The 144,179-nt window shown below is 42.0% G+C and overlaps 3 protein-coding genes across 10 annotated transcripts; 1 reads left to right on the top strand and 2 right to left on the bottom strand.

Annotated features, from left to right (window-relative positions):
* Positions 1–9,257: 9,257 nt before the first annotated feature.
* Positions 9,258–21,232, bottom strand: Xkrx (XK related X-linked). Its single transcript, XM_021152623.3, has 3 exons — positions 20,580–21,232; positions 15,853–16,121; positions 9,258–10,003 (listed from the first exon to the last, which is right to left on the bottom strand). Exons 1-3 carry the CDS (start codon positions 20,912–20,914, stop codon positions 9,258–9,260), a joined length of 1,350 nt encoding a protein of 449 aa, XP_021008282.1. The 5' UTR covers positions 20,915–21,232.
* A 23,629-nt stretch (positions 21,233–44,861) lies between these two features.
* On the bottom strand, positions 44,862–133,628 carry Trmt2b (tRNA methyltransferase 2B). 7 transcript variants are annotated; one of them, XM_021153163.3, is made up of 15 exons: positions 133,498–133,583; positions 127,656–127,717; positions 123,234–123,468; positions 122,217–122,271; positions 119,770–119,904; positions 118,827–118,926; positions 117,625–117,695; positions 100,219–100,365; positions 98,093–98,187; positions 97,472–97,686; positions 97,199–97,300; positions 95,629–95,748; positions 95,305–95,404; positions 82,865–82,987; positions 44,862–45,027 (listed from the first exon to the last, which is right to left on the bottom strand). In XM_021153163.3, the coding sequence occupies exons 3-15, from the start codon at positions 123,446–123,448 to the stop codon at positions 44,913–44,915; spliced, it is 1,593 nt and encodes a 530-aa protein (XP_021008822.2). In that variant the 5' UTR covers positions 123,449–123,468; positions 127,656–127,717; positions 133,498–133,583; the 3' UTR covers positions 44,862–44,912. The 7 variants fall into 7 exon arrangements, with proteins under 7 accessions (XP_021008822.2, XP_085694155.1, XP_085694152.1 ...); XM_085838026.1 differs by lacking the exon at positions 127,656–127,717 and having other exon boundaries at positions 44,864–45,027; positions 133,498–133,628; XM_085838028.1 differs by lacking the exons at positions 44,862–45,027; positions 127,656–127,717 and adding an exon at positions 56,864–59,152 and having other exon boundaries at positions 133,498–133,628.
* Positions 47,165–66,975, top strand: Arl13a (ARF like GTPase 13A). 2 transcript variants are annotated; one of them, XM_085838031.1, is made up of 10 exons: positions 47,165–47,276; positions 49,380–49,460; positions 49,808–49,878; positions 60,473–60,722; positions 61,723–61,828; positions 62,293–62,480; positions 64,323–64,503; positions 64,595–64,775; positions 66,285–66,370; positions 66,602–66,975. In XM_085838031.1, exons 2-10 carry the CDS (start codon positions 49,402–49,404, stop codon positions 66,659–66,661), a joined length of 1,182 nt encoding a protein of 393 aa, XP_085694157.1. In that variant the 5' UTR covers positions 47,165–47,276; positions 49,380–49,401; the 3' UTR covers positions 66,662–66,975. The 2 variants fall into 2 exon arrangements, with proteins under 2 accessions (XP_085694157.1, XP_021009242.1); XM_021153583.2 differs by lacking the exon at positions 66,602–66,975 and adding an exon at positions 66,535–66,597 and having other exon boundaries at positions 66,285–66,371.
* Positions 133,629–144,179: the final 10,551 nt, after the last annotated feature.

The raw sequence follows: 144,179 nt of genomic DNA, 5'->3' as shown, positions 1-144,179 counted from the left end.
AACCAAAGTGATCTTTGTGAAAGGGCCCTTGCCAAGTCATCCCTTTCTCCACAGCCCTTCAATTCGACAGCTTCCATGTTTTGTCATCATTTTCAAAATGACCAACTGTAGGAACAGAAAACGAATCCAAGGTTGTTAGAATGGGAAAAGGAGTGGGTAGCGAAAGGAATACTATGGGTTCTTGGAATTATTCTGTGATTTGTTTGGAGGAGTGGGGACATCTACACGTGTGATAAAATTCACAGAACTGTATGTTGTTCTAAAAGTGTGAATTTCCATATGTGAATTTTAAAGCTTTCAGTTATTCTTCCACTGGCTTATAGATTCAGGGCCACCTTTTGCTTTGTTTTCTTTTTCCCCTCCTCCTCCTCCTCCTCCTCCTCCTCCTCCTCCTCCTCCTCCTTGTGTGTTTTGTTTTTGTTTTGAGACAGAGTGTCTCTATGTTGCCCTAGCTATCCTGGAACTCACTCTGTAACCAGGTTGGCCTTGAACTCACAGAGATCTGCCTGCCTCTGCCTCCTGAGTCCTGGAATTAAAGGTGTGCCCCCCACTACACCCAGCTCAGATTGTGTTTTTTTTAGCAGCTTTAGGGCCCTCTGGATTTCTCCTATCTCTATATCTCCTTTTTGTAACCTAATCTGCCTCCTGAGTGTTGGAATTAAAGGTGTGCCCCACCACACCCAGCTCAGATTGTCTTTTAGTATTTTAGGGCCCTCTACATTTCTCCTATCTCCAAGTCTGCTTTTGAAACCTAATCTCTGTGCCTCATCCCTAAAATACTGCATCTAGAAAGCACTTGCTATTCAGTGAACACATCTGTGGTGAAGCATGACACCTCTGTGGTATCACTTGTAATGTTCTCTCTGCTAAAAATACATCCCCACCCAGCATCACCAATGAAAAAACATTCTATTTACCTTTCAATGCATCGTTAAAATATTACATCCTCCATGAAGCCCTCCTCATCTCAGTCAAAACTGAATCCCTCTGCCTATAGTGCTCCCTTAGCATTTTGCTTCTACCTCATTGTCTGATACTATTCGTATGACTAGGAAATAAAATCCCATACTTCATTCAGATGTAACCACTACAGACAAGTACATACGCTCCTTCTGCTGCTGGGTCAGAGCCCAAAGCCTCACTGGTTTCCAGGTCAGGCTATGCCCATAGACTTTAAATATGCTGTTACTTACTATCCCTTCTTACGATTTCAACTTTCAGTTTCACTCTTAATTAAATAAATGATTGCATTCCTGCTATGGTTTGAATTTTCTGTTCTTGTCCCACAAGCATGTGGGTTTTTGCATATGGCTTCAAGAGAAGCAGGTTTTTCTGACCATCCTTGTTCAGTATCCCTCTCCTATCTGAGAGACAGACAAGCTTGTCTAGCTAGTGTGAGTACTTTGGGGCTGAGTAAGGAAATGAGTGAGTCAGGCAAAGAGGTGGGTTAAATCAGAGATTCGGAGCCAACTAGGTCAGGAAAACTAGGAGGATGTAGAGGGAGGAGAGTCTCTAGAGCAAGCTAAGCCACATGCTGGTTTGGGTAAGGTTTTGGGGAAGTCTCATGTGCAAAAACCAATTGTCCAAAGTGGAAAACACCAAGAGATCAAAGACAAGGAAAATCCAGCTTATACAAAATGTGAAATATTAAGGACTCACAGACAAAAAAGGCATCTTGGGAAAGATGGAGAATCCCTCCAACTTGAGACAGGAAGAAATGGTTTTTATGCTACATTAAACAAATGTGGACTGCTGTATCCAGCATGAATCCAAGGATTGGCCTGGCTGGGGTGGCAAGATAAAGATGACACCACAGACAGAGACACAGGAAGGGTGGGATAGGCTGGACTGCAATCTCTAACCCAGAAGCCACAATCACTCTCACCCAGAAGCTCAGCATGTTTGTTATATACACAGTTGAACAGAAAGATGGGGTTATTATGCATACAACTGAATCAGGAAGACAGAGTTTGTGGCATACAGTTGAATGGAGGGGAAGTTTTAGCTAATCTCAGTAGGAGCAGTCTCTGTAGGGGAACAGTCTTTGGGCCATAAATGTCTGGATATTTTCTGCACATACTATCAGCATCTGTGCAAAGGCCAGAAGACTTTACCATCCCTCTGAGCTTCACCCAGAGAAAGATTTGCCACTTCCATGGAGCTGAGACTGTGGAGGTCTTAACTTGGCCACGTCCAGGTCAACAGCACAAATTCTCTAAGGATCCCTACAGTGGACCATAGACAACTGAAAAAAAAGTATGCTGAACTTTCACAGAAATTATAAACATGCCAAGCATCCATTAAGTAACAGTTCATTGGAGGGCAGGGCATACTTTATTTTCATTGATTTTTTTCTATTCTATAGGGATTTCAATTCATACCAGGGTTATCTGTGAGTAAGATGGCAGTCACAACCAAGGCAGCTGTAGTAAATAAAATCCAAATCAGGGCCCTACACATAATTATAAAAAGGAGATCCTTTGTCTGTTCTTTTCTACGTGGTATGTGAATGGGCCCACCCAATTTAAAGATCCAATAATGAATATAAACTGCTCACCTACCTTCAGTCGTAGCAGTACAGATCATGGCAACTGTCATCTATGAGAGCCAATGTGGTAGAATAGGAAGAACTTGAACCTTGGGGTAAAAAAAAGATTGAAGTTGAAACTGTGTGACCTTGGACAAGTCATTCTTTTTTTTTCTTTTTTATTAGATAATTTCGTTATTTACATTTCAAATGTTATCCCCTTTCATAGTTTCCACTCCAAAAATCCCCTCCCCCCTCCCCCCTCTCCCTGCTTCCCAAACCACCCACTTCCATTCCTGATCCTGGCATTCCCCTATACTGGGGCATAGAGCCTTCGCAGGACCAAGGGCCTCTCCTCCCATTGATGACCCACGAGGCCATCCTCTGTGACAAATTTAGCTAGAGCCACAAGTTCCACCATGTGTTTTCTTTGATTGGTGGTATAGTTCCAAGGAGCTCTGAGGGTACTGGTTAGTTCATATTGATGTTCCTTCTATGGGGCGTCAGTCCCCTTCATCTCCCTGGATATTTCTCTGGCTCCTTCATTGGGGACCTTGTGCTCTGTCCAATGGATGACTGTGAGCATCCACTTCTGTATTTGCCAGGCACTGGCAGAGCCTCACAGGAGTCAGCTATATCAGGCTTCTGTCAGCAGGCTCTTGTTGGCATCTGCCTAGTGTCTGGGTTTGGTGGTTGTTTCTGGGGTGGATCCCCAAGTGGGGAAGTCTCTGGATGATCATTCCTTCAGGCTCTGCTCCAAACTTTGTCTATGTAACTCCTTCCATGGGTATTTTGTTCCCCATTCTAAGAAGGAACAAAGTAGGCACACTTTGGTCTTCTTTCCTCTTGAGTTTCATGTGTTTTACAAATTATTATCTTGGGTATTCTAAGTTTCTGGGTTAATATCCACTTATCAGTGAGTGCATATCATGTGTGTTCTTTTGTGATTGTGTTACCTAACTCAGGATGATACCCTCCAGGTCCATCTATTTGCCTAGGAATTTCATAAATTCATTCTCTTTAATAGCTGAGTGTAAATGTACCACATTTTCTGTATCCATTCCTCTGTTGAAGGACATCTGGGTTCTTTCCAGCTTCTGGCTATTATAAATAAGGCTGCTGTGAACATAGTGGAGTATGTGTCCTTATTACCAGTTGGAACATCTTCTGGGTATATGCCCAGGAGAGGTATTGCTGGATCTTCCGGTAGTACTATGTACAATTTTCTGAGGAACAGCCAGACTGATTTCCAGAGTGGTTGTACATGCTTGCAATCCCACCAACAATGAAGGAGTGTTCCTCTTTCTCCACATCCTCGCCAGCATCTGCTGTCACCTGAATTTTTGATCTTAGCCATTCTGACTGGTGTGAGTTAGAATCTCAGGGTTGTTTTGATTTGCATTTCCTTGATGATTAAGGATGTTGAACATTTTTCAGGTGCTTCTCAGCCATTCAGTATTCCTCAGATGAGAATTCTTTGTTTAGCTCTGTGCCCCATTTTTAATGGGGTTATTTGATTTTCTGGACTCCATCTTCTTGAGTTCTTTATACATATTGGATACTAGTCCCCTATCTGATTTAAGATTGGTAAAGATTCTTTCTCAATCTGTTGGTGGCCTTTTTTGTCTTATTGGCAGTGTCTTTTGCGTTACAAAAGCTTTGCAATTTTATGAGGTCCCACTTGTCGGTTCTTGATCTTATAGCACAAGCCATTGCTGTTCTGTTCAGGAATTTTCCCCCTGTGCCCATATCTTCGAGGCTTTTCCCCACTTTATCCTCTATAAGTTTCAGTGTCTCTGGTTTTATGTGGAGTTCCTTGATCCACTTAGACTTGAGCTTTGTACAAGGAGATAAGAATGGATCAATTCGCATTCTTCTACATGCAGTTGTGCCGCACCATTTGTTAAAAATGCTGTCTTTTTTCCACTGGATGGTTTTAGCTCCCTTGGACAAGTCATTCTTGCCTTCAGTGTCTTTATAGAAAAACAGAAATAGAGATCAGCTACTATATGAGAGTCTTGTGATACTAAAATGGAAGTCTATAAATGATCAATATGGATCTTGTTATCTAGTAAGGACTCAGCAGATGACAGCCCTTTTCCTTCAAAGGCATCTATCATAATTTGCCTCATATTCATTCTATGAAGCATATGCCTCTCTTAATCCAAACCTTAAAGCTATTTGTGGAAGCAGGTTGTGTGTGAATCAATTTTCATACTTTTTTTAACGTTTTAAGTAGTACACTCTTCTAATAAAAATATCATGTTAGGTAATACAAAATCCAAATATCCCAAAGTAGTTAATGAAAGGAGAAACCTCCATCCATCTCCAAAGTAAGATGTGATATAAAGAGTTTGTATAATAACTCATTCCACCCACATTTTTGTTGTTCACAAAATGCAATCCTTATTCAATCCTGATTCTCGGAATGCAAAACAAGGAGGTGGGGAAAGAGGAACAAAGGGAGGATGGGAAAGAAGGAACGTTTCATAGGAACAATATGTGTAAAGTTTTCCTTAACTTTCTAAAAAAGAAAGCAGCAGGGTGGCAAAGCCAACTCCCCAGACAGAAGTACTTGAAGATGCCAAGTACTTGAAGATGCTAAGTTCTTGAATGATACTAAGTTAGAATCCAAGCTAGTTACTGTTGCTACAGGTGGAAAAGACCCAAAGTGTAACACCTTTTAGGATTACTTAGCATAGTGTTTAAAATATAGAATTAGTTTGCCAAAGACGCATCTAAAGTGATCGTTTTAGAGCCAAGGCTGTGTATTAGGTCAATTGTCATAGCATCACAGCAGACTGTTACTCTCACCATTGTGCTCTGGGAGTTTTAAAACACTGGTTTTTTGTTTTGTTTTGTTTTGTTTTTGAGCAGTTTTAGGTTCACAGCAAAATTGAGACAGCAGGACATCAAGTTCCAGTAATGTGCCAAGGAAATGGCTCAACCTGTACAACATTTGTTTGTCGAGTTTTATATTTGAAACCCATAGTAGAAGGACAGAACTGAGTGTCAAAAGTTGTCCCCTGACCTCTACAGGTACACTGTGGCGCATGTGCACACACATATACAAAAATAAAGAGATTCCCAGTGCACTTCCTGCTTCCACACTTGAATAGCCTTCCTTCCCTATTATCACAATGCCCTACCATCCCAGCACTTGTGAGACCATGGCAGGACGATTGGGAGTTTTAAGACCAGCCTGGGCTACATAGTGAGAGAGAGGCCATCTTAGGCTACAAAGCAAGATCCCATGTCAAAATAAAAAAAAAAAAATCAAAACAAACAAGTAAAACCCATAAGTGAGACAAAGCCTCACTTTCTGGAACTAGAAAGGGACTGAGCTTCTTCACAAGCCACCCTCCCCACACCGTTGTACCAACCTACAGGTGCCTGTGAACGCATATTCAGTCTTCATCTCAGGCTCTTTAGAACGTCTCGTTGTGGGTGGAACTAAGTGCTGCCTTCTGATAAGACGTGTTTGTAGAAAAGAATGTTTGGCAGGGACTTAGGTATATCTTAGAAAACAATCCTGAAACTACTAAAATCATTTCACAGACACTTCAGGCATAGAGGCTTAAGTCTTGATTGAACTCTGGCTTTGATACTGGCTTCAACCTTGAGTGTATCATTTAGCCTTGCTGTGCCTTAAACTCTCCTTGTAATGTAGGTTTGGTATAATAGCAAATACCTTACCTTGAGATAGTCATGAGGACTGAACATATAAATAGAATATAGAACATATAAAAATCCTTTTGTATTTATATTAGATTTGTATTATAATAATTTATATTGGATTAGATGTATTTACTACACCTTCCTCTAAGCTGACTTGCCCATAGTTAGCTACCAAAATTACCGGGAGTATAGCAATGCTTGTTGAGAGCATGTTGAATGCTAGGAAGAAATTCTCACTTTGGAAGTTCTTTTTCCCAAACCCCATGGTTCTGTCTTCCTTTTCAGGAACCCCTTGGCTGGCTTAGTCTCTGTGTACTCTTTCACTCAGCAAGACTGTCTAAATACTGGACCAGTTTTACTGTGCTGTTTTAGAATTTCAGAGGTTATTCTAGTTGGACCTGGTAGTGCAGGTCTGTTAAGCTACTAGGGAGTCTGAGGAGGAACACATTTAAGGTCTGCCTAGGCTACACAGTGAGTTCAAGACAAGCCCGAGCAACTTACCACGGTCCTATTTCAGAAAAAAACAAAAAAAAGGAATTGGTATATAGCTTAGTGGTATACCACGTGTCTAGCAGGTATAAGGCACTGAGTGGTAGCCCTATACTGAAAGAGAGAAGAAAAAAATAAACTTCATATGGCAAAAGGAGAGCACACACAGATGTGTTTGCAAATGGCCATGGCCATTTACGTCTGCCCACCTCTCATATTCCATCCTTCCTCTCTGTGTATGTGGAAGGTGACTGTGCAACAGAAAGACTACTCCAGAGGAGCATCTTAGGGCTCATTTGCATAGTATATCAATCGCATCACTTCTCCCTTCTCTGGGGGAAGGGCAGCAGGTTTTTCAGGTTAGGAATTACTCCACACCCATGTCCCTAAACTCTCTTCATTCCTAGGATATTAAGTCACCATGGCTGGGAGGACTCATGGTGGAAATGTTTGCTGGATTTGGCACTGCGGCAGTCTTTTTCAGCCTATGTCTCTCTCTATTCCCGATGTTTCTCCCTTTAAGTAGCTGATTCACATGCTTTCATGCACCTGATTATATTATATTGTTCCAAATACCGCTCCTGATTTTAATCGAGGGCACAGTAATCAATGGGCAGAAGAAATTCTTCCTTGGGGTCTGAAGAGGCAGTGTTCTTTGGAATTGATGATGTCCTTCACATTCTCCCTAAATAGCTATTAGAAGTCCATGTAAGTCTTAGATGACAACCCCAGACTCAGTCACAATAACATGGTGTGAAGGAGTTGACGTTGTATAAAGAAACTCCTACTGTCTCAAAATTATTACATTCTTCTCCCAAATTCAATAACCAGTCTTTTTAGTCAGCTCCCCAAAGCAGTTAAAAGTGGTAAAACAACAACAACAACGAAAAAGTGCTATACACGTAAGGAAATAGAATAATTCTGGTTAACAGGTCACCACTGAGAAGTGGGAGTTCTCTCAACCTAACAGTAAGCAGGAGGGTGGGAGTGGCTAAAATCAAATTTTTCGTAAAAGTAAAACTGGATGGTGTTAGAAGACTTCACACTGCACTGTTTACAAGTTCTTGAAACATGGTAGTTGTAACTGGTCCATAACTAGTTCAACTTCAATGGTTTTAGAAATAAGTTATCGAATCTCCCCACATTTGCTCTATTCCAGTTCTTCCTCTACCCCCCTGCCCCACCATTATTCCCTTCTAAATCCATCACTGAAGTCCATTTAGTACTCTCAGCGTGTGCATGGGTGTAGAAGCATCTCCTGAAGCATCTCATGGGCTGCATCCCTGAAGAAAACTGTCCCTCTCCGAGCAGCCCTCAAACTCCAATAGCTCCTCAGCTAGGATGTGCTTTAAGGAGTTTGTCTCACTTTCACTGGGCTGTGAGGGACAATAATTTGTCAGACAATGCTGGGATAATTGTTTCTCCAGTGGGCAGTGGCCATAACAACGTCAATTATTTGATTACCTTCTGTGCATGGAGCAGAGAAGCCCACCATAGCATCCAACTGGTTATGAGATGTAAGCATGTTAGTACATGAGAATATCTGTGTAGTGGGCCATTGGGGCTTGTTAATGACAAGAAGGTTGAAAAAAAAAATAAACCTACATTCCTCATTAGCAAGTAAAATCTTGCCAGGAGACAGCAGTGTTGATAATCTCACGTGATCGGTTTCTTCCACCTTTAGATCGCTAAGGAGTTACCCAGCCTAATATAAAACAACACGGAGGTGGTGCTTTAGTCATTATTACTTTATCCCCCTAAGTGGAAATTAATGAAATACCCAGGACAGTAGCAGACACAAAGAAATCTTCATTTATTTCACATATCAGAAAACACTTCAAATTACAGTTTAGCTTCTCTGAGGTTTACATCAAGTAACAAAAGGCAGAGACAGAAAAGCTGAATTGGAGGGAATTCCTATTAATGGGCCACCACGCCCGGCTGCCACTCTCACAGTTAAAAGTACAACAGCCAGCCAGGCGGCGGTGGTGCACGCCTTTAATCCCAGCATTTAGGAGGCAGAGGAAGGTGGATTTCTGAGTTTGAGGCCAGCCTGGTCTACAAAGTGAGTTCCAGGACAGCCAGCGCTACACAGAGAAACTCTGTCTCAAATAAAAACCCAAATCAAAACCAAACAAAAAGTACAACAGTCAGACTACTTTCTGGAAGGCGCTCATTCTTAGTAAGCCATCACATTCCCTGATCAGTACAGTTGTGTTCTGGCAGAGTTTAGATTAGCCCAGGGAAGCTCAGCAATACCTTAAACAAATGAGCAAAGCTGGAAATTCAGAGCCTGAGTGAAGGACATAGAGGTTATTCCAGTTGACTAGGATGAGGATAAACTAAAAAAACAACAGTGGCTAGTGCTGGTATCCAAACCTAGCAGTCAATCCTAAAGAAGTAAAACCTCTTAGCAGGTCACTCTTTCTTTCAATAGGTTTACTAGAAGAGTCAAGCAAATGATCCTGTGAGTACTCACACACAGGGATCTCACCAACTCCTTCAATTTCACAGTTGCTTGTGTTAACCCAGACCCACCCTATAATGTACAGAAGAAAAAAAATCAGACAATACTTTGTGTTGTGCCAGCTTCACAGGATGTCTCTGAGTTCTCAACCCTTTCCCGACGGGGTCTGCGGCAGCAGATACAATGGAGGTAGTCTATTACGTTATTGGTGAAGAGTGAGCGCAAGGGGTGCAAGTACTGGAAGAAGAGGAGCATGACCCCAATGGAAATCAGATAAGCAATAATAAGCTGCACAGCAATCAAGGAATGACAATAATTCAGTAACACTTTGACTCCGAAGTACTTAAAAACCAAGACCATGATCACATTCTCTACCAGCCTCACACTATAGTGCAGTCCCATATGTCCCCAGTTCTGACCTTTGTCAACAAGGTCTCTGTCTGCCAACTTCAACTGCATGGCTGACCAGCAAGAGAAGTTGATGCCAGCATAGAGAATGGTGACTGAAATCAGTACCACCAGAGTGCCAACTCGGCTGAAGTTTTTCTCAATATTGTTTGGCATTTGGGCACCACTCCTCCAGAACTTAACCCAGGGCTCAAAGAGGATGATCAAGAAGTTGAGCACTAAGAAGGGCACAGCCTTCAACTTCAAGGTGGCCGAGAAGAGCACCAGAATCACGAGGCGGGAAGTGATCTCCAATGTCCTCCAGACGGTGATACAAAGGACTTCCAGTGGCCCAAGTCTAATCTTGTAGTCATCATACTTGATCTGGATAGCCAACATATTGCAGAGGGTAGCCCCATAGGTGACAGATATCAGGGAAAAAACCATTAACACAGCTGCAAAATAAGGAAAGAGACAAAGTAACAATTAAGTCGATGTTTCCAGTGAATGAAGCCTGTCCTCAGAACCAGAGGTCCAGAGATGATGGACAGGGCTTGGGACATTCCTTAACTGAGAGTAGACTTATAGATGGTCACAGCTATGTACACAAATGGCGTACACCCGAATAAACATTGTTACAAAGACATAGGAATGACTAGCGGATATAGAAAGGGGTATTCAGTATCACAGATCACTAGACAAATGAAAATGTAAATCACAGAGAGAGCTTGTAGTAGAGTTAGTGACAGTTCTCTTGTTAGCGTGCAAAGAATGACCACAATAAGATACTACTTAGTACCTGTTAGGGTGGCCACAATTTAGGGGGGAAAAAACTAACAAAGATATGGAGAAAATTGAACTTTTATACATAGTTAGACTATACATTTATATTGGCAGGGTGAAAAACAGCATGAAGATAATTAAAAACAGAACTAGTATATAATCCAGCAATTCCACTAACTGGGAACACGCACAAAGGAAAGACAATCAATATCTCAAAGAATGCTGTTATGTTGTCCACTGCAGCGAGAACAGAACAGTTATTGTTTCCAATATATGGAAACAACCTAAATGTCTATTGATGGGGGCATGTGTAAAGAAAATGATATTCATATGCTGCGGGATTTACTCAACAATAATATGAAGGAAATTGCATCATTGAAATAAAATGATGAATATCAAGGACTTTATGCTAAGTGAAATTAGCAAGACTCGGAAATAAAAATAATGTATTACCCCATTTATAAGTGGAATGTCATAAATGAACTAGATTCAAAGAAACAGAATAGAGCAACACTTCCCAGGGCCTAGGGCTAGGGAACAGGAGGAATTTTTGCGAAAGGGATCGACATTTCTGTTACAAAATGATTATATTTGGGAGCTTTAGTGTACAGCTTGGCATTATATTTCACACTTGTAATTTTCTGAAAGAGTTCACACACACCAATAGTAATTATATGGCATGAGATACATGCATCAAAACTTCTCACTGTAGACATGAAATGTATGCAATAAAACAAAATACCCCACACAGAAAGACAATAGAAGAAATAAACCAAAACATCTTCTATAGTGTTGATGGGGTTTTAGCTCAGTCTCTTTTAAATCCTTTGGGCTGGGTATATGGCAAAGGTCTAACTGAGCCTGAAGAAGGTCACAGATCCAAGCCCCAGTACTATAAAAGTAAGCAAATAAAGATAGTAAGAGTATCCTTTTATGCTTTGCTGTTTTCTACGTTTCCGATTTAGAAATTTTGGATGAACAAACAATGCAAGAGTTTAATCACAGAAATACACAAAATAAACTTTTCAAACTGAAGAAGTCTTACAACTAATGCTGAGAAGTCACCAACATGGGAAGGACACACATAAAGGTATGGGCCACACCTAACTGAAGGAACAGAACTCTAAGGACAGTGAGAAAGGAAAAACTAAACTGAAAATACCTGGGACAAGACCTAATGTTAGGAAGGCATATACATTTTTTCCCTCCTCCTTCTCTGCCTCTTCCCCCTCTGCTGCTTCTTTTGGAAACCGGATCTCACTGTGTTGCAGCCCTAGCTGGACTGGAACTTGCAATATAGACCAAGCTGTACCCAGACTCACAGAAATCCTGTCTCTGCTTCTCACGTGCTGGGCCGCTATGCCTAGAAACTGCCATTTGTAGCTGACGTCTAATCTTTGATGTGTATCTGCTCCAAGAAACCAGTCTTCTAGAGAGATTCACTCCAGTTACATATGCCAAAAAAAAAAAAAAATGTAGTAGATATCTCATGAAGGTAGAAGGGGCTGGATCTAGTTTGCTCTACCCTTACAAGCTAACACACACTGTCTGAAATATAATACATGCTTGATAAAGGTTTGTGGAATGATGAAGATTTCTGAGGTGACAGAGGCAAAAATAAATGCTTAGGATTCAAAATCCTTCAAAATCCGCTTTGGGGACGATTTACTTAACTTCTAGGTCTACTACTGTATCTTTTGTAAACTGAGAATAATAATAACCTCATAGATAAAGTTGTTGTGAAGATTAAATGAAATAATTACAAGAAAAGTATTGGAGTCGTATCTGTAGGTGCTGTCTTCTACTTCCTCCTCCTCCTCCACTCCCCTTTTCCTTCCCTTCCCCAAAAACATGAATAGAGAATTGCAAAGTGTTCTAAACTACTCCTCTTAATCTCACCACCATCCAACACAGAATTGATTATTCATATAAAATCCCTGTACCAAACTAACTTAACTCAATCCAAAGTCAGTGATTTTTTTTTCCTTTGGTGGCTATTGTTTATTACAGTAGGGGGAATGGAGGCTGGAGAAATGGCTCAGCAGTTAAGAACACTTACTACTTTGAAAAGGACTTGAGATCTCTCCTTTATTACCCTCATTGGGTAGCTCATAATTACCTGTAACTCACCCCAGGCGCATCTAATACCCCTGCCTCTGGCCTCTGAAGGCACCTGAACTCTGACACACATACCCCCCCAGACATATATGTATACATATACAAATAATTTTTAAAATGGAAAATTAAAGCTTAACAGCTAGATAGGTGGCTCGGCAGTTAAGTGTACTTGCTACTCTTACAGAGGACCCAGGTTCAGTTCCTAGCACCTAAAAGGAGGCCCATAACCTCCTGAAACTGTAGTTCCAGGAAATCTGATACCTCCCCAGGCATCAGGCACGCAAGTGGTACACATATACATATGCAGACAAACTCATACACATAAAATTTTAGAAATTAAGAAATGTGGTATGCCGGGCATGGTGGCACACACCTTTAATCCCAGCACTTGGGAGGCAGAGGCAGGCGGAGGATTTCTGAGTTCAAGGCCAGCCTGGTCTACAAAGTGAGTTCCAGAAGAGCCAGAGCTATACAAAGAAACCCTGTCTCGAAAAACAAAACAAAACAAAACAAAAAACAACAAAAAAATGTGGTAATTAGCAAATTGCTCTTAGAAATCAATCTATTTAGAAGATTGGTATGAAAAACCTGTAAGAAAAGCTAAAAAAAAAAAAAAAAAAGACCTAGGACCTGGGATTAGACAGGCACCCAAGAACCAATGGGGGTGATCTTAGCTGTGGTTCACTACATTGGGGACATGAAACCTGAAGAGGCCACCTCCTATACCCAGGCAGGAACCTCAGTGGAGCGATAGGGACACCAACCCATCCACAAAACTTTCAACCTCAAATTTATCCTGTCTACAAGAAATGCAGGGACAGGGGGTGGAGCAGAGACTGAGGGAATGGCCAGCCAATAACTATCCCAACTTGAGACCCATTTGATGGGCAAGCATCAATCCCTGACAGTATTCATGTTACTCTGTTACGCTTGCAGACAGGAGCATGTTGACCTCTGAGAAGCTCCACTCAGTAGCTGACTCAGACAGATGCAGACACCCACAGCCAAACAGTGGATGGAGCTTGGGGACTCTTATGGAAGAATAGGAGGAAGGATTGTGGGCCCCAAGGGGATTGTGGTCTCCACAGGAAGGCCAACCTAGTCAACTAATCTGGACTCTTGGGGCTCTCAGAGGCTGAACCACCAACCAAAGATCATATATGGGCTGGACCTAGTCCTCCCCACACATATATAGCAGATGTGCAGCTTGGTCTTCAGGTGGGTCCCAAACAACTGAAACAGGGACTATCTCAAAAACTGTTGCCTGTCTGTGGGACATGTTCTTCTAGCTGGGCTGCCTTGTGTGGACTCAGTGGGAGAGGAAACAGGAAATGCCTAGCCTCACAGAGACTTGAAGTGCCAGAGTGGGGTGGGGGGATAACCAGGAGGCCCCACCTGCTCAGAGAGAAGAGGAGAGGAGATAGAGGAGAGACTGTGGGAGAGTGTGGCCGGGAGAGGGGTAATAAAGTGAATAAGTTAAAACACTAAATTAAAATTTAAAAAGAGAATAAATTTTAAAATGCAAAACAGTCAAAAACTATGAACAACGAATGTTTTAACATGTAAAAATGGTGTATTTCAAATATTATCTCTGTGTGTATGTGTGTGTTCCCTGCAGTATTATAGATTAACCCAACACCTTCAACATGCTAGGCAGGCACTCTTTAATTGAGCTACATCCACAGCCCATTATGTATACCCAGTAAATTGGAAAGGACATATACTGAATGGTTAACAGACATTACTTTTGGTGTGTAACATTCTATTTTCTATTTTCTATTTTCTACCTATTCTATGTGGTCTGAGATGTTACCAAAATATCTAACTTTTATAATTTAAAAATAAAAACAAAAATAATAGTGCATTAAGATGGTAAATTTTCATAAAAGAAAATTTAAAGTAACACCCTGCCACCTTCTCAGGGCTTCTTGAGGTAGGGTTTTGTTTATTGTTTTTGTTGTTGGTTTTTTTGTTTTGTTTTGTTTTGTTTTTGTTTTATAGCTTCCCAGAAATTTTCTGTGCTGATACAATTTCCTGTAGGCCAGTAAGTTTGCACGTTTTTCACCTTTGTGATGGTTACATATTTTAACTAGATGATTTTCCAACTCTCAAAATTCTCAGGAAGTCAAGCAGCACTTCCAGACAATGTTCTCCTCAAACTACTATGGAGCGGACACTTGTAAAACACTTCCAAACCAACAGAACTTCATCAACAACTGTTAATGGAACAAAGGGAATAGAGTTTGCCAAACAAGGCTAGAAATCACTACTTATATTTAAAAAAAAAAATGGTTCAAACTCTCCCCACATCTGAAGCTGCATTTGCCCAACCTGATGAAGCAAACCCGGACTGGTAAAATCCATTCACAAGATTTGATCTTGACCTATACAGTCCTGACACACATTGCTTCCTCTGCTAGAGGTCTTACTCATGTTGAGATTCATCGTGTTACAATTAGGAATTTATGTCAGTCTCTGCTTTGTAACTTCCTCCAGAGATCATGAAGAAAGAAGGTCAGTCCTTGGACCAGACCTGACTGACATGTAGCCATCCCCCCACTCCCTTTCTGTCTCTCTACTACCACGGGAGGAAATGAATACACCCGTGGTTCTCTAAGGAAACTAACTGGGATTCACTAGGGTACTTTTTACAAACGCAGATTCCTGGCTTCCCCACACTCTGTGATCAATTTGGGTCTGAGGAGGGAAGGTACATTTTTAAAAAGAACCTTCCAAGTCAGGTATGCCGGCTCTTATCTATAGTCCCAGCACTTGGGAAGCTCACTAGGAGCATTGCCATGAATTAGCTGTCAGCCTGGGCTACATAATGGAATATATCCTGGAATAAAAAGTGAGATCCCATCACCAAAAGAAAAAAGAAGGAAAAAAATCTTCCCACATGACTGTGACATACAGACATATTTGAGAACCTTTACTCTAAAGGTGGCCATCTCTAAAAAAATATGCAACTAGCAACACTGTGTACACGCAGGTGACGAGGGACAGTTTTCATTCTTCTTCTTTTTTTTTTTTTTTCTAACTGCTACAGTGGCAAGACAAGGTGTTTGTAAAAAAAATTAATTTAAACACCGATCATCCCAGTTTAAAAATTCCAGCAGGTCTGATGTGTCTGCCTCCATAAGTTCTAGTGCTGCCTAAGAGGCCTATTCGTGATGACAAAAGCATTCTAAACCTCTGTCATCCCAAGCAGTAAGTTATTAACCAGAGATAGTTATTAGGCATGTGAAATATGGCCATCACTACTGAGGAAATGTGCTTTACTATAGGGTTTTTCCATTTAAATTGCACATGAGGCTAGTAGCCAGTATGTTGGACACTTCAGACCTAGACTTCTAACACTCTTAGTTTAAACAGAGCCCTCCCTTCTCTTGACCCCACTCACCTCTCCCCGGGGGGACTTCTGCTGAGATCAGACTCACATAGAGCTGATAGGTCAGCTGGGGCACTGAGCCCAGGAAGGCTTGAATCTGTGACATACGTTTGTAGGCATTGCGGTGCATAGCCAGGGTCCGGATGGAGTGGCCCACCTCCCATTCTATCAGCACCTCCTGGCCAGCTATTAGCATCTTCTTTCGGGTGAGGCTGACATATGGCTCCTCCTGCCCCTCTTTCTTCCACAGTGTAAGGTATTTAATCATGGCCTCCAAACATCTGCGGGAGTAAAGCATCATGGGAACTTAGCTAAAATTGTCCCAAGAAAGGAAAAATCTGGGGGAGGTATTATTATTATTATTATTTGGCATTTTCTTTCTTCTGTCCATTACACATGAATCAAAGGGTTGGCCATACCTTAGGTCTAAGATCTCTCTCTCTCTCATCACTTACTGGTCTAAGAACACCATTTCTGAAATACTTTATAGTCAAAGAATTGTTTTATCTCCTCAAAAATCTGTCTGTGGTTTTAAAAATGTGCCTCAAATACAACGGTATTAAGAAATAATATTTTGGAGAGAAAGATAAGGGCTCCAAAGGCCCTGGATTTCACAAGACCTTAAATTCCTAAATCAAAAATTCTTTAATAAGTGCATCCAGCTTCATAATTGAGATTCTTAGGTTCTAAAAAAAAAAAAAAAAAAAAGAAAAGAAAAAAAGAAAAAAAAAAAAGAAAAGAAAAAAAGCTGAACGTGGTGGTGCATGCCTTTAATCCCAGCACTCAGGAGGCAGAGGCAGGCGGATTTCTGAGTTCGAGGCCAGCCTGGTCTACAGAGTGAGTTCCAGGACAGCCAGGACTATACAGAGAAACCCTGTCTCGAGAAAAAAAAAAGAGAGAAGGGGGGGGGGAAGAGAGGGAGAGAAGGAGAGAGAGAGAGAGAGAGAGAGAGAGAGAGAGAGAGAGAGAGAGAGATAGAGAGAGAGATTCTGCTTTTCCAAGAAAACATAATATTTTGTGTGTGTGTGCTTTTCTTGCTGGGGGAAGAGATTCCTTTTAAACCCGATTTTTTATGAAGAAAATAACCTTACCAGAGCCTATTGCCCTTGAAATCTTGCTGAGAGCCGACTTCCTGCTGTTACCCTCCCACACTTCCCCCAAGCAAATCAAAAGTCTCTGGCAGTTCTAATGCGGTAAACAGGAGACAAAAAGCAACTAGTGCATGCTGTTTTGTTACACCTGAGTTACTGCCCCCCCCCTCGCCCCCACACACCCTTACCCTGAAAAGAATGAAAACTTAACCATTTTTGACAAGAATATTTGTAGTGGAAATTAAGAAAGCGTCTCCAATAGATTGAAGGCATGAGGCTCTAGTTATCTTGCTTCCAGCTCTTGTCACATAGTGGGAATTTGATCAGCATTTGCTGAGCAAATGAAAGAATAAGCATGAAAAAGGAGAAGGCAGGTGGGAAATAGCAGATGATGAGACTGGAGAGTGGCGGCGCACAGGAAGACAGTAAAGACAAATTCAGGAGCTTTGACTCTTGGTGGAAAGGTTGAGAATATAAGGTACTGGCTGCCATTTTCCACAGGAGCCCCTGGAATTTTTTTCATATGTACGACTCCAAATTTCTACTTTCATGCACATGGTGTGTGTGTGTGTATGTGTGTGTGTGTGTGTGTATGTGTGCGCTCACGCGCGCGCGCCCCCGACACAGTTTGTGTATGTAGAGATCAAAGGACAGCTTGGATATTAGTCCTTGCCTTCCCTCTTGTTTGAGGTGGTCCTCTGTGTGTTCACCAGGCCCACAAGCTTCTGCAGATTCTCTTGCCTTTCCCTCCCATCTCACTAGGAATAGAGTTCCAGCTGTACTGGGTTCTGGGAACCTAAACTCAAATCTTCCTGTGTGCACAGCAAGAGCTGAATTCACTGAGCCATCTTCCCAGCCCTGAAAAGTCCACTTTCTATAGACAAACCTGGGTGAGAAAAAGAAAGAGAAGGAAAGAAATGGCAACTTTTGCTACTTAGGGGAAAATGTCTAATTTCAAGCCCATCCATACTATTGTTTAACAAAATATTGGGGGGGGTGGCATGAAGTCGTCTGCCTCTAAGTCTATACGTGAGGCTGTTTGATAGTTTAAGTAAAGGGGGTGTTGCTTACTCTGAGCTACAGTAAATCAGAGCACATAGATTTCCAGAAGCATGTTTGCATTTCATGTAAGATAGCCAAGCCCTAAACACAGCTTCATTTGTGTACCAGTAATACAACTCGTTACATAAGGAAGACAGGAATGGACCTTGAAAATAGCTGTATAAATCGTATAATTTGTGACTTTATAATAAGTTTTCTGAAGAACTACAGGCAATTGATGGTTACTGAGGGTCAGCCTTAAACACGCACACATACGAGTAACACTGAATAGATGCAAGATGTGCATATTATTATTTATAGTACTATACTATATTTTTATTGTATTATATTGTTGTTTATATACTATGTGTATATATAATACTTAGAGTCAAGGAATCATGAATTTGAAAGGGAGACATGGAAGGAGTTGGAGGAGAGAGAGATGGAAGTGATATATACGGTATGTATATAGGAAAGTCTCAAAACTATATACAAATTTTCAATAAAATCAATTGTTCTTCCTGCTGTGGGATTAGTGTAACTGGGGTTCTCCCTGCTGCTCAATCCATGTGCAGTACAAACTAAACGACAAATATGAAAAACGGTGAACGACGCTTTATATAGAGCAAAGTGAAAAACAGTTTAGAAGGCCACAAATGAAAAAAAGGAAGTAAAAGCTGAGGGCTGAGGTTCTGAGGGCTAGGTGCTTGCGTCCTCTTCACTTGCTAATTTGGTATATTGCATTTTGAAAAGGACCAAAATTTGTTTTCTTGAGTCCGTAGTGACATCTTGAAATTCCACGGTTCCAAGTTAAAGATAAAGTGTTCCTTTTACAGCTATCTTCAAAAATTTGAACAGGAAAGTAACATTAGATCAAGTTCCATATGGCCATCTGAGTCACATCTGCACATTAGGTATATAGAATGGCTCATACTGCATTTTTTTTTCTTTCTCTCTTTCTTCTTTCTTTTAGTACGTTGCCAAATTTAAAATCATGAAATATCACATAAAATCCTGTCTGGGGAACTAACTTCTCCTCAAAATTAGATCTGTCAATATCATGTCTGAATGCCAACAAAGAAACAGTGGATTCGAGTTTTAAAGTGGCTGCCTCCTAGACAGGTACATCCCAGATTCAAATTCGTCATGGCATTCCATTTCATTAACACTTAGACTTTGTTTCCATTTATTTCACACGTGAGACTATTTTCTAGTACTTAGCCTACTTCGCTCATTCATAGTATGCATAGAGGCCCCTGTGAGCAGTTGGATTTGGAACACAAAGTCTAGCCTAACACATTCATTTTACAGATGAGGAAACTGAGGCCCATGGCATCTTTAAGGTTACCACTAAGGCCATACAACTTATGAATAACAGGAGAAAGACCAAACTTAGAGTTAACTACTTTGTAAAGATAGCCCAGCCCACAATTTCTGTGATGAGACCTAACCCGTTCCTCATTGTTTCAAACAATATTGATAAACATTTTCCAGATTTATGGAAATATGATTGACAAACAGAAATATATTCACAGATAATACATTTCATTATCGGGGGTCCCACTCTTAATACATACCACAGATGTTTTAGATCTCTGATAAGTGATCTTCCTATTGTGATTACAACATCAACACTGTGACCCACATTCCTCAGCTGACCACAGGTGTTTGTCTCTCTTACAGTCATGACAAACTTGCTCCATTCCTCCCTCCTGACCTAATGAGTTATGCAATCTTTCTCTACAATGAAACCCCATAGCATCTAGATGAGTCTGTGGGCACAGATGCCCGTCTCCCTACAATTAAGAATGTTTTCATCTTGCTTGCAGCAATCTGAATGGGAATACCAGATCCTAGTGTTCTTTGCCACTAACTCCAGACAGAGGTGTACTACCTTGGTCATTCCAAACTGTGTATATTTATTGCAGCAAAATAACAAGAAATAAGCAAGAAACTGATCTATCAATAGCAAAAATTGAACTTCTTTGAATTGTAGTAACAGCTTGCTACCTCCTATTACATAAAATACTTTCCAGATGTCAACTAACTCTAGAAAGTTTTGAAAATGGTCAAAACAAACAAACAAACAAACAAAAACAAACCAAACCAAAACAAACAGCTCAAGAAGTCCAAGGTGTTAAAACTGAGTTTCAGAACGAATGAAGGCAGGAATACATATTTATTCATTCATAGAACATCTAAATGGCAGAATTCAAATTATAGACTCTGGAGGCTAGAGTCAATGAAACAGCACTTACTTGGCATGCTCAGCACCCTGGGGTTCATTCAATTTGAGAGCACAAGGTGACCACATTGGTTGCTCCCATCCTGTTTGCACAACACAAACTCAGGAAGAATTGTCTAATCAAGTCTTACTGGTTATAGCACACACGGTTTTTTGAACACATATCCATGCCACAACGTCACTATGGTGATACCCAAGATTTCAGATAAGGTTTGGGGGACAGTAGCCAGGGAAATGGAACAAGAAGGACTGGGAGAATTATTTAGATTAGAAGCACAGATTCAGTCATTTAAATATTAACCTCATCCTCCCCTGTACCTGTTTGAAGGGGGTTGGTTGGGTAGAGATTTAAAAATGCTCACCTGATAACAGGTCCCAAGAGGATTAGATGCATAAATAATGATAGTGGTCTATCTTTGGCCAGGTCTCTGTGGACAAAAATGAGGGTCAACTGAACCATGATAGATGAAAACATGAAAAAGGAAAATGTGTATGTCATCCAGAAGGTTTCATTATTCTTTCGGTAAATTCTAACCATGTACAAAGCAGACGCAGCCTCCCCACAGTACAAAAAGGTGGAGAAGAGGATACTAAACGGGAAGGTAAAGCGTGGGTTAGGCCCACGGATGACATCTTCTTCCAGAGATGAAATAGGAACCACATTTGGCTCCTCAGGAATTTCATAAACTCTGTCCATTGTTGAGAGTTTCTTATCGTCTGGAGTTCAGAGCTCTTCGCCATCCATTCTGAAAAGAGGCCCTGTAGTCACTGCTATCCAAGGATCAGTCAGGAGGACCGTGGCTAGTTGAGTCCCTGAATGTAGACCAACAAGTCAGAACAGGAGACACCTCACTTCTAGACTTAACTCGAGAGTCTCCAGTGGAGAGTCCAGGAGTGTCTCTTTGAACTTCACTCGTGATTGGCCCTGAAATGCAATCTTCAACATATGTGCTGAGAAACTTGGACAAGCACTTCAGCACTGAATCTGGTGCCCAATTCCACGCGTGTGAAAAGGCAAGGAACAGCTGTTTCCCCCGAATGCTCCTTTCAGAGGAGTAGCCACTTTGAGGAGGCACATCACATACTCAGCAGCTTCTCCTTAGGGATTCTCATCCGTGTATCCTCTCAAATCAGCAGAGAACTGAGCCAAGGTAGAAGAGGGAGCGCAGCCTGGGTGTCCTGTCAAAGATTCAGTTTAGCACCTAGGAATCCATCCAATGTGCTGCTAGGTTGTGCCTACTAGCTAGCCTGCTCGCAGGCTCAGCAGTGCTCTCTCAGGACCTGTAGGGAGGCAAATGTTCTCAAGTAGGTTCTCCAGGCCCCGCCCCTAAGACCGCCTGGTTAGGGGCCAAAGTAAGGCCACTGTCCTGATTGATGTCTCCTCGGAAAGAAGCGGAGCACGTGGTACCAGATAGAAGATGCTGGAGGGGTGTCTTCACGGAGACACTTTACTACCAAAAGGCACAGTTTGAGAAGTACTGCGGGTCCTGAGCTTTGGTAACTATGGCACCTGGATGACTTCGGGTGGGGTGGTGGTGGCGTTGGCCGGGCGAGAGGGAGAGACAGCCGGGCAAAACAAAATAAACCAGAGTTCCAAGAAGAATAGCCAAAGGATGCTCCAGGTAGCGAGGCACAACACAAGAAGAGCCTGCACCAGTCTTCAGCAGTATTTCTCACCGTGACCTCGGGATCCAGGAGGGAGCCACAGCTTTTCCTCTTCTCTAGGGAGCAGCAGCATGCACCCACTTCTACCCCGCCCTCCACAGCTAGCTAAAGTAGTTCGCTCCCACATTTGCTCAACCCACGTTAGGCAGGTGTGTCTCCCTTGGCCGCAGGGTTGAACCTCCCCAGGTCCTATTGCCCTCCAGATAATATCAGAAAAGCGGGAACCTAAGTGGGAATTGGGTCAGAGGTTTCCCATTCAGGTCCGTCAGTATGCAGCAAAGGGAAGATTGAATCAGATAGAGATCAAAACTCGGAGCAAGCCTACAGACGCTGTAAACACATAAATGCCTTGATTTCTGCTCTTACAAAATGAGGCCAGCACAGAAGCTTCAGAAGGAACCTTTAGGTCTTTGGTTAAAAGGCTCTGAAAAGATGCCAAATTCTAAACAGCCAAGACGGCCCTTAGTAGCCACCGGAGAGGGGTGTTTTAAAGAGAATTTAAAATTGCCTCCGTTTGTAAAGGCAATCCTTCTCTCCCCTCCCCCACTGAGCTTTTGTTTTCATGCTCCGTTTGCATAATCCTAAACCCCAAAGAAAAAAGGAAAACATCTGCCTCAGGGTAATATAAATGTGGCCAGAGAGCAGCCACAAAAAAAAAAAAAAAAAAAAAAAAGATGGTCTCAAGATAGACTTGGTCTTTGCCATTTACTGTGTTTGCGTCTCTGTGTGTGTCTGTGTTTGTCTATGGAAGTTCCTTCTATTTCTCCCTCCTCTCCCCAGGGCCAACTGAAGGACAGATTCCACTGGAAAGCTTGTCCTCGGAGGCACAGCTGCCCCTGGTCTAGCTGCTGGATACTTCCTCTTTTGTGGCTTCTCTAAGGAGGTGATACTATTGAGAACAACTTCTTTAAAAAACGTTGATGACGACATGGTGGCACACATCTTTAATCCCAGCACTCGGGAGGCAGAGGCAGGTGGATTTCTGAGTTTGAGGCCAGCCTGGTCTACAGAGTGAGTTCCAGGACAGCTAAGGCTACACAGAGAAACCCTGTCTCGAAAAACAAACAAAAATCTGTTGATGGCTTAGAAGGCTTAACTGGAGGGCAGGGGTTGCACCTGCCAGACACTACAGAAGCTCTTTGTTTGCACTGCTTTCCTGTCCTTTTTAAATTTATTTTTATTGGTTTGGAGGGAGGTTGTGATTTTGTTTGTTTTTTTTTTTTTTGAGACAAGGTCTCACTCTGTAGACCAGGCTGGCCTCAGACTCTCAGACACCCATTTTTTTTTTCCACCTGTTTTAGCAAGCAGCTTACAAGGCATGTTTCAGGCAGGGTGACCAACTTATCCACTTCAGTAATTAGTCATCCAAAGAGAGAGAAACTATAAAGACTGTAGGATAAAATTGCAATGTTCTTTCTGCCTTTCTGCATTGTGCCCCATGCCTTCACTACTCCCCCAAATCCACGGCATTACAAAGTCTTCCTATTTTGTTCCCAAATGACTGGTTATTCTGTCTGAACTCCCCCAAATCCACGGCATTACAAAGTCTTCCTATTTTGTTCCCAAATGACTGGTTATTCTGTCTGACAGCCAAGGCTCTCTGTAATCACCAGTGCTTCTCTATAATTTCAGTCACCCACGCTGCCATACTGCACACCTTTTGTACCAGTCCAGCAGGTTTTCTCACTTGGCCATATTCATCCTGCTCACTCCCACGTTCTGTGCCTCACTGATGTTATATACAGCTCACTTCATCCCTTTCTCCATTAGTCCAAGCACTGACCTTCTTTCAAGGGTCACCTTTAACCCTGGCAAGCCATTTGCAATTTCCCTACCCTCGTTTCCCTTTCCTTGTGCCACCTGTACGCACCGCCCACTCTGTTGTATGGGTCCTTCAACTCTGCTTGCTCTGCCTTTCCAGCAGAAATAGGAACACAAGGAAGATGCCTAATGAATGTTTAGTGTGGCTCTCAATAACAGCGAGGATCAACAAATGATGATGATGATGAAGCTTCCTCCCCTTACTTCCTCTACGAAGCCACAAAGAACTCAGCCAGACTCAACTCTAAATGCTATAGCCACTATAAGTGAAGCACAAAGTACTTTGGCTGAATATGGGGTCTTTATCTTCACCTATTCAGCTCACAGAGGATGTCAATCCATGGAGCTGTCCCTTCTCAAGCAGGGTTGTTTTTTTTTTTTTTTGTGATCAGAACCACATTTTAATCTCAAATTACAAATTATTTCAAGTGTATTAATTTTTATGTTCCAACTAAATTATTATAGGATCTTAAGGTTAGAACTCCTATTATACTTTTATTGGATTCCCCCAGGGCTGATACAAACGTGTATATTTCCTGACATCTGATTCCTGTCATGAACCAGCTTCTCTATTTTCAGTCTTAAGACTCTCTGGCACTCTAGGTCACTAAATCCTTTGGTCTCTTATTTCCCGGTTCCTTTGCCCTACTGGAAGAAACTAACAGAGAGTGTCCCTCTTTCTAGCATTCTTTGATCTATTGGTATATTAGTTATTGCTGTGATAAGATGCCCAACAAAAACAACTTAAAGGAGGAGGGATTTATTTGGGCTTACAGTTCTAGGGGATACAGTCCATCCTGGCAGCAAGAGCAGGAGGCAGCTGGCCATATAACAACCACAGTCAGGAAGTAGAGAGTGATGAGTGTGTGGTCTCAGCTCACTTTCTCCTTTGTATTCAGCCCAAGACTCCACTCTATAGAATGCTATCACCCATAGGAGGCAGGTCTTTGCATCCTATTAACTTCAGATCCTCATAGGCACACCCACTACATTTGTCTTCTCAGTGATTCTACCTTGACAACCAAGATTAGCTTATCATAATCGGTCAATTTCTTTGGGCAACTCTATTCTTCTTAGGGCAAGGGACACTGAAAATGTTGATAGTAATTAGACTGCTGAGGCCCAAGAAGTCCCTTCCCCACTTAACGCACAGATCTCTCAAGAGCTAGTTAAGTGAAATGAAGCCCATAAGTGGTCCTGTGAATTCTAGGTAGTGTTCAAGGGTCAATTTTCCCCTTTGTAAAGCACTAGAATTGTGCGAAAGGGGGAGGGTGAAGCTTTGACTCCTGACCCACACCCAGTCCACAATTCAGCATGTGGACTTGTCTAAGAGCTCTTGGCATCTTTACAGCATTGGAAACCCCTCAAACCGTGTGATGCTTGGGAGCTGTGTTGAACATGCCAAGCCACTGTAGCCAGAAGAAGATTGTTCATAGGCCTCCCAGGAGCGGGCTTATAAGGGCACAAGGGAAGAAGAGAGGAAAGAAAGTAATCAGCGGCAGTACCAGTCTCTGGAAGGCGATGGGTAGAGAAGATCAATAGCTAGAATGGAATGGTGGCTTTCTTCTATAGAATGCTCAATTTTGGCTACAGAATCCTTAAAATAAAAGATATCGAAGGCAAAAATCAATCATGTATCCTCCAGGACTCTTTTTCTTCCTTCCTTCTATTCTTCCTTCTCCCTTCCTTCCTCCCTCCCACCCTCTTTCTCTCTCTCTTTTTTTTCTTATATACTCTTTAAGTATAAAGATTCTGGCTTTTCAGTTTGTAGCCTATTCTCTCATTAGTATCACCCACAGATAGGATCTGAGCCTGAATTCAAAACATGGGTGTGTTCACTCTACAACCTCACCCCTGGCATTTTACTTTTTTTTTAATCTACTTGAAATGGAAAAAATGTAGTTAAAGTGAACATCTAAATTAGCTTTGAAGAGAAAGAAGTGCTCTCACAAAATGTAGCATGGATGGTGTTGCCAGGCAGCTGGCAACATTGCCTGGTGGAGGGAAGAGAGGAGAAAGAACATAATGGATACTACTGATTTATAAGACAATAACTTTAAAATATAATTCACTTACCATATAATACAGCCATGTAGAGTACACAGTTTAGTGGTCTCAGTCCAAAGCCTTTTTTATTCATTACAATAATCTAATTCCAGAACATTACTCCACTCCCCCAAAGGACCCAATATCAAACAGCCATCCTACATTTACTTTTTCTTACATGAAGCAACTACTAATGTACTTTCCATCTCAATATATTTGCCTGTTCTAGGCAATATTCATCCATTTCTTGTACCAATAGTACTATACCACAGATTCAGTGAGTTATGCAGAAAATGAATTTATTTTTGCTATTAGTTTTGATTGAAAGGAGATGGGTCATATCTAATGATGGCTTCCTTGCTAGGAGTGTTTCCAGGTGGCACAGGTTACAGCACTGGAAGAAACAGTGAGTGTGTCATGTATTTGTGTGTCCTCCTTCTAATAAGCAACCAGAAATCCATCCTGGAGTCTCCAATCTAATATCTTATCTAATCCCAATCACTCACTCCCTGAAGACTCTAAACATTATAATTATATTATGTTTCCAAACTCTTCATACTTGATAGGAATTAATTTCAATACATGAAAACCTGGAAGACACTCAAGTTACATCCAAATCAAAGTATGGGCATTTCAAGGACGTGTACAATATGTGTGACCTTCTATGGCTTCTTTTACTTAGCATGGTATGCTCAAGGTTCATCCACATAGTAGCATGTAATCAGCCCATCAGCATTCCCTTAAGATGAGTAACATTCCATTGTACAAATATGCCACCAAGAAATAGAGTCAACTGGAGTTGCTGGTAGGTCTGAAATTCAGGGCAGGGCATCAGTCTAAAAAATAGGAAAGAGTTAATGTTGTAATATCTAGTCCAAAGGTTTAAAGCTCAAACACGACCCTGGGCTTCTTTGGAAGATGCTAGCGTCTTCTCTCCAGGCCTTTCATGAATTTGATAAGATCCAGTCACAATATGGAGGGTAACAAGCTCTGTCCAATGGCAATGATTAAATGTTAATCACAACTGAAAAAAATTCACAGTAATATCTAGTGTTTCAAACACAGTAATCACAGTGTTTGACCAAACAACTGGTTATCATAGCCTGTCAAAGTTGCCATGTAAAACCAACTGTTGGGCAGTTGAGATGGCCTCACAATGAAATGTATTCATCCTGCATATCTAAATACTTAAGTTTGATGTTCAGGTCCCATGGTGAAAGGAAAGAACAGACTCTCCAAAACTGTCCTCATGATGCAAATGTATATGTTTTCACACGCACACAGAGGACAGGGGGAGAGAGAGAGAGAGAGAGAGAGAGAGAGAGAGAGAGAGAGAGAGAGAGAGAGAGAGAGAGAGAGAGAGAAAGAAGAAGAAGAAGAAGAAGAAGAAGAAGAAGAAGAAGAAGAAGAAGAAGAAGAAGAAGAAGAAGAAGAAGAAGAAGAAGAGGAGGAGGAGGAGGAAGAGGAGGAAGAGGAGGGGGAAGAGGAGGAGATAAATAAAAATTTTAAATGGTCACAGGACACAGGATTATTTCCATTCTTTTGGTTGTCATGAAGAAAATAATTATAAAGATTTGTGTACAAGTTTTCGAATGGATATAAATTTCCTTTGTAAATTTTGTGTATATGGCTTTTCCCCCTTCATATATGCTTGTGTACCGTGTGCATGTCTGGTGTCCTTGAAGTCAAGAAGTGGGCATTGGATCCCCTGAAATTAGAACTACAAACGATTGGGAGCCACCATGTGAGTGCTGGGGATGCAGCCTAGGTCTTCTGGAAGAGCGACAGTTTCTCCTAACTCCTGAGCTATTTCTCCAGCTATGATGTATGATTTTATTTGTGTGTGTAGGGGGGGTGGTATGTGTTTATGGGCACATGTGGGTGCATGTGTGCATGCATGAGTGTGGAGGCCAGAGGCTGACATTCAGTGTCTTCCTCGTATTGTTTTCCATTTATTTCTTTTCAAGAAACTGCCAGATGTTTCCAAAGTGTTTTCACCATTTTATATTTCCATCAACTGTCTATAAGAATCCCAATTTCTCCATGTCTCCAACAGCTAGTACCAATATTGATTATGGCCACCCTACTGGATTTTAATTTGCATGATTTGGTGGCTAGCTTCCTTGACTGAATGATCGACTGATGGTGGAAGAGCATTAGACTATCACTTACCTATATTCACACAATTATTTCATTAAACTCTTTTGAACATGCTCATGTTCAAACTGTGTACAGATCTATAACCTTCACACATATCTATAACCTCAGCACTTTGGAGGCCGAAGCAAAAAGATTGTGAGTTTCAAGCCAGCCTGAGCTGCGTAGTGAGTTCCAAATCACCCTGAGATATGTAACAAGTTTCTATCCCAAGATGATAATTTATGGGCTAACATGGTAGCTCACTGGGTCAAGCTTGGAGCACAAGCTGGCAGCACCAGCTGTCAAGCCAGGCAATATGAATTTGATGTCCAGAATATACATAGTAGAAGGAGAGAAAAGATTCCCTCAAGTTGTTCTCTGACCTCTAGTCCCAGGATCTTGGTACATGTACCTAAACACCCAGATACACAAGCACACACACTCTATTATTTTTGTCAATATTTATAATTCACAATGAACAAGACAAAGATCTTATGGAGCTCATAGGCATAGAGAGTATATATAGTGAGCACTTGTCCTTTTCAGGAGCTTGTTGTCTGCCATCTGAATTCCATTACTTATGGGAGAAGCTCAATAGATCCTGATGCAAAGCAACTCCCTTTTGCAATCAAGACATGGGTATGTGATTTAGATAATCCACCGATACATACCTTGAATTCGGAGCCGGTAACCTACAGCAATAATCCACAGATGCCACCTAGAGCTATCAAACACCTTTGTTTGAGACTATTATGAAAATGGATCTTCTAGTTCTCCAAATGCAGGGTGTGCAGTTAGCCATCGCCCTAGTTGTTATGATCAACGTTTGCTAGTTTGCTCTGAGTCCACACTGCCCTCTTTCAAGAAGTGAGCAAACAAGTCCAGTTTTTAGAAATGTAGGACTGTTCCCAAGGTGACTTTGGTTATAGGACTCTGAATCAACATTGTCAATAATTTAATTAGACTTGCACATCAGTCTCATACTCTTTCTACCCAACAGTCTTGCTCTCCTTCCTTCATAAAACTAAGACTTACATTGCAGTCCCAACAGCTTTTTCAGGCACCTCTAGGGTCCCACCCTATTTTCTGTCATAGGGTTTTCGACCAACAAAGCTGTTATATATCTCATCCATCCTGGTACCCACTACTCAGAGGACCTGAGTGTAACAACAGATGTGGTAGCAGCAGTGGCAATTATGATGCTGGTTTTGTAGCCTGGAGTCTGATTCTCCACCACAACCAGTGATTCTGTGAGCTACTTAATATGCTTTCAATACATGCTTTTTGCCCCAAGTAGTTATTAATTTCTGTTGCTAGCAACCAAGAACCTTCTGGATTATACAGGAAAAAAATCAAAAGTGTCATGTTATAATACAGCATGATAAGTGTTGAGGCATCATCCTGAGTGAGGTAACCCAATCACAAAGGAACTCACACAATATGTACTCACTGATAAGTGGATATTAGCCCAGAAACTTAGGATACCCAAGATATAAGATACAATTTGCTAAACGCATGAAACTCAAGAAGAACGAAGACCAAAGTGTGGACACTTTGCCCCTTCTTAGAATTGGGAACAAAACACCCATGGAAGGAGTTACAGAGACAAAGTTTGGAGCTGTGACGAAAGGACGGACCATCTAGAGACTGCCATATCTGGGGATCCATCCCATAATCAGCTTCCAAACGCTGACACCATTGCATACACTAGCAAGATTTTGCTGAAAGGACCCAGATATAGCTGTCTCTTGTGAGACTATGCCAGGGCCTAGCAAACACAGAAGTGGATGCTCACAGTCAGCTATTGGATGGAACACAGTGCCCCCAATGGAGGAGCTAGAGAAAGTACCCAAGGAGCTAAAGGCATCTGCAACCCTATGGGTGGAACAACATTATGAACTAACCAGTACCCCGGAGCTCTTGACTGTAGCTGTATATGTATCAAAAGATGGCCTAGTCGGCCATCACTGGAAAGAGAGGCCCATTGGACATGTAAACTTTATATGCCCCAGTACAGGGGAACGCCAGGGTCAAAAAGTGGGAGTGGGTGGGTAGGGGAGTTGGGTGGAGGGTATGGGGGACTTTTGGGATAGCATTGGAAATGTAAATGAGGAAAATTCCTAATAAAAAAATATTTTAAAAAAAGAGTTGGGAGAGAAGCCCAGAATCCTCAAGAGGGGAGAAGAGGATTTATTTCATTCTATGGTCCTTCACCAAAGCAAGAACTCAAGGCAAGAACCTGGAGGCAAGAACTGAAGGGAAGGCCATGGATGGATGCTGCTTATTGGCTTGCTCCTCCAGGACGACCTGCCTAGGGCTGGTGCCACCCCTACTGGGCTGGGCCCTCCCACATTAATCATTAATTTTAAAAAAAATGTCCTACACAGTTGCCTCCAGGGAATCTGATAGCGGCAAATTCTCAATTGAGGTCCCCCTTCCCAAATAACTGTAGAGTGTGTGAAGATGATGAAAAATATAAAAGTAAAAAGTAAAAAGTAAAAAAAAAACAAATTACCATACTTCTGAAAACAAAACCAAAAACATCCTCTTGTTTCTTTTAAAACAAATCTTATAAGCAGCATTTACTGAAAGCTAAGAATGGAGGGTGAAGTTTATAAAATTTATAGCCAAACCTGACCATAGATTATTACACTCAGTGAAAAGAATAATTCACTCACTGTTTAGTAGGTAACTATACATTAAGCAAAACAGTATACTTTGAGATACAACACATTAAGCAAAAAAAAAAAAAATCTAACATTCAGATACAATGTGATGAATAGGCAAATTTAACATGGCTTTTGTTCAGTGTATTTGATTGGTTCTATTATCCAAATTGGAATAAGCTGGAGAGTTCTTTAACATAAACAATACTAATACCAACCTTGGCTGAGAATATACTATGTGCCCAGTGTTACTGTAGAGCTAATGTAATACTTGCAAAGCCCTCATCACCTAGGAGTTATGACAGGTTCCAATTTTAGCTGAGGAACTGAAAGTACAGAAAAGTTGATAGATTCATCTACCCTCAGATGGCCCAGATAGTAGAACTGAGATTCAAACCCAGGAAGTCAGGCTCTGGTACCTGGGTCTTAGTCACTGCAAACAAAAAATGGTTTTTCACAAATGCTAATATGGCTTGTAGAGAAATTTTAGTAATTGATTCGACAATTCCAAGGATATTAGCCAGAAAAATAACAACTTGAGAAGTACAAAGCTTAAGACAAGCCTAACTGCTTTCCCCACTTTTAGACTGTACACCTCCCCGCTGTATTATGCTTCCAACAACAATTCTATTAGCCTGTGTCTAACTTGCTCCCAAACCCAACTACCTTTTAGCATTAACACTCTACTTTAGAATGACCATTATACTCAAATTGAACTGTGTATGAGTGGTTCTACCTCCAAGAATTTGTCCACCCCTTCCAACCTATCTGAAAAAGTTTTCTCCCTTATTTTCTCCTATATTCCATCACAATCCATCCCTGTAAGTCAGTCTAACTTTCTGCCATTCGGTAAGATTCAAATTCTCTATCTTTTTTTTTCTTTTTTCAGATCAATTAAGCTTTTACCATCTGCTGCCAATTCTTTTGATATTTAAACTGATCTCAAGAGTACCTGCTTTATTTCCCTAATTAGCCTCAAGGATTTCCCTTGAGCAGTGTGAGCAACTCTCTGCATGTGGCTACATAAAATTAAACTAAATACAATCCAGGAAAATGAAAATCGCAACTCCTCGATCCTGTTAATCCCACTTGAAGTACTCAGCAGCCACATGCGTAATTTTAGACAGTGTGGACACAAAACATCTCCACATCGTAGAAAATTCTAGTGGACAGAGAGAGTCTGCTCCGGCTCTCACAGTTGCATGCATCCTTTCCATACTCTCTCTACATATTGTTTCCTCTGAACTTAAGTGGGCATCCTGAGCACAAAAAGTGAGGGGTTTTCTTTAACCCTGATTCCTACTCCTAGTACGCCAAAGAGGAATCCAGAAGATAAATCTCAAAGGTAAATATCACGTCACATGTGTAATCGTATCTGAAAACCTTTGTCTTTTCTCACTTCTCATCCTTCCTGACCCCTCTGCTGCATTTGGCATTCTGTAGAATAGACTTGCATCTCCTCAAAAAGTCATCTTTCTTTCCTTCCCTGGCACTGTAACCACAAAAACAATGTCCACTGATTTACTTATTACCTATACCCTGTGTCAAGTCCCGTCCAGTGTCCTTTAGAGCTCTCAACCAACAGATTAGGGAAGAACTATTACTATAAATCCAAAAGGTTTTGAAATCTGAAAGTTTTTGAACATCAGAAGCATTTAGGATTTTGAAACATGAATTTCAGATTTCAAGATTGGAGATGTTTATGTCATAAAGTCTACATAAATATTGCAAAATCAGGAAAACTATGAAATGTGGCTCCAAGTATTTCAGAAGAGAGATACTCTCCCTGCATTATCTCCATTCATACACGAGATATCTGAAGCTCAAAGAAGTCCATTTGGTTTGTTCAAAGTCACTGCAATAGTGGTCCTAGGACTACCACTCAAACCTCTTCCAAAGTTCTTCAAGTGAGTCACTACAAGATCAAATAAATGAAAGCAGGCAGGTAGGCTATGGAAAGCAACACCAAAGAACAGAAACAATCGATGTTAAACTGTCTCCTCATTTCACCCTTTCAGACCCTTCCAGTAGATTTTCAATTCTCTTAACACTTGGGGAAAGTCAAACACAATTACCAAGTAATTGAACAATAAATAGCCACAGTGGGTCTAGGAAAGAAAAGATCTCACTTTCCATTGTCCAGAATTGGGGTTTCCCCTGTAAGCCCTTTCCATTAAAACCTGTGCAGATCAACTCAGGGTGGTGATCCAAACACTCCATCAGTGGTCCCCTTTAATTACACAGGAGACTATTTTTATCTCTTTGGTTCTGTTTTGGGCTCTGTATCTGCAACTGTGGCCAAGACCTAGTCAGACATGACAGATGTGCTGGAAGACTTGGTGCTCAGGCTAAAGCCCTCACCTACTTCCTACTGTCTCACATTATCCTGCTTTGTTGCTATCCTTAAGCAGGTCAAACTCAGTATTCCTGGCCAGGAGACAGAAAGTGAGGATGTGGTGGGGAAGAAACCATTTATAGTAACCGTGTCCTTTACTTTCTTATTAAAAAAGAGATTAACTTTTAAAATCCGTCCATCTCACCAGGCGTCTATAATATGTTCTGAATGAGCATTGTAAGCCTTAGCTACTGGAGAGAGCTAATGACTGTGCACACACTGTACAACCAAGCGTCTCCTTCTTACAAAGACAAAGAACTGACCCCTTGTCCTAGTTCTTCAAGGCCCTCTCTGTCTCTCTTCCTATGTGTGGTGGTGGTGGTGATGGTGATGGTGTGTGTGTGTATAGATGAGATGGCTCAGTGGATCAAGCCTTATGATCTGAGTTCAATTCCCAGAACTCATAAAGTCAGCTACACTCAGACAGATACAAACACCCACAGCCAAATAGTGGATGAAGCTTGAGGAGTCTTATGGAAGAATGGGAGGAAGGATTTCAAGTCCCACAGGAAGACCAACTGAGTCAACTAACCTGAATTTTTGGGGCTCTCAGACTCAAAACAACCAACCAAAGAACATACATGGGCTGGATCTAGGTCTCCCAGAACATATATAGCAGATGTGCAGCTTGACCATCATGTGCGTCCTTAACAACTGGAGTGGTAGCTATTTCAAAAGCTGTTGCCTGTCTGCAGGATATGTTCTTCTAGCAGGGCTGCTTTATCTTCAGTGGGAGAGGATGTCCCTAGCCTCGAAGAGACTTAATGTGCCAGGGTGGGGAGGATGCCCAGGGGCTCCCATCCACTCAGAGGAGAAGGGGAAGGGGCCTGGGGGAAGGAGTGTGGGAGGGGGTGTCCCAGAGCAGGGCAGTGAGCAGGATGTAAAGTGAATAAGTAAAAAGAAAAAGTAATAAAATTAAGTGAAAAAAGTCAACTGCAGTGATGCACAGGAGTGATCCCAACATCCTTACAGTGAGAGTAAGATAGGAGGTATGCAGAGGAGAATCACTGGATGCTCACAGGCCAACCAGCCTGGAGTATTTGGTGCAGCAACAGAAAGAAGAGAGGCCTTGCCCAAACAAGGTGAGGGCTTTAGCCTGAGCACCAAGTCCTCCAGCACATCTGTCATGTCTGACTAGGTCTTGGCCACAGTTGCAGATACAGAGCCCAAAACAGAACCAAAGAGATAAAAATAGTCTCCTGTGTAATTAAAGGGGACCATTGATGGAGTGTTTGGATCACCACCCTGAGTTGATCTGCACAGGTTTTAATGGAAAGGGCCTACAGGAGAAACCCCAATTCTGGACAATGGAAAGTGAGATCTTTTCTTTCCTAGACCCACTGTGGCTATTTATTGTTCAATTACTTGGTAATTGTGCTTGGCTTTCCCCAAGAGAACTGAAAATCTACTGGAAGGACCTGAAAGAGTGAAATGAGGAGACAGTTTTGCATATGTTGTTTCTGTTCTTTGGTGTCAACTTTCATGATCTCAAGCACTTCAGATGAGGGCTATTCAACCAGTTATCTCCATTTTATAGATGAGGTATCTGAAGTTCAAAAACGTTAACTTGATTTGTTCAAAATCACAGCAGTAATGGAACTAGAACTACCAGCCAAACTTCTTTGAAGGCTCTTCTTGTGAGTTACTACAAGATCAAAGATATAAAGACAAATGGGTGGTTAAGAGCACTTGTAGCTCTTGCAAAGAACCTGGGTTTGATTCCTAGCACCAACATGGTGGTTCACAACTGTCTGTCTTCCTAGTCCCAGGGGATCCAATGCTTTCTTCTGGTTTTTTGCAGGCTCTAGGCACAGATATACATGTGAGTAAAACTCTCATACACATAAAATAATAAAATCAGTAAATATAAAGCTATTAAAAATAGAATCAGGTGGGGCCAGCCAAACTCTTCTTTCTACAAACAGATGTAGTGCTGGCTAATTCCTCCTTTAGGTTTCTTTAGCTTCCTCACTTACACTATCAAGTTTTTTTGTTTTTACTGTGAGTGAGTGTGTGTGTGTGTGCGCGCGCGCATGCATGTGTGTTGTGTGTAGTCAGAGGATAAATAGCTGGAGTTGGTCCTCTCCTTCCACTATGTGGATTCCAGGAATTAAACTTGGGTCCTCAGGGTTGGAGGCAGAATACAGTTACCCGCTAAACCATCTTGCTGGCCCTTTGAAGATTTTGTGTTTTAAGGTTTTTTTGTGTGTGTGTATGTGTGAGTGTCTTTATGTCTGCGGAGTGTGTATGTCTGGTGCCCAGGGAGACTAAAGAGGCCATCAGATCCCATGGGACTACAGTTACAGTCAGGTGTGAAGCACCATGTGGGTGCTGAGAACTGAACTCAAGTTCTCTGTAAGGACAGCCAGTGCTCTGAACCACTAGAGCTATTCGATTTGTATTGTGTTTTGTTTTGTTTTGTGTTTTGTTTTGTTTTGCATGCAGGGTATATGTGTACAGAGTCATTGTATATCTCAGTCTAGCCTCAAATTCCTGTAACGGAGTCTGACATAGAACTAACTAATTTCCCTGGCTCCTCCTCTTAAGTGCTGAATTTATAGGCATTATAGCATCTTATTCCTAACTTCCTTTAAATGCCCTTGTCTCAAACAACCAATAGTTTCTTCAGATTCATGCTTGACGGCCACACAATGAACATGAAAGATCACAGAATGGAGTGGGTGCTGTGGTATATACCTGTCATTCCAGCACTTGAAAGGTGGAGGCAGAAGGGTCAGGAGTTCAAATTTATCCCTGGCAACAGGCAACATATTAATTGCAAGTTAAAGGCCAATCTGATATACATAAAAGCTGTCTCAAAAATAAAGGTGCATTCATCACAGGGTTGCTGAGGAGACCAAGGGAAATACTGAACATAAAGCAGGCATAACACAACACATAGAGACAGTCAGGAATAAATGCTAGTTATTCGTACTCTGTAAACTGACACTTCTGCACATCCATGGTTATCTGAAGACTACAGTTCTTGTCTTATCTGATGATTATCTGAAAGCGTTGCAAGAGTCAAGATTAATCAGAGACAGACAGACTGAATCATATTTAGTCATATTCTGCTAGGCTTATTTCATTGTATTCTAATTCTTTGATAATTAAGACTTCATCTACATCAGTCAGGGTCCTGCCAGGAGATAGATGGCATGCTCAAATTAGCATAATTAGTAGAAAGTTTAATGACAGGACTATCTACAAAGGTGTTGGCAGAATAGTAAAACAGAGAGAGAGAGAGAGAGAGAGAGAGAGAGAGAGAGAGAAGCAAAATAACTTGGGGCTGTTTCTATTCTCTGTCCAAAAGGAGAGAAAGAACAGTTACCATTTTAAGAAAAAGAAGTACATGGAGTAACGATAATTCCCACAAGGACAGATATGACATTTAGTTCAGGTACAATAGCCAGCCAGAAGCAATCCTGCAAGGAGAAGGGCAAGAATGAACAGGATGGCCACTGTTGCTTCCTTCTGAGGTCCTGCAGGGATTCCATTGCTCAGACCTACAAGAAGCCAGAAAAGGGAAAGAAATTCTCAGGTTTATAGCTTCACTTCCTGAGATCCAGAACAGTGTAGGAAAGTGTTGGAAAGGGTAAACAAAAAATTTATGATACATATATGCTCAACTCAAATATATTCAAGACAGAATACTGCATCTCTCTAACCAATTAAGAGAGAACGGACTATCATTTTGTATAAAGCTAAACTTGACTAGCTTATAACTACACAAGGAGCAGGGAATTGGCCCTTGGAAATTCTGTAATAATGCAAAATTCAAGGTACCATGATGTAACTGGTTTGGGTATACTTATCATACCAAGTAGATACAAATAGGTGTCCACTATGTCAGGCTTGGGATCCAAGCTCAGGTCCTCATGCTTGTACATCGAGTGCTTTACCTGTTGAGCCATCTTCTCAGCCCTCCGACACTCTCTATGCAGGAACTTTCTAGTATTCCTCATCTTCATATTGTCTTCCCTTCCCTTTTCTTATTGACAAGGCCAAATATATTCAATGTGTTATATTTTAAAGGTTTTTTTCATTTTGTTTCCATTATATGAATATTTTGCCTGCATGTGTGTACATCAGGTACATGCAAAAACCTCAAAGGCCAGAAGGCATCAGATTCCTTTGAACATTTATTGGCCAGTCGTCAGCTGCCATCTGGGTGCTGGGACTTCAACCCAGGTTTTCTGTAAGACAACACATTACCATTAATAATTATGCAAGACATATCTGAAGAATGATTATATAGAAAGAACAGCAGGGGACCTAGCCACTTATTATTCCATGAGAGCTTCTCAGAGAAAGCCTAGATGTCTGTGGACTTCTCCCACCTTAGGTGAAAATACATAGGTTAAAGGACAGCGTTGTCTCTCTTCTATCCACTTGACATTTAAAAAACCATTCTTCCAAACAGACCTTCAGTTAAATAAAAATCAAAACAAATATTACAGACTGTTTTGAAATGATCAGCAGGCAAATCAATATCCACACAAATCATGATATGTAGTGAATATGACACTCATAAGAGTTGTGGCATAAAAATCACTTAAATATATTGAATTATATTACATGAATTATCTTGATTGACAATAAATGAACTAAAACAATCAATTCACAAATACAATAAATGAGGCTAGAGAGATTGCTCAATGCTTAAGACTACTGTCTGTTCTTTCAAAGGATCTAGGTTCTGTTCCCAGTATCCACATAGTATCTCAAAACTGTCTATTAACTATAGTTCTGGGGGGGGTGTCTGATGTTCTGGCCTCTGTGAGTACCAACCACAAAAATGATACACAGATGCAAGCAAAACAGCATCCACATTAAAAGAAAGAGGAAAAAAAAAAGAACCCCAAGGAAATTGTGTTCTATTTAGGTAAATGAGCAGAAACTGAGTGCTTTAGCAGATCAGAAAAGCCTTTTGATAATAGATTAAATATTACAGGAAAATCTGTTTCTTCTCTGCAGTGTCAACTGTGCCAGATTCCCATGTCTAGCCCCATTTGACAATGATCAAACAAGAGGAGTATGCCTCAGACCTCCTACACAGAGATGGTATCTGCAAAATCAAAGGAAGTAAGATACAGGGGATGGTACTAGTTGGCACCTCACTTTTTCCTAGGCTTGTTTCATTTGGATCAGTCAGGAAGAGGCAGAATATGCTAAGCATCCATTCCCTACTTAGTATTTGGAGGGTGCCTAACAAGGAACTAAACTTTCACACAACACATACACACAGAGGGAACAATAAGGTAGAGTGAGAGGTTACACTGCTTTTTCAGTAACAAAGACTAAAAGTATGGTTTTGGTTTTTTTCAAGACAGTTTCTCTGTATAGCCTTAGCTGTCCTGGAACTCCCTCTGTAGACTAGTCTAGTCCTGAAGTCAGTTTGTCTCTTTCTCCTGGGTTCTGGGATTAAAGGTGTGCATCACCATTGAAAGGCTTAAAGCTATGGTTTTTACAGGTTGGTATCAGTAAGAAGTAGGAGAGAAAAACTTTCACATTACCTGTTGAAATAAGAAAGGATGAAATAGTAACTCATTTTTTTTCAAGAGTCAACAGACTCCAATAGAGAATTCTATATCCACCCTAACATAGACCTACCCAACACATCTGAACATCGGCAAATAGAAGCCAAGTGTGGTGGCACACACATTTAGTTCCAGTATATAGAAGGCAAAAGTAGGTCAGTCTTTGTGGGTTCAAAGCTAGTCTGGTCTACATAGTGTGTTTAAGGCCAGCCAAGACTACAAAGTGAGACCCTGGCTCAGAAGACGAGGAAGAGAAAGATGAAAAGACAGGAGGAGGAAATAAAATTCAGAACCTCATGACAATATCTCCAACATCCAAAATGCAACAGAAAATACTCATTGTATAAAGTAAAATATAAAAAATGAAAAAATAACCAGACATACTCTTGCACACCATTAATCCCAGTGCTAGGCAGAGGCAGAGGCAGAGGCAGAGGCAGCCAGACTTCTTTGAGTTCAAGGCCAGTCTACAAAGCAACTTCCAGGACAAGGCTATATAGTGAGACCCTATCTCAAAATAAATAAATAAATAAATAAATAAATAAATAAATAAATAAATAAATAGTAAAAATTTTTAAAGAGCAAAGAAGGAAGGAAAGAGAAGGAAAGTTACTGAGTAGTGTCTTAGTAACTTTTCTATTGCTATGATAAAGACCTGACCAAAGCAACTTAGAGAGGAAGTGGTCTTATCATCTTATCATCTTATATTTCCATATCACAGCCCATCATTGAAAGAAGTCAGTCACAAGCCAAGAACCTGGAAGCAAAAGCTAAAACAGAAGCCACAGAGGAACTCTGCTTCCTGGCTTGTTTCCCATGGTATTCTCTGCTTGAATTCTTACACCATCCAGGATCACCTGCCTAGGGCTGGTAGTCTACAGTGGGATGGACCCTCCCACATAAATCATTAATCAAGAAAAGATATGCTTGTAAGATTCCTATCTTATGGAGGCATTTTCTCAACTGAGAATCCTTCCCAAATTACTCTATCTTGTATCAAGTTTACATAGAACTAGCCAGCACAGTGGGATTCAAGTGGAATCTCTCTCCCTCTCCCTCTCCCTCTCCCTCTCCCTCTCCCTCTCCCTCTCCCTCTCCCTCTCCCTCTCCCTCTCCCTCTCCCTCTCCCTCTCCCTCTCCCTCTCCCTCTCCCTCTCCCTCTCCCTCTCCCTCTCCCTCTCCCTCTCCCTCTCCCTCTCCCTCTCCCTCTCCCTCTCCCTCTCCCTCTCCCTCTCCCTCTCCCTCTCCCTCTCCCTCTCCCTCTCCCTCTCCCTCTCCCTCTCCCTCTCCCTCTCCCTCTCCCTCTCCCTCTCCACAGTCTAGTTATGTAGCCAAGGCTGGAGTTGAACACTGAGCCTCCTGAGTGCTACAATTATCAACATTGAACTACCATATATGACTTGACTCCAAAGTGAAATTCTTAAAATGGTTCAAGGGTCTAGTCCCAAGGTGAGGTGGTAAATTACAAATTTGCTATACTTTAATAAGCCTTCAAAGGACATTACAAAGTCTTTGCACTAATCACCTATAAAAATAAAAACATTTAAATAAATTATGAGACTAGAATCCAACATAAATTCATATTCTTTGCAGAGAATAAAGTAGATTGACATTAGCTGACTGTTTCAACTGTTTCTCTGCTAGGCTATAAGAAACATAATGAATATACCGGAAAATGAATTAACTGCACATACCTAGATATGTGTTTATATGCTGTGGTTTATTATATGAACATGCATGAAAGTTGGAAAATAAAAATATAAGGGTTTCATGCGTTCAGGTTCTGTGATTGTTTAGGAGAAACAGTGAGCAGCTGGATAAGCCACGGGGAAAGATGAGACAATGACAATTTTGAAACCATATGTATTTTGAATCTACTATAATGTTTGGGTTTAAGGATAATTATTATCTTTATATTTTATAGCAATTGATCATGAAGGTATAAGTAGAAAAATAATAAATCACTTCCCTTGTGTGAACAGGAAAAAAACGAGACATTCCCTCTATTTGATTCTATGAATGAGAAGCGTTTGGTTAACAGAAGAGAGGATATCAAGGACATAAGAAAGGAAGAACATACAGAATCCAGAAAGAAGAGACCAGACAGCTAAAATGGATGAAGAAGGAGAAAGATGATGAAGAACCCAGACACTATTGCATATGCCAGAAAGATTTTGCTGACTGGACCCTGACATAGCTCTCTCTCTCTCTTGTGAGGCTATGCCAATGCCTGGCAAATACAGAAGTGGATGCTCACAGTCATCTATTGGATGGAACACAGGGCCCCCAATGGAGGAGCTAGAGAAAGTACCCAAGGAGCTAAAGTGGTCTGCAACCCTATAGGAGGAACAACAATATGAACTAACCAGTTACCCCTCCCCAGCTGTCTCTAGTTGCATATGTAGCAGAGGATGGCTTAGTCGGCCATCAATGGGAGGAGAGGCCCTTGGTATTGCGAAGATCATATGACCCAGTACAGGGGAATGCCAGGGCCAGGATGCGGGAGTAGGTGGTTTGGGGAGTAGGGCGAGGGGAAGGTATAGGGGACTTTGGGGATAGCATTTGAAATGCAAATCAAGAAAATATCTAATAAAAAATGCCTTAATGCAAAAAAAAAAAAAAAAGAGAGAGAGAGCAAAATGGAAATAGTTCTCACAGCTCCAACCCCAGCACCATTTTTGAGGAGAAGAAATCCAAGCTTCATCACAAGGTAAGTCAGGCAGCCCTTGGAACAAACAACAGCTTGACACTTCCAGCCATAGCAAATGCCTATAGTTCTTACACCTTCAAATCTGGTGGAGTGATGTGGTCTGAAAGTGACATCTGTTACATGACCCAGCAGTGCTCAAAAAGAAATCCACTGCATTGCTTTTTTTCATCCTGGGGTACTTAAGCTGGGAATACCTGTGAAGGGTTTTCCAGAGCCTGGACAGACAAGAGAAGATGCACCCTGTTTCTGGGTGGCATAATGCTATAGGCAGAGATCCAAGAGTACAGGGGGAGACAAAGCCTGAATGGACATCATTAGCTATCACTGTGTTTCTGACTGCCAATACAGTGCGAGGCACTGATGCCTTTCTCGTCGTGGCTGACTGTTTCCTGAATCTGGGAGCCAACATAAATCCTCCAGAAGCTGAATTTTTCTCATTTTTATTTTTAAATCACTCTTCCTACATTTCTGTAATCCACATACTTTTCTTTATTTTCTAATTGGATTTTAAAAAACCACATTGTTCATATTTTTCTCTTTCTCATACTATTTTGCGTCCTTTTTCCTCATTTATTCTTCTCTAAGACAATACAGCCTGACTGAAGCTTTCTCTACCTCTACTCCTTCAAGTTCCCCCTCCCAACATCCCCTCTCCCATAGACCCACTCCTCCTCCATTTCCCTTCAGAAAAGTCCAGGTCTCCCAGGAATATTAACCGAACATGGCACAACAAGATACAATAAAGCCAGGCACAAACCATCACGTCAGGGCTGGACAAGGCAAGCCAGTAGGAGGAAAAGGCTTCCCAAAGCAGGCAAAAGTGTCAGAGACAACCCCAGTCCCATTGTCAGGAGTCCCCCCCAAAACACGGAGCCAACAACATAACATATATGCAGAGGGTCTAGAGCAGTCCCATGCAGGTTCTGTGACTGCTGCTTCAGTCTCTGTGAGCCCCTATGAGCCCTGCTTAGTTGATCTTCAGGCTCTTAGTTGACTCTCCTGGTATCCTTAACCTGCCTGGCTCCCGCAATTACTCCTCCCCTTCTTCCAATTTCCTCTTTTTTTAACATTACATTTTGAAGAGGGTGGGAGGACACAAGCATACTGCCCTCCACAATGTGCTGGGGCTTAAACTCGTGGTCTCAGGCTTGGCAGAAGGCACCTTTACCCACTGAGCTATCTTGCAGGCCTTCTTACTTTTTGGCTTTCTTTTTTCTCTTCTCCTATCTCTTTCTTCATTTCATATTTATTTTTAACTTTATAATTTATTCTACATTACCCTACTTTCTATTTATCTGAGGAGATAAATATTCAGAATAAAGAACTAAAAAATAATAAACACTGAAGTAACAAATAATAGGCAAATGAACTAAATAGATAGTTCTCAAAAGTAGTACAAATGTCCAATAAAGATATAAAACATGTTAAACAAGTTTTTGAGACAGTGTCTCACTATACAATTCTCAGTCTGGCTGGCTTGAAACTCACTATATAAACCTGGCTGGCCTCCAACTCACAGAGATTTGCCTACCTCTGCCTCCCCAGTGCTGGGATTAAAGGGGTGAAACACCACACCCAGCCCTTGTCAACATTTTCTGATATCAAGGAAATGTATGTTATGATTTGGATAAACAGAAATATTCATTTGCATGAGATACCATGATTGGTACAATAAAAGCCTTTATTTACATAAGGGACTATGACTGATACAAGTATGGAACTTTCCCATGATTGGTTCAAACATCTTTGTAGGCTTAGAATTTAAAAAAAAACTACTTTAATAAGGGTTCTTAAATGTTTCAACCTCCCTTCTAGCCCACCGCCTACCAGAGAAAGTAGAACAAAAAGGTTAATAGGAAACAGGGGTTGTGGACCTATTTAGAAACAGTTCTTTGGGGCTATTCAGCAGTCCAGTTCACTAGTCAATCACCACTTATAAATCAGCAACAGTAGTTTGATCCAGAAGAAACCAAGAGGCTCTGCCAATCAGCCCAAGTCCACAGAAGCTGCAAGAACCCAGTAGAAAGTCACAAGAAGTTCTTTGGCTATGAAGTCAGGACAAGGGAAGATCAGCAACCGGACGTGAGGCTCTTATCTTGATAAGAGCATCCTCAGCAAAAACTAGTGAGACAGAGCAAGATGAACCAATGCCAGAGCCTCCTCCCACTGTCTGTGGGGTCATAGTTATACTCTTTGTAAACATCAGATGTCTTCTCACCTGAGTCTGCTTCAGCAAAACATCCTCTCACCCGTGTCTGCTTCAGCAAAACATTCTTTCACATGTCTGTTTCAACACATCTTCATCTACAGCAGAGACTATTGTGATGGATATAAACGCAATCCTCCATTTACACAAAAGACTCTGTCATAACTGGACAAATACAGATATTAATGTGGATGGCTACTATGATTGCGGCTAGTGTGTTCCGTCATTTGCACAAGGAACTATGCCGTGATCTGTGCAAATAAAAACCTTTATTTGCATCAGGAACTGGTTTGATTAGTGCAAATGATATCTCTCATTTGCTTGAGGGACCATGCTATGATTGACTGAAGCACATACCTTCATTTGAATGAGGGGTTGCTGTTATTGGGTCAAGCACGGTCCTTCATATGCATGTGGGTCTACTGTGCTCAGCATGGAACCTTTGTTACAGCCACACCCATTTCTAATCATATAAGCAAGCTGTTTGCTTCACTTTATGACCTACCTGGGAGACACCTTCTTATGCTGTGTTGCAGCGTTAATACCAGTTAATACCAAATGAAAAACTTCTCACAAAATGTTCTTTTCTTACCTCCCTTTGACTTTTCTCATCACTACACTGAGCTGTGTCAATAACATAGGCAGCAACAGTGGTGAAGGCAGCAAAAGCCACTGCCCTAGCAGCAGCAAACACAGGAGCAGGAGCAAGATGAGGTACCTGGGAGCTGGAGAGCCGAAGAGAGTGGCTAGAGTATAAATAATGGAGAACAAAAGCAATAGAACAATTAAGAGCTATGGAGAGATGTAAAGCTTGAAGCTGCCAATAGCTTAGGGACCCCAGCCCTTGAAGCCTGTGTAAAAGCTGGAACATAAAAGTACTAGCTGTTGCTGATACTTGCTACTGTCTGGTGCCACTAACTGCTGCTAGAATCACACGGCTACAATAGCTACCAGGACCACTGGTATTGAAAGCCCACAGCAATAACCCTCTATCAATTTTTTTTATTGCTGTAATAAATACTAGGACTACAAGCAACTTAAAGAGGGAATAGAGTCCATAATGGCAGGGACCACACAGCACGACAACAGGAGCAATAAGCAGAGAGATCACACACACACACACACACACACACACACATACACACACACACGCATGGACACACACAGGCACGCACACACATACACATGAAGGAGAACGAGAACAGTGAGATGATGCTATAGGGCTTCAAAGCCTGTCCCCAATAAATACTTCCCCTAGGAAGGCTCCACCTCCTAAGGATTCCATAACTGCTCCCCTCAACCACCGAAACATTGCCACTAACTGTTCAAAAATATTTGAGTCAAATGGGGGGGGCAGTTCTTTAAACTATTTTAAGCCATTTTTTGAGAATTTAATACAGTGCATTTTGATCACAAGATTCTTCTTGATAAACAAACTCACCTCTTTCACTCCATGCTGGGATTATGTCTGATTTGAGATCTCACAGGTCTGTACATGCCCTCAAAATCACTGTAAGTTCATAATGCAACGGCTCTCTTCTGGTTGGGAAAGTCTGTTTCTTTGTAGCCATTCACTGCCTCTGGCTCTTATAATGTTTCCACTTCCTCTTCCATGAAGATCCCTGGGTCATGGAGGGAAACGTGTATTAGAGATGTCCTATTTAGAGCCTAACACTGCAGTCTCTTGTTCTCTGCGGGTTGACCAGTTTGTGGATTTTTGCGTTAACCACTGTCTACTGAGGAGAATCTTCTTTGATGAGGATCATTAGGTGTTGTTTCAATGTTATTCACTTTTAACAGAATAATGGTAGTTGTTTCTCTCACCAGAGCCCAGGACCTAACTAGAAACAGACTCTTGGCCCTGATAATGGTGCCAGGTATAGGTAGGTTCCATCTCATAGAATGGGCCTGAAATTCAGAGTGATTTGATTCTCCTATATTATTTGTACCATTATTACACTAGAAGACATATCTTTTTTTTTAAAGATTTATTTATTTATTATATGTAAGTACACTGTAGCTGTCCTCAGACACTCCAGAAGAGGGCGCAAGATCTCCTTACGGATGGTTGTGAGCCACCATGTGGTTGCTGGGATTTGAACTCTGGACCTTTGGAAGAGCAGTCGGGTGCTCTTACCTACTGAGCCATCTCACCAGCCTAGAAGACATATCTTGCTAGGATATTTATGGTTGTTCATAAGGTTTGCAGCTACATAAGGCTAAGAACCACTTTTCTGTCTCAGTAGGATACATAGCACCTTCTAGCACTGTGAATGCAATCTAGTAGGGATGAAGCTTCCAGGTCAACTTGATTTCTCTGTATTTTACCACTCCAGTATGTGGTGTTGTTACACACACACACACACACACACACACACACACACACACACACACACATGTTAAAATATGTTCTGCTTGTATATATGGGTCTTGTGTCCAGGGAGGCCAGAAGAAGGTATTCTATCACCTGCAACTGGAGTTGTAGATGGTTGTGAGCCAACAAGTGAATACCTGGAACTGAACTTGGGTCTCTCTATAAGTGATCTTAACCACCAAGCCATCTCTGTAGTCCCAGCAATAGTCTTACAATCACATTATGGAGTATAATCAAGAGCAGCAGCAATAGTCTGTAATGTGTGCAGATCTATGGGAGCCCACTGGCCAGCAACTTAGAAGCAATCCATTCCTAGTTCTAGGGTTGTTATTTGCTAGCATGTGGTGTCTAGCTGTGATATTGTGAGGGACTGTTCATTTTGAATCCACCATAGCTTCAAACTTAAGTGACTACAACCGTAAATATTTGATTCTAAAACATTAAGCAATAATATTTAGTTTTATAGCATCAAGTGATAGACCCCTACTTCTCAGAGTGATAAATTACCATGACCAAAGCAACTTTTGTAGAAAGGGGTTTGTTTGGCTTACATATCACTCACTGCTCATCATTGAAGGAAATCAGGACAGGAACTCAAACAGCATGGAAAACTCAAGGCAGGAGCTAAAGCAGAGGTCATGGAGGAGTGCATCTTACAGGCTTGCTGCCCATGGCTTGCTGGCTGCTTTTGAAATAAAACCAGGTCTACCAGCCTAGGGGTGGCACTACCCCCAATGAGCTGGGATCTCCCCCACCAATCACTAGTTAAGAAAGTGCCCTACAGTCATATCTTATGGAGGCATTTTCTCAATCGAGGTTTCCTCCTTTCAGATGACTCTAGTTTGTGTCAAGTTGACATAAAACTAACCACCGCACTAAGGAAGACTAAATATGGAAATTTACGGACAGATGAAATGCAGAGAGGCCCAGAGAAGAGGCATCTTCTTTAGAACCTTGAATGTCACACAGTCTGTGGCATACAAAACCTAATACACAGACTCTGAAGCCAGACTGCCTAGGTTTGAATTTTGGCCTTAGCGCAGAAAACATTATCAATCTTTGTCAATCTACCTAAGCTTTGTGAACCTATCTCTGAACAGTAAGAATGACAGTTCTCTCTTTGTCATGTTGCACTAAGGATTAAATGAATTAACATAAATAAACTACTTAAATAAGCCCAGTACATTCTATATGTACTTTTAAAAAGAAATAAACTCTATAATGAATAAAAGTTCATTTAGTAATTATCTATAATTATCACACAAGGAACAGAGATGTGTTTGGTTGCTAAGAACTAGCAAGTGGTTACCATAGACATGCTAGAACCTTGACAGCCATTGTTAGAATATTGCCTACCCTTTAAGTGGACACCTGGGCTGGATTAATCTATCCAGCAGGCTAAAAAGCTCAACAAATCTCTCTGAAATTCAACACGGCAAACACTTTTTTCAACTAAAACACCAACTTGTTATCAGATAAACAGTTAACCACCTCCAGGTAAGCCAAATACATAAAGATCTTCACTTTACAGGCCCCTACAGGCACAACTTTAAGGCTTTTGCTCTGGGCTATCCAGTAGAAGCCCTGGACATAATAGCATCAGTGATTTTCTGATAGCTCAGGTCTCTCTCTCATACATGGCCTGTCAGATTCCTGACCCAATATCACAGACTCTGAAGACAGACTGACTAGGTTTCAATTGCAGTTATCCCACCTACCTCCTGAGCTCTTAAAGGAAGAACTTGTATGCTGCCAATTTGGACAAACAGAGACTAAGATCACAATGAGAAGCTCTACAAATGATTAAGCTACATGAGTAGAATCCATATTTCTAAAAATCAAAGAAAAGTAGAAAGGACACTAGTGGGTAGTGGGGAAGGAGAGGGGAAGAGATGAGAGGATTGTAGAGGGTGAGTATAAGAAAGCCTGTTATATACGTATATTAAAGTATACTGATGAAAACCATCATTTTGTACAATTAATATACACTAACAAAATGTACTTAAAAAGAAATTGATATGAAGATATTACCAGCCTTGTCTCAAAGGGAGATTGCCACTATGGAATGAAGACATCTAGGCTCTGTCCTTTTAGTCTCTAGGGCTTATTAGCCTCATGAACAAGACTAAAATAAAGTAGCTTTTAATCACAGGTCATATATATGGTTCTTTTTGAGTCTGATGTAACCAGAGGCATTCTCCAGTAGATCTTCAGGAAAGCCAATTTCCTCAAACAGTGACATGTACTCAAAGACAAGCTATGGGCTGTGAGTCTCTGTTTGAAATAATAATGCTTAAAAACAGGGGATGACTGGGTGACTGTGCAGAATAAGGTTAAATCATCCATTAATAACTGGCATACAAACTTCTCAACAAACAGTGACACATGTAGGAACAAAATGACATCTTTTCTTAACCCCACTGGTTCTTCCAGAAACTCCAGGCTCCAACAAAATAAACTACTAGAGAAATGTAAATCAAAATCAGAACAAGATTGCATTCCATGCTTGCTAGAATAGCTACAGACATTAAGATAGCAATAAACTTTGCTGAACACGTGGATGAACTAGAACTCTCCAGCATTTGCTGGTGTCATTGTAACATGTCAGGGCCACCTTGCAAAACAGTAGTAGTTCTTTGAATGCTTCAACACAAGAGCAGTGTATGTCACAGAAATTACTCCCAGGGGTAAACCCAAAAGAAATGAACACACACCCACACACATTTATAGCAGCATTACCTCGAAGACAGTAAGTAGAAACCACCTAACTGTCCATTAGCTGACGAGTAAATGAATAAAATGTGATATACCTACTATTTTTTAGGTCATAAGAAGGAATGGAACCAGGGGCGGTGGCATGTGCCACCACATGTCCCAACAGCAGAGACTCTGTATGTTCAAGGCTTTTCTGGTCTATGTAGTAAGTTCCAGACCAGCAAGAGCTATGAAGTAAGAGCCTATCTCAAAAAAAAAAAAAAAGGTTCACAGATGTTACACCATGGAATCTTGAAGCAGCTGCTTAAGTTGTCTTTTACTTAGACCATCATTTTCAAGTCAAACTGCATATTAAACTTTGAGTCCTCGACAGTGAGGCACCTAGATTGGTGCTTAATATATATTGGTCTACTCTAGGTGATGTCTGAGGTCCCTTAGAGCTTTTAGGAACTGGATGAAATCCATGAAAAATGGGTCAATACCACCTGGACCTTTGAAGCTGAGGCAATAACAGAACCAAGCCCAATAGCAGAGGTCCTCCAATGGCTTTAACAACTAATCTGGTTCTTCTCCAATGCCTCATCCCACCTTTCCCCAAGACCAAATAAAGATATTCCTAGCAGAAACAAACTATAGCTAAAGGGAGAGGGTCCATCGGACTGTGTCCTTGTGGCAGGCTGCTTTAGTAACCAGTCGCTCTATTTTGTAGGAAGCTACATATTAGCACAGAACCATGACTGAAGCTTCTCTATAGCACCTGCATCATTAGGCTGGGTCGAATGTTGCCATGGAATTCGAACAGCCACAACCTTTCTGTTTTATCAGCATCGGTATAATGCCAAAATGACAGCTGATGTGATTTGTCATTAATTTTTGTCCTTTTAGCATTTAAAGAGCAAGCTGAATCATGTTCCGACTTTTGACTGCCTGCTGGTCTCGTCAAAAGACCACAGAAGGAAAACAAAGGTAACTTTGCAACCACTTTTCTACACCCAATCTGGAATTACTTCCCACATATCTGCCTCAAGTTTCACCAGGGACAAATGACCATTATGCATTTGGGAAGTAATTAAACAGCAAATACAAGATTGGGAACAGAGCTGAGAGATGTGCATTCTGCATACTGAATGTATCAGAGAGGGACAGCATCCTTTGAGGATTTGGGGAGGGGGTGCCACACCATTACTGTGTGGGGTTCTTTATGGTATATGAATTTAGACTATTGCAAGCAAAGCTTCAAACACAGAGAAAGAATAGAATTCTTTACCCTAAAATCTAAGTGGCTTTGACACATTTTTCTTTTCCACTTCCAGGAATGTGACTATCATTGTGATTGGTTTGGACAACTCTGGCAAAAGTCGTCTCATGGAGGCCTTCCAAAGATGTGAGAACAAAGAACAATAGTTTCTGGTGTGGGTCTGGCAGTATTCATTCCATCTTAGGCATACTTCCTGGCCCTCAGTTTCTCTCTTGTAAAGATAAATATCCCAGTCTCCTCATTAGGTGTTAACAAGCTGTTTATACAGCGTGTGTCACTTGCTCCTTTTGTAAGATGTTCCAATTGAGAGTCCTCACATGATGTCAATTATGAATGAGCTACAGTATGTAAAACATTGGAGTCAACTTTGAAGGATTGCATGGTTGGAATGCTGTCTAGTTTCTGAGCTCACTGCATGTGTAATTTGGCCTAGATAAGAGACAAGTGTAGAGTAATAAAGAAGTGTAATAACACAAAACTCTGTGAGATATTGGAAGTTAGAGCTTGAGAAATGATGTCAATCCAAGGATAGTACCACATCTCTAGCTTAATGTGCCTCAGCATGTTGGACAGGATTCAACTTGGTTCTTAAATACTAAAGGACCAAAATCAATGACAAATCACATGAATTAAGTCCCTTGACATTGCCAGAAGCAGTCACGTAGCATTGTAGCATGGTAGCAATCTGCTACACTAGTTGGAAAGCCCCAACTACCTCTTAATCAATCAGAGGTCAGAACAGAGTCTACCCCATCATCCATGTTTATTGAATCAGTACAGGAGTGTGGTGCAAGGTTGAGTTTTATATAACCTGCCAATCCTCAGCAAAGTATATGAAATGGTTGCCCTGACATCTGTGCTCATAGTCTCCTGCCTGAAGTTTTGTCAGTCTCCTTGGACAACAGTGGCCTTTTGGCTGATCTGTTTATTTCTACTTGTTCCTCTATTTATTAGAGAGATGCAGAAGTCTAATCATGACACGTCCCTGCTTGGTTTTGCTCCGTGTCTCCCCATTGTTTTTGAAGCAAAATTTACCCACCTTAGCAGCATACAAGGTCCAGTGTAGGCCTCTGACTTCTCCCCACCCCCCAGCTTCATTTTCCAAGTCCTCACATATCATATTCTAGTACAACAAAGCAAATGCTTTGCCATTCCTTGGCCACACCACTGGACTTCATAAGGCTGCATTTCCTGCATTTTAGCCCCCCTGTCATCTACTAGCTAAGCCCCTCCTTTCACAGCCTGGCCACAAGGCAGCCTTCCTTCCCTGAGCTGCATCCCTGGCTCAACCTTGTAGCATACACTTAGCCCAAGATCCTTGCACAACTCCAACTCCACCACTAACCTTGGAACCCCATGAGAAGAAGAAATAGATCGCTTCCTCTCTGAGTCCATGCTGTCAATATTGTTCATAATTAGTCTGGAAATTTAAGCCCTTCACCATCCTCCTGAGCCTGTGGGTTGCCTTTTCAGAACGTCTCCCTCAGGCCCCAAGAGCACCTCCAAGTGCATTTTAGTGAACACTCCAGCCTAGTATGCTCCCTTAGATACAGCACACTTGACTCCCTGTGTCTCCCAACTCTGGTAGGCAGAAGTGATCAGCAGTAAACAGTTACAAGGGAGCCAAAGAACCAGGCAAGACAAGTCACAAGATTACTAAAAAGAATGGGAATCGTTTACTAGAGCTTTCTTGCCTCAGCCCTAGATGGATTCCCATTCAGTCTGGGTGGGGCCTGGGAACCCACAAGGTGAGAACTCCTCAGGCATTTTTGATAGCCTGCCAGCGGTGTGAAGCCTGAAATTAACCCCAAGCTATTCATCTGAGACAGGTGTCTGTTTTCCATTCTAATTCCTAGAGCATAGTGGATATAGCTTGTTTTGCATAACTTGCATGGTGCTCAGTGCATAACTTGAGGCTGCCTCATAAATGCATTGGTTTACAGTAGTGACTTCATTCACAGTGACATTCTAATGGGCACTGATGTCACACTCTGAAAAATGTCTAGGGACATCTCTGTTCGTGCAGGTTCACTTAGAGTCTACCTAGTCGCTTCCACTGTGCTCAAAATTGAATAGCTCACTTTTCTTGTTCCTGCATTGTTTGTTTGTTTTAAGATGAATGCCACAAACATAATTGCCTAGGAAAGAAATTCCAGGCTACAGATAGTAACTTTTATGGATATTTAAAGATACCAGCTACAAAATAGTTGATGGCATCATTATGGATGATACCATCCACTGTTTTGCATGGCATGATCATGGGGCAAGAAACCCAAACACGAGCAAAGACACGTGCATTAAATAAGAACATTGAGATCTGTGAGTCTCAAATCTCACTATGCATTCTAGCCACCTGGATACTTAAAATTATATTTATTTTTTATGTATGTGTGGTTTGCCTAAATGTATCTATGTGAACCATGTGCATGCCATGCAGTGCCTGCAGAGGCCATAAGAGGGGAATGGATCCCCCCTGGAAGTGAAATTACAGACAGGTTTGAGCTGCCATCGGGGTTCAGGAACCCAAGGGCATCTAGAAGAGCAGCAAGTGTTCTTAACCGCTGAACCATGTCTCTAGGCTCAGCCTGAGTGCCTTAAAAACAAAGTTTGAGGACCACTCCTATGTAATCCAAATCCTAGAGAATGGAGGCTGGCTTGTGTTTGAAAGCCTCAGAGGATAAATTTGGAGAACAATGAGGCATTGATCAAAGTCACCTAGGAAGCCTTCAGACCTCTTAACCCAGCATCAGGAAGCTCCGATATTTGAGTTAGGTGCTCCTCATTCCCATCAGGTGATGCTGAGACACAACCACACTGAAATTTCATAGTTCTCAGGAGCAGTGATTCCCAAGCTTTGAAGTGCAGAAGACTCGCATCAGGACCACGCTAACCATAGCCAGTGTGTTACAAATGGTAGGGGTTAAAAAGCATACCCAGGATATTTCCGAAGCACACTACCCCTAAACCATATTTTATGAAACACTCAGCCAGGGATGTGGAGATGAGGGAGAGCTGGAACTTTCTCTCAGGGTGTGAGAAATGAAGATAGATCTAAATGGACAGGGAAATACTTGTTGTGGGATCTAGTGTCATCAGGAACAGACTGAATTATTGAAGAAATTAGTTTTAAGAGAAAAAAAACATGAGGATGGTGTTATGTTCTGACAGGAAGAAAATAACAAAACTTTCCAAGATGCAAAAAACAAACAAACAAACAAACAAACAAAAACCCAAGAGTTTTAAAGTATTATTTGGAGTTTTAACTTAATCACTTCATTTTTTACTTTAATTGTTAATTTTTTGAGGTTGTAAGTACATCATTTTCCTCTCATTTTTCTACCTCCAATCCCATCCATACAACCCTTTTTGCTCTCTTATAAATTCATAACCTCTTTTTCAATAATTGTTTTATACACACACACATATGTATATATATTCTTAGATGCAGTCTATATGCTCATTCTTTGTGTTACTTGTATGTGTATTTTCAGTTGTGACTGAAATATATGTGATTTCTGAAAGTTATTATTAAAAAGATTATTGACTAACATGAAAACTGAAGAAATGGTATGAAACCACATTAAAGTATAGTGGCCATATTATACACACATACAAATATAGGTGTCTATTCATAACTGTATATAAACAAGCTTTTCTAAAAGTCTGAAATCATATTAGTAATTTAGACTAACCATTTATTTTGGTAATCCCATGGAAAATGTCACAGATATATCTAAGACTACAAATAAGAAATTATTGATTCTCTGTCTCTGTCTGGCTCTCTGTCTCTGGCTCTCTGTCTGGCTCTCTGTCTGGCTCTCTGTCTTTGTCTCTCTGTCTCTGTCTCTCTCTTTTATATTTTTAAAATTCACTTTATATCCCGATCACAGCCTGCCCTCCCTGCTGCTCTCCTTCCAGCCCTGCCCTTACACTGGATATTCCTCCCATTACCCCTCCCCTTGTCTTCAAAGAAGGAGAAGCCCCAGCGTGGGTGCTACCCCACCCTGGACATCCATTTATAGTATGCCTAAACACATCCTCTCCCACTGAGGCCCAACCAGGAAGTCTAATTAGGGGAAGGGGATCTAATGGCAAGCAACAGAGTCAGAGACACCCCCATTCCAATTGTCAGGGAACCCATATGAAGACCAAGCTGCACATCTGCTACAAATGTGTAGGTGGCCCAAGTCCAGTCCCTGCAAACTCTTTGGTTGGTGGTTCAGTCTCTGTGAATCTCCATGGGCGCAGGTTAGTTGACTCTGTTGGTCTTCTTGTGGAGTCCCTATCCCCTCCTGCTCCCTCAATCATATCCCCCACTCTTCCAACAGCTCCCCAAGCTCTGCCTGTAGGAGTCTGCATATGTTTCCATCTGCTTCTGGATGAAGCCTCTCAGGAGACATTTATACTAGACTCCTGTATGCAAGCATAGCAGAGTGTCATTAATAGTGTCAGGAGTTGGATCTCTCCCATGAGATGGGTCTCTAGTTGGGCAGTCATTGGTCAGCCATTCCCCTAGTCTCTGCTCCAACTTTATATACCTGTGAATTTTCTAGGCAGGACAAATTTTGAGTTGAAGGTTTTGTGGGTGGGTTGATGTTCCCCTCCCTCCACTGGGAGTCCTGTCTGACTATTATGAATAAAGCTTCTATGAACATAGCTGAGCAAGTGGTATAGTGGGACATCTTTTAGGTATATGCCCAGGGTCTTGGGGGAAGAACTATTCCCAATTTTATGAGAAACTGACACATTGATTTCCAAAGTAGTTGTACAAGTTTGCACTCCCACCTGCAATGGATGAGTGTTTCCTTGCACCACATTCTTGCCAGCATGTGCCATTCTGACTGGTATAAGGTAGAATCTCAGAGTCAATTTGATTTCTATTTCTCTGGTGACTAAGGACTTTGAACATTTTTTTTTAAAGTGCTTCTCAGGCATTTGAGATTCTTCTGCTGAGAATTCTGTTTAGCCCTCTACCCCACATATTTTTTTAAAGATTTATTTATTTTATGTATGTGAGTACACTGTAGCTGTCTTCAGGCACACCAAAAAGAGTGCATCAGATCCCATTACAGATGGTTGTGAGCTGGGAATGTGGTTGCTGGGAATTGAACTCAGGACCTCTGGAAGAGCAGTCAGTGCTTTTAACAACTAAGCCACCCCTCCAGCCCTCTCTATCCAATTTTAATTGGATTTCTTGGTTTGCTGATATGTAATTTCTTGAGTTCTTTATTAGTTCTCTGTCAGGTATAGGGTTGGTGAAGATCTTTTCCTATTCTGTAGACTCCCATTTTGTCCTACTTGTAGTGTCCTTAGCCTCGCAAAAGCTTTTCCGTTTCATGAGGTCTCATTTATTAATTGTTGATCTTAGTGCCTGAGCTATTGGTGTTCTGTTCAGAAATTTGTCTCCTATGCCAATGAGTTCAAGGAAGTTCTGCATTTCCTCTTCTATTAGATTTAGTATGCCCAGTTTTATGTTGAGGTCTTCGATCCACTTGGATTTGAGTATTGTGCAGGGTGATAGATGTGGGTCTATTTGCATTCTTCTACATACCAGACATCCAGTTAGACCAGCACTACTTGTTCAAGATGCTTTCATTTTCCATTGTATGGTTTTGGCTTATTTGTCAAATATCAAGTGTCTATGAGTGTGTCAGTTTATTTCTGTGTTTTCAATTCTACTCCATTTATCAACCTCTCTGTTTTTATGCCAATACCATACAACTTTTATTACTATTGCCCAAGTACAGCTTGAAATTAGGGATGGTTTGAAAGCCCCAGAAGTTCTTTTATGGTATAGGATTGTTTGACCTCTCCTGTTTTGTATGTTTGTTTGTTTTTCTGTATGAAGCTGACAATTTCTCTGTCAAGGTCTGTAAGAATTGAGTTAGAATTTTGATGAGAATTGCATTGAATTTCTATACTGCTTTTGGTAAGATGGGTATTTTCACTATATTAGTCCTACCGATCCATGAGCAAGGGAGATCTTTCCAACTTCTGAGATCTTCCTCAGTCTCTTTCTCCAGGGATTTGAAGTTCTTGTCCTACAGGTCATTCACTTCCTTGGTTAGATTTACAGCAAGGCATTTTATATTTTGTTTTGCTATTGTAAAGGATGTTGTTTCCCTAATTGATTCTTTATGCTATTCTCTTTGTTTCTAATTTATTGATTTCAGCCCTGAGTTTGATTATTTCCTGCCATCAACTCCTCTTGGGTACGTTTTCTTCTTTTCTAAAGCTTTCAGGTATATATTTAAACTCCTAGTATGAAAACTCTCTAATTTCTTGAAGAAGATACTTAGTGCTATGAACTTTTCTCTTAGCATTGCATTCATTGTTTGTCATAAGTTTGGGTATGTTGTTTGCTTGGGTAAGTTTGTTTTCATTGAACTCTAGAAAATCTTTCCTTTATTTCTTTATTTCATCCCTGACCCAGTGATCATTGAGTAGGGAGTTATTCAGTTTCTATGAATTTGTAGCCTTTTTCTTCTTTCTATTCTTGTTAATGTCCAGCTTTAATCCATGGTGGTCTGATAGGATAGAAAGAGTTATTTCAATTTTCTTGTATCTATTGAGGCTTGCCTTGTGACTGACTATATGGTCAGTTTGGGAGAAAGCTATGTGAGGTGCTGAAAAGAACATATATATATATATATTTGGTTTTGGGTGAAAGACTCTTTAGATATATCTGTTAGGTCCATTTGATTCATAGCCTCTGTTACCTTCATTATTTCCCCATTTAGTTCCTGTTTTTTTATGTTCTCATACATTTTGTAAATAGAGCCATTTAATAACATCTACATCTAAAAGAGCAAATTGTTTTATCTGACTTGATCCATTTGTGGAAATATCAATGGATGAAACCAAAAGTAACTTAAATAACCACTAACTTTCAACTTTTTAAAATATTTTTTTAATTTTCAAATCAATTTATTATATATATGAAATATTATATATATATATATATATATATATATATATATATATATACATTTCAAATGTTATCCCCTTTCCTGGTTTCCCCTCCAAAAACCTCCTATCTCCTCCCCCTCCCCCTGCTCATCAACCCACCCACTCCCACTTCCTGGCCCTGGCATTCCCCTACACTGGGGCATAGAGCCTTAACAGGACCAAGGGCCTCTCCTCCTGTTGATGACCAACAAGGCCATCCTCTGCTACATATGCAGCTGGAGCCATGAGTCCCACCATGTGTACTCTTTGGTTGATGGTTTAGTCCCTGGGAGCTCTGGGGGTACTGATTATTTCACATTGTTGTTCCTCCTATGGGTTGCAAACCCCTTCAGCTCCTTGGGTACTTTCTCTAGCTCCTCCATTGGGGTCCCTGTGCTCAGCCCAATGGTTGGCTGTGAGCATCCATTTCTGTCTTTGTCAGGCACTGGTAGAGCCTCTCAGGAGACAGCCATAACAGGCTTCTTTCAGCAAGCACTTGTTGGCATCCACAATAGTGTCTGGTTTTGGTGACTGTATATGGGATGGATCCCCAGGTGGGACAGTCTATGGATGGTTATACCCTCAGTCTCTGCTCTACACTTTGTCTCCGTAACTCCTTCCATGGGTAATTTGTTCCCCCCTCTAAGAGGGACTGAAGTATCCACACTTTGGTCTTCCTTCTTGAGTTTCATGTGTTTTGCAAATTGTATCTTGGGTATTCTAAGTTTCTGGGCTAATATCCACTTATGAGTGAGTGCATATCATGTGTGTCCTTGTGATTGGGTTACCTCACTCAGGATGATATCCTCCATTTGTCTAAGAATTTCATAAATTCATTTTTTTAATTGCTGAGTAGTACTCCATTGTGTAAATGTACCACATTTTCTCTATCCATTCCTCTGTTGAGGGACATCTGGGTTCTTTCCAGCTTCTGGCTATTATAAATAAGGCTGCTATGAACATAGTGGAGCATGTGTTCTTATTACAAGTTGAAACATCTTCTGGGTATATGCTTAGGAGAGGTAATGCTGGATCTTCTGGTAGTCTATGTCCAATTTTCTGAGGAACTGCCAAACTGATTTCCAGAGTGGCTGTACCAGCTTGTAATCCCACCAGCAATGGAGGAGTGTTCTTCTTTCTCCACATTCTCACCAGAGGTCAGAGTGGGACATTGAAGTCTCTCACTATTAATGTGTGGGGTTTGATGTGTGGTTTAAGCTTCAGTAATGCTTCTTTTTATGAATGTGTGTGCCCTTGCATTTGAGGCATATTATGTTCAGAACTGAGATGTCATCTTGGTAGATTTTTTTTCCTTTGATGAGTATGAAGTGTTCCTCCCATCTCTTTTAATTAATCTTGGTTGAAAATCAATTGTATTAGGTTTTAGAATGGCTACTCCAGTTTGTTTCTTGGGTCTACCTGCTTGGAAAACTCTTTTCTAGCCCTTTTCTCTGAGGTCTATCTTTGTTACTGAGGTATGTTTCTCACATGCGGCAGAATTGATCCTATGTTCAAATTCAATTTGTTAGCCTGTGATTGAGAAATATTATGACCAGGTGGTGGTGGTGGTGTGTATGTGCTTCCCTCATTTTGTTTTTGCTGGTGTGGAATTATTTATTCCCTGAGTTTTCTTGTATGTAGTTAACCTCCTTGGGTTGGAGTTTTCCTTCAAGGGTTTTTCTGTAGGGCTGGATTTGTGAGTCGACATTGTTGAATTGCGTTTTTTTTTTTTTCTTGGAATATCTTGTTTTTTTCCATCTATGGTGATTGAGAGTTTTGTTGGGTATAGGAGTCTAGGTTGATATCTGTGTTTCCCTAGAGGCTGTAAGACATCTGTCCAAGCCCTTCTAGCTTTAGAGTCTCTGTTGAGAAGTCGGATGTAATTCTGATAGGTCTTTGTGTGTTACCTGGCATTTTTCCCTTACCCCTTTTAATATTCTTTCTTTGTTCTGCACATTTAGTGTTTTGATTATTATGTGGTAGGAAGATTGTCTTTTCTGGTCCAATTTAATTGGTGTTTTGTTAAATTCTTGTATGTTTATAGGCATCTTTTTCTTTAGGTTTGAGAAATTTTCTTCTATGATTTTGTTGAAAATATTTTCTGGGCTTTGGAGCTGGGACTCTTCACATTTTTCTTTGAGGGATTTATTCATTTCTTCTTTAAAGGCATCTATCATCTTCATAAGGTTGGGCTTAAGGTTGTGTTAGGCTATCCAGGGCTTGCTGTAGTGGAATAGCTTTGCTCTAGAGGTACCATGTTTGCCCTGGCTCTTGTTATTTGTGTTCTTAGCCTGGTCTTTAGCCATCTGGTTGTTCCTGGATGTTCCTGGTGTATCAGGTATTGGGAAGGCAGGCCTAATCTGGATGTTACCTGTGCTGCAGGCCTCCAGTGAGCAATCTTAGACTGGATGTTCTTGGTGTAGCAGGCCTGAATATTCCTTGTGTGGTGGACCTGGTGAGAGCCAGCAGAGTGGTGGTCAGAAAATGGAGCTCAGGGGACAGCACACCGATAGCTCTGAAATTTCTGATTCTATTCTGAGTACTGCTAGTGTCAAAATTATGAAATTATTAACTACTATTATGAGCAGAAACTTAGACCATAACCATCAGTTCAACAAACTGGAAGACATATAGAGACTGTTATTTTAGTATGCATTTCTATTATGTGCTGAATTAGTTATCTAGTTCCTTACAGAATATTATGTCCTGGACAAGCTTTTACATGGAAAATGTGTCTGCATCTGGCATGGATTTTTTGGAAGGGGCACTTCATGTCCTCAATCATAGTAGTAGACATATTGTAAGCACTTACTGAACCCCTACTGTAAGGTAATGGACAAGCACAAAAATAGGTCAATGACTCCTTCAACAGTGTGCTGAGAGAGAGAGAGTAGTAAGAGGTGGGCAGGTCAGAGAAGGCTTCCTGAAGAGTGCTGGTTGGGCCTTGAAGAAACAGTAAAAGAGAAGGAACTAGCACTTGTCCATCAAATATTTATCAAGTGCTTGTGTGCCAGCATCTGTGCTCAGCTTCATGAATATAATGCATAGAATTAAGATTTTTACCTCCCTGTTACAGCTTGTAACTCAGTTAAGTAAGCAATACGATTTATGGCTTTAAGATGTGTTAGAGTAATGGTAAACACAGGGGTGGGTAACACTTTATATAGACTAAGGATGGTGTGAGGGAAGTTTTTCTACAATAAACAAGATCTAAATTGATATTTTGTCCAAAAAAAAAAAAAAGGTATGGACCAAGCAAGCACAAAACATTAGAGAGAATGGCAGTTTGTGAAAAGCTCAGGAAAAGATAGTCTATAACATGTATGTAGGCTGGGGCGTGTCCAATAGAAACCAGGTCCACTGTGGCTACCATTTAATCTACTCACAGAAGGCATAAAGCCAGGAAGGGTAGCACAGGAAAAGTAGTGAGTTAGAAAGAAGCAGTTTGTTAGGCATGGTGGTATATGTCTTTACTTCCAGCAAGCAGGTGGCAGAGGCAAGTAGATCTCTCTGAGTTCCAGGACAGCCTTGTCTACAGAGTGAATTCCAGAGCAGCCAGGACTACACAGTGAGTGAGACCCTGTCTAACACACACACACACACACACACACACACACACACAAAGAAACAGATTAATGCATCCATGAACATAAGCCGGCTGGCAGGCTGCTTTAGTAGGATTTCTAAGAGCAGGTTCTGCAAAAGGAGGAACAAATTTACCTAACTACATCTTGCTACACTGTGCTCATTTCTCCTCTCTTTCCATTTGTAGTAATTCCTAGCAAGATGCACAAAGAAATTAGACCAACACAAACAACGCTTCTACTAGATGGTTACCAAGTATCTATCTATGACCTAGCAGGAGACCAAAAAGGCCGTGAGAAATGGCCAAGCTACTATGCTCAGGCCCACGGGCTTATTTTTGTGGTGGATTCTAGTGACATAGCACGCATCCAGGAAGTGAAGATCATCTTAACTCGCATAATGTTTGACAAAAGGATTTCAGGGAAACCCATCTTAATGTAAGTTTCTGCCTTTGGGGCCTGCTTTCCCTTAACCAATTTGTGCCGTGGAAAAGGTATAGAGATGAAGGGCATTTTTTTTTTTGATCAGAAGGTTCTAGACCTCTTTAGAACCTCAATGAGGTAAAAAGACTCAGTTCACTGGTGACTGTTTTCAAGAGCCACTTTCTTCCATGCAGTGCATGTGGGACGTGATACCTAATTGGAGAAATGAATTCTGTATCTTTAGTTTTCTAGAAATAATATCTAGATCGCCCATCCCCAACCCTGGACTCTTCCTGAAGCCTCTAACTGAACTTGCTTGGGTTTGAGTCTCTGATCCTGAAATTTGATGGCAGAGAGCAAACGCTCTTTTGTACGTTCAGTTCCAATGCATTCCTCCCCCCACTCCCGCCCACTTGGTCACTCAAGGCTATGTAACTGGTACTCATTTTGGGAGCGAGGGTGATTCCAGTAGCCTGTCACCCCTCCCCTCTTCCAACTCCCCTTTTTGCCATGCCTCATTTCTCATAAGCGACTGTAACTAGAATATGAAAAGCGCTTCAGAAATGTAAGAACTCTGTCTTTCTATCCCAGTTGGTGGTTGTAATTAAAGCATGACTTATGATATAAAGGAAGTGGGAAATGACCCCTGGGAATTATCTGGTATTCAAATGATTTGATTTTTAATTCCATTGAAAGTTGGCTAGGAAACTGTCTAGCTCATCTCACTGGGTAAGCTCAGTCCCTGGACCTACGGCAGTTAGACTGCAGTTAGTGCTCCCCTGCTCCACTTTTTCTTTGGTTGTGGTGCTTGCTTGTTGTTTATTTATTTTTTGTTTGCTTGTGTGCTTGTTTGAGACTAGGTCTCACAATGTAGACCAGGCTACCTTGTAACTCAGAGAGATTCACCTGCCTCCCAAGTGCTGGCACTTACAACATGTACCACCATGCTAGGCCTTTCCCTTCCCCGTTGACTTTACCTTGGCTTTACTCTTCTTCTCTTTATGCCCTGCTCTAGCCTGGCAAACAAACAAGACAAGAAGAATGCTCTTTTGCCTTGTGATATCATTGAATATCTACTTCTGGAAAGGCTCGTGAATGAGACGAGATCCATATGCCGAGTGGTGAGCGGCAGCATCTCCTTTCCTTCCCTCTAGGTCCTGGATTATATAACCAGGGCCCTGTCTGTCAGCTTGCGGTCAAAGTTCCTCTCCACAACAGGCAACATCTGCAGTGATTATTTCTAACTTGAGAATGGCAACAAATATTATTCTCTGCCTTCAAAGCAGTTCTGTAAGATTCTAATAGCCCCATCTTATACATGAGAAAGCTGAACAGCCAGAGGGAGGAGCTCAGTAAACTGCTTGAGGTCACCCAGTGAAGGCACTGTAGCCATTTTATTAGAGAGCCTCAGCTTTTATGCTCTTCATCAGCTCTCTCACATGTGAATGTTGAGTGTCTCCTTGAAGTCAAGAACACACTTAGGTATGGCACAACTACCTCTGCTATTTTAATAGCAGTGACCAGGCCTTTAGGCATCAAAGGTCCAGGGATCCAGATCTGAGGCCTTTTTTTCTATTTCTTATAGGAGCCATGTTCAACCATAAAACGCATTCCAAAGAGGCAGCAAAAGCCAATAGTTGTAGGGCTGCGATGGCTACTAGCTGCCATTGGGGATCAATACAGTGAGCTGTATACTCGACAACAAATACCCAATATGAGCATCTCAACCTCCAAGAACACCAGAGGCTGTGGAGAAAGATGCTCATCAGACAGGTACTGAGCTTATTTCATTAGTTTTACTGATAAGAATAGAAGTGGGAATCAGCCGGGCGTGGTGGCGCACGCCTTTAATCCCAGCACTCGGGAGGCAGAGGCAGGCGGATTTCTGAGTTCGAGGCCAGCCTGGTCTACAAAGTGAGTTCCAGGACAGCCAGGGCTATACAGAGAAACCCTGTCTCGAAAAACCAAAAATAAAAAAAATAAAAAAAAAAATAAAAAAATAAAAAAATAAAAAAAAAAAAGAAGTGGGAATCAGATGTTCAGTTGAAAAGGATAAGTGGATACTTGTGGGTTCAATGTCTGATTGGTCTACACAGCAAGACAAAGACATTTAAGGCTTTCAGGTTACACTAAGAAACCCTGATTTTGTTTTGTGGTTTTAAGATTTCTTTTTCAGCCGGGCGGTGGTGGCGCACGCCTTTAATCCCAGCACTCGGGAGGCAAAGGCAGGCAGATTTCTGAGTTTGAGGCCAGCCTGGTCTACAAAGTGAGTTTCAGGACAGCCAGGGCTATAAAGAGAAACCCTGTCTTGAAAAACAAAACAAAACAAAACAGATAAAAAAAAAAAAAGAAGTGGGAATCAGTCTTCAACATGATCCACAAGTTCTGAGAGGTTTGTACTCTGGGCATCAAGTCTTTCTGAATCTGATGACTCAAGTGGGCTATGGCAGTACCCACCAACACTGCAAGGACAACTAGTCCTGGCACATCAGAAATCACTTTAGTGGGATGAATGGCATGTAGGTTAAAAAAAAAAAAAAAGGTAACGCCTACCAACTAATCAGTATAGGATTTCTTGAAAATGGGGTTTCTATTCCCTGAGTTGCCATGTGTAAGACAGAAGGAACAGGAGTCCCTTAAGCAGTCTGTGTTAGTTAGGGTTTTATTACTATGAAGGGATGCCATGGCCAAGGCAACTCTTATAAAGCCAAACATTTTAAAATTAATTATTCAATTTTATAGCCCAATCCCTGTCCCACCTCAAAAAGTCCCTCCCTTATCCCCCTTTCCTTCTCCTCTGAGACCGTGACCCCCTCCCCTATATTTCCACCCAGGCACATCAAGTCTCTGCAGGATTAGGCATATCCTGTCGAGGCTGGCTAACAATTTCAGGGGGTTAGACCATTATCATCATGGCAGGAAGCATGGAAGCATGCAGGCAGACATGCTGCTGGAGGAGCCTAGAATTCTATTCCTAGATTCAAAGGCAGTCAGGAAAAGATTGGCTTCTGCAGGTTGCCAGCAAGATGGTCTCTTCTGCACTTGGTGGAGTTTGAGCATTGGATGACCCCCTCAAAACCCACCCCCACCACTGTGACACATATCCTCCAATGAGGCTACACCTACTCCAACAAGGCTATAGTTCCTAATAGTGCCACTCTCTGGACCAAGAATTCAAACACCTGTGTCTAGAAGGGCCATACCTATTCGAACAACTACATAGCCTATTGACTATATTCTAAAGATGAATATTATGCAGCGGCTGCAAATTCCCAGCCTCCAGTTCTCTGATCTGCCTAGTCATGGCATAATAGGAAAGGACAGAAATGTTAAAAATAAATAAATAAAAGAGAAGGTGATGAGGGTTCTGAGGAATCAAAGGCCTAGATGTCTTCTTGCTATTTTGTTCCTTTCCCTGACCAAAGTCATATGGAAATGGATAGGGTAGTAGCTGCATTGGATAAAGAAGCTTGAAGGCTAGGGATACAGCTCAGAGCACTTGCCTCATGCATGAAAGGTCCTGAATTCATTCCCTAGTACCAAAACAAGAAGAAAAAAATCTTGAAATATGTCTGTTTCCACTACTGATTTTTTTCCCCTCTCAAATGGTCTTAGCTTACCTAACAGAGTGAGTATGGCCAGACACAACAACAGACAGCATTTTGAGAAAAGACAACACATGGAGCATAGACAGCATGTGGAGCAAAGGCCTTTTGAGAAAAGACAGCATTTTGAGGCAAGACATAACTTAATACAACGTTCTCTGGATGCTAGGCCCCTCAAACCAATTCTACAGGTAAATGGCTTTTCAAACACCATTGCCCATGGGCAGTAATTGAACTCTTGAGAATTAATTGACAAGTTCCCTCTTTCTTCCTGGTATACAGAAAGATGGTTTTCGAATAAGGCCCAAAAAGAATATGTCAGTAACATTTGCTCTAGATGTCATCATGGAGGAGGGTGAATGTTCTCGGAAGATTGGAGCTCCAAACATCAGTAAGCCTTGCAGTAGTCAGTGTTATGATACAAAGACTCCAAATCCATCTGTTGATGTCAATCTTTTCAAAGGTAATATTGAACCATCAATTACAGAAAAACAAAGTTATATAGACCTTCCTTTATATTTTCTACAATAGCATTCCTATTTTGAGAAGTAAAGTCATTTCTCACACTATGGTCTGTTGTTGAGAGAAGTATGAAGACAAAGTTGGAGACCATCTTCTGACAGGCCAGCAAGGATGCTCTAGCATTAGTTGATACAAGATCTTTCGATGGCTATAGTAACTTAAAGGTTATGCTTGCCAATGGTGGAAGTACATATTGGTATAACCTTTAGGGAGTGGATGTTTCCTGTCTCTCATCTTCCCCTCCTTTTCTCAATATTATTAGGAATTTTTAAATATGGAGCTATAGAGAGGGTTCAGTGATTAAGAGCACTTGTTCATGGAGAAGACTCAGGTTCTGGTTTTGGCAACCATTTGATGGCTCACAATCACCCGTAACTCCAGTCCCATGGGATCCTATGCCCTCTTCTTACTTCACAAGTATGAATGTGGTGTACACACACACACACACACACACACACACACACACACACACAAGAAAGATTCACACAAATTAAAAAAAAATCCTAAAATGGAAGCCATCTAAACTACTAGGTTTCATTGCTTAGCTGTCTACAAAGATAACTACAGAAATACACAAAAAAAAAGTATAATAAAGGGGAGTGGGGAGTATGGGGGACTTTTGGGATAGCGCTGGAAATATAAATGAAGAAAATACCTAATAAAAAATAATAAAAAATAATATTCAAATTATAATATTCAGGAGAAAGAGCTAAATTTTGTTAAACAATGTAAATGTTCAATGACAAGGACAGGCAAATAAATCATGATGCATCCCCACTATGGAGACAATAACATTGCTGATGATAGGGAACTAGGGAAATGACTCAGTGCTTAACATGTCTTCTATGCCAGCATGAAACCCAAGTTTGAATATGGATACTGTGCATCCACATAAAAGCAGGGTTTGTTGGTTTATACCTGTAACCTTAGCACTGGGGCAAGGGCAGAGAGAAAGGACCATCTGAGCTCCTTAGGCTACCCAGCCTAGCCAATCAGTGAGAGACCCTGTCTCAAAACTCAAACAAACAGAAACCAACCAACCAACCAAAAAACAAAAACTTAAAGTCAACCTCTAGCCTCCTCATACACATAAACACATACACCACACACACACACACACACACACACACACACACACACACACACACACACACAGTTAAATGCTAAGGATGATTTTCATTTACTGACATGGAAGGTCTTCCATCACTTGAAATATTCTATTGACTGTCAACAGTCACCTTTGGCTGAGTTCTTATACATACAGTGAGGGACATACACGAGGCCAAAGCCACTAATGAGAAAGTGGGCACAGCTCTTAGGGTAAGGGATGAGGATGAAAGTTGAGTAGAAGGAATCTGGGAGAAAATAAAGTATGATTTTTCTAGATGTCAGCTACTGCCCCCAAATCTTTATCCAAAATCAAAACTCATTTTCATTTCTATAACCTTAGCTCATAAGCCCAAAAAGAGAATAGAAACCTGGGACAGAGAAGAAATGTTCTTGGAAGATCCTCGTGAAGAAACCTTCCATTCCTGTGGTTAGTACTAGTCAAAGAATGTACTTGGTTGGAATGGAGGGTGAGTGTCCCAGAGGGCCCTTGGAAACTGGCCAGCACCCCCTACTCCCAAGTAGCCTGGGAAAGAATAGAAACCTGACATTGGCTTCACTTGTAAAATGGATTGTTTTCTTTCTCTGATTAGACTAAGCAGACGACTAAAAGGGTAAACCGAGGAACAGCAAACTAATCATTCCCTCTACCACCTTATGGTAACTGGGCACATCTCCAGAAGCAGCAGAAACACCCAGTCTTTGTTTTTCACTGGATGACACCTCTACAGCCCACGTACAAGTTCACGTACTCTAACATCACATCCTTGAGAACCACTGTTTCTGCAACACCAGTGTGGTAGCCAGTAAGTTCATCCATATTCACCAAGAGCCTCAGGAAGTTATGTACTTTCCACCTGAACGAAGAAGAGCAAAAGACTTCCCATTTGTTCTGAGATGCTCCTGACAAAGCTTACGGATAAAGTGTCACACGCAACTGCAACTGAGCCTTAGACGAACACGGTTACTTTAGAATCACACGTTTCTCTGTAAGGTTCTCAGGTATAAAGGGACTGGCAAAATAAATAAGAATGATGCTCTACTCAGTCATTTTCTTTTTGTTTTGGTTGGTTGGTTGGTTGGTTGGTTGGTTGGTTTGGTTTGGTTTGGTTGTCACACCTCCAAAACCACGTCTGTTTTAAATACCTGTCTGGGAAACCACATTACTTCACTAGCCTTTCAGAAACAGCAACTGCTGCCTCTTAACATGTGTACCCCTACTCCATTGCCAGGGTGCTGTGGCTGGGATCATGGTGGTCCCTTACATTTATGGTTATTTCATCTTCATCATTGACTCCATTTATCAAGAGCTTCCTGGATACCAAGCACAGTGCTAACTCTTTCCCATCTGTTGTTATATTCTCAACCTTCCTGGGCACGTATTACACTTGACATCATCCCCACATAAGGATACTGTAAAAAACAGAGCAAGGAATGGACTCCAAACATGTGTAGCTTGAGCTACTTTGGACCAAAAAGATCCATGTGTGCCTTTCTTCAAATCCCTCTAGAAAGAGAAAACTATAGCCAGGAAATAATGCTGAAGTGCATGCCTGTCTGTGTGAGAATTCAGTTAACCAGAAGTCTGTCAACAGTGCCAGCAGGCAGAGTTGATTGAGCACTTCCAGTTTGTCAGATGCTGGGCTAAGTCCTTTACATATATTATTGCCTTTCATCTTCAGAAGCGTGTGATGTCTGTTCTATTACCACCATCTCGAAGAGGCAGAAAGTGGTGTTCAGAAGGGTTAGATAATTTGTCCCTGGGCACTGACTAGGAGGTAGCAGAACCAGTTTTTAAACAAAAATCCAAGTTCACAGGGGCTATAAAGATGACTCAGAGGATAAGGGGACTTGATGTGCAAGTGTGGGAACTTGAGTTTACATCCCAGCACCTGTGCAAAGCAGAATCTGAACAAGCATTGCACATGTAAGCCCAGCACTTTAAGGGGCAGAGACAGGAGGACCACTGAGACTTGCTGGCTGCTTGCAATGCTCCAGGTTCAGTGAGAGACTGTCTTAAGAAGAATAGTACAGAGCAGGGCTCCTGCATCTTCTTCTGGCATCTATATGTATGAACACCTACACACAAGTGCACAGGTATCCCAGACAAATACGCCACACATACACTCATAAATAAATAAACACCAAGTCCAACTTCTAATTACCCTAGACTGCTTCACCAAGCAGTATAAGCCAACCAACCCATTATTTGATAGATATAAACCTTTTAACTAAAAACTTGTCTTACAACCCCACCAAAAAGATGTTTCTTCTTCTCTTCTCTTCTCCTCCTCCTTCCTCTATTTGTGTAGCTCTGGCTGTCCTGGAACTCTATGTAGACCAGGGTGGCCTCAAACTCACACAGATGTCCCTGTCCTAACCTCCCAGAATGCTGGGATTAAAGGTCTGTGGCACCGAGGCTGCTTTCTTATATCCAAAAGAACCACTTTTAATGCCTTATAGGTCTTTGATATGCTTGTGAGCTCAGCTAATTAGTTGTGGCACTGAAAAGCATTTTTACATAACCTCTAGTCAAACTTAGGTTATATAGGTGAATAAATAACTGCCCAAAATGGTATAACTAGACACTGTGAGTAATGTTTCATAAATCCCCATCTTCTGTGTGTCTAAGCCTGCATCCTCCCTAGGCCATTTTAATCTTCTCACTCTACCCACTTTGAGTTCTGGAGTCCAGCAGTTTCAGCCTGAGAAGCAACAAATGCCTCCATTGAAGAAGCATTAGTGCAAGGGCTGCATGGGGGTAGAGCATTTGCCTAGTATGTACAAGGCAACAGGCTTGATGCTCAGCAGAACAGAGAGGAGGCTTATAAGACAGGAGACAGCGGGTGTGGTGGTGCACGCCTTTAATCCCAGCACTTGGGAGGCAGAGGCAGGCGAATTTATGAGTTTGAGGCCAGCCTGGTCTATAGAGTGAGTTCCAGGACAGCCAGGGCTACACAGAGAAACCCTGTCTTGAAAAAACCAAAAAAAAAAAAAAAGACAGGAGACAATTCAATAAACCATGCTCTCTTTCTTTAGTTGGTTTGGTTTGGTTTTTTGAGACAGGGTTTCTATGTGTACCTCTGGCTGTCCTGGAACTTGATCTGTAGACCAGGCTGGCCTTGAACCCTAAGATCTGCCTGCTTTTGTCTCCTGAGTGCTGGGATTAAAGGTGTGAGTCACCACGGCCAGCTGATAACACCAAGTTCTTTAAGAGAATTAACCATCTACACATGTCTCTTCATGGCATGTGTCATTTGTGGTAGGAATCTGTTCTTAACCAACAAAGAAAGTCCAGGACGACCCCACTCCACTGTGAGGTTACTGCACACATCCGCGGTGTCTTCCATCTGTGAATTCATTGACAGCTTAGCGGTATTTCCATGGAGATTTTAAGTTCAGTCAAGTGGACAATGACGATTAACCATTACATCTTGTTAGCGATACTTTAAGCACATGGCCTTGGCTTGCAATTCAAATTCCACATAGCTCAGGTACTTAGTTCTTCCAAGGGAAATCTAGGCTTTGGAACTACAGAATTTACTGTGGGTAGCTAGGGAGATCCCTTTGATCTAAAATGGTTTTCAATTCTGTACTCCAGCCCCTGCTAATTATGCATGATAGCACCACACACAACTGGGCATGAGAGTGTATGCTTATAATCCTAGCACTCTGGAGGGAAGGCCAGGAAGATCAGAAGTTCAAGGTCATTTGTGGCTGCAGAGCAAGTTTGATACCTGTCAGGCTACAAAAACTCCAATCAAAATAATAACAAAGAACAAGGAAGTTGAAATTGAAGTGATGGTTTAGGGTAGGAAAACAAATCTCTTCTTTTCAAGGCAGTTGCTGCTGGAATGACATAATAATGAAATGTAGCAAACACCATTTTCTTCAGGAGAATCCTGCACACAAACTATTGTTCTTGTCCCAAAGATGCCAGTGGCCATAGCCAGGTTAGGAGTCAAACTGAGGCTCACCTAAACCCTTTATCTTTATCAGAAGACCAAATATTGAGATTTCTGCCCGAAAGAGGTATGAAGAAAGACAGCTACCACTCAAACTTTTGGAACTTGGAATGGTCCCTTCAGCAAATGTACCTAGAGCTGTAAGCCATGGCATCCCTCCTCACTACATTATCCCTCCTGCCATAATACCCCATCCCTCCCTCCTCTTCACATTGCTCATACTTCAGACTCTGGAGGGGACACCAGTGGCACTGTGATCACAGGACAGGGGGGAATCAGCAGATAGTTTATGCTGTTCTTATGTTAGGATCAGATCTGGGTCAGAGGTTGTGGAAGCTCAGAGCTTACACTACTGCCTCTGCACCCAAGAGGAGTCCAGCTCAGGTCCAGGCAGCCTGGGGAGGCTCCGCTGTGGAGTCAGTAGGCAGAGCGATGTTAACAAAGCACCCAGACTGTGCTGTGTGCTCATGATTCAAGAGTCCCACTGGATCCCACGCTCATGCTAGTTGCCACTTCCAGGAACTAAAATAAACCTTTAGTGCTAAAAGACAGCAGGCCTTTAGGTCTGTTCATGAACATGAGCCCAGCCCTAAGAACTGGCATGCTATTATCTCACACAATGGAATGCGACGCAGCCATTAAGCATGCAATTATGTGCACTGTGGGGATGGAAATCAGAATGTGAAATGATGTTAAGTGAAAACAACAGATGACAGAGAAAGCATGCTGATTGCAACTACAGAAATCATGTGTGTGTGTGTGTGTGTGTGTGTGTGTGTGTGTGTGTGTGAGAGAGAGAGAGAGAGAGAGAGAGAGAGAGAGAGAGAGAGAGAGAGAGAGAGAAAATTCTGTTAGCGTCCATGGCCTTTTCCATACACATTTTTCTTACTTTTTTTTTTTTTGAAACAAGGTCCCACTATTCAGCCCAGACTGGCCTAGAACATAGCCTTCTGCCTCCAGCTGGGATAAAGTACATGCGCCTGCATGCTAGTCTCCCAAACAGTTTTTAGGGGAGAAGGGGAATGTCCTGGCTAGCTTTATGTCAACTTGACACAACCTAATGTCATCTGAGAGGAGGGAATGTCAATGAAGAAAATACCTCCACAGAACTGAAGTGTAGTCAGATCTGTAGGGTATTTTCTGAATTAGTGATTGATGAGGGAGGGCCCAACCCATTGTGGGCTGGTGGTCCTCCGTTCCATAAGAAAGCAGGCTGAGCAAGCCATAAGGAGCAGGCCAGTGAGCAGCACCCCTCCATGGCCTCTGCATCAGCTCCTGCCTCCAGGTTCAAGCCCTACTTTGGTTCCTGCCCTGAATTTTTTCAGTGATGGAGTACACCATGAAAGTGTAAGCCAAATAAATCCTTTTCTCCCCAACTTGAAATTGATCATGGTGTTCTATTGAAGCAATAGAAACCCTAAGACAAAGGGTCTCATTATAGCTCAAGCTTGCCTTAGGCTCACTACTTTGACAAGGAGAACCTTCTCTCTACTTTCCAAGTGCTGGGATTAAAGGTATGTACTTCCATGTCTGTTTTACACAGGACTGGGGATGGAACCTAAGGCTTCCTGAATTCTAGACAGGCACCCTACCAACTGAACTACAGCCCTAGCCTAATGAGTTTTTAAAGAAAAATTTTATTCTTGTCATATGTGGTTCAGAGACACCTGCTTTTTAGCTTGCATAGTAGTAAACTCCACATATGATTTGATTCAGAATGTAGAGAACTGAATGCCGCAGTGAAAAATTCCTTCCAAACCTCAAACCAACCAAACAATTTCACAACTAGAATCTATACACATCTGGGCCTCTGTTAAGTCAAGCTACTGCGCTTTGAAACACAACCACTTATTCTGAAAGAAAAGAAACCCACTTCCTTTTCAGTAGGTACTTATTTGTAAGACATTGCTTGTCTTGTAAGACAAGCTATCTTGTTACCTTGTCACATCTAGCACTTAGAATTAGTCAATCTTTATCTACCACACATCTGGGTATCAAGTTGAGTAAATTTCTCTCTCTGGATAATGTATAGACCTTGTTTTCTAGACCTTGTTTTCTAGGACTGGCTTCAGCCAATACTTAGTTTTTGGTTTGCTTTAAAAAAATAAATGGAAGAGTTGTTTGGAGGAGGGTAGATTAAGACAGAGTTTTGCTATGTAGCCCAGGTTCAACTTGAACTCTTTGCCTCTCCAGTGCTGAGATAGCAGGTGTGTGCCAATGCTGTTTATGTTGTTTTGTTAACTTTGTATACTGAAACAGACTTTAGATTTACTGGAGTTGCCAATATAGTACAAAGAGTTGATACAGACCTTTCAACTTACATAGCTCTAATGGTAGCCTCGTATCTACCTCCAGTATACTGACCAAAACAATTGTATAATCATCCAATTAGTACAACAAACAGTATTTACTGAAGAGTTATTCAGGTTTCACCAGCCTTTTCCACTAATGCCTCTTTTCCATCCAGTATCTAATCTAGGATCATATACAGTACAGTGTTTAACCTTCCTCATTTCCAAAACAAGTTTTCTTTTTGGAGGCCAAATGGGGGCAAGGTAGTATGTGCTCTGAACAATATGGTGCTGAGCTCTTGAATCCAAAAGGAAATGCCATCATATATATATGAAAGTCCTGAATCCAAGGTACTGCATCAGGGTTAGTGTCAAAAAAGAAAAGGAGGAGGAAGAGAGGAGGAGGAGGAGGATGAGGAGGAGGAGGAGAAGAACGAGAAGAAGAAGAAGAAGAAGAAGAAGAAGAAGAAGAAGAAGAAGAAGAAGAAGAAGAAGAAGAAGAAGAAGAAGAAGAAGAAGAGGAGGAGGAGGAGGAGGAGGAGGAGGAGGAGGAGGAGGAGGAGGAGGAGGAGGAGGAGGAGGAGGAGTCCTCCATTAGCACTTCTTACAACTGTATGAAAGGATTTGACAAGTAGGTTATATTTAGCAAGCAACATTATAAAGGTGACAATGTGAGAAGGGTGGCCTTCCCTGTCTCTTTTCTCTGCTTCATTTCTCCTCAAACTGCATTTTAAATTTTCACTAGAAACTGTAATATTTACATATAACACAAATGCTGAAAAATGAACACCCACAGCATCAGGGAAGGGACTCTGCTATGTGTGGTTTTGTTTGCCCAAAATTCAGTACCAGCTTTCAAATGGTTCAAGTTGATGATTTCTCAGCTTTACGGTGAGGCAAACGATACGGATTTTGAATTCAGTAGCCCATGAACCCTAGTGATGGGGGATATCTCTCAGGCAGTCACGGCATCACAAAAGTGAACAGCTGCTCCTCTATTGTGTGCCACGGCTGCTAGGCTAGTGTTAGTAGGTCAGGTGGATTAAATGCATCTTTTAAGCTCATGATGGATGTAGAGACTCAGCATACCCCCATTATCCTTATTCTACAGGGAGAGGGAGGGGAAACAGAGTTGAAGAATTTAAGTAAGTTGTCCAAAGTCACAAGAGCTTGTAAATGATAAATAGAATTCAAGACTAGGTCAGCCTGATTCCAAAGCTGTTCCTTTTAGCATGTCAAATTGCCTCTCTAAGTTCCTGCCACAGTTCAGACATTGCTGAATATTAGGGATACAGTATTCAATTCTTACAGGTCAATGGGCAGCAACTAACTACTAAGCAGCTAAGCATAACGCAGCCCCATCTTGCTCTCAAACATTCTCTGGCTTGGTTACAACCAAAGAAAATTAGGAAATACAATTGGTGACTACCACCAGACACAGTGGTGTTCACCTGCAACCCCAGCACCTGGAATCTAAAAGCAGGAGGACCACTGTAAGGTCAAGGCCAGCCAGTTCACCATAGCTGGTTCCAGGTCAGCTAGGGCTACATAGTAATATCCTATATCAAAAAATCCCAAAACACATGGTTTAAACCAACATCATGAAACATTAAATTTCCTTCAGGTCTTCAGAGTAAAGACATCTGCCCTCTAAATATTTTGAGGCTAATAGTTACAGATGGGCTTTTAAAATAAGATGTATGTATTCTATGTGTATAAATGTCTTTGCTTGCATGTATGTATGTGTATCACATGCATATCTAGTGTCCACAGAGGTCAGAAGAGAGGGTCAGATACCCTGAAACTCGAAGTGCAGACCATTGTTAAGTCATCATGTGAACACTTGGAACAGAACCCATGTCCTCTGCAAAAGTAACAAGTGTTCTTAACTGCTGAGTCACCTCTCGCTCTCCCTACAGATGGGCTTGGAGATGTTTATAATACGTGTTCTTCCATTGTGTGGCTTGTGGCCAGGTGTGGATAATGTCATCCAGTTGGGTTCCTCTGAGGAAAATTAATGAGAAAAACAATGTGGAAATTTATATGGTAATGGAATAGAATCTGCTGCGGAAAAATGTATATGTCTCAAAAAATAATAGTTATATTTCACTTCAAGTGTTGCCTTGAATTTGGACTAATTGTCAGGTTGTAAGAGAGGTGCCAATGGTTCGTGCCTGCACTTTGTAGACAAGCCATTCTGAATTATATTCCTAAGAAAAAATGACTAATGTTCCTAGGAGTTATAAATTGTAATTTGATCTTAAGGGTGAAGGGTTAAAAGACTTAAATCTTAGCAAATGATAATCACTCTCTTTTCCTGCATGAAGACAACCAAGCATATCAAATACTCAGACCCTGTGGTTCTCAGTGCTGGGCACGCACTGTAACCTTCAATGTCTATGTGGTACTCCTAGAGACTACAACACAATATTTTTTCATTTTTTTTCAAGACAAGGTATCTCTGTGTAGTCCTGGCCTTCTTGGAACTCACTGTGTAGACCAGTCTGGCCTCCAACTCAGAGATCCACCTGCCTCTGCCTCCCAAGTGCTGGGATTACAGCCATGTGCCACCATCCACACTGTCCAGACTATGACAATTTAATTAGTCAGAATCTGTCCTAAACCTTGGAAGTTTGAAAAAACAAATCACTAGAGAGGTTTAAGGCACAGCCAAGATTGGTAACTGTTGCCTTAAGCCAATTGTGGCTGCCCATCAGAATCACTCTGGGCATCTGTTAAAAATTCAGATGGCGGGACTGGTGAGATGGCTCAACGGTTAAGATCACCGACTGCTCTTCCAAAGGTCCTGAGTTCAAATCCCAGCAACCACATGGTGGCTCACAACCATCTGTAATGAAATCTGATGCTCTCTTCTGGAGTGTCTGAAGACAGCTACAGTGTACTTACATATAATAAATGAATATTTTTTAAAAATTCAGATGGCCCATTCACACAGTTAGAAAGATGGCTCAGCTCTTAAAGGTTAGGCTCACAACCAAAAAATTTAAAAATTCAGATATTTGGACCATACCCTACACTAATGAAATCGGAACATCTGCTTCAAGTCCATGACCTATGTGAGACCTGGCCATTATGGCTTACTCTAAGTGACCCCATATTGTAAGAAACAGTAGCTTTTCACACTGTGCATTGTCCGAGGAGACTCAGTTTTGAAGGTGGATTTCAACTCCATTTTGAGGGGAAGGGATGACTGTAGCCCTTGAGTAGATCCAGAAATGACAGGTAACAACCGTTCAGTACAGACTGATAAATGACTTCTTTAGTATAGAAACGGTTCTATCTTGTACATTTATTGGAGCGAAACAAAACTGCAGGGGCATATTAAAATCACATCAGGGAAACGAGGCTCAGAAACTTACCAAACGCAGCAACCAAGAGAGGGTGTATCTACATCACCTAGACCCCATACATCGATGGACACCTAACACTGTGATGACATGACCCTACACCAACCTATCATCTGATACACTATGTGCATGTCACACACCAAGGACTCCTTCACTTGGCTTGGTCCCTAACTATTGATGAAGCCTATTCGACCCATCCACCTGTTTGCCCATCTGGGCCTGTGCCTAACCCACCCACCATTTCCTCCTCCACCCAGTTCTGCCTTTTAACCTCACAGTTGTACACTGTAGCTGTGCTTCAAAATCTTGACTTGCACAGCTCCCTCCCAGCATGGGTTGGTTCACTGTCTTGTCAATACAAACTCTCCTGAGCCCATTCCTGAAACCTCCTGAACTCTGCTGCAGCCTCTCTAACTTGTATTCATTCTGTAAGGCATACACATATACAGAGCTGTGTCGGTGGATTGACTGTGTTGTGCTGTGTGCTATGAGAGTTAGTGAATGGGGCTGGAATAAAAGAACTTGCATTCACCTCACCCAGGCTTCCAAGCTAGGAAGATTTTTGTGACAAATTGCCATTGAAACTGCTAAACCTTGTGAACTTATTCAATAAATTCTGACATTGTAGAATGCGGTACAAATGTGTTCCTCTACGTTCTGGTATAGTGCACTCACAGCAAGTGAGGGGATTTTCAAAGGCATCACAGGAGGGCCATCAAGATGACTCAGTGGGTAACGGTGCTTGCTGCCAAACCTGGCCACCCAGAATTACATGGTAGAAGGAGAAAACTGACTTCTATGAGTTGTCCTCTGACCTTCTACATGCAAGATGTGGCGGGAGGACACTCAGACACTTAATTAATGCAATTAAAGCACCACAAGGGATTAGAATGGGCACATAAGCCTAAGAACCACTGTGGCAGCTAAAACTCCAAAACGGGCATAAGAGCAATAGCAAAAGCAGGCAGTGGTGGCTCACACCTGCAGTTCCAGTGCTAAAGAAGTCAAGGCAGGAGGACTGCTTTGATCCCACATTAACCAGGGCTACATACCAAGTCCCTGTCTCAACAAACAACAACCGAAAAGGAGTCATGGCAAAGCTGGCACTGGCACTTGGTAGCAACCTGAATTGTTTAAAATAGACTGTTTTTTATTACGTTCATGTATGGATTCAGGGGACATGTGTGTGGAGCTCAAGAGAACACATTGCTGTGGAGTTGGTTCTCTAATTCCACCATGTGGGTTCTGAGAATTGAAGTCATTGATTATCTGCCTTGGCAGCAAGTGCCTTTATCTGCAGAGCTAGCTCGCCTGCCTTCAGCAACTTTAAAATGAGACTTCTCAGCAGCCAGTTCTGAAAGACTGGAAGCAGACTAAGGATAAATCCTTAAACAATTGTTTTACTTTCAGATTAAAGTGACCTCACATTCCCCCAAGAGTGGATGAGAGTTAATTTCATGCCTCATTTAGAATCACTATCCACTAATGGTATGAAACACTATTTCTTTCATACCTACTGTCTTTGTTTTTGACTGCTGTGGTAACTTGGGGAGGGAAGTTTATGTTAGCTTACAGCCAGAGGAAGCCAAAGCAGGACCCGACACAAAGCCCACAGAGGAGTGCGGCTCACTGGCTTATTCCTGTGGCTTGTTCACTTTGCTTTATTATACAACCCAGAAGCACCTGCGGGGATGACAACACCACAGGCCAAGCTTCCCACAATCCTCATCAATCAAGAAAATGCCCCAGAGATGTGCCCACAGGTCAATTTGATGAATGCAATTCAATAGTGGTTTCCCTCTTCCTGCACTACTCTTTGTGACAAAGGTGACAAAAAGAACCCCCCCCCAACCCAAAAAACAAAAATCAAAACCAAAATACAAAACCAAAACCTTATCAGAACATCACTACAACAATTATAGCAGATATGCAAAATTAAATGCTTCACAGCTCTTGGGTGGTTCTACTGAGGAAGACTTGTATATCCAACCTGATGTGCAGTTTTATTCATCACATCAACACCACCTTGGAGACAAAAACCAGAGACAAGGACCCCCACCCCACCCCACCCCACCCCACCCCACGGCATACAAGCATGTAAGAGTTGTCTGGGGAGCTTTAAAAGTAATGGTGCTCCCAATGAATGACGTATATTATGAAATATCTGAAGATGTCATGCTCAAGAGCCTGTTTTAAGAGGTCTTTAGGGGCTAGCAAGATGGTTCAAGAGGGTAAAGGTACTTGCCACCAACTCTGATAATCTGAATCCCGTGCCTGGTGCCTACCTGCTGGGAGGAGAAAGTCAACTACCACAAGTTGTCCTCTGACCTCCACATGCATGCACACAGACATAAACAAGCAAGCAAGTAAGCAAACAAAGGTAATGAAGTCCTTAGGTGATCTGTGTGTAACCAAGGCTGAGAAGGGTCACACGGAGTCAGCAGTTCTCTAGCTTGAGTGTGCCATTAGCATCACCAGCAAGGGGTGGTAAAGCACAGATCTCTGGATGCCAACCCCAGTGCATTCAATTCAGCTCAATGATGCCTAAAATGCTGTGCTTCTAAACTGGCCCAAGGGAAGCCAAGGCTGCGGGTCCAAAGACCACACTTGAAAAGTAAAGACCCACCTCTAAAGCACTGGGTCCCAACTTTGGCTGCACATTGGAATCACAGGATGTATGGAGGGTACATGTTAAGAACTCTAGTACCTGCCCTCTAAAACCAGAGACACTGATAAAGGATACACAACTTAATGCCTTTAGCTATAAAGAAGAGTTTTATAATGTCAAGCAGATTAAGCCAGCCTCAGAAAGACAGATACCCAAGTTTTAATTCATACATGACCTGCAATTAGAATCAAAAACTGTCTAGGTGATCAAAAGGAGACTAACATGAATAGGCTGGGGAGATTCTGCAGGGGGAAGAAATGGTCAACATATAAAAACATATGTACTTGAATGAAGACGCCCTATGTAATGGTATCATGTACTCTGAACTCAGACAGTGAAACAGTCCTTAAAGAAATCTCCAAGATCTTTTGCCAAAAGAGCTAAAAAAAATCACTAAAGTATCTATATGTAATGCAATATAGTGTATAATAAATATGTGCTATGAAAAACAATTTAAAGAAAAAAAATACTGACTCCTTGGCCTTTTGCCAAAACTGAATGAATCTGTATGTACTCCAGACTGGCCTCGAACTCATAGCCAGTCTGTTGCACCAGCCTTTCAAATATTGGGATTACAGCCATGAACCTCAAAACCCAGCTCCCTTCTAAGATTTTTAAATAAGTATGTACTGTCCTGCATAATGTGTCTATTTCTGTGTTGTTTTGACATCTTGATAACCTTTTGGCTAAATAAAGTCTCTGCTGTCCAGCTACCCAATGCCCCAGAGCTAGTCAGTTCTTAGAGACAGCAAGGGCTGAGCCCTAAGCTATCTATGAGTCAGCCTTCCATCACTGAAACATGACACCTAAGATAAGCAACTTGAAGAAAGGTTGTTTTGGTTTGCATTTCTGGTCCATGAACATTTAGCCCATTGCAAGTCAGAGCATAAGGACAAAGGAGTACAAGGTAGAAAAAAGCTTATGACCTCATAGTAGCCAGGAAGTAAAGAGAGACAGAAGAAAGGGTCACATCCCAATATCCCTTGCATGAGACCCTACCACCTAAGTCCCATTACTTTCCAGTAGTGCCACCGACTGAGAACAAGCTTTTACCATGTGGGCCTTTAGGGAATGTTTCCGGATCTAAACAACAGAGATGTCTCTGAAGAATAAAACAACCACTATAGATCATACTTCCTGCAATGGCCCTGAATACCCAGAAAGGCAGTACTCCTCTACCTTTAGCATCCCAGGGCCAGGGAGCAGACAAGTAGGGACCACTCCCATAGCTCAAAGCCTGACAAAACTGCTCAAACTAGTTAATCATAAGCTTTTGTCCCTTCCCTCCCTTTCCCAAGGAAAACACAATAGAGCACATTACCCAAACCTTTCCCTTATATCCTCCTCCTGCCTTCTGATCATTCTGGTGTCTTCCCTATGTAGACCTGTGGCGTACCTCCTATTCTAGCACTGTAAATGTATAAAATGCTGTGTTCTTGAACCTCTGTGTCTCTTCTTGTTGCTGCACCTATTGTCAAAAGCAATCAATGTACAACATTAGCTTGGAATTGTGGTACACATCCACAATAACCAATATTTAAGGGGTAAAAGCCACCTGCCTTAACTACTAAGGAATTTGAGGCCAGTCTGGGCTATGTGAGTGAGACCTTGTCTCAAAACACCAACAAAAACTGTATTAAAATGTACCTGTCTTGGTAGAGTGTTTGCTTAGCACTGGCAAAGTCCTGGGTTCAATTCTCCAGCATGACACAAAAACTGGGGTTGTATGCACCTGTAATTGAGACTGAACTCAGGAGAGAGAGGCAGGATGGTCAGAAGCCCAAGGTGGTGGTCTGAATGAGAATGGTCCACATAGGCTCAAATATTTTCATGCTTAACCCCAGTTGATGAGCTATTTGGAAGGATGAAGAGGTGTGGCCTTGTTGGAGGAGGTGTGTCACTGGGAGTGGACTTTGAGGATTAAAAACCCAGAACAGAACCAGGGTGTTGCTGCCTGCTGCCTGCTGACTAGATGTAAATCTCTCAGCTACCGATCTGATGCCATGCCTTCTTTTGTGCCTTCATATGCCCTCCCATGATGTCGGACTCTCCCTCTGAAACTGTAAGCGAGCCCCAAATTAAGTAGTAATAATAACAGTGGCCTTTGCCATGGTGTCTCTTCACAGCAATAAAACACTAAGACAGATCCAACCTCAAAAATTTACATATACAACATTGTTTTTGTTTTTTGGGTTTTTTATTAGTTAGTTTATTTTTTACACTCTATATTCCATTCCCTGACCCCTCCCCAATCCACCCTCAGATTGCTCCAAATACCCCACCTCCTCCCCACCCCACCCTGTCTCCATGTGGATGCCCCCACCCTCCACCCCATCTGACTGCTAAACTCCCTGGGGCCTCCAGTCTCTTGAGGGTTAGGTGCATCATCTCTGAATGAACCCAGACCCGCAGTCCTCTACTATATATGTATTGGGGGCCTCGTATCAGCTGGTGTATACTGTCTGTTTGGTGGTCCAGTGTTTGAAAGATTTCGGGGGTCCAGATTAATTGAGACTGCTGGTCCTCCTACAGGATCAGCCTTCTCCTGAGCTTCTTTCTGCCTTCCCTAATTCAACCACAGAGGTCAGCAGCTTCTGTCCATTGGCTGGGTGCAAATATGTGCATCTGACTCTTTCAGCTGCTTGCTGGGTCTTCCAGAGGGCAGTCATGCTAGGTCCCTTTCTGTGGGCGCTCCATAGCCTCAGTAATAGTGTCAGGCCTTGGGACATTTTATATGAGCTTTAACTGCTTCTTTTGAGAAGCAGTCTGCTTTAAGAGCATTTAGGACTGAGAAAAATTTAAACTTCCTGCTGACCTGATTATTATTTTGTAATTCTGGCAACACACATAACTTCCATGTCTTCAGACCATGAGAGTATTCAAAAGACAATGTCAGACAAGTACTCAAGGACAACTCCAGCCGGGTGGTGGTGGAACACACCTTTAATCCCAGCACTCAGGAGGCAGGTGGATTTCTGAGTTCGAGGCCAGCCTGGTCTACAGAGTGAGTTCCAGGACAGCCAGGGCTACACAGAAAAACCCTGTCTCAAAAAACCAAAAAAAAAAAAAAAAAAAAAAAAAAAGGGACAACTCCAGAATTGAAAAAACCATGGACTAGAGATAGTGAATACAGTTAATTTCAACATTCACTTTATTATAACACAGACAGGGTTACTATAGGACCACTGGTGCTTCCTTCCTCCAGAATACACAGGACAATCTAAGTATGCGGTCCTTCCTTTCCGAGTTTCTTAACCCTTTGGGGGATTTCTAATGACTGATTCTCCTTCTACAGGTAAGAGATGAATGGCATTATTGTTCCTAGAGATAACCCCATTTTCTCTTTAAGCTTTTTAAAAGTTATTTTTAAACTATGTGTATTTGCATGTGTGTGAATATGGGTTTGTGCATGTAAGTACCATGTCCATGGAGAGCAGCAGAGGGTATCAGATCCCCTGGAACTAGAGTTAGTTAGAGGCAGTAATGAGCAGCTTGACATGGATACTAAGAAGCAAACTTAGGGCCTCTGCAAGAGCATTATATGCTTGTGAACACTGAGCCATCTCTCCAGCCCCAGAGATAACCCCATCATGAAAGGACAGTTTAGAAGTGTCAAATTCTAGAAAGCCCAACAACCCTGTAATCATGATATAACTTTGTCTGCATTGCATGTGTGTAGTATGTATGTGTGATTATACTTGTGGAGGACAGATGTTGCTATCAGGTGTCTTATCATTTTTCAACTTTTTTGAGATAGGGTCTCTCATTAAACTACTATTAGCTAAATTGACTGTCCAGGAAAGCCCTCAGGATCCCACTGCATACATGTCTCAGCACAAGAACAGGCAGGTACCACTATGTCTTGTTATTATGTGCTAGATATCCAAATTCAGCTTCCTGTGTGCCATAAGGACTTTACCCAGTTAGCCATCTCCCTAGCCTCTTATTGTGCTTTGTAAAAAGCTCAATGTGGTTCTACTTCCTAAAAATATTTGCAAGGGGCTAGGGCTGTAGCTCAGTTAGTAAACGGGTTTCCCTCACAGGCATCCTTCCCTGGCTTTGATCCCCATCACTACATAAAGCCATGAGTGGTGGCACATGCCTGTAATCCCAACACTCACAAAGTGCAGGCAGAAGGCTTACAAGTTCAAAGTCAACCTCAGTTGTATTGTGAGTGCAAGGCTAGTGTGCACTATGTGAGACCCTGTTTCAAAACAAAACAAAACAACAAAAACAAAAAATGCAAATGGTAAAATCTCAGAGAAAATATACAGGTCCCAGTCAATATGAAATTACTGCCGGCTGCTCAAAAAAGCAGTTGTCCTCACAACAAAAGCAGAATCCCATGGCAGGGACAAGACTGTATATTGAAAGATGTATAGACAGCAAAAGGATAGAGCAACACAAATTCAGGTTCAAGGAGTTAGGAGCAGTCAAAGCTAAGGGAATATGGATAACCCCAAAGGAATACGGCAAGCTACAGTCCAATCTGCCTCAGAGAAGGAGGCCAGCCAAATTCTTTTGGCCAGGATTCAAAATTGGTCTTTCTGGTGATGCTTCCACTGTCTCCTATGGCAACCTGGGTGTCTCGGAAACTTGAGCCTTATCAGCCTGCAGCGTCCAGGTCTTACCGAGTGAAGAGGAGTACCAGTTCACAGTGTTGGGTGTGGGGAAACAAATCCACAGGCACAGCTTCTCTCAGGACGAAAGGGTCTCCTAGGAGCTGCTTTGCAGAATCTGGAGGACAGCATAGTCTGCAGAAATAGACTAGAATGTCAGTTCACAGAAACAAAGAGAAGCAAGCACAGGTGCACTGGCGCTTAAAATTGAAGTCCTTTGTCTGCAGTCACACAGCCCGTGTGTCTCTCAGCCCCACTCCTCGTTATTTCCCTCTAACTGGTTTGCTTATCCATCTTCCTCATTAGCGTAGAGATGCTCAACTTACAGTGGAGCTGTGGCCCAACAAACATACTGTAAGCAGACAATATTAAATCAAAATGCATCTAAAGGACTGCAGAGATGGCTTTGGTTGGCAAGGCACCAGAGTTCAACTCCCAGAATCCATGGAAATATGTAAAGTGTGCTGGCACATCTGAAATTCAGTTCTGGAAAGTAAAACCAGGCAGATCCCTGAGGTTCACTGGCCAGTGTGAGTCTAGCACTGGGCGAAACCCAGGCTAGTGAGAGATTCTGTCTCAAAAACAAAGTAGATGGTTTGATAAAATAATACCTTTAGGTTGTACTTTGGCATGCATGCTCACACACACACACACACACACACCACCTGATGTTTGTTTGTTTGTTTGTTGTTTTTTTTTTGTTTTTTCGAGACAGAGTTTCTCTGTGTAGCCCTGGCTGACCTGGAACTCACTCTGTAGACCGGGCTGGCCTCAAATTTAGAAATCCGCCTGCCTCTGCCTCCCGAGTGCTGGGATTAAAGGTGTGTGCCACCATGTCCTGCTTACCACCTGATGTTTATAAGATACATACCCATTCTTGTGTCCTCTTGCACTATTGGACTTTTTCTACCATATGTACATAGCATCTTATCAAATTAAAGCTGTCTTGCCTTTTTGAGGCCATGTTTAGAAATTTGCTCAGTGTGCTAGCTGAATTCTAGGTTTAGTCTCGTTTTTGTTGTTTTGTTTTGTTTTGTTTTGTTTTCTGAGACAGGGTGTCACTGTGTAGCCCTTGCTTTCCTGGAACTCACTGTCTTGAACTCAGAAATCAGCCTGCCTCCTGAGTGCTGAGATTAAAGGCATGAGCCACCATGCCTAGCTAGGTTTAGTCTTAACCACTTCATTATAACACTCATTAGTATTATATAATATATGATGCAATGCGTTCATTTGAGTACAAATAAAATAACATTAAAAGGAACAAAAGGTAATCTTTCCTGTCTCTCATATGTCCCTGGTTCTTTCTTTTTAAGATATTATTTAGATTTAATTTTTGTGTGTATGGGGGTTTTGCTTGTATGTACATATATGCACCACATGCACGCTTGGTGCCTGCAGAGGTCAGAAGGGGATGTCTGTACCCAGAAATTAGAGTTGCCCAGGGTTGTGAACTACCATGTGAGAGCTGGAAACTAAACCTGAACCATCTGCAAGAGCATCAATTGCTCTGAGCCCCTGAGCCAGCTCTACAGTCCTGTCTTCAGTTCTTTCTAGACAGAGAAAACTGTTATTAAGGTTTATTTCTTAAGTGGGGGGGCTTTGCTTTAAAGACAGCATATAAAGTAATGGGGCTTCTTTGTGGTATTTTCAAACCTGTATATCATATATCATTCTCACTTAATTTTCCTCCTTCTCTGCTCTTCCCTGTGTCCCCTGCTTCTCTGACTGAGTCCTTTCCTTCCCCCAGGGCGTTCCCTTTTCTGCTCATCAGACCCTCACTACTTTATGACCTCTATACAAACACACACATAGAAGCACAATGATTTATAAGGTAAGTCCCATGTAGAAGAGAAAACAGCACCTTCAATAACATAATAAATATTCAGTCTATCAAATTTCCCGCAAATGTGACTTCACTTTTCAAGACTTACTTTTTTCATCATGTGTGCATGCATGCATGCATGTATGCATGCGTGTGTGTGCGCATGTGTTTATGTATACACATGTGCATTGGAGGGCTGCCTATGGAAGCCAGAGCTGTAGCTCCTCTGGAGCTGGAGTCACAGGTGAGCTGCCTGATACCGATAGAGGTAATGAAACCCAGTTCCGCCGGGCGTGGTGGCGCACGCCTTTAATCCCAGCACTCAGGAGGCAGAGGCAGGCGGATTTCTGAGTTCGAGGCCAGCCTGGTCTACAGAGTGAGTTCCAGGACAGCCAGGGCTACACAGAGAAACCCTGTCTCAAAACACAAAACAAAATAAATAAATAAATAAATAAATGAAATCCAGTTCCTCTGCAAAATCAGTACATTTTCTTAACTGCAACCCCCAATTTAAATTTTTTCTCTCTAGCCCCAATTTAATTTTTCTTCCTATCAGTGTGTCATATAACTCACCAGAGTCTCTCTATGAATATACAAGCAAGCACAAATATATGTCCTTCTCATCCTTTAATCTTATTATCATATAAACAACTCTATACTAGTTCTGCTTAGTGACAACATTATCTCAGAACCTAAATCAAAAGCCACAAAATATGTACTGGGCTATACTTCAGAAAATACTATTGAGCCAAGTGTGACAGCATACACCTTTAGTCCCAGCATTTGGGAGGCAGACGCAGGTGGAACTTTGTGAGTTTGAGGCCAGCCTGGTCTACAGAGTGAGTGATTTCCAGGACAGCCAGGGCTACACAGAGAAATCCTGTCTCAAAAAACAAAACAAAACAAAACAAAAAAAAAGATACACCTCACTGGAAGGATACTTGCCTAGCATGCAAGTGGTCCAGGGCTTGATTGCCAGCACTGGAAAACAGATTTTTTTTTCAAAAAAAAAGAGCCAATAACAATATTTTGGGAGGATCCAGAGACTCTGAAATGCTCTTAGACCACAATAGGCAGCAGCTTGGGAAACCAACTCAAGTTCCTCAAAAAGGTTTAAACTAGTTACATATGGTCCCACACCTCTCCTCCTAGATCTTTCTCAAAGAGAAATGAAAGCAAAACTTGCACATGCATATTTGTTGAAACATCAGTCATGAAAGCCATAAACTCATGAGCATGTAAGTAAGACAGTATATACCATACAGTACAATATTATTCCCTTTTAAGGCCAAAAAGGAAACCAAGGAGAGATAAACATTTAAACACAGATAAATATCAGATATGTTCCGTGAAGTGAAGGAAGACGCAAAGCAATTCATAGTATATGGCACAATTCAATTCAAGAAAATGCCAGGCAAATCTAGAAACAAAGCACATTACAGGTTGCCTAGGATCAGCCAGCAGGGGTGGAGCCAGTGAGACTAAAAAGTGTAGCTTCCTTTGGAGAAGACAAAAAAAACCAAAAAAACAAAAAAAAAAAACGCTCCGGATGGTGGTGACAGCTGCGTGAGTGTGCAAACAAACCACCCAAAACTCGCTGAACTGTCTACTTTTAAAAAGGAGATCTATTTTGGTTCGTGTGTACTGAGTGTTTTCCCTACATGTTTGTCAGAGGAGATAGGCCTAGGAGAACAGGATCCTCTGAATCAACTCAGCAAGGCACATGTGAGCTCACAGAGACTGAAGTAGCAAGCACAGGGCCTACACCAGGTCCTCTGCTACTCCTACTATGAGGACAAGTAGGTCTCTGACTCTCGTGGCTATTCTTGGGACTCTTCTCCTCCTGTTGGGTTGCCGTGTCCAACTTTGAGATGATAATTTTTGCTTCTTTATTTTGTCATGCTTTGTTGTTATTCGTAGAAACCTGTTTTTTTTTTTCTTTCTTTCTTTCCTTCTTTTGTTTGTTTGGGTTGTTTTTGTTTTTGTTTTGTTTTTTTTGAGACAGGGTTTCTCTGTGGAGCCCTGGCCTTCCTGGAACTTGCACTGTACACCAGGCTGGCTTCAAACTCAGAGATCCACCTACCTGACTGGTCCTCTGGAATTGGACTTCCAAGAGGGTTTTGATATGTCATAATTTGTATTTTTTGAATTATTGAGTTTCTTCTAAGTACATTTTGAGGATAAATTTTGAAAAAATAGGAAGTTTCCATTTTGGAGGGAAAATGGAAATAACTTTAATTATCTTCTATTTTTTAATTTTAGCAAAATATACTTAACATAAATTTTAACCATTTTTAAATCTAGTTTGTTTTTTGAGACATAGTCTCATTATGTAGCCCTGGTTGTCCTGGAACTCAGTATACAGACCAGGCTGGCCTCCTCAAACTCACAGAGATCTGCCTGCCTCTGACTCCCAGGTTCTGTGCACCTCCACAGCCAACATTTACTAAAGCTTCTTATTTACCATGTGGGTACTGAGAACCAAACCTGGGTCCCCTGCAAGAGCAACAAGTGCTTTTAACCACGAAGCTACCTCTACACCCTTATAAACTGTATTATTTAAATGGATAAAATTATGTGGATTATGAAGTATATCTCCATAAAGCTGCTGAGAAATAACATACTGTCAAGATTTTCCGTTATCAGTACATGATAGTATATAATGCTCCATCTTATGGATAGTATGTTATAAATTATCCAGTTCTCTTCTGATGACTTTTAGAATATTTTTTCTTTTGATGTTAAAATATTACAATAAGCATTTCTCTATGTCATTTTATGTCTGGAAGTGAGCTGCAGGATAAAAATCTAAGGGATGGGGGCTAAAGATTCTGTGACTTCTGTGAGCTCAGGCAACGGAAGTGGTATAGACAGACAGACATACAGGTAAAACACTCAGGACACATAAAATATACTAGTTGTAACTGAGGCATGAAGTTCTGGATCATCAAGCATGCACGCATCTAAATTTTTAATCTACATGGTTAAATTTACCTCCAAAGGGATGGCATTCACTTATACAGATTAGTGCTCAATTTATACCAGCAACATTATCCCTATATTGCCAGCAGTGCATTATCAAACTTTTCCCAGTTGGAAATGCAAAAAGTGTTTCTTTAGGGGTATGGCTGCTGGTGGTTTCCTGCACTGCAGTAGATAGCCCCACCCCACGAACATACAGGCAGCACGAATTAGATTCAGTGGATTATTTTTAAAAAGAGAACCAGGAATTGGGAGGGGTATATGTTGAGAGTCTAAAAGGAGTTAGAGTAGGGCAATGGGCTGGATATGATCAAAACACACCGTGTCTATGAGATCCTCAAATGTTTTTACATGTATATATGTAAGTGTATATATGTGTATGTATATGTACACACAGAGACATGTATTTCTATGTACCTTGTTACAGGTTTTAGACAGGGTTTTTTTTTCTATGTAGCTCAAACTGACCTCAAATACCACCTCTCATGACATCATCTTTCTATGTAGCCCTGGCTGTCCTGGAACTTGCTATGTAGACCAGACTGGCCTTGCACTCAGAGATCTGCCCACCTCCACCTCCTAACTGTTAGGCTTAAAGGCTTGTGCCACCATAGCCAGCTCCTATCCCTATTTTCATGGAGGAGGTAGCATTACCTCCCAATGCATGAACACATTAATTCTACTTCCTTTTCTTATTTTCTCTTAGTTTTCCAACTGCAGTTCTTGTTTCTTGTTGCCTTCTAGGGCTTAATTGCAGACGGAGGAAGACAGTCTTTAATATTTACTGCAAATGGTTTCTTTGGTTGAAATTGTTCACTGTGCTTTGTCTCATGTAAAAGTTCCAGTTTTTTTCTCCACAGTTTTACTGAAACATTATTGGATACAATTTAGTTTATCATTTATAAAACAGCTCAGTGGTTGTTAGTATATTCAGAGCATGCACTTACGGCTCCCAGCACTTTTGGAACATTTTTGTTAGACCAGTAAGGTTCCACACACTTCTTAACCGCCATACCTTGTATTTGACTCAAACCCATAGTCGCTCCAGATAGCCACAGACCTTTTCTGTTTCTATAGACTTAGTGTCTATTCTGAACATTTTCTACAAAAATAATTATTTAATATTCTCTCTTCCTCTGTGTGTGTGTGTGAGTGTGTGTGTGTGTGTGTGTGTAAGGTGCACTTGTCCATACAAGTACCATACAAGAACATGTGGAGGCATGGAGTGATGTTCGGATGACTTCCTCAACAGCCTTCCATTTTAATTTTTGAGACAGGGTATCACTCAACCTGGAGCTCATTAATTGCCTCTGGCTGTGTTAGCGAGCCCTTGGGATCTGCCTGTCTCTGCCTCTCAGTGCTGAAGAGAGGTTACAGATGTGTGTGTCTCCTCTAACTTAGTATGTGGTCTTTTGTGACTGGCCACTGGATAGGAAGCCTTTACAAATGATTTATAAATATCTTCTCCTGTGCCATGAGCTGTCTTTTCACTTTCTGGGTGGTAACATTTGCAATATAAAACGTTTTTGGTTTTGGTTTGGTTTGGTTTTGTCCTGACTTCATTGTTACTTTTCTTTTTTTTTGGCTTTGGACTTTTGATAACTGTATTAAAGACAACTTCGCTTAACACAAGGTCATGAAGACTTTAAATGTATTCTTCTAAAAATTCTATACTTTTAGCTCTCACATTTAGTTCTATAGTTTTTACTATTTTAGTTTTTGTTTTATTGACACAGACTCTCAAGTAGCCCAGGCTGGCTTCAAATTTACTATGTAGCCAAGGATAGATGACCTTAAACTCCTCCTCCTCTTGTCCCTACCTCCCAAGTGCTAGGATTATAGACACTTATCACCACTCCTGGCTTAGTTCTTATACATTTTTAATTCATTTCTGTGAATGGTTTGATGAAGGTAGACACTACATAGATAATAAAAGTCCTGTCATAGCTGGGCGTGGTGGCACATGCCTTTAATCCCAGCACTCGGGAGGCAGAGGCAGGCTGATTTCTGAGTTTGGGGCCAGCCTGGTCTACAGAGTGAGTTCCAGGACAGCCAGGGCTATACAGGGAAACCCTGTCTCGAAAAACCAAAATAAATAAATAAATAAATAAACAAATAAAGTCCTGTCAAATTAACTTAGCGTAGCCATTCGCTTTGCATCCCTCCTCCCCACAATGCTCATGGAATAAAAATCATTGAATGATCAACTACTTAGAAAATATTTCCAGGGCTAGAGAGATGGCTCAGCATTTAAGAGTGCTGTCTGCTCTTGCTAAGGATCTGAGTAAGGTTCCCAGAAGCCACATGGCAAGACACAGCCATCTGTAATTCAAGTTTCCCAGGATCCAACACCCTTTTCTAGCTTTCTTGGGCACCAGGCCAGACATTGTGCATGCACATACATATAGGCAAACACTTACAAACATAAAATAAAAATTAATCTTCTTTAAGCTACTATGGAAATCAATGTGGAAGATTCTCAAAAACAATTAAAAACAGAAATATGACTCAACTATACCCACTGGGTTATAATATACCTAAAGGATTCTAAGTCAGCATATTACAGAGCTATATGTACACCCATGCTTACTGTCACTTTAGTCACAAAAGCTAGGAAGTAGAAGCAATCTAGATATTTATCAAGATATAGTTTTAAAATGTGACATATGGCTGGGGTGATAACTCAGCCTTTGGACCTATGCTTGGGTCCACATAAGAGCTAGGTGGGTAGCACAGGTCTTCAACCTCAGCACTGAGCACTGAGTGGGAAGGGAATAGAAAATGGCAGATACCAGGGCTCACTGGCTAGCCAGGCTAGCTTAAACAACAAGGTCCAGGTTCAGTGACCTTTTCTCAGAAAAGTGGAAGGTCAGTGAGGTGGCTCACTGGATAAAGGTGCTTGCCACCAAGCCTAATGACCCGAATTTGATCCCAGGGATCCGCGTGGTAGGAAAAAAACAACTTCAAACTGTCCTTTGGCACCACATATGCATTACTATATAGACAGAGAAAAGACAGGCCAAATGAAGTGGAAAGTGATAGAGGAATACACTCAGTGGTCAAGTCTGGCTTTCACATATGCATGCGTACATACACGAACATATACATGGAATTTTATTCAGATAAAGAGACAAATAAAATCATGACATTCACAAGGGAATAGATGGGACTGAGATCATTGTTAAGCAAAATGACATGATTTGTGGGGGGATAGAAGGGGGACAATATTGGGAGGAAGGGGACATGATGAAATGAAAAACAAAAACTGAAGGGGTGTACAAGAACAAGTATGTGATACAGACAAGTGTCACAAGGAAATAAAGAAAAGAACAGTAAGTTAGGGCAGCCTAGATGGCTCAGCTGTAAAGAGATTTGCTGTAAAGCCTGATGACCTGAGTTCAGAAGCCACAGGGTAGAAAAAGAAAAAGAAAAAAAAAAGAACGAACTCACACAAGTGCCTCTCCCCCATAATAAATAAATGTAAAAGGCAAAAATATTCTTTAAGGTCATAATGAAACCAATTCCTCTGCCTGCTAAACACAAAATCATAAATAAATTAACTGCCTTTCATTCTGTGTTGTCTGAATTTTCAGTTAGAAATTACAAAACAATTATTTTTTTAAAAAAATTCTATCGTTTCCTAGATTGCATTTATACCCATTTTTTGCATTTACCTTTTTGAGTTAACTTAATCTAGATATACAGCATTTTTGCAGTGTCTATACAGTTGTCAATTACAAATTATTGAAGTCCATTTTTATCCACTGATAAGAGATACCATCTTTATATCATATTCAAAAACAATAAAAATGGAAGAGTAATTGTACAGCGATGGACAGGCAAATAAGATGGGGAGACTGCGCCTAATTTTTATTTGGGGTAGAAGCTTTTTATCCCCTTGGATTGTAGGAGACAGCAGTCTCACTATGTAGCCATCTGACCTCGAAATCACTATGTAACCCAGCTTCATTTTGAATTCATGCCTTCCGTCCTGGCTTAGTTTCCTGAGAACTACAGAATCACTGGGATTACAGATGCACATACCATACCCGTATCCAGTCGGGGAGCTTCATTTCTTTCCATGCTCACTAATCTGCTCAGGGCTTACCTTATTTTCTGGAATTAACACTGGCCATTTGTATTTTCTCAGAAAAATTACAGATTTTCACATGCATTATCTCTGTCTATTTATCTTATCTACCTACCGATCTCTCTCTCTTTATGTGTGTGTGTGTTTATGTCTACCTTATCTATCTGTCTATCTATCTATCTATCTATCTATCATCTATCTTGTTTTTTTTTCAGACAGGGTTCCTCTGTATAGCACTATCCATCCAGCAGCTCACTCTGTAGACCAGGCTGGCTTGAAACTCAGAGATCCAACTGCCTCTACCTCCGACACTAGGATTAAAGGTGTGCGTCACCACTCTCAGACTCAAATATCTGTTTTTAGAGCAAACTCTTAGGAGTACTTTCCTGTAATTGGAAACAGAGAGTGTGATGGCATACTTTGGGAGGCATTGCCATAATATCAAGGCCAGTATGGTCTGTGTAGCAAACTCCTAGCCAGACAAGGCTCAAATCTATAGTTATTCTGCTATATTATTTATGGCTATATTTTTATGTTTTTACTCTTTTATGTTCTTGACCAGGTTTATTTACCTATTTTTCATAATAATATTTATTTGCCATATCTTTTATTTTGTTTTTTAATTCATTGACATATAGTGTCTTTTGAGACAAGGTTTCACTATGTATTCCTGTCCGGCCTGGAACTCACTCTGTAGGCCACACTGGCTGAAAACTCAGAGAGATCTGCAGGCCTCTGCCCTCCTGAGTGCTGGGAATAAAGGCCTGCACCACAACACCTGGCTGGATTTTTAATATTAGTGTTTAGGACAGGATCTGACCCTGAAGCCTACACTGTTATAATTCATGATCTGTCTCTGCCTAATAGCTGGCATTGTAAACAGGCACCACTACACCTGGCTTTTTTTATTCCTTTTTAAAAATAGACTTTGTATCAATTCTCTGAGAATGTCATATATACACACAATGTATTCTGCTCATATTCAGCCTTCCTACTCCTCTCCATAACTGTTCCCAAAGCCACCCCTTACCACTCCCCCTCCCAACTTTGTGCCTTTTTTGTAATAACCCATCAAGTCCCATTTGTGCTGCCTATATACACACAGCTGTGGAACTATCCACTGGAGCATAGTCAACCTAACAGAGACTATACCCCCAAAGAACACTTACACACCTTGCCCTGGCAACCATCAACTACCAACAGCTCCTCATGTGGGGGGGGGATTCATGCGCTCCTCCCCCTTCCATGTTAGAATGCTGGCTAGCTAGAACGTTGTGCAGGCAACCATGATGTTGTGAGTTCATGAGTGCAGTGTGGTCCTGCCATGTTGAGAATACATTGCTCCTCCCAGCTCCTCCCTAAACTCTGGCTCTTATCTTTTTCTGCCCTCTCTTGCAACAGTCCCTAAGCCTGGGTGGGCTTATCTGTGGCTAACGCATTCCAGTAACACTTATTCTCTGCACTTTGACCAGTATTGAGAAAACATAATTTAAAAATTTAAAAACACACAACTAAAGTATCGTCCCTTCCCTGTTAGAATGGCTAAGGTTAAAAAGAGTTAGGGGCTGGCAAAATGGTAAAGGCATTGCCACCAAGCCTGATAAACTAAATTCAATCTCCAGGACCTACAAGGAGAGAACCAATTCCTACAATTTGTCTTCTGACCTCCATATATACACTGAAGTACACATACACACACACCATGAATGAATAAATAAATAAAAGTATTTTTAAATAGAAATGTGAACTTGGTGGCACACACCTATAATCCCAGGACTCAGGAGGTAGAGACAAGAGGATTGAGCGAGCTTAGGACCAGCCTTGGCTCCATGAATCCTTGTCTCAAAACAAACATATACAGGCAAGCAAAACAGCTCAGCAGGTAAAATCAATTACAGCCTAAGCCCCGGGACCTGTGTTTGATCCCCAGCACCCAAGGCAGAAAGAAGGACAAAACCAAGTCCCAAAAGTCGACCTCTGACCTCTCTACACAAGCCTTAGCACACATAACTCTCTACCTCCCCACTGACATTGATAAATTATTTCAATTTTAACTTAAATACCAAAACACAACTAAAAATAAACAGACACAATGTACCATTCTAACAAGTACCTGGAAAGGTGGGGCTTTTAAACACTGCCGGGAGGAACGGAAATCAGTGTAGTCATAATGAAATACAATATCGAGACTTCTCCAAAAACTAAAAATAAATCTAGCAGATGACACAGCTGGACCACTTCTTAGAACAGTCAAAAGGGGACTTAATCACCACAGCGATGAGATAGCTGCATTGACATTTCTTGCTACATTATTCCCAAAGGCCAGACAAGATTTCTATCAATAGAAGAATGGATAGAGAAAAGGTGGTAAATAAAAACTCGGTTATGACTCAGCTATAGAAGAGAACAAAAGCCAAACTTTTGCAAGAAAATGCTGCTGGAGGAAATAATGTAAGGTGAACTAAGCCAAGGAGACAAATAGCACATATTTCTCTCGTGTGCAGAAGCTTTTAAAAGGTAACCAGATCCCTACTTTTCAACATGGTTTTTTATTGGGGGGGGGGGTGGAATTGAATAGTGTTTTCTCTCTCTCTCTCTCTCTCTCTCTCTCTCTCTCTCTCTCTCTGTGTGTGTGTGTATGTGTGTGTGTGTGTGTGTATACACAAACATGGAGACTAGATGGCAACTTCAAGTGTCATCTTCAGGAGTGTCATCTACCTCATTTGGGATAAGGCCTGTCATTAACCAGGAGCTCACTGATTGGGCTAGACTGGCTGGAGCAGGCTAGCCCTGTTTATATTTCCCTAGTGATGACATCATCACACCTATCATTAATTTTTTTAAAACTGCCCTTTATAATTTGAGACGGTTGATTTTTCTGAAATACTGTATTAAAATTTTTCTTGATCATTTTAGATTTTTGGTACCCTCTTAAAAATTTGTGCCTAGACTGAGTACCTGACTTGTCTCACCCTAGACAAGCCCTTAAAATGAATTCTTAAAGTGATATAGTCAGGGACTAGAGAGATGGCTCCGTAGTTAAAGAGCACTAACTGGTCTTACGAGGAACACAAGTTTGGTGTGCAACATCAATTTGGTAGCAAACAAGTGTCTGTAACTTCAGTTCCAGAGTATCTGATGCCCTCTTCTGGCATGCATGGGCTTGTATGAACATATAGTGTACATAAACTAATTGAGATTCATACCCCTAATTTAAAAAAAAAAAACACTTATTTTTAAAGTGGTATATTGAGCCAGGTATAGTGGCACACACTGAAATCTCAGCACTCAGGATGCACAGTCAGATCTCTGTGAGTTCAAGACCAGCCTGGCCTACATAGTAAATTCTAGGATAGCCAGCACTACAGAGTGAGACCCTGTCTAAAAACAAACAAACTAACTAATTCATTAATAAATACAAATAAATGAAATAATATATTGTTTCTTTTTCTTTTTCTTTGTTTCTCCACATTTTCCAACGTATGCATAAAGAAGCATGGATTACTCTATATCCCCAGCTCAAAAATACTGAAAAAAAAAAAAAAAGGCAAGACTCACTCAATGAAGTTCCTTGTGCTTTCACCATGGGGCTTGCAGGAAACAAACACTAGAGTGCGGATGGCCCTGCAGTTCCGAATGGCTCGCACCACTCTGTAATCTGAAGGAATAAGCACCTGGTTAATATACTTAACCCACTGCAGTCCCTGTTATTCCAAACTTCATGCTGAGCAGCACTGAGGACTCCCAAAGAACGGTGAAGCTACTTCAGGGCTACCTCATAGGGAGCCCCTAAGTCTGCTATGGGAAAAAAGACACAGAACTGGTGGACACCATGGGAGAAGCCTACACATGGGGAACAGCCAAGGTGTCCCCCCTCCTTACGCAGTCCAGCTCGGGCAGGGTTCACCACAGCAACAGTCAACTTCTCATCTTTCTGTGACTTTAACAGCTGTGGCAAAATCGTCTCTGCTCTGCCAGCATGAAACTCACAGTTGGTGACACCTGTGAAAGAGACGACCGTGTGGCAGAACTCGATCGAGCCCAAGTGGGAAGCATCAGCTTTACAGAACTATACTAGCCAGCAGCCAGAGTCCCGCCTTTCCCTTTGGCTCCAGTGGACCTCTGAATAGCAAATGCTCTTGGACCTGCTGCAGATCGTTTGACTTGGAAAGGCTGAATGAGCCTTCCAGCTGAAGTGACGAGACAGACAACATGTAAGTCCCCACACCACAACAAAAACCTTGCCTTCCACTCAAATGCACTTCCTGCGCCAGCAATTTTCACTTGGGACCTCAAGAACTGTCTGCAAGTTGGGCATGTTGACACACATCTATAATCCCAGCATGTGGGAGGCAAAGAGATAAGGCTTTCAAGTCCAGTCATATAAAATCAAACAACGAGGGCTGGCGAGATGGCTCAGTAGGTAAGAGCACTGACTGCTCTTCCGAAGGTCCTGAGTTCAAATCCCAGCAACCACATGGTGGCTTACAACCACCTGTAATGAGATCTGACACCCTCTACTGGTGCGTCTGAAGTCAGCTACAGTGTACTTATGTATAATAATAAATAAATCTCTGGGCCAGAGCAAGCAGGGACTGAGCGAGCAGGGCTGACCGGAGCGAGTGGGTCCAACCGGAGCAAGCAGGGGTCTTAAAAAATCCAATTCCCAACAACCATATGAAGGCTCACAACCATGTGTACAGCTACAGTGTACTCAGATACATTAAATAAATAAATCTTAAAAAAAAACCAAAAAACAAAAAGCAAAACTGAAAGGAGTGCCTGGAAGTAGAATAAAAGATGAATGCAAACTATTTTCTATACTGCAATTTGTCACTTTATTTAAGGAAAAGGTTCTACTTTTTAAAATTGCAGGTTTGTTTGGTTGGTTTGGTTTAAGGCAGAGTCTCACTATATAGTCCTAGCTGGCTCTGAACTCACTATATAGACCAGGTTACCCTTGAACATACAGAAATCCACCTGCCTCTCCCTCTTCCTCTCGAGGGCTGAAATTAAAGCTGTTCACCCCAATTCCAGGCTTAAACTCTACATTTGAAACCAACTATATTGGCTCTGATGCCTTCAGAGTTGAATTAAAGCAGGTTCTTCTATTGTGTTCAACATTCTATCATTTCCCTTCCTACCACCAACTAGACTTGGACTTGCCTTGGGCTCATCTATACAAAAAAGAAAACAAAGTTACTAGGACTTCTAGAAAACACCAAGATCCTTCTATGGCTACTCTAGTAGAAGTAGAAGCCTCCCTACAAGTTGCAGATACAGTAGGACCCCTTTGCATATTAACAACTGCACTTCTGTTTGTTTTTGCAGTGCTGGTAAATGGGGCCTTGGGTCTCAGACATGCTAAGCACCCAGTCTACCACTGAGCTGTATTTCTAGCCCCTCACTCAACTCCATCTCTTAATTTCACCTCAGAATCTGATCTAGGTACCATTGAAGGCTGCAGTCCACCTGGCATCCTCTACTGCCTGCTCCACTAGCTCAATGCCATGAACCTGGGAGGCACGCTGAGCCAGAGAGAGGCCAATCACACCTGGAGAAGTAAGAAATAAGAGATTAGTTTCTGTTTTAAACCAACATGGTTACATTTATACCATCAACACTACCTTCCCTTGCCACCCTTGAAAAGACCCTAAGTTCTGGGTAGATAGCATCTGAGACCTAGACAACACATACATAGACTCTTCCTAGGGAGGTCACTTGCCCGTGCCACAGCAAATGTCTAAGAGGAGGCTCTCAGAGTTCACTCCGCTCAGCTCCCCAATGATCCGATACAGCATCTCTGCCCCAGCAGTATTAATCTGGAAGAAGGCATCTGGAGAAATTCGAATCTTCAAACCCAGAAGATCCTCAAAAATGTGGGGCTCCCCAAACAGGAGCTGGTAGGGGGACTGCTGATGGCTGCAACGGGTCATGGTGCTAGGAGAGAGAAAAAAGGAAGACAGCATTTTAGAATGACAGACTGTAACACATACCTCTTACTGCTTGGTTGGAAGGGGCAGCCCAAGCCTCTTATGTGGGAGACACAGCTTCCTCACCATGGCCCTGAGACTTCTGTATGAGTTCCACTCTTGAGGGTGGAGGTTCATGCACACACTCTTTTTACATCCTTTTTGTTTTGATTTTGAGAAGTTAAAGGCAACCATATGCTACTTCACCTTTATATTCTAGCCTGGGTTCCTGGAGGTGGCTGGCATTATGAAAGGCAGATCTAGCTAGCTTCTGGGCCTCCAGTCTCAGTAGCCCATCACCAGCAAGTAAGCTATAAACCCATGCTATGCAAGCCCGCAGCCTCCTCCTTCCTGTCTGGCTGCTCCAGGCTTACCTTTCCTGGAAATAGAGCGAGGTCAATTCACAGACCGCTCCAGGGCCTTTAGTGAAAAAATCCTTCAAGGTCACCTTCTGAACACAGAGCTCCTCCTGCCCAGAACAGGAAACCAAGAGTCAAGTAAAGACTCATCTTTGACAAATTCTCTTGCCGTTAGCTACAGTAACCTGCTCAGCAGGAGTCAGACAAGACGACACATTTCTCAAATCCTATTATAAATAACACTTAGCATAAAGTAATGTTCCACAGGACAAAAACAACAACAACAGGCTATTTTCACATCTCAGTAGAAGAGCTGCTTGGCTTCTCAGCTTTTGACAAATCTCATACAATGGAACTGGCACTTTCTCTAGTTTGAGCCTCTAATAGTTCTCTACAGGAAGTGTGAGTTATTCTTATAAACAAAAAGCTAAACTAAGCTCCTGTCCCATCACGCACAGAAAATAACCTTTCAAATCCCTTCATATTTCTCCGCTTTTGCTATCCCAACCACCCACACAAGTATCACCTCAGAAGATGTGAGTCCTAGAAGAAATGAACCAGGAAACAAAAAAGAAAGAACATGGTGGGCGCCAGCCAGCAAGACAGCTGAGTAGGTAAAGGCGCTTGCCCTCAAGCTGAATGACCTGTGTCTAATCCCTGGTACCCATATGATGGAAGGAGAGAACCTAACACACAAGTTATTCTCTGACATCCAATTAAATGCAAAAAAGAGAAGAGCGACCATGGTAACTCCTTTTATCTGACTAGAGAACATATTAAAATTCTAATATTGCTATAATCACTACAGACTAGTTTAGCATACAGACACAGGGTTATAAACCAAGTCAAAGTTATAGAATTTAAAAGACCAACCAGGCCAGCAATCAAAGGACTCGGAGTCAAATCCTAGCTTTGTAGTTAACTGGCCCTTTCACCTTCCATGTGACAATGCCTCCATTTGTTAATCTGTGAGACTGTCTGCGTCGATTGGGGTTTTGGTGTTGTTTTATCATCAGGACTGATGCTGGTGTGATCTAGGAAGGAGGAGTCTCAGTTCAGGGACTGCCTCCATAAGATTGGCCTGTGGGCCTGTCTCCTGGATATTCTCTCAATTGATGCTTGTTTTGAGAGAGCCCAGCCCACTGTGAGTGGTGCGATTCCTGGCAACATAGTCTTTAGGCGTGTGAGAGAGCAAACTGAAGGCTGAAGAGTTGAGTCTGTGGTTAAGAGCATCTGTTGCCATTGCAGAGGACCTGGCCTTGCTTCCCAGCACTCACGTGGTGGCTCACAACTGTTTGTAACTCCAGCCTCTGAGAATCCAAAGCCTTCCTCTGACCTTCCTGGACACCAGGTACACATGTGGTGCATACGTAGACATGTATACACTCATACACATAAAACAATCTTCTAAATCTAAGAATAAAAGCAAAATGAGCAAACCACAGGGAGCAAGCCAGTAAGCAGCATTCCCCCTTGACCTCTGCTTCAATCATTGCCTCTAGGTTCCTGCCTTGAATGTTTGCTCTGACTTCCATTCACAATATGCTGTGAGCTATCAGGGGAAATATATCTTTTCTTCCTTAAGCTGCTGTTAGCCATGTTTTATATATATGTTATATATATATATACATATATATATACATATATATGTTATATATTTATATATACATTATATGTATATTTATATATATTTATATATATACATATATATATATATCAGCAATAAATAGCAAACCAGACATAGTCTGAAAGTGTTACGTGTTTTTCAAATGTAAAGCATAATCCGGAAGGCTGTTTAGCTCCCCACTATACTAGCAGAGTGTGTGAAGTATTTCGATTATAAGAGTTGGACATGCAACTCTCTATGGAAATAGCTTTTGGATTCAGTTGAGTCTACTACTGCGAGTGTTTCTTGTGAAAACACTTGGGAGTCCGTGTACAATAATTGTCTGGGGTAACCTAGCCAGTCTTTGTGATTTGATTATGCCAGCAGTATGGTTAAATGATACTATATTCTTACCAACTCTTCCATCCTCAAACTTACTCTCTAACCTACATAAATATTCTATGGCTGTGTAGGTTCTGCCATCTGCTCTAAAATTTCAACAAACAGAAGTGGCTTCTTACCCTGCTAGGCTTACCTCACTTAATCCCTGAGGATGAAAAGTGACAATAGCCATTGTGTGTCCTTGCCTATTGGTACGAACTACGAGTTCACGCCAGTGTCCACCTTCATGAAAGAGAAGGCAGGGTTCCACTGAAGACTGTCGAAGGAATACTTCATAGTACTAAGAAGAAATTGATAGTAAGTTAGATGTCGGCAGAAGAAACACGTCCCACAGTTTATCATTCATTCTGGCTCTCCCAAATGCATATGTTGACGCCTTTACCCCCAGATTCTCAGAACATGACTGCATTTGGAAACGGATCTTTAATGAGGTGAGAAAGGAAGCCAGGTATGGTAGGCAACATACTTCAAGATTCAAGAGGCTGAGGCCAGAGAATCGCAAGTTTAACATCATTCTAGGCTATCTAGTGAGCCTCTCAAAAGGACATATAATTAAGAGGAGGCCATTAAGCACACTTAATCCAATTTGGCCAGCATATTTTGTAAGAGGAGAAAAGATAGAGGTAGGAATATTGCTCATCTGGTAGAGTACTTGCCTGGGATACAGGAAGTACTGGGTTTCCCATCTCCAGCACCTGGGCATGGCAGTATATACTTGTAATACCAGCCAGCTCTTGGGAGGGAGAAGCACGGGGGTCAGAAGTTCAAGGTCATCCTTGGCTACATAACTAGTTTGAAACCAGCCTGGGCTACATGAGAGCCTGTCTAGAAAAAAGAAGGAAGAAGAAGGAAGAAGAGGAGGAGGGGGAGGAAGGAGGAAGAAGAGGAGGAAGAGGAGGAGAGAAAGAAGAGGAGGAAGAGGAAGAACAAGAAGAAGAAGTAGAAGAGGAAGATGAACAGGATCAGAATCAGGAACAGGAACAAGGACAAGGACAAGAACAAGAACAAGGGGCACCCAATGGAGGAGCTAGAGAAAGTACCCAAGGAGCTAAAGGGATCTGCAACCCTATAGGTGAAACAACATTATGAACTAACCAGTACCCCTCGGAGCTAGTGTCTCTAGCTGCATATGTACCAGAAGATGGCCTAGTTGGTCATCACTGGAAAGAGAGGCCCATTGGTCTTGCAAACTTTATATGCCCCAGTACAGGGGAACGCCAGGGCCAAAAAGTGGGAGTGGGCGGGTAGGGGAGTGGGGGGGGGGGAGGGTATGGGGGACTTTTGGGATAGCATTGGAAATGTAAATGAGGAAAATACCTAATAAAAAATATATAAAAAAAAACAACAAGAACAAGAACAAGAACACGAACACGAACACGAACACGAACACGAACACGAACACGAACAAGAACAAGAACAAGAACAAGAACAAGAACAAGAACAAGAACAAGAACAAGAACAAGAACAAGAACAAGAACAAGAACAAGAACAAGAACAAGAACAAGAAGAAATGTGAGCATACCGAAAATCACAAGGACTAAATATGCAGAGAAAAGAGCATGTGGGGCCACAGCATAAAGATGGCCATAGGCCTGAAGAAAAAACAAACCTGCCTGACCCTGCTCTTAGATTTGTAAGTTCAAGACAGGAAAGAACTAAAGTTCTGTTGTTTACCCCTCTGGCCTGTTGATAATTTAAGTAGCCCTAAGGAGAAAAGTGACATAAAAACATGTTCTTAGATAGCTGTGTTAACACATAGCACCCAGGAGGCTGAAGCAGAGGGACTCAGAGTTCCAGGATTGCTGGGGCTCTGCAGCCAGCCCTTGCCCTCTGACCTTAGGAAGGACATCACCATTCTTTCTATTCTAAACTCCTAAGTTTCATGAGGGCTTAGCATTCTATCCTTAATCTGGCACATAGTACATGCTCAGTCATATTTTTAAAAGTAGGTATGAATGAATAAATAAACAACTTACTCAGATGGAAGCCCTCGGGTTATTCTATATGTGATACTGAATGCAAGAAGTTTCCACTTCTGTGGAACACTCCTGGCACAGCTTCCTAATGCTTTAGTAAACTGCTGTGATCCATTCTTACTTATAACTTCCTGGTGCAAGCCTATCATTTCTGTCACATACAGTCAGAAAGAAGCCATATTAGAGCTCAGTTCTATCCTCTATATCCTCTTGGAAAATGCATGCTGAATACAATTCTACTTAGTTACGATGACTTTAACCCCTTAAAGTAAAAAAAAAAAAATACAGGGATGTAGCTCATTGGTAGAAGACTTGGTAACCTGCACACGGCCCTGGGCTTGATCCATAAAACCATAGCAAAAAAAAAAAATTGTTAAAACAAAACTTGCTACTACAATAGGGCACACTGTCTGATTTATGCATGTCATTTATTCTCATGTTATAGAAAATCCAAGATTATCTAGGGAAGAGGAAGTCATGCCAAAAAATAGTGCTACCTGCAAAGAGAAGATCAATGAAGGCTACGCTACACCTTACCATTTTTTCTATACATTCCTGAACAGAAGATATGTTTAACTACACTAAACATATTTTTCAAATTGTGGATGTTGAGGTTTGGTCTGTTGTTATGTATTGCAATGCTAAATTCTGTCTAGTTGCCTCAAGACCAGTGAATTCTCACAGTTACTAATTTTTGTTGTGTAAACCTTGCTCCTTAGTTTAAAACTATTGGTTAAATTAAAAAAAAATGACTACAGCCAATTACTGGAGGGATTAGAGGTAGGTGGATTTTTGAGTTACCTGGTTGGGGATTGCAGGTAGAGGAGGGAGAAGAAAGAACATTGTGAGATAGGAGGAAGCCACCATGAGAGGAGATGGACCATGAGCGCATGGCCAGGAGAAACAAGAAGTATTTGGTGTACACTACTGGGAGACAGCCAGGCCAGCAGTTAAAAAAGTGGATTAGGGTTATCTCCCAGTAATTGCCAAAGCCAAATAAAATAACCATAGTCTGAGACTTACTCATTCATAAGCTAGGTGGGGATCAATTTAAATTGGTTCAACTGCACTTGGGATTGGAAATTTTAACACAGGACCAGTCAATTGTTACTTTCTTGTTTAAAAAGGGATGCATTTTGGAAGCAAGATTCAAATGTCAGAGGTCTTGGAAAGATGATGGTTGAAAAAAATTAGGCCTCACCTGGAAATAATGTCTAAGGAAATATGGAAGACAACCCACCACTCTATGACCATTGCAAAATGAAGGGTGACTCCAGTTTTGATATGAGAACACATGTATTAAGTAAGAGTCAATACGTCTTCTAATTAAAATAGCAGAATGTTCTACCTAAAAATCCTACTCAGATGAAACAAAGGAGTAAGAAAATATATTGTTATTAACCTAACAATTCTCTTTTTTCTCCCCTGAAATATCATTTTTTTTTTGGTCTCGGTGCTAGATCATTCCCATTAACAGACTTGCTCACTTTCATAAAAGCGAGCAGGAGCTGGAGAAATGGATCAGTGGTTAGGAGTACTGGCTGCCATACCACAGGACCTTGGTTTGGTTCTCAGCACCACACTGACAGCTTACAACCATCTGCAACTCTGCTCACAGGTGATCCAATTCTGTTTCCTTTCCTCGGTGAGCATCAGTCATGCACACGATACACACACGTGCACGTGGGCAAAAACACTCACATAAAGTAAACAAATCTTTTATTTAAAAAATGTTTAAAAGAAAGAAAAAGCAAGGAGCCAGGCATCATGCCAGGAATCCTAGAACTTGTGAGATGGGAACAGAAGGACCTCGAATTCAAGGTTATCCTCAGCTGTGTAGTGAGTTTAACGCCAGGCTAGGCTACATGAGACCCCATTTCAGAAGAAAAACAATTCTTGAATCTGTACTCACTATTAGCTAAGTCTCTGCTTCTTTTTTCACTCTGTAACCAAACTCATAAGAACTATATATGTCCCCTGTCTCTGAGTCTTCTCTTTAACCTCTTGAGTAAGGTTCCCACCACTACACCTAAACTGTTTGCATTGCGGTCATCAACTACCTGGTCCAAGAGTCCACACTCAGCCCCACTGGACACAGCTGGGAAGTGTGTCTTCTCACGTTTTGGCTCCCAGGACATGGCTATCCTACCTCCTTTGACCTCCATTTCATCCCCATTTACCAGGCTCCTCCCCTCTTCTCAGATTGCTGATGTGAGCAAACCCTACTCTACTGGCAGTCATACAAAAGAACACCACATACAATGATATATATAGTACATAATACTTGATGATGATAATAATGTATGATTGCCAACTGCCTTGTGTATTTCTTACATTATACTTTTTATTATTTCACAGTATATTACATACAAATAATGTTCACTGTAAAGCATAGCAATGAATTATCCTGGCAGCAGCCTCACACATCCAGTAATTACAGCATCTCATGATTGTATCGTTTTCCCTTGTGCTTGATTATTCTTGTTCTTTTGTTTGCTCTGCCTCTACCGACACTGGGCTGAACTCATACCATGGAGCCTAAGTGTTAAGTTGGCCATACCACACAAGTTAGTGTAAGTACACTCTATAGCATTCACATAACAATGAAATCACCTAAGGCTATATGTCTTACAAAATAATTCTGTTGACGCAGTCACATTTAAAATTTCTGAACAATAAATGCCAAGGACAGTGGCACAAACCTTTAATCCCAGTACTTGAGAGGCAAAAGCAAGCAAATCTTCAAGTTCAAGGCCAGCCTGATATAAAAGAGAGTTCCAGGACAGCCGGGACTACACAGAGAAACCCTGTCTTGAAAGATAAAAACATAAAAACAAACAAACAACAAAAAAAGGATCTCTGAACAAGAAATGGAACAGTCACCAAGTGAAAAGAGGATAAAGGACATGAGGAACACTTTGCTAGCTGTGCATCTGACAGGACACTAATACCCAGACTATATAAGGAACTCAAATATTAAAGACTCAAAGAACCAATAACCACACAATGAATGCTCAAATTTACTCGACAGCTCTCAAAAGTATAAATGACTCAAAAGTGTTTTTTAAAAGTATAAATAAAAAGCAAATAGAGGGCCCAAGCCCATATTTATAATGTTCAGCATCCTTAGTACCACAGAAATGTAAATTAAAAGTACACTGAGACCCCACCTCACACCATAAGTATGGATATCAGCAAGAAAACAAGCAGCAAACACTGTCAGGGATGGGAGCGCTCACACTCGCTGGTGGGGGTGTAAGTTAGTGTTGCCACCATGAATTCCAGCATGGTTTTTCAGAAACCTAAAAATAAAACTACCGTTGACTCAGCTATCCCACTGCACAAGGTATATGCCCTTGGGAACCCAAATCAGCATAACAGAGAGATCATCTATGCTTAATGCTGCACTATTCAAAATAGCTAAAAGGTGGAACCAACCTAAATGTCCATCAGCAGAGGGACAGACCTCCCCCCAAACAAAGATGATATGTAATACAAAATGGAGCTATATTAAGCTGTAAAGAAGAACGAAATAATATTGTCAGGAAAATGGATAGAACAGGAGGTTATATTAAGCAAAAGATGTCAGACTCAGAAAGGAAAATATTATTTTTTCTATATATATAAAATCTAGATATTTTAAAATGCATGAAAGTAGAAGGGATACTATTTTAAGGGATAGGGGAACCAGAAAGAGAGAGAAGATGCACACAACTCAAGTGATCCTGTTAAAAGCCAATCGGATGAAGAAATCCCCCAGTCAGGAGCAATTTGACACTTCTCTGAAGCACAGGGGAGAGAGAGACAGAGACAGAGACAGAGACAGAGAGAGACAAAGACAGAGAGAGAGAGGGAGGGAGAGAAGCTGCCTGGCAGGCAGAGTCAAGGCAGGTCAGGGTCTGTTGGCAGATTTCCCAGCCTGCTGAGGTACGGAACAATAAGAGGAGGTGCACTTGAGGCTCAAGGCTAAGAGCTGAAGATTCTATAGACCTTGGTGGAAGGAACAGGGAGATTTCTGGGATGGAAACCAATGTCTTATGTACAATTTAGCAAAATTGCTTCTGTTAGCTTGTGGCTTTGTTTTCCACAGTAATGTAGTATAAGAAGGCTCTGAGAAAATATACTTGCTCACTAGTGTGGTGTAGACCTGCAGCCTTCCCATATCTGCATTTTGCATCTTTTTTCTATCTTTCCTATAATCAGCCACACACACACACCCCGCCAGAGGAGTGTTCGACTTTGCCCTGGCCAGTCCGATACATCCCCCTACCCATCACAACTTTCAACAGCTTCCCACTTCACTCATAACAAAAGGTAAGGGACCTAGAATGACCTCTCATACATGATCTGGCCTCTGTTAACATTTTGCCATATATGCCTACTAAATACTCACCTGAGTCTATGTTTACTTTCTCCAGAAAGCCAACCAGATCTCAAATGCCTATAGCTGGCCCTTGTGGGTGCCAGGCACACAAACACACACACACACACACACACACACACACACACACACACACACACACACAAGCAAAGCACTCATACACAGAAAGGGAAAAATAAATAAGTAAATAAATAAGTATTTAAATGAAAACCAAAGCACTTAAAGGACAGAGTCAGGAAGAAAGATCAAGACTAGCATAGGTTACATAACAAGATCCTGTCTCAAAACTAAAGTGCCTACCAAGGGAAACCTGAAGAGATACAAGGTTTATTACCCCACATAATCCAGGAAATACAGTCTGTAAACTTTACAGCATTGTGGTGGTTTGAATATGCTTGGCCCAGGAAGTGGCAGTATTAGGAGGTGTGGCCTTGTTGGAAGAAGTGTGTCACTGTGGGGGTGGGTTTTGAGACCTTCCTCCTAGTTACTTCTGAAACAAGATGAACTCTCAGCCCCTCCAGCTGCCATGCTTTTTCCACCTTGATGATAATGGACTGAAACTCTGAACCTGTAAGCCAGCCCCAATTAAATGTTGTCCTTATAAGAATGGCCTTGGTCATGGTGTCTCTTCACAGCAATGGAAACCCTAAGACAAGGGTCAAAATTATTTCAAACCAGAGTTTTAAATCTAAAAACATTTCCAGTCATTTCAGGGTAGGAAACAGACCTACAAAAATCTAACCATTATGTCCTAGATAACATTCCTCAAGAAGCTAATGGAGATTGTACTCTGGGCAAATGTAGGTGCAAACCAAAAGAACAAGACAGAATCTAAGAAACAGCAAAGACAAGACTGTTGGATGTGGTGGGGCATTCATGTAATCTTGACACTCAAGAGGCAAAGGCAGGATTCTGCCAAATTCAAAGCCAGCCTGGTCTTCATAGGGAGAATCTATCTTAAAAAAAGATAGACAACAACAAAAGACAAGACTATGCAGCAACAAAAAGTCCCAGGACAATGGGACAGGCAGATGATTCAGTCAGGAAAGTTCTTGCCACACAATCATGAGGACCAGCATTTGGGGCCCCAGAATCTACAGAAGAGCTGGCTTCAGCAATATACATCTGTAATCCTAGCACGGGCTTGGGTAAACAGAGAGCACAGACACACAATTTCTGAAGCTGGTTGGCTAGCACTCTAGCCAAATAAACGAGCTCCCGGTTCCCTGAAAGAATTGGTCTCAAAAGATAAACTGAGGAAGACACTCAACAAATACCTCTGGCCTCACCATGCACAGTGACAACATGTATGCATCCACAGGCATGTGTGCTTCTGTGTAGCAATCTCCTGAAATGAAACTCTCCATCATTAAAACAGGAAGGTTCAAGGGGAGAGAAAACAGCACATTATCTTAAGAAGCCTCTCAGATCAGCCAAGCTGCCTAGAACCAGAGACACAGCCAAGCCACCTGTAAGGGACTCAGATCAACTGAGCTGCCTGGAGAGGACACTCTCCAACTTGTTGAGCTGCCTGCAGGCTATGCAGTGCACTCTAGGTTTCCAGCTTTTCATGGGCTGCCATCCATGCTGCAGTGGATTCTCTGTGATACAGCTGCCTTTAAGTCATGTAGTCTTCTATAAACAACCCCTCACCCATACTCCTCCAAATAACTGCAATAAAACTCGTTGCTTGACCAAGCTCAGTTGTGGTGGTATCCTCACTTTGGTTTACTGATGGTTCCCTCCCTGGAGTGAGTAGGCATTTGATCATGTCTCCCCAGGAATAGTAGTCATGTAGACAATGTCCCAAGCTTCTGACCTTCAGGCTACACTCCTCCCCAGTTACCTAGCAACAGTAAAGATACCTGATTTTTAATAAAGAAGCCAGAAATACACACTGAATAAAAGAAAGTATCTTCAACAAATGGTGTTGGTCAAACTTCAAGTGAGGAATAACCTTGGACTCATTGAGAAAGAGTTTCTAAACAAAATACCACTTACACGGGCACTAAGATCAACAGCTAACAAATGGGACCTCATGGAACTGAGACACTTCTGCACAGCGAAGGATACCGGTATTTGGACAAAGCCGAAGTCTACAGAAGGAAAAGGTTTTTTAACAAATGTATATCCTATAGAGGACTAATAACTAAAATATATAACGAATTCAAAACTTGGTGTCGCCGGGCGTGGTGGCGCACGCCTTTAATCCCAGCACTCGGGAGGCAGAGGCAGGCGGATTTCTGAGTTCGAGGCCAGCCTGGGCTACAAAGTGAGTTCCAGGACAGCCAGGGCTATACAGAGAAACCCTGTCTCGAAAAAACCAAAAAAAAAAAACAAAAAAAAAAAAAAAACTTGGTGTCAAGAAAACAAGTCAATTTAAAAATGGGGTACAGATCTAAACAGAATTGTCAAAAGAGGAAACTCAAATGGCTGAGAAACAAAGAAATGTTCAGCATCCTTACTCATCAGGGAAATGCAAATCAAAACTACTTTGAGATTTCATTTTCCACCTGTCAGAATGGCTAAGATAATAAAGCAAGTGACAGCTCTTGCTGGCAAGATGTGGAATGAAGGAGAACACTCATCCATTGCTGGTGGGAGTACAAACCCTTACAGCCATTACGGAAATCGGTGTGGGGGTTCCTCAAGAAGTTGGAAATCAATCTATCTCAAGTTTCAGCATAGCATTCCTGGGAATAAACCCAAAGGATGCCTCAATCTACCACAGAGACACTAGCCTAACCATGGTCACCGCCACTTGATTCATAATAGCCAGAAACTGGGAACAACCTGGATATCTCATGACAGAGAAATGGATAAAGAAAATGTGCTACATTTACACAATGGAGTACTACTGAGCTGTTGAAAATGACTTCATGACATTTACAGGCAAATAAATGGAACTAGAAAAATATCACTGAGTGAAGTAACCCAGACCTAGAAAGAAAACATATCGTATATATTTACTTAGATATGGAAATTAGCTGCTAAGTCAATGACAACCAAGCTACATCTGTAGAACTGCAGAGGTTAGGTATAGAGTAAGGGACTGGGGTCAGGGAATGGGGGCAGAAAGATCTCTCTGGGAAAGGGCTATAAATAGAAAGTTGTATTATGGATGAACGGAGAGGGGCTAGAACAGGGAGATCAAGTGGGGATGGTGAGGAGAAAGGGGGAGAAGGGGGGAGTATGGGGAGACACAGATAAAATTAAGGACCATTTGAGGGGTAGTATGGAAACTTAATACAGTAGAAGATTCCTAAAATATATACATATATGAAAGTGATATAAGTGAAAAGACAGAGTCCCAATGGGTCATTTCTTGTCATGAAATAAAGTTTTCAGTACCTGGACTGAGTTACATCTAATTGAATTGTTGGCCTAAGGAGTCCCATGGGAACACTTAAATAACCCAGGCAGCTGCTGCCAAGACAATAAGTTACTGTCCACAAACTGATGATGTCATTACTGAGAATGATACTTACACAACGCATTGAATAGAAAAGTCAAGCTGGTGTCAGAGCCTTTACCCCTACATTCTAGCATCTTTGGCACATATTTTAGTTAGGGTTTTACTGCTATGAAAGACACCTCAATCATGGCAATTTTTTTTTTCGAGACAGGGTTTCTCTGTATAGCCCTGGCTGTCCTGGAACTCACTCTGTAGACTGGGCTGGCCTCGAACTCAGAAATCTGCCTGCCTCTGCCTCCCAAGTGCTGGGATTAAAGGTGTGCGCCACCACGCCCAGCCCAAGGCAACTCTTAAAAGGACAGCATTTAATTGGGGCTGCCTTACAGGTTCAGTCTAGTATCATCAAGGTGGGAACATGGCAGCATCCAGGCAGGCATGGCACAGAAGGAGCTGAGAGCTCTACCTCTTCATCTGAAGGCTGCTGGTGGAAGACTGACTTCCAGGAAGCTGGGGTGAGGGTCTTAAGCCCATGCCCACAGTGACACACCTGCTCCAACAAGGCCACACCTCCTAATAGTGCCACTCCCTGGACCAAACAAATACAAACTATCACAGGGTCAATGTAACATATATATTCTACGTCTTCATTTGAAGGCTACTAGGAAAAGACTGGCTTCTAGGCAGCTACCAGGAGGGTCTCACAGTGACACGTGTACTCCAACAAGGTCACACCCACTCCACAGGGCCACACCTTCTCACAGTGCCACTCCCTAGGCCAAGCTTATAGAAACCATCACAGTCCGGGAAAGTACTCCGCATGCTAGCAAAGGTAAACACCAATCCAGCCACAACCCTTTGGTCTGCAAAAGTATCCATCCTACAAAATATGCTAATGAAATGGTGACATAAAACTTGTGGGAATAGGCCAAGCAGTGGTGGAGCACACCTTAAATCCCAGCACTCAGGAGGCAGAGGCAAGTGGGTTTCTGAGTTCAAGCCGGCCAGCCTGGCCTACACAGACCAGCTAGAGCTACACAAAGAAAACACTGTCTCAAAACAAAACAAAACAAGCCTTGCAGGTATAACCAACTAATATCCAATTTGACTTAAGGCTCACTCCACAAGATAGAACCCAAACCTGACACTGCTTGGGTGACCAAGAACTCGAGACTAGGGACCAATGGGACCATGAGTAAAAACAAATACTGCTGATTTTTAAAAATACAACTCAGTGATAAAATGACTCCTAGTACCATCCTGCTCTACTCATGGATCGGTGCCTGACTCAGCCATCATCAGAGAGGCTTCCTCATGCAGCAGATGAGAACAAATACAGAGGTTCACTGCCAGACATTATGCAGAGAGCGTTGGAACACTTAGCCCTAAATGGGATGTCTCCATCATTTCCCCCACCACCACTACCCACCTCAGGTCTCAGGAAACCCTATGGAGGAGAAGGCACAAAGAGTCTAAGAGTCAGAGGGGATGGAGGATACTAAGAAAACAAGGCCCTCTGAGTCAACATGACTGGAGACTCAGGGAGACTGAGGCAGCATGCACAGGGCCTTCATGAGTCTGCACCAGATGGGGCTCTAAAGCTGAAAGAAAGGAGAAGTGAACACACGTTCCCATCCCTAACTCAGAATCAATATCCAATCACATCTTTAATCCCAGCACTCAGGAGGCAGAGGTAGGTGGATCTCTGTGAGTTCGAGGCCAGTCTGACCTATGAAGTGAGTTCCAGGACAGCCAGGACACACACAGAAGCCCTGTCTCAAAAAACAAAAACAAAACAAAATTCAATTGATAACCACTTGGCAAGGAAATATTTAGTTCCCTCTAAGGGAGTCTCACTGGGAAACAGACTGCTCTTAAGGGCAGGCTGCATGTGCAGCAGCAGGTGGCTAACAGAACAAACTCAGGGCGGCTTTGGATGTTCCGTGTCTCATAATGCCCTGTCAGGGCTTTTTCTTTCCTTCTTTTGTGACTTTATCTTATTTATTTTTATTGTATTTATATTAATTTCTTGTCTATTTTTTACCCTATAGGTCATATATATATATACATATATATATATATATATATATATATATATATATATATATATATATATATAGTTTATGGGTGTGAGATCAAGTGAGGTCTCTGTGTCTGCCTCTTGTGTCTTCTCCTGGGCAATTTTCCATCTGTTTGTTTTGTCCAATTACAATGTGTTACGTTTTGTTTTATCTTATCATATTTTATATTAGAAAAACAAAAAAGTGTAAGAAATATTGCTTGACTTACAAGAAATGTATATTCGGTTTTCATGCCTGCGTAAGTTTGTGAAAAAAAAAAAATACTACAAGGGATAGAGCTGGTTCTGGAGACTTTAATTTGGTGTTTAAAGCTCAGTTCATGTGTTAGGCAGTGACAACTCAGTCCCCTCGGACAAAAAAATGCATCAATTCATCTTTCTGGTTATAAGCATCTGAGCCTTCACATTTGGGATATTAATGAATGTCTTTTTGTTGACATCTTAGACATGTTTGATATTCTAAGTATGTATCTCTCTTGAGTACATACATAGGATTGAAACTGCTTAATTGGATATGCAGTTGCTCTAAGTTAATACTAGTTAATGGTCTTCAAGTTGCTTACATGATTTTATATTTTACAAAAAAAATAAGAAAATAAATAAATAATAAATAAACCCAGCACCTCCAGTGAGCTGAATCATATTACATGTGTTAAGATGTGTCTCTTGGTCTGGAGAGGTGGTTCATTGGTTAAGAGTATATACTGCCCTTGCCCAAGAACTGAGTTCAGTTCCCATCACCCACATGAGGTGGCTCACAACTACAAGTTCTAGGAGATTGGCCACCCTCCTCTAGACTCTGTGGGCCCTGCACAAATAGTGTGCACATAAATGTACAAAGGCATATACACATACACATTAAGTTTTAACAATAAATCCTTTTTAAAATACAGAAGCTCATAATGATATCAAAACAAACTGATCACCTTTCGATGAATGTAAAACAGTCAATCAGCTCCTTTGTTTTATCCGATATAAGTGCAATCTATAATTATACAGTGGAGAAGGAAAAGTTAGTTTTAGAAAAAAAAATTAGGACTAGGGATATAGCTTAGGGCTAAATGTGGTTGCCTATCATGGATGTGATTCAATGCCATCAAAAAGAAACAGGAAAAGGGAGAGGTACAGGAGGAGGGAGTAGAGGAAGAAGAGAAGAGAAGAGGAAGAAAGAGGAGGAAGGAAGAGGAGAATGAGGAGGAGGAGGAGAAGTCTATTCATTTTAACTAATATGTGAAGAGGACATGACAGACTTATGATCATTCCCACATAGCAACCATTCAGGAAATGACAGACACAGGCAATGATCAATGGCAGCTGGGAACAGCAGCTCGCCCGCTTGGGAATCTGAGAGATAAGGATCAGGAGTTCCAGGCATATATGGTGTGACTGATTCAACACAAACAGATCAAATGGAAAACTTTTTAATGGGTTCATACAGCTGACAGCATAGGGATCCACTCTTTGATTTTATGATATTTTATCATATTTATATGACAGCTTGTTTATATCACTGAAAAAAAAGCTATCATATATACATGTCAAAAATCAAAATCTGGGGCTGGCAAGAAGGCGCAGCAGGTAAAAACACTTGCCTAGTAATTTTGACGGCCTGAATTCTATCCCTGGAACAGGCATAAAAAATAGATGTGTTGCTTCCAGTCTGTAATTCCAGCCCAAGCACTCCTATGGCAAGATGGAAGTAAAGAGAGCCAGCCAGAAGTTTGCACAGGAAACTGTCCAGTGGCAGAAAAGACAAGAAAGAGATCCTCCCTTAAAAACAGGGTGGAAAGAGACAAGTCCCTCCTAAAAAGTTATCCTCTGACTTCCACTCTCACCCTATGACATGCATGCACCTCTTCACTCATCAACACACACACACACACAGAGACAGATACAGACACAGACAGGCAGAGAGACAGAGACAGAGAGAGACAGAGGGAGATAGAGAGAAAATGAGCCCACTATATAAATAAATAACATCTTTTTAAAACCAAAATATTGGTCTGGTATAGGGGAACTTGTATAAAGACCTGAGTTTGGGTTCCAGCACCCACATTAAACAAACAAACAAACAAACAAACAAAGTTGGGCACAGTGGCATGTGCTCCTAATCCCAGCAATGAAGGATCACAGGGAAAACCAGGAGGGTCTTTGGAGCTTGCTGACATCCAGTCTTGCCAAATAAACTCAGACACACTAAATTCAAGTAAGAGCCCTGTCTCAAAAGAGTATGGCAGACATCCAATGCCCTCCCATGGCTTCTGGCTTCTGCAAACACGGGCACAAGCACACACACCCCCCCCCCCCGCACACCCTGTGTGCACACAAAATGAAAACATCAAGGTTTTTGAAATGTGAAAAGTCAATCTTCATGGCTCCCACCTATAATCCGAGCTGTCAGAAGGAGAGGCAGGAAAAGTACTGTAGGTCTGAGAACAGCATGAGCTACCAATGAGTTCTAGGATGGCCTGGCCTTCAGAGAAACAGCCTAACTAAAAAAGACAAAACGTCTGGCAAAATGCCTCAGAGGTAAAGTTGCTTGGCACATAAACCCGAGATTCTGAGTTGAATCCCCAGAAGCCACATGGTAAAAAGCGAGAACCAAATTCTCCATGTTGTCCTCTGATCCCCACACTCACACTATGGCACACACCCCTGCACTCCTGTACAAAAAACCCAAACGTTTTAAAACTGCTTTTAAAAGGTGTCTGCACTGAACACCTACAGTTTTCTCTTTTGTCCCCAAACCAATACAGTATAACAACTATTTACATAGCTGTTGGCTTACCATCTACATAGCATTTACATTATATTAAGAATTACAAGTAATCCAGAGATCATCTAAGTGTACAGAAAGACAAGTTTAAGTGATGTGCAATCATTACACCATTTCCCAGAGAAGGAACTTGAGCATCCATGGATGTTGGTAACTATGGGGAGTCTGGACCCAAAGACCAAGGACACCAAGAATAAATCTTGTTAAGACCCTGACTTGAGAAAACTATCAAAATAAATAAATAAATAAATAAATAAATAAATAAATAAATAAATAAAAATACTGGGGACTGGGGAGATGCTTCAGTGGTTAAGAGCACTGGCCATGTTCCCACAGGTTCTGAGTTCAATTCCCAGCAGCCACATAGTGGCTCACAACCATCTTTAATGAGATCTGATTCCCTCTTCTGGTATGCATGAAAACAGAACACTCACATAGGTAAACAAACAAATCTTTTAAAAACACCAGATAAATTAATGTCAAAATCTAAATACCAGATATTTTATAATATGGATAAATATCTATATTTCAGTTTGATGGTAGTATAAGGTTATATTTTTAAAAAGTAAATTTCTTCTCCTGGAACACATATCAAAATGTTTACATTTTATGCTTAAAAATAATCTAAAAGCGACAAATGGAAAGTATTTGAGAATACTGATAAAACAAGAAGTATTAATTCACCAAACACGCGCTAAACTCACACACATTGTGTATGAATCAGTACTGCATGCTCTACAGAGTTAGATAACACATAGCTGCTGCCTCCACTGGCTAGTGTGGGAAGCACCCACAGACAATGAAATATGCTGTACCAGGTGCCTTACAAGAGATGCACAGTGGAGATACCCACGTACAGGGGACAGGGACTCTTAATCAGACCGAGGAGCTGGGTATGGTTTTCTATAGACCTGATGTTTTAAATGTAACAAAGAGCCCTGGCGGTGGCGGGGGTGGCTTGCAAACCGAAGACACTCTAGAAAGAGAGGGCAGGCAGACAGAAATGAGAGAGCGTGGTAGTGTCACACCGGTTCAGTACAAATAGAAAGAAGAAAGCAGGGAGGCATAGGGCAGAAGATAAGCCTGCACTCCTTGTTAGGAAGAGCCTAAAAGGAAATGGTAAAGAATTTAACCTTGCATTCCAAAGGATGCTGGGCAGGGCTGGCAAGATGCCTCAGTGGATAATGGGGCTTGGCTGGTAACCCTAGTAACCAGAGCTTGGTCCCTGAAACCCACATGGTGGAAGGAGAGATCCTGTGATCTCCACATGTGGGCCCTGGCCTGTGTGTGCATGCACACACAAACAAACACACACAAACACAAATCCATGCATTTTTTTTTTTCAAAAACTTCGACGTGACGGGGCAACTGCCGCAGAACTTTCAGCAGGGGAATGGCATTGCCTTCAGTTTTCAGGCAGCTGGGGCTCCTGAGCAGAGAATGCTCTGAAAGAAAGGCTGAGACCATTGAAGTCGGGGCAGACACCATTGTGGTAGTCCAGACTACAGAGAACAGTCGTTTTGAACTCGAGTGCTGACAGTGTAGAAGCGAGTAGATTCAAGATAGTTCTATAAGTTTGCTTCTAAGAGCTGTAACTTCTTAAGTTTATCATCTGAAACTAAAGGTTAAAGGTAATAAGTTTAAAACAAAATCTAAAGAAGGGTAAGAGTTTTCGAATAATTACTACCAAGAGGCCAATACCATGGCTCACTGACAACATGCTCATGCTGTGAACCTAAATATGAATTAATGAAGGAAGGAAGGAAGGATGTAGAGGTGGCTCCGAGGTTAAGAGCACTGGCTACTCTTGAAGACATCCTGGGTTCATTTCCTAGCAAGCACATGGTGGCTCCCAGCCACCTGTAACTCCTGTTCCAGGAGATCGGATTCCCTCTTGTGACCTCCACAGGAAGCAGACCCATGCCTGTAGAACAGACATGCATGCAGGTAAAACATTCATGTAATAAAAAAATGAAGAAACAGTTTTAAAATAATAAACAAATAGATAAATAAATGTAATAAAGTACAAAAACCCCTGAAAAAAAATCAGACAAGGCAGTGATGAAGGGCATGGGGGTTCTAGAAAGTGAGCCTGCAAAAACAGCTATGGGGAGGTTCTGGAACTTAGCATATGACCAATTAGCATGCTAAATACAGCGGTACCCCAGTGTCAGAAGCAAAACTCTTTAAAAGGGTAGGTGCTGGCAAGAACGAAGGGGAGGAAGAGGATCATTTGGAGTTCAGTTCAGTCCTCAGTAAGGCCTTGGGTTGTTCAGGTCTGTGAGCACAGACGTCATTTCTAACGACAAACTGAGTCACCAGTGTAGCCCCACTTCAGGTGCAGTGCCGGAAAGACAGTAGGCATTCAGTAGTGGACCCATAAAACAGACCAGTTCAAAGTGTCTTGGGCCAGGAGGGGGGGGGGGTCATTCCCATGAGAAGTTTGGTTTGTTCTGTGGTGCCAGGAATCAAACCAAGGTCTTCATGCATGCTAAATAAGCATTCTAGCACTGAGCGATGCGTCCAGCTCAGTCTCTTGACTTACTGCCTTGCCTACAGCCCTCATGGTATTTCTTTGTTCTGCTGAAAGCATTAACCTTTCAAACATTTAGAACACCCGCTGTACCACCGTAGTCTCCAAAGTACCTCTTTCCTAATTATTCCCTATTACTAAGTCCTTGGACCCCTTGACATTTGCAACAGAACAACAGCAATTCTGCCTCCCACTCTACCCCATCTCCGGAACAAAACCAGGGCAATGTTCTAGCCACATGAAAAGGTAAACTTTCAGAATAGAGCCCCTCCTTTCCTCCCCGCAATCACAGCAAGCACCCAGATTAAAATGTCAGGGACACTGCAGTTAGAGAGTACAATGCCCTGGGTCATCTTCAACTAGCCCTTTGTTCAATTTTACCTGAGCCACTTGACTGTGTTTCTCTGGGATGTTTTTCAGATGATTACATGGTAGACAGACGACATTTCCATCTATGTGGACAAAAATGATTGTATTTATGATTTTCCTCCTAACCCAGCAGCTGAAGATTCCTCCTTCGGAGGCAGATATTAATACAAAGCAGCAAAAAGTACATAGCTTTTTTTTTTTCCAGAGAAAACTTAATTGTTTCCTGGTTTAGGCATTCATCAGCGAATTCTTTTTTTTCCCCATGTTTTATTGGTTATTTTATTTATTTACATTTCAAAGTTATTCCCCTTCCCAGTTTCCCCTCCACAAGCCCCCTATTCCCCCCCTCCTTTCCCCCCTGACTCTACCAGGGCACCAGCTAATTCTTAATGGAGCTGATCCTAAACACTTCCTTTCGTGCCACGAGTGCGCCATGGGATGATAGCTGCTTTCGTTCAGATTTTAAGAGGGAAATAAAATGTAATGGGTTTTGTTTTTCTCCTATTGAATAACAGAACCCCGACATCATAAAGTTATTTAATTCAGCCCAGGAAGGGAAAAAGCCAAATGTATTGCTTGTCCGAATGAACTGTAGTTCAAGGTATATGGATATTAAACAGTGTGGGTAATATAAAATGATGGGGCTTCGAGTAGATTTACTGAAAGTGGGCAGATAAAAAGTTCAGGAATGGACTCTGGGAATGGACGCAGGCAGGAAGGTTCAGAAAATGCCAGTGATTTCCCTCATGCACACCCCGCTTTCCCTTCCAGCTCTGCTAAGGCAGATTCAGCAACCACAGAGAGCTCCACTTTTTAAGGCTGTGACGGTGAGAAATTGTAAGTGACTCACTAACAATGAGGGCACTGCTCCCAATATGGACAGGAGCAAAAATAACGATTACAATGACAATGAGGAGACAGCAGCAGTGACAACAGAAGCGTTTACTCGAGGCCTTTGCTGGCTTAGCTGGTAAATTGCATTTAGAGGAAGAATAGGCAAGGGCAGTAATGTCTTTCCCGGTTATAATCATCAGAAATTAACCCAGATCAACCTTGTGTGCCTGTGCTGCGATGAAGCAGTCAGCCTTCTTTATTATGGTCACCGTGTGGTCCACGCCTGTTGACACTGCTACGTGTACCTCTTCTTCCTTCTCCATCACTGTTTAGCTTTTTGATTTTTTTTTTTTTTTGGTTTAGTTTTGTTTAGAACTGACCTTTCCAAGTTCCTAGGTAGTAGCCCACGGTCTTCGGATTGCCATCTGGGCTCCGGTTCACGGAAAAGGTGGACTTGTTCCGGTAGCCAGTGGTGGTAGGCTAGAGGGGACAGAAGGAAAGGAAAGGAGGCCAGGAGATCAGACAAGATCAAAGAGGACAACAAGAAAGGGAACAAACGGGGAGCAATGACGCTGATTTGGAAAGTATAGGACACGTGAAAGTCTCTGGTTGGAATGATGCACACGGTCCCTAGCAGAAAGGGCTACCAAGCCCCCAAGAGCTCTGTCATGTGATGTGCTGTCACTCTTGACAGCATATTTCTGATCTGTGTTGTTGCTTTGCTTTTGAATAGAATTTCCTCACTATTTGAAAAAGGGAAAGAAATCTCCAGTCTTTCCATAAAGCAGGAGCTAGCAAACCTGACCTGTCAAGAGCTGGAATCGATAAGCTGGGCAGGACATATGGCACCTGTCATAACTACTTGAGAGTGATACGGTAGCTCCGAAAGCAGCCAAAGACGCAAACAGGTGAGCTCGGCCGGCTGTAATACAAAAAGACAGATTTGGACTAAGGGCCATGGTATGCCAACTTCTGCCGTGAATAAAATGCTGCTATTTGGACGCACCATTAGGAAGGCTTTTAAAGCCTGGAATCTGCCTATGGAGGTAATAGGGTTGCGGCTGATAAAGTGGGCTCTGTATCAGATAGTGTGGTGTATATGTAAACACTTTCTAGGTGTGTGCCCTAGGTAAATTGCTTAATCTCTGTATTCTCTGATAGCTCCATTTACAAAATGACAGTACCTACCCCTCGGGGCCATTGTAAATAGAAGAATAAGCAAATGATACATGATAATCACCTGACCCCAGCAAGTGCCCAGTGAATATTGCTGATCTCATTTCAGGGCCACAGAAGGTAAGAACGAGGGAGGCGGGGGCTTACGGAGGGTATAATGGGATGGAGGAGACAGTGGAGCCCCTCAGACTGGGGTGTAGCCACCATGTCACTGACTCCATGGAGCACTTGTAGGTGAGACTCTAGGCTTTGTAAAAGTTTCTTCTGAGCTTCAAATTTCACCTGCAACAGAAAGAATACAAGCAATGAAGCAATTGTAGTTTCACTGAGAAAAATAGAAAAAGACGACACAAGAGGTCTCTCCGAGATTCATGGGTTATGCGCTTAGCAGATAACAGAAGCAAGAAATCCAGCACGGGCAAAGACTTAATAAGATGCTAAGGAAAGGTCAAGAGGGAGCTCTGTGTGAGCTCATCTTTTTATCTGACCTTTAAGATTAAACACTCAAAGTATATGTCAGCGCTGCCCGGTAGATTGTCCTATAATGGAGATGCTCTGTCTGTGCTATATTCTTCACACACAGTAGCCATTAGTCACGGGTAGCTAGAGCACTGGAAATGGCCCCAGTCAAAGGAAGGGCTCATGGGAGAAATAGGGCTAGGCACACAACGTTCTAGGATGCGTCAGTAATTCACCCAGGTAAGCTGCTTGCAGAGAAGCAAGTGGCCACTCTTCAGAAAGCAGCTGTACTCAGACTTGTGCTCAGGCCCGCACCACAGGGTCTGAATTCAACTTCCTTTAGAGCCACTTAATATTGTGTTCCTGCTAGTCCCGTTCCCCACAGCCTTCCCTGCTTCTCAACCCTTCTGTTCTTATTTCTACTAGTCACAGCCTTCACCTGACCTCTACAGATTCCCGGGGAGTACCCGGAGTATATGGATTTTAAATGTTTACTTGTTTTTATTTTATTGGGTCTGGGTGTTTGCCTGGAAGTATTGCTGGTGCCCATGCAGGTCAGAAGAGGGTGTCAGATCCCCTGGAACTGCAGTTACAGATGTTTGTGAGCTGTCACGTGGGTGCTGGGGATTAAACTCAGCTCCTCTAAAAGAACAGTGAATGTTCTTAAGCAGAGTCGCCTCTCCAGCCCCTTGCTCTTTGGTTTTTCCTGGCTGGCCTGGAACTCATTATGTAGACTGGGCTCACCTCCAACTCAAGAATGCTGGGATAAAAGGTGTGTGGCACCACGGCAAGTTTTTTATTATCATTCTTACAACTGAGTGTATGTAAGAGTGCATGTGTATACATGTAGGAACACACTGAGCGTATGTAATTGTGTGTATGTGTGTGTATATATATATGTAGAAACACTCTTACACTTTCTGACACAGAATGTCATAAGAACAGTACCACGTTATGCATATCAAATGGCTACATAATAAAATTAGTGTATGAGGCTGGAGAGTTGGCTCATCTGTTAAGAACACTTATTCCTACAGAGTACCCAAGTTCAATACCCAGCACCCATATGATGGCTCACAACTGTCTGTAACTTCAGTCTCAGGGGATCCGATGCCTTCTGACCTCTGGCGGAACTACACATGCATATGGTACATACAGAGACATGTAATCAAAAACAATCATACATGCAAAATAATAAATAACTCTAACAATTTTGTGAAAAGAAAGAAGAATATGACAATGAGGCTAGAATTTCTCCCCAAAGACCTATGAGTTCTAAAAGGCGTGCCATTTAGGGAATAGTACAAGAAACTAAAAGTGCATTGGTTGCTATATTCCATCTCCAGCACTAAATGGGTGTGTTCCATAATATCCTCAGAGAACCGAGAAAGCCAGAAGATGGCTGGCATATATGCATGTGCATTCTATGTATTCTCATACAGCCCACTTCAACTGGGTCCTGTTTCCTCCTTTCACCTAGCGCGCCTCAGGAAATAAATTGCTCCTGCCAAACATGAAATCTACATTATGCTCAAATTGTTCCCTAATACAGAAATCCACTGAAACAAATTTGTTTTCAAAGCAAGCATTATGGCAAAATTGACTATACTTAAATTTAAACAGACACATGTGGCTGGGGGCTCCTGTGGTTGAGAAATTCAACTGTTCTGTCACTCATACACACAAGAATGACAAGGACAACAAAGAACACCAGCACTTGGATATACAAGCCTAGAGTTCAGAAGCTATAAGGAGCCTCAAGGTTAAACAGAGTCATTACAAACCAAAAGTAAAGACCTACGGGGTAGGCTGGGAACATGATTTCCTTGTCACAATGCTTGTCGGGCCTGCAGGAAACCCTGGGTTTAAGCCCAGAGACTGCATAAAGTAAGTGTGATAGTCTACAACTCTAATTCAGGAGGCAGGAAGATCAACATGTTCAAGGTCATCCTTAGTTACTTAGGGAGTTGGAACCAGCCTGGGCTACAGGAACCATTGCTTCAAAAACAAAGAACAACAACAACAAAGAAAGAAACTATGTGGCAAGTGGACTGAAGTCTCCAGTCAGGCTCTCCATGACTCTAGTGCCATTGGGCTGGAGGAGCTGGGGGAGAAGATTCAAGCTAGACACCTACCTTGAGTTGTGCTTCATAACTCAGCCTCCAGAGTGGAGTCACAACATCAGCCAGCCTTGAACAAAATAATTCAGATACACTGTGAATTATCACCCCCTGTCCCCAAACTCTCTGAGGTTTTACTTAAATTCAGAAGATACAACTGACTCTCATTCCCCCTCAGGAGTCTGGGAGAAGAGCCCATTTGGGTGATGTCTATCTAGTATTTCACAAAGCAGAACAGATGGGCAAATTCAATATAAGAAAATTCCAGGTTTATCAGGAGGTAATTAGTCATATCACAAAAAGCTTTGCTTCTGAGTTCCTCTCAAAAGCTCACCTCCTTAATGCTTTTAAAATATAATTTGACCTTAAAAATACATTTGTCACATACAATGAGGCATATTGTGTTTGGCTGTAAAGGGACTATTCATCTCCAACCCATCTAGCTTTGTTTGTCTGTTGGGTTGTTTTGAGACAGGGCCTCATTATGTAGCCCTGGCTGGTCTAAATGTAGACCAGACTGGCCTTAAACTCATTCATCTGCTTCTGCCTCCCAAGCGCTGAGATTAAGAGGCATTCACCACCATACCTGAATAGTATTTTGATTTTGATTTTCCTAGTTTTTATACATTGTTTTAATTTCTTTTTAATTTACTTTGTCTTACAGTTAGTCTTTGTCAGAAAGGAGATCTTAAACAACCACCCTGCTTCTAAAGACGGGCTGTGGAGCTGAGTGTGGTGGTACACACTGGTAACTGCAACAGTCAGGAGATGGAGGCACGCAGATCTGGAGTTCTTCTCCACAAGTTTGAGGCTAGCTTGGGCTACATGAGGTCCTGTGTCTAAAACCAGAGATATTTCCTACAGTCCTGAAGTAGTTCTATTACTGTCCTGCACAAGCCATTAAGACTGTCCTGATCACACTACTTCCGGCACCCTCAGAAATCTTCACAATGCTAGATTAGCAAAACAGAATTTCAATGGACCCACAGATTCTGACCTGCGGAAGACAAAGGGCTTCAGCTCGGGTCTTACCTCTCCTGCCAGGAGTCATCTTTACAAGGCCTCTGTTTCTTCTGATATTTTTGTCCGCTTGGGTGCTTCTTAGCTATCACGCTGGTGAAACTCCCTTTATATGCTCTTCCCAATAAGGACTGCGACAAATCTGGTGGTCTTCCAGTATCCCAGGGAAGCAGTCCTGGTTTGGAGAAGAAACCCCCTCTGGAAAGGAATAATCTTGGGTTGCGCATTAGGACTCCTCTCTTGATGCCTGCCAATCAAAGAGACAGGCCGTAATTCACCCATGAAAGGCGGCTGTATGGGGCCCAACTCCTAAAGCCTTTAGTCATTTACAAACCCGCATGGAACTGCAGCACCAAGTACAGGACTAGCACCATATATTCAGGAAAACATACCTCTTGAACACAACTTAGGACATGCAAGACAAAGCTTTAAGCTAGACTTGATTGTGTAGGCCTAAAACTTCCCATCAATTCAGAAGGCTAAGGCAGAAAGATCATGAGGCCAAGGCCATCTAGGCTACACAGTGAGTTCAAAGGTTAGCCTGACTAACTTAATGAGATTCTGCCTCAAAATTCCAGAAATAATAATAATAATAAGTGAGCTGGGGATGTAGCTCAGTTGGCAGAATGCTTATTTAGTAAGCACAAAGCCACGGGTTTAATTCCCAGCACTCAGGAAGTAAAATCAGGAATATCAGAAGTTTGAGTTCATCCTTGGCTATTTATATATTGCATATTGCATTTTGAGACCAGCCTAGGCTGTATGAGACCCTGTCTCCAAAAAAAAAAAGAGACACAGAAAAGATTGGGTGTGGTAGTGTACACCTTGAATCATGGCACTTGGGAGACAGAGACAAGCAGAGTTGGCAGCCCACCTGAACTACATAGCAATTTTCAGGTCAGCTGGAGCTATATAATGAGAACTTGTCTCAAAATAAGAAGGTTGGGGGCATACCTCAGTGGTAGGACGCCCTCTTAGAATTTCTGAGGCCATTGGTTTACTCTCTAGCACCACAGATATACATAAATAAATAGCCAGCTCCCCAAATAAAGAGAGTAAGAAAAAAAGATTCTGTCCTTAGGATACATTTCTTCAGCCAATCCCTTCCCTTTCCTACCCCCTACCCAACCACCCATCAACCAACTGGTATTTAGTAAGCGCTTACTACGTACAAGGAAACATGTCATAGCAGTGCAGAAAGAATTGAAACGCTACAGTCTAATAAGAAGATCAAGTGAAGACACAGGGAACACGTTAGTGGGTAATATGATAAACATGTTTCTTGATGCCTGCTCAAGAAAGGCTTCTGAGAGCAGACGGCTCTCGTATGGGGAAGGAGAGATCTGTCTGAGCAGTCCTGTAAGCACAAGTTACCATACAAAACAAGAACGTCGACTACAGAGAAGAACCAAAGGCCAATGACTCCACCTAGAAGAGAGCAAGAAGAGGTGCTGCTGACTTAAAAGAGGACCAACCAGTAAGGCCAGGCATTACAAATGCGAGGTGTGCAAGGTGTGCTAGGTCTCCAAGGTGGCACAGCTGTAATCTCAGCACTAAAGAGGCAGGGGCTTGGCCTAGCTGGTGAGTGAGTTCTAGAGAGTCAGGGCTGCATAATCAGATCCTGACAAAGAAGGAAAGGGAGAGAGATGGCGGAGCGGGAGGGAGAAAGGGAGGAAGAGAGGAAAACCGGGGGAAAGAGAGGTTGGTTTAAAAAGGAAAAGGATCATTAGGATGAAGAAGCCCCACACATGGAGCTAGAGAGATCAAGTGAGGTGCTTTTGATACGGGCATTATACAGCAAGGAAGACAATGTTTGACGCACAAAAGGGAAAGAAGGCAAAGAAAGAGTGGAGCCAGACAGCGGGGACAAATGAAAGCTTTGGCCTTTCAGGAAGGAGTGCAGGCCCTAGTATCAAGAGAATGATAAGAGTGAGCTTGGGCTATCTGCTGGCTCTAACTTTTCCTAGCCAGATGGCTTCTAGCAGGTTAGTCATTCCTCTGACATTTCTTTTATCTGTTAAACAGAGAAAATCATAATGATACCTACTTAGCAGCTATAAGAGCTAAGTAAAGATAATTAATAAAAATAAAATGTACTGCCAAGGGAGAAGATCAATGATACAGCCCTTGCCTAGCAGGTACGAGGCCCTAAATTCAACCCCCACGCTCCATGAAAAAGTGGTCATCTGAAGATTAAAGAGAGATGGCATCTGTAAAGCTCTAAGCACAGTGCCCAGCACCTAGCGGAAGCTCTTCTGTGTTATTACTGTCACAATGCATTTACGGCTATCATGGACCTGAATGGGGGAGACAATACAGATGGAGCGCACAAGGACAACTCTGGTGCAGTTGCTGCAAGAGTTAAGAAACGTGACTCTGAACACAGTGGAAGGCACTATGTCTGTCAGTGCTGTTATCAGACTGTTCCAATAGGGAGTCCCTCCTCCTCCATTACAGGGCATCCGTCCCTTCTGTCTGTTTACCTTAGGGTATGTGCTATTTAGGGTCGTTTGTTTATTAATTTGACACAAACACTAGGGTATTCTGGGAAGAGGACTCTCAAGTGAGAAAATGCCCCCATTCAGACTGGCCTGTAGGAAAGCCAATGGTGCATTTTCTTGATTGATGCAGAAGAGCCCAGATCACTGTGGGCCGTACGAGCCAAGGGCTAGTGTTCCTGGGCAACATAAGAAGAAGGCAGACTGAGCAAGCCATGCAGAGCAAGCCAGTGAGCATCACCTCTCATCCGATAGAGGGCTAATATCCCAAATCTATAAAGAACTCAAGAAGTTAACTTCCAAAACACCAAATAACCCAACTTAAAAAATAGGGTACCGAGCTAAACAGAGAATTCACAACAAAAGAAGGGCTGAGAAGCACTTAAAGAAATGTTCAACATTCTTAGTCATCAGGGAAATGCAAATCAAAATGATCCTGAGATTCTACCTCATACCAGTCAGAATGGCTAGGATCAAAAATTCAGGTGACAGCAGATGCTGGCGAGGATGTGGAGAAAGAGAAACACTCCTCTATTGCTGGTGGAACTGCAAGCTGGTACAACCACTCTGGAAATCAGTCTGGAGATTCCTCAGAAAATTGGAAACAGTACTACCTGAGGACCCAGCAATACCTCTCCTGGGCACATACCCAAAAAACGCCCCCACAACATACCACAAGGACACATGCTCCGCTATGTTCATAGCAGCCTTATTTGTAATAGTCAGAAGCTGGAAACAAGCCAGGTGTCCTACAATGAAAGAATGGATACAGAAACTGTGGTTCATTTACACAATGGAATCCTACTCCGCTATTAAAAATGAGGATATCATGAGTTTTGCAGGAAAATGAATGGAACTAGAAAATATCATCCTAAGTGAGGCAAATCAGACAGAATACCTAGTATACAACCCACAGACTGTAGGAAGTGTAACAAGCAGATAGGCCCAAGTGAGGATGCTTCAACCCCACTTAGAAACAGGATAAGCACGGAAGCAGAGGGAGGGAGGGACCTGGGTGGGACGGAGAGGGAAAAAAGGGGGTCAGGTATGGTAGAGGAACAGGAGAGAATTAATGGAGATAAGCAGCCTCGAGGGTGGAAGGGGGGCCATCTAGAAAGTACCAGAGACTCAGGAGGTGACTCTCAGGACTCAATAGTGGTTACCTTAGCCAAAATGCCCAACAATGGGGAGAGAGAAATCGAAGAGTCCACCTCCAGTAGATAGACAAGGCTATAGAATAGAAATTCAAGTGGAATTTCTGACTCAGAATTGTTCCTGTCTAAAAGAACTGCAGGGACAAAAATAAAGATGAGACAGAGGGGAAGAAGGTCCAGTGACAGGCCCAAAGTGGGATCCCCGCTCAAGGGGAGACACCAAGGCCTGACACTATTACTGATGCTATGATGTGCTTAGAGACAGAAGCCTGACAAGGCTGTCCTCTGAGAGGCCCTACCAAAAGCTGACTGAGACAGAGACAGATACTTACACCCAACCATTGTATTGAAGTTGGGGACCCCTATGGTTGAATTAGGGGAAGGACTGAAGAAGCTAAGAGAAAGACTGAAGGGAGAGTGGCCCCATAGGAAGACCAGCAGACTCAATGAACCCAGACCCCCAGGAGCTTCCAGAGACTGAGACACCAACCAGAAGCATACAGGGCCAACGGGAGGCCCCTGACTCATATACAGCAGAGGTCTGCCTGGTCTGGCCTCAGTGGGAGAAACTGTGCTTAATCCTCAAGAGACTTAAGGCCCCAGGGCAGGGGGAGGTGTGGTAGGGGAAGTGCCATCTCAGAGGCAAGGGGAAGGAGGAATGGGATAAGGAACTGTGGGAGGGGGAACCAGGAATGGAGAGCAGCAAATGGAATGTAAATAAATAAATAAAATAAAATAAATTTTAAAAAATAAATTGTTAGCATTTTGGTGTGCTTACTTACAAAATAACAGTATTCTTTGTTGTCTTATTTAAGATCTTTCCATTCGATGAAATATAATTTGACTGAAAAGGGAAGAGTTATTCATTTTAATGACCAGCTCTCATTTTACTCTTTATTCTGTGACAGGGTCTAACTAAGGTACCCAAGCTGGCCTTGAACTCATTGTGCAGTTCAGGGAGGACTGGAACTTGTGATCCTCCTGCCTTAGCCTCTTGAGTAGCTAAAACTGCAGGCCTTCACCACAAGGCGTGGCTGGGAACTGTTCTTAAGTGTCACCAAACCTATAAATTAACCCAGCATCATCAGCTCCTGATCTGCTCTAAAATACCCCCCACCTACCAAGCTCAAGACTGGATTTTGTCAAGATGACATTATTTGGGGTTGGGAGGAAAGTTTCAAAGGTCTAACAGGACATATTGAAGCTATTCTAAAGTCCAGACGTTAACAATAACATTCTCCATCTACTGACACACTAAGAGGCAATGAATGAGTTGTCAGCTTTAAGAACAGAGGCTTTGGGGCTAGAGATAGCTCAGTGGTTAAAAGCACCCACTGCTCTTCCAAAGGACCCAGCACCCACTTAGTATCTTACAAGCATCTGGAACTTCAGTTCCAGGGGATCCAATGCCCTCTTCTGACCTCCATGAGCATCAGGCATAGCCGTGGTACACATACATAGATGTAGCCAAAAAGGTTATGCACATAAAATAAACAAATCTAAATTTTTAAAAACATAGGCTTTAAAGGTGGGGTGACATTAGCTTAAAGGTAGAGAAAAAATCTTCAAGGAAAAAAAAATAAACAGCTACAAGAGAAAACTCCAAAAACCTGCCAGAGGTCAGGACTTCCTGCACAGGACTTAGGTAATACAGATAACGGTTGATGAAATGAGGCTCAGGAAACTAAAAAGACACACACACACACACACACACACACACACACACACACCCCTCAAAAGCAAAATAGAGAGGCAACCTCCAGATAGTGAGAAAACCTTTGTTAACCATACATCTGGCAGAGGACTGATGACTAGAATACACAGAGATCTAAAACAAACAAACAAACAAATAAAACAAATGTAGCCAGGCAGTGGTGGCACACGCCTTTAATCCCAGCAGGCAGATTTCTGAGTTCGAGGCCAGCCCAGTCTACAAAGTGAGTTCCAGGTACACAGAGAAACCCTGTCTCAAAAAAACAAAAAAAAAAAAAAAAGAAAGAAAAAAAAAGAAAAAAAGGAAAGAAAACAAATGTAGATCAAAACTACTTTGTTTCCAGGCAGTGGTTACACATGCCTTTAATCTCAGCACCCGGGAGACAGAGGCAGGCAGATCTCTGTGAGTTCAAAGCCAGCCTGGACTATAGAGTGAGTTCCAGGACAGCCGGGGGTATGCAGAGAAACCCTGTCTTGAAAAAAACAAAACAAACAAACAAAAAACAACCCAAAACCTACTTTGTGATTCTAGCTCACCCTGGTCAGAACAGCTATCATTAAGAAAACAAATGACAGCAAATGTTGACAAGAATGGGAGAAATGGAAACCTTTATTCACAGTTGATGGGAATGTATAGTGTTGAAACTAGTATGGAAATCAGTGGGCAAGTTTATCAAAACACTAAAAGCAGAACTACCATCAGACTGAGCTCCTCCACTTCTGGGCACATACGCAAATAACTCTGAAACCTACCATAAAGGTATCTGTGCATCCATGCTGATTGATGCTATAGTCAAACCAGCGAGGATGAAACCCACCTACACACCCAAAACTGATGGATAACGAACATGTGTTACATATACACAATTGAATTTTATTGGCCATAAAAATGAAATGTATTCTCCTGTAACCAGCAAGCCTTCCAGTGGAGGGACTGAGATACCAAGGCAGCCATAAAACCTCTGACCCACAAGTTTTCACATGACATGAAAGCCGAGCCGGCATGGAAGGAGGTACAGAGACAAAGTTTGGAGCTGTGACGAAAGGATGGACCATCTAGAGACTGCCATATCCAGGGATCCATCCCATAATCAGCTTCCAAACGCTGACACCATTGCATACACTAGCAAGATTTTGCTGAAAGGACCCAAATATAGCTGTCTTTTGTGAGACTATGCTGGGGCCTAGCAAACACAGAAGTGGATGCTCACAGTCAGCTATTGGATGTATCACAGGGCCCCCAATGGAGAAGCTAGAGAAAGTACCCAAGGAGTTAAAGGGATCTGCAACCCTATAGGGGGAACAACAATATGAACTAACCAGTACCCCCAGAGCTCTTGTCTCTAGCTGCATTATGTATCGAAAGATGGCCTAGTCGGCCATCACTGGAAAGAGAGGCCCATTGGACTTGCAAACTTTATATGCCCCAATATAGGGGAATGCCAGGGCCAAAAGAATGAGAATGGGTGGGTAGGGAAGTGGGGGGGTATGGGGGACTTTTGGGATAGCATTGGAAATGTAATTGAGGAAAATATGTAATAAAAAATATTTAAAAAAAAAAAAAGAAAGAAAGCCGAGCCGGGGGGAGTACTGAAGGTGGAAGGGTTTACAAAGTGACAGGATGAAGAGAGATTAAAGGGGGCAACCAAAATGAGGGTGTATGAAAATACCAAGGGAGTCAGCTAGTTAGTAGGCGAGTTTAATCTCTAAAGATTTAAATAGGGGCTGGAGAGATGGCTCAGTGGTCAAGAGTACTTGTTGCTCTTAAAGAGAACCTATGTTTGGTTCCCAACACCCACATGGTGACTTACACATGTTACTCCAGGTCCAGAGGACCCAACACATGCTCTGGCCTCCATAGGCACAAGGCACACATACACATAAAATAAAAACACATAAAATAAAAACACATAATAAAAAAGGTGGTGCATAGACATACATCCAGGCAAGCACACATACACATAAAATAAAAACAAATACATATATTTTTAAAATATTAATAGGCACCAGATGTGGTGGTGCATGCCTTTGATCCCATCACTTGGGAGGCAGTGGCAAGAGGATCTCTAGAGGCCAGCCTGGTCTACAAAGCTAGTCCAAAATAGCCAGGACTATTATACAGAGAAACCTTGTCTCAAAAAAAAAAAATGTGAATAGGGGCTGGAGAGATGGCTCAGTAGTTAAGAGCACTGACTGCTCTTCCACAGGTTCTGAGTTCAAATCCCAGCAACCACATGGTGGCTCATGACCATCTGTAATGGGATCTGATGCCCTCTTCTGGTGTGTCTGAAAAGAGCAATGGTGAATACATAAAATAAAAAATAAATAAAATCAAACAGTAATTGGCTCCGAACCCATATTCTACTCCAGGTTCTACTCCCCCTAGGTGTGTTTGGACAGGTTAACTAAGCACGATGAATATCTGATCACTGCCTATAAAACAGAACTAATAATGCCTACCTTTCGGGGCTGTAGTAAGAATGAAATAAGCTTATACTATGCATCATACAGTAGGTGTTCATGTGCCCTTCCTTTTTTTTTTTTTTTGGTTGGTTGGTTTTTCGAGGCAAGGTTTCTCTGTATAGCTCTGGCTGTCCTGGAACTCACTCTGTAGACCAGGCTGGCCTCGAACTCAGAAATCCGCCTGCCTCTGCCTCCCGAGTGCTGGGATTAAAGGCGTGCGCCACCATGCCCGGCTTCATGTGCCCTTCCTTATACCATGACTCAAAACGTGCCACTTGGGTCACTTGTCTTCTTTGTGCCTCGATGTCTACCACCTACCAACCAGGGAGGAAGGTATTTCGAGCCTAAATACATTTATATGAGAAAATCTTTTTAAAAAGCCGTCCACACACAACCTCTGACCCACTGAGTGAGTGCCCTCTGGAGCATAGAGAGGCTATGACCTGACAAGACACTGGCCTGACAAGACATACCTGTTAGTACTACCAAACTTGTGTGCCAGAGGATCATCAGGGTGAGAGAAGTGTATGTGTTGGATATAGAAAAACCAAGGCCACCGAGAAAAAATGAGGGAAGAAATGGAAGGTAAAAAAATCAAGAATGAATGCTATGGATGTCATTCAGTAGGCAGAGTGCCTGCCCAGCATAGAGGAAGCCTGGGTTCCAACCTCAGCGCCAGACATGGCATGCACACTTATAACTCCAGCCTTTGCCCTCAGGACTTGGAGGAAGGAGAATCAAAAGTTCAAAGTCAGGCCAGCCAGGGCTACACAGTGAGACCCTAGTCTCAAAAAAAAAAAAAAGTAAATGAAAAACACAATTTCAGACATACTTATGAAAAGGAAAAGACTGGGCATGGTGGCTTGTGCTTGTAATTAAACATGCTATTAAAACATGCTCTTCAAAATAACAAAAATTAAACAAATGGGCTCCTGCCTTTTCAACACTTGTAGTAGAGAATCCCTTATTGTACTTGGTAATTTCCATAGCTAAATATACTTCGCAGGACAAGACACTAACCCCAATGAAGGTAAGTTCTAGTTTCTTTGTTTATGACTCTTTGTGATTAGTTAGGACAACTAGTCTCGGGGGGGAGACTAATTGGTTCTTGTAGGTTTTTTTTCTGTTTTAAATATAAATGCTGGTGTGTGTGTGTGTGAGAGAGAGAGAGAGAGCACGCTCCATTCCTCCCTCAGGATTAATCACTGACTAGAAAACCCAAGAGTTTATGGCAACCACCTATAGTTAGTGTTTCCTTTCCTGAGCTTCGGTGGATAATCAGCCTCCAATGCTCAGAAGGTCAAGTCAGAGACAATCTGAAATTTCGAAGCTTCAGAGAGCTAAACATTCCTTGGAGCAAACTTTTCAGCCACCCATAGGTAGGAACTCCGATTACCTGCCTTTTCATTGGCTGGACCCCAGCCAGGGTTTTTGACTAAAGCTGGGAGGAAAATGAATTCACTAAATGTGTCCCACTGCAGACCACATGCAGTCATCCCGCAAAGAGGCCTCCAATTGCCCCTTTGAACAAGTCTGTCCCACAATCGTCCCTAAGGTGGAGGTTGTGATGGTTTGAATTGTCAAGGCTATAGCTGGGAGGGGGGAAGGGGGGAGTATGTAGGAATAGATATACATCTAGGGAGGGATAGTCTAGATCAGTGATACTCAGCCTTCCTAATGCTGTGACCCTTTAGCACAATTCCTCATGTTCTGGTGACTCCCAACCGTAAAATTATTTTTGTTGCTACTTCATAATTGTGATTTTGCTACTGTTATGAATCTGAATGTAAATATCTGATATTCAGGATGGTCTTACTCGACCCTTGTGAAAGGGTCGTTTAACTCTCAAAGGGGTTGCTACACTTAAAGGTTGAGAATCACTGGTTTAGATCAAGTTTGCATGTATATAACATGGGAGGAGTTTGTCTTGGTTAAATTAATTGTGGTGGAAAGGCCCGGCCTGTGGGTTCGATTTCTGGGTTTCAGTCCTGAACTGCAGAACACTGGGGAAACTATACTGAGTAGGAATTATGTATACACTCATTCTCCCTGTATGAATGGCTGTGACTGCGGCGAGCTGCTTCAAGTTCCTGTCTTGAGTTTTTCCGTGATGAATTGCTGGGAGCTGCAATTTGAAGCCTAATAAACCTTTTCTCCCTTAAAGCTGGTTTTGCCAGGGTATATTGTACCACAGCAATAGGAAATGTAACTAAGTGAGTTAGCAAACAGATGCTAGGACAAACCACCCAAATGCCACACAAAATGTAGGCAGGTGGCAGGGCTGCCCTAGGGAAGAGAGGGGGTGGGGGACTGCAATGGCTGGCTGTGACCTTCAAAGTCACCCTGGGTGACATCCCCCCCCCCCGTGCCCCGCCCCCAACCACCCGCTTCTCCCCGCCTCCTCCCTGTCCCAAACACTCTCTACTCCGGGGTTTCCAGGCTACTTACCCGGGACTCCTTCGGAGTCCCTAAGGCCTTGGAAGGACGTGCAGTGGCAAACTAAAATACCAGAGGATGGCGCAAAGGGGTTGCAGGGGCCAGTCACTTCCTGGTGCGCAGCGGCGCTCCAGCCCGCCTGCTCAGACTCCTCCCAGTGCTGCGGGGCTCCTCCTCCCGCAGACATGCAGCCCAGTCTGGCCCAGACTCTACCAGAGCCTTTTCCAGAAAGTACTCCTGTCTCAGCCGCCTGCTGAACTTTGACTTGCCAAGTTCCTTTTTGAGATCCACCGCTCTTTTCTCCTTATCAAATAGGGATCTGGATAAGCCAAGGAAGAAAATCCTGAAGAAATTCATATAGCAGCACGCTACACATGAACTCTTTCAAACCAAAGAATATATTTCTGTTCTTAATTTTTAATTACACTTATTTATTTAGCTCACGTGTGCCATCACCTATGTGCGGAGCTCAGAGGACAACATGCTAAAGTCATGTCTCTTTCTATTCGTGCAGAGATCTCTGGGATTGAACTCAGTCAGTTCATCCTGTTTGGCAGCAAGCTCTTTTACCAGAGAATTTTTCAGTTATTCCTTTCCCCTCTATTTTATGTAGCACTGGGAAAATGTTTTGCCTTGTTTGGGTTTTGGTGGCTTTGTTTGCTTGCTCGTTGTTGTTGCTGGGGTTGTCTTTGGTTTTGTTTGGGTCTCGTGCAGCATAGGCTGGACTTGAACTCTTGGAGGCAGACATTTTTTTTTCCTTTTCATTTATTTATTGACAAATGGAAATTTTTAATTTTTATTTTTAATTTTTATTCTTCTCTACAGTTCCCTTTTCCTCCCTTCCCTGAGTCTTTCCTACACACATACATGCCTCCCCTCTCTCCCAAATTCATCTCCCTCCATTTCCTCTCAGAAAAGAGCAGTCCTCCCAGGGACAGGGCATAACAAGCTACAATAAGACTTGGGCACATACCATCACATCAGGAATGGATGAAGCAGCCCAGTAGGAGGAAAGAGGGTTCCACAGGTAAGAATCAGCGACAGCCTCAGCTCACATCGTTAGAATTCCCACATGAACACTGAGCTATTCAGCCATACTCTGTCCAGCTTCATGAGTCCCCATCAGTTGACTGCTGAGGCCTGTGAGGCCTGTTTTCCTGATGTCCCTGACCCCTCTGGCTCCCACAATCCTTCCTCCCCTCCTCAGCACGACTCCCTGAGCTCCTCCTAATGTTTGGCTGTGGGACTCTGCTTCTGCTCCCATCAGTTGCAGGGGAAGCCTCTCTGGTCTCTTAGATGACTATTCTGCTAGGCTCTGGTCCCAGCACACTGTACAAACAGGACAAATTAGGTGGAAAGGTTGTGTGGCTGGGTTGGTGTCTCCCACTCCCTCCACTTGAGGCCTTGCCTGGTTACAAAAGGTGGCCAGTTCAGGCTCTGTTGAACTTAACCCCCTAATCTTCCTGCTTCTGTTTTCCAAGTGTTGAAATGAAAAACCTTTCCCCCTGTGCATTTGGCTAGTTTTTATGCTTGTGTAATTGATCTTAAATCAGAAGTCCTTCTTAGTTGGTGTTCCAATTCATTCAAAGCATTGCATGCTTATTATAAGACTATATATTAGTCCCAGGGTAGGAATGAAACAAAGCCCAGTACCTGAAATAATAGCAAATACTGAGTCAGGCCAACTGGAGTGGTGACTCAGGCCTTTAATACAGGAGGTTGAAGTGGAAGGGGTAAGATTATCCTGGCCTATGGAGTGAACCCCAGGCCAACCCAAACGACAGAGTACAGCTCTGTCTCCAAAACAAACAAACAAACAAACAAAACAAGAGTAGCAAAAACCTGGGCTAGACTGTAGCTCAGGGTGCTTGCTAGCATGTACAAGGCCCTGGGGTTCATCTCCAGCTCATATAAACTGGGCGTAGTAGCTCACACTTGTAATCCCAGCACTCAGAAAGCAGAAGTAAAACAAACAGGAGTTCAAGGTTATAGTGAGTTCAAGGCCTGCCTGGGCTACAAGAGACCCCATCTCAAGAAAACATTATACTCTGGGTCAGTGAGAAAGCACATTGAATAAAAGCACTCACCTCTGAGCCTGCTGAACTGGAATTCAATCCCCTAAGCCCACATAAGCACTGTGGCATGAATGCCCAGCCCCTGTACACACACACAGAGGATATAAATATAAAATATAAATTTTAAATGGTGCTTAACATAGTAAACACTCAGTAAAGACTATCTGTAAAAACAAATGGACCACATGGATTCTTCAGAGCTATGTGCACTTAGCTGCTCCATACCCAATCAGAATCATAGCTGTATCTGCCTCCTGTAACACAAGCATATAATAAATGTCAGCTATTATCATTCAAAAACTTTAGGGAGTTGGAGAGGTGTCTGAGTGACTAAGAGCACTGCCTGCTCTTCCAGAGGACCTGGGTTCAGTTCCCAGCACCCACGCAAGGGATCACAACTGTCCCGTTCCAGGAGAGCCAACACTGTTTTCTGAACTTTGAGGGCTCTGAGCACACATACTGTGCACATATATACATACAGGAAAAAACACTTAAACACATAAAATAAGTTTAAAAAAAATACAAACAGAAGCTGGCAAGATGGCTCAGTAGTTAAAAATACTTGTTGTTCTTGCAGATGACCTGGGTTCAAATCCCAACATCTATATGGGGCTCACAACTTTCTGTAACTCACATAGAGTACATTTATACAATATCAATTAAATCTAACCCCAGCCAAAAAACAAAAACAAAAACAAAAAAAAACAATAGTCAGGTATGGCAGTATATCCCTTTAGCCCTAGCACCCAGGAGGCAGAAGCAGGTGGATCGCTGTGAATTTGAGACCTCCTGGTCTATATAGTGAGTTCCAAGACATCCAGGGCTACACAGTGAGACCTTGTTTCAAAACAAAATACAAGCAAAAAATTTTAGGAACTAAAGATTTAGCTCAGAGGAAGATTGTTTTGATTTGATACTCAGCTTAATATTAGTAATAATGTACATATAGTATACACTATTGGTACATATTGTGTACACATATGCATGTATGTTTACATACATGTGTGTACATGTGTACAATAATGTACATTTAATGTACACACAAAATGCATTTATAGCTACTTTGTTGAAAGAGATCTTTGACTTATTAAGCCTCAAGCAGTAAATCTGACTGAACTTGTAACCACTCTAACTGCTCTAAAGGCTCTCAAAAATCCAAGCACAAACCACTGCTCCAGTGAGGCTTGGGCCCATCTGGTGCTAGCAGCTAAAAACAAGCCAGAGAGCTCACCTTTGCTCCTCCTTGTTTGTCCTCTCTAGTACCCTCCTCTGTGCATCGCCAGCCTACCCCTTACTCTACCTCCTAAACTTTCCCGTTTCTTTCCCTTGTCTTCCCACACATTCATCCCTCCTCATCCTGGTGTTCTCTGGAGTGCTGTGCGCAGAGCTAGGTAGGTGCCCAGAAGAGCTCAATAAAGATTTGATGAGCCAAATCTTACCACCTTGCCTACTACAAGAGAAAAGGCATTTCTTTCAGTGTCTCCACCTACTCTGCACATCCAAGCAAACTCATTTAAAGCACTTCTGTCCTTCAGGGAGACAGAGCCCTGAAGGGTAAAGAGAGAAAAGAGATTAAGGAAGCCAAAATGAAATTATTTAACCATTAACCCCTTTATATTTATTTAATCCAATAAATCGTGCTCTTCTAGGAAAAGAGAAACCATTACATTTGTAGGAGGAAAAAAGAAATATCTCATATTATAGCAAAGGTTAGACTCTTCAAGCAGAAAATCTGTAAGCGGGCCTGTCATAGGTGATAAGCAGTTTGGTTGAATTAGATAAACACTGGAACCAAGATAACCTTTCTGCTTAACCTTGTTATCAGCAAACAAAATCACAACAAAACGAAATATCTAGAAATTTGTCAAACCTTCTCAACTTGGTGCAAGGAAAGATAGGTGAAAGGCTACAGAATTCCTTCTTAGAACGATCATGTATTGGGGGCTGGAGAGACAGCTCAGTAGTGCACACTGCTCCTGCAGAACATTCCAGTTCAGGTCCCAGCACTCACACCTGGCAGCTCACAACTGCCAGAAATTCCAGTTCCAGAGTATCTGATGTCCTGTGACCTCCATGGGCACCTGTATGCACATGGTCTATATAAATTCACACAGACACATATGTCTATACATGTGATATATATAGCTATAGATAGATGTATATATGTGTATGTATATGTGTATATGTACACACACACACATATTGTATTAAGATAATTTGACACAGCTGGCTTAGTTCTATTCAACAACACTTCCTTATGCCTAGAACTATGATAGAGGCCGAGAGGGATAAGATATATCACTGAGTTAAAATCCATAGCAGTCAGGGCATCAGTAGTTCTAGGAAGGCAACTATCATTTTAGCCGTCAGGAAAGGAAAAGGATGTGAGAACTGGGTGGACTATCTAGGCTCTATATCCTCTGGGGATGTTCAAGACTTCAGCATGACCATGTCCACCATAAGAACAGGAATAAACAATTCAAGGCTCATCACTATGCAGGCCTGGCTAGATGGGAAAGCGCTGACACAGTCATGGCTTTCTGGCTCATTAGATTGATCCCAGAAGACAGTTGAAGGTCTAGAATGCTGCCTTGGGGAGTTTGAGATTATTTTGCAACAACAGGAAGCTAACATAGAGTTTTCCTGAGACATCTCCACAAGAGAACTCCAGTAGCCATCCATAGGATGGATTGTAGCATGTAATAACCTAGAAGCTGAGGGAAATTGACACAGCCATTAAGCAGACTAAGTACATACTGTAATAGTTTCTAAAAATATTATCAGGGCCATTATGCACCACAATTAGCTGGAGTTGTTGAAACAAATGTGGATTTGTGATCCCTATCCACATTTGCCAAAGTGAAATCTCAAAAGGGGAGGTATCAGCCAGGCGTGGTGGCACATGCCTTTAATCCCAGCATTTGGGAGGCAGAGGCAGGTGGATTTCTGAGTTCGACGCCAGCCTGGTGTACAAAGTGAGTTCCAGGACAGCCAGGGCTATACAGAGAAACCCTGTCCCGGAAAAACAAAACAACAACAGCAACAACAAAAAAGGGAGGTATCAAGGATTCCTGGGATTGTAACAATTATCTCACATGACACACATATTAAAGTATGATTCCAGTAGTCAAGGGAGAGGGGTCAGTGGATAACGGGTTTGCCATGTGTGTATGAAAACTGAAATGTGGATACCCAGAATCCATGTTAAAAAAAAGTATTCAGGTGAGTGTGATAGCAGCACTTGAGAGACAGAGACAGGAGATCCCCAAGGCAAGCTGGGTAGCTATACTAGCAAGATGGACAAGAAATCCTTCCAGAGTAAGACTAGCTTAGCCTCCACACACATGTATACATACATAGGTGAACCCACACACATACAAAAATTTGCCCACATACTATATATCTACACACTCAAGGGGAAATGTTTTAAAAAATTGAGCCCCAGCATATATCAGGTAAAAATTTCATATGAATGTATTGAACTCAAAAAAGAAAATTAAACCAGCCAAACACAATGGCTTGCAATCCCAAAACTTGGAGGCTGAGACAAGATTGAAAGTTCAAGGCCATTCATTCTTGGCTGCATAGAGAGTTGGAGACCACCCTGGGCTACATGAGACCATTTATAATTTTATATACTCTTCCCCAGGTACTGGGAAGATGGCTCAGTGGGTACAAGCATTAGCCGTCAAGAAGTTCAACCTGAGTTCAAGCCTTAAGGACCCACAGAGTGAAGAAAGAGAACTCACTTCTGCAAGTTGTCTTCTGACTTTCACACATGTTCTGTGGAACACACAAACAGAGACACGACATAAGTAAATATAATAAAAATAAATAGATGGAGGAGCTGGAGATGTGGCTCAGCAATTTAAGAGCAATGACTGATCTTGCAGAGAACCTGGACTCAATCCCCAGCACCCACATGCTCCAGTTCTAGGGGATCTAAGAGCCTCTTGTGACCTTCTCAGGCACGGCATGCACTTGGTACACACACATACATGCAGGCAAGACATTCAAACTCATAAAAAGCAGGCACTTGAACAGGAGCTATAGAGATGGCCCCATGGTTAAGAGCAGTTGCTGTAGCTAACCTGAATTTAGTTCTCAGCACTCGTACTGGAAGGTCCACAACCATCTATATTCCAGTTCCTGGGGATCTGATGTTCTCTTCTGGCTTCTGTTGACATCCACACTCACCTGGCATTCACATAGGTCATACTCATACACACAAATTTGAAAACTAGAATAAATGTTTTTAAATGTACTAAGCAAAGTCTGAAAGGAAGTACATGGGGATGTTCACATGGTACCTCTGGGCTTGGGGGCTGTGGTTGTCTGAATAGGAATCGCCGCCATAGGCTAATAGATTTGTGTGCTTACTCATCAAGGAGGGGCACTATTTGAGAAGGATTAGGATGTATGACTTTGTTGGATAAATTGTGTCAATGGAGGTGTGGGCTTTGAGGTTTCAAAAGCCCATGCCAGGCCCTGTTTCTGTTTCTCCTCTCCCTCTCCCTCTCTCATTTCCTCTCCTTTTCCCTCTCCCTCTCCCTCTCCCTCTCCCTCTCCCTCTCCCTCTCTCATTTCCTCTCCTTTTCCCTCTCTCTCTTTCCCTCCTCTCCCTCTCTGGGTATAACTCTCAGATATCGATCCAACACTTGCCTGAAAACCAACATGCTCCCCACCACGATGATAGTTGGCCTATAGGCCTGAAACTATAAGCAAGTCTCCAATTTAAGTGTTCTCTTATATTGTTACCCTGGTCATGGTGTCTCTTCACAGCAATAGAACAGTGACTAAGATTGGGGTTACATTAATTACTTTTCTATTGCTATGATGAAACATCATGACTTAGGCAACTTAGAGAAGAAAGCTTTTATTTGGATTTATGGTTCCAAAGGGTTAGGGTCTGTAATGGTAGGAACAGCATGGTAGCAAGTGACAGGCATGGCATCAGGTGGTAAACAGGGCAGCTGGAACTGAAAGCTCACATCTCAAACAAGCAGGAAGCAGAGAGAAAAAAACTGGGAATGGCATGTGGCATTTGAAACATTAAATTTTGCCCCAGTAACACACTTCTACCACCAAGGCCATACTTCCTAAATCTACTCAAACAGTGCCCCCAACTGGAACCAAGGATTCAGATGCTTGAGAGTATGGGGGACATCTCATTTAAACTGCCTACAAATTATCTCCTATAAATTGCCTTGGTCATGATATTTTATCTTAGCCATAGAAAAGGAACTAACATGGGTGCCATTCATTTGTTTACTGCATTTCCATTTCTGCACATCCCACTTGTTCTGCAGTGGACATGTATTGCATTGACAATAAAGAAAGATACAGTGGTGGAATCTTGGAGAAGTGCCTTGAGAGCAAAATTTTGTCAGTCAATATAGAAAAGAGTAGATTCTGGAAAACTAACTTGCTAAGCAAATTTATAAGAGACTGGCTTGCAAGCCAAATCTCAGTGAGGAATACCACTTCAAGTAACAGAAATATCATTCCTATGACTATTAATGCACCGAGGAGACTAAACTAGTAATCAGAAAGTCAACCATCATTTGAACAGATAGAGCACAATGGTTTTTTTGTTTTGTTTTAGTTTTATTTATTCACTTTACATCCTGCTTACTGCCCTACCTTCTGGCCACTCTCTCCCATAATCCTTCTCCCTCTCCCATCCCCTTCTTCTCTGAGAGAGTGGAGCCTCCATCCTGGGTATCCATCTACCTTGGCACTTCAAGTCTCTGATAGACATGACAGCCCAGTTAGAACATATCCCACCAACAGGCAACAGCTTTTGGGGTAGTCCCAGTTCCAGTTGTTCAGGACCCACATGAAGACCAAGCTGCACATCAGCTACAGATGTGCAGGGAGGACTAGGTCCAGCCCGTGTATGTTCTTTGGTTGGTGGTTTAGTCTCTGTGAGCCCTAAGGGTCCAGGTTAGTTGACTTGGTCTTCCTGTGGAGTCCCTGTCCTCTTTGGGGCCCCTCAATCCATCCCCCAGCTCTTCCATAAGAGTATCCAGGGACCTCTTGCATTGGGTTATTTGTAACAAGTTGACCAGCCTGGTGTTCCTGTGACTTTAAAAGTTCCTCATAAACATTGACTCTCCAATGTTCTTTTTCTTCCCACACCTCTAACTAGTTACTAGAATCTTCTGTCATTACAATATTACCTGCCTCCTGTCCTCATTATGCGTCACTGTTTCCAAGGTAACAGCTCATCTTACATGAATTACACTGTAGGCTGGTAGCTCCCAGGTGAGATATTGGGAAGCATCTTAATCTCATCTTCAGTCTGTCTACAAATTATATTTACCAGGAGTTGCTTCTGGGAAGAGTCACAGATGGCTGATTTCATCCACTGTAAGCTATCTTAAAAAAAATTTTTTTTTTCAGTTGAGTAATCTATCATTTCCTGGTTTCTTTGTCTAGTCTTTTTTTTCTAAAGTATATTTCTTGGGCTTAGAGATACACATTAAATTGGGGTCCCTTTGGCTCTCTCATAAATAGCAAGGGGTTTTAATGAGAGCACATGGGAGGATGGTACTGCCCCTCAGCAAAATAAAGAGTTCAGAAAGGAAATCTTTTAAAAGAGAAAAAGGATAATGGAATCTGGAGAGAGGGGCTAGTGGCCGTGTATATAACAAGTTAACATAATACAAAAGCTCTTACATTTTGTGTAGGAGGAATTACCCTGGAAACTGTCGCCCAACTAACTAGCTCCTTTATTCTTCTAGTTTCTAGGGCAACACAGATATTTACTATACTACATTTACACGGCTGGTGTTCATTTTCTCACCTCCTAGGGTCTCAATCCTTTGCTTTTTTTAATCGTGCTAAAATTTGCAATTCAATGTTCCTCACATTCCAGCACTGACAGCTCATCCTTCACAGTTGGATGGAGAGAAATGACCATGGATCCCATGCTCTGGCCCACCCGGGCACACTATCAGTACAAGTATCTCAGCCTTAGGCCTGGGACTTAGCAACAAAGGCACATATCCTCCACCTGCCCTGAGGCTGTTATTTTCTGTTCTCTCCGAATCATGCTGTCCTCAGCAAACCCCTAATAAAGACACTAGTTTCTCTTCTCCTTCCTGATGATACGCTCCTCCAGTTCTTTCAAGTGTCATCGTTAGCTTGCCAAGGATGACAAGACTACCCTCAGTGCTTGTATGTCCCACAATTCTATGAAGAGACTGGTAGGTGAAAAGAAATTGGTCCCACTCTTCCATCTGAGTTATGAAAGCGTCCCATGTAGCTTCTAAACGTTGGGAGAATCTAGAAGTATAAAGGTGCTAGTGAGTTGGGCGGAAGTTTCCAGGGTAAAAAGTTGCTAGGGGCTAGGCAGTGGTGGCGCATGCCTTTAATCCCAGCACTTGGGAGGCAGAGGCAGGCAGATTTCTGAGTTCGAGGCCAGCCTGGTCTACACAGTGAGTTCCAGGACAGCCAGGGCTATACAGAGAAACCCTGTCTCAAAAAACCAAAATAAATAAATAGATAGATAGATAGATAGATAGATAGATAGATAGATAGATAGATAGATAAATCATTGCTAGGGTCTCATGTAGCCCAGACTGACTTTAAATTCTTCATGTAGATGAGAATGACTGTGATCTCCCTGTCTTTCCTCTTCCATTTTCCCAGTATTGTGCTTAAGGGTGTGCATGGTCATACCCAAGTGTGTATTAATTTTACGTATTTATTTTTGAGATGAGGGCTTACCATTGTAGATGCAGTTGGTCTGGTACTCAACATGTAGACCAATCCAGCCTTAAACTCAGATATCTGCCTGTCTCTGCCTTCTGAGTGCTGACACTATGTCCCATCACACCCAGCTTTTAAACTTGTTTGTTTGTTTCCTGGATTTCCAATTTGGACATTTTCTACACTGTAAGAAGCCAATCCTTTTGGACATGAAAATGATCATCCAGAATAGCCCTTATTGTAATAAGGGATACCCAGCATTTATTGGACATTAACTTTGGGCCACACAGTATCCTAAGTGCCCCAGGAGAATCTGCCCAATTTTCAAGGCAAAACATTGACAGCTGTATTTTACTTACAAAGTAACTGACATATACAGAAGAATAAATAACTTATCCAAGATCACACAGTAAGTGACAGAGGTGACAGAAGTAGAGTCAGCTGTCAGATACCCATTATCCCACTTCAATTCTTGAAATTTTCACAAATGATCCTCAAACTCTGGTTTGGTTTGCATCTGCATTCCCAGGAAGGTTCTTTAAAATTCAGACCACTAGTGCCTGTCTATAATCCCAGCACTTATGAAGCAGGATGATCACGAAACATGTGCAGTTTAAGGTCATTGTAGGCCTTCTCTCATTACACACACACACACACACACACACACACACACACACACACAGTAGTAGATAGATACAGGTCAGAAAAGTACTTATCTTGCAAGCATGAAGACCTGAGTTTGACACCCAGAAGTCACTTAAAAAAAAAAAAACACCAGGCATAATGATGGCCTTGGTAGCACACATCTTCAGTTCCAGCATTCAGGAGGCAGAGGCAGGTCAATCTCTGTGAGTTTAAGGCCAATCTGATCTACACAGCAAATTCCAGGCCAACCACATAGTG

The sequence above is a fragment of the Mus caroli genome, unplaced genomic scaffold (assembly GCF_978045245.1).
Source record: "Mus caroli unplaced genomic scaffold, Mus_caroli_1 scaffold_5, whole genome shotgun sequence".
NCBI lineage: Eukaryota > Metazoa > Chordata > Mammalia > Rodentia > Muridae > Mus > Mus caroli.
The sequence above is the reverse complement of the archived record's forward strand: the minus strand, read 5'-3'. Positions and strand labels throughout refer to the sequence as shown.

Excerpts from the sequence above, each read along its gene's own strand:
- Arl13a (XM_085838031.1), top strand. The coding sequence starts at position 49,402 with ATGTTCCGACTTTTGACTGCCTGCTGGTCTCGTCAAAAGACCACAGAA. Across the intron at positions 49,461-49,807 it reads ACCACAGAAGGAAAACAAAG|GAATGTGACTATCATTGTGA; the intron begins GTAACTTTGCAA and ends TTCCACTTCCAG. Across the intron at positions 60,723-61,722 it reads TCAGGGAAACCCATCTTAAT|CCTGGCAAACAAACAAGACA; the intron begins GTAAGTTTCTGC and ends GCCCTGCTCTAG.
- Trmt2b (XM_085838026.1), bottom strand. The coding sequence starts at position 123,448 with ATGCGCAACCCAAGATTATTCCTTTCCAGAGGGGGTTTCTTCTCCAAA. Across the intron at positions 117,696-118,826 it reads CTACCTAGGAACTTGGAAAG|ATGGAAATGTCGTCTGTCTA; the intron begins GTCAGTTCTAAA and ends TTGTCCACATAG. Across the intron at positions 97,687-98,092 it reads TCGCTCTATTTCCAGGAAAG|CACCATGACCCGTTGCAGCC; the intron begins GTAAGCCTGGAG and ends TCTCTCTCCTAG.
- Xkrx (XM_021152623.3), bottom strand. The coding sequence starts at position 20,914 with ATGGACAGAGTTTATGAAATTCCTGAGGAGCCAAATGTGGTTCCTATT. Across the intron at positions 16,122-20,579 it reads CTCTTGGGACCTGTTATCAG|ATGTTTGGAGGCCATGATTA; the intron begins GTGAGCATTTTT and ends TTACTCCCGCAG. Across the intron at positions 10,004-15,852 it reads AGAAGTCCCCCCGGGGAGAG|CTGTGTTAATGGTTTTTTCC; the intron begins GTGAGTGGGGTC and ends CTTATTTTGCAG.